General features: G+C 36.3%; 1 protein-coding gene across 15 annotated transcripts; it reads right to left on the reverse strand.

The window, feature by feature from the left end:
• Positions 1-964: 964 nt before the first annotated feature.
• Positions 965-57,811, reverse strand: PLSCR4 (phospholipid scramblase 4). Of its 15 annotated transcripts, XM_054550505.2 has the most exons (12): positions 46,410-46,498; positions 41,608-41,654; positions 36,707-36,784; positions 32,059-32,103; positions 30,396-30,423; positions 29,134-29,244; positions 15,145-15,380; positions 9,638-9,680; positions 8,424-8,650; positions 5,245-5,406; positions 3,754-3,912; positions 965-3,084 (listed from the first exon to the last, which is right to left on the reverse strand). In XM_054550505.2, exons 5-12 carry the CDS (start codon positions 30,400-30,402, stop codon positions 3,040-3,042), a joined length of 990 nt encoding a protein of 329 aa, XP_054406480.2. In that variant the 5' UTR covers positions 30,403-30,423; positions 32,059-32,103; positions 36,707-36,784; positions 41,608-41,654; positions 46,410-46,498; the 3' UTR covers positions 965-3,039.
• Positions 57,812-144,179: the final 86,368 nt, after the last annotated feature.

Genomic DNA, 144,179 nt, shown 5'->3' on the forward strand with positions numbered 1-144,179 from the left:
GAGGCCTAGAGGAAAATGGGAAATGCATTCTGTGAAGTTATAGAAAAAGATCCATTTTTAACATTAGCTATCACTAGCCAAACAGATGATTTTGATATTAGTTTATTAAATCCAGACTTCTTATGGGTTTTCCAAGCTTGCTTCTTTCAATATAAATTAAATCCAACCTTGAACATTGGGGAAAAAAAAGACTGAAAAGCAGCCAGCTGCTCCAACAGGATCAATATACCATACTCTAGAATCACTCTGATTATGCTATACCTGAATTTGATTTAATATCTAGTTGGTCAGAAAAACTAAGTCTTGTAACCTGATTTTTATATAATTTCTGGAAAAAATGGTCATTTAGAAAAAATGTTTAAAATGCATTCTTCACTGATGGTTACAATTTCTACCAATTTTTCTTCATGATATACTGACATTGAAATTATACTTGAAATTTAAATGTATCTTAGGAGGATTAGAAATAAGCATTTACAAATAACTTGGTCATATAAGAAAGCTAGTTACTACTAAGCAACACCACAGTAATGATTTTAATAATTTTTTTTTTTTTTTTTTTTAAGACGGAGTCTTGCTCTGTCACCCAGGCTGGAGTGCAGTGGCGCGATCTCGGCTCACTGCAAGCTCCGCCTCCTGGGTTCACACCATTCTCCTGCTTCAGCCTCCCGAGTAGCTGGGACTACAGGTGCCCGCCACCGCGCCCGGCTAATTTTTTTTGTATTTTTTTTAGTAGAGACGGGGTTTCACTGTGGTCCGGATCTCCTGACCTCGTGATCTGCCCGCCTTGGCCTCCCAAAGTGCTGGGATTACAGGCGTGAGCCACCACACCAGCTGACTTCAATAATATTAAATTTATATTGGAAAGCGAGGGCCTTGAATAAACCTAATAATCAATAAAAATTACTTCAAAATCCCTGTGAAAAAAGTATTTGAAGATTCAAAGTCAAAAAATAAAACAGTGTTTTACTATTAATCATTATATATTTATTTAAAAGCCATAAACAATACGAAAAAGCATGAAAGCACAAATTCCAGAGAATGTTTTTTAATCAACCGGATCAATTTTACACAACAAAATATCATTAAGAAACATAGAAATCATGTGAATTGTATTAAAACTATGACATATGACAATATTTTATAAAGAAAATTTTAACTCTAAGAGACATAAATACAATTTTTTAAAAAAGAAATTAAAAATATCACATCTTTAAATATATATAGATATATTTATTATGATGCAGCAGGTTTTGGAATATAGGGATTTAGGCAAGTTAAAAATAAAAAGTTTATATGCTTAAACTTTCTGAATATTGTTTGTCTGATTTCCTATTTAAATATCAGACATCATTATAGGAAATACATAGTCTACTTACGATTGCAATGGCACTTTCAAATATAAGGCAATTAATATTTTAGAAAAAAGCAACTTTCACTTTTTTTTTTAAAAAAAAGCTAGTAGCAGCATGTAAAAATGAGCATTACAAGAAACTCAGAAAAACAAATTTACCCTGAAAAGATGAATATAATTAAAAAACAAAGCACCTTTCATTTCAAAAAGAACTGTAGGCTAAGACCCTCATCTCAGAATAACCCCATCTAAGAACACTCAGGCTTTCTTTCTTTAATAAGCAGCAGCAGCAGAATACATCCCATTCTACATACTGACTATGTTAAAAAAAAAAAATGCAGTCCATATGCAGGTAGAAAACTAAAGTGCAACAGAAGGAAGTTAATTAGTGTACTCACTTATACACTATGCTTTTAATTAGTTAACACAAAAATGTGTAATTGATAATTTATTATTGGTCCTACATATTATTTACTGGCATGCTGTAGACCACAGAGAAATAGAATGTTTGCTGTGTTTTATTATTATTACTCTGTGTAGATACATATTTATCTATCATGTCAATAAAAAGAAGCAAAGCAGTATTAAACAGCGGTGGAATTTGTCGCTTTCACTTTTTATAAAGTGCTACATAAAATGTCATATTTCCAAATTTAAAACCATAACTCCAGTTCTTACCATGCGAACTGCATGGTGATCACGAAGGATCTTCTTGAAAAAAACAAAAACAAAAACAAAAAACAATGATCTCTTCTGAGTATCACATCAAATGAGATACAAAGGTGTACTAGGCAATCTTAGAGATTTGGCAACTTATTTTATATATAAGGCATCTGTGACCAAGAGATGTTATGAATTAAATGTACAAAAGTATTATGTATGAATGTATTAAATGCAAGCTTCGTATAATGACACCAATGTCTCTAAGTTGCTCAGAGATCTTGACTGGCTGTGGCCCTGGCCAGCTCCTTTCCTGATAGTCTGATTCTGCCTTCATATATAGGCAGCTCCTGATCATCCATGCCAGTGAATGAGAAAACAAGCATGGAATATATAAACTTTAACATTAAAAAATGTTTTATTCTGTAATAAAATCAAATTTCCCATTGAAACCTTCAAAAACTTTGCAGAATGAGGTTTTGATATATGTGTACAAGTAGTACCTTCTTAGTACAAGAAAACATCATTATTTCTGTCTGCCTGCCTTTTTGTTTTTAAAAATGAAGACTTTCATTGAAACAAGTTTGTCTTCAGTATGAGGACATGTTGACAGAGAGGAAAGGTAGGAAAGGGTTAGGGATAGAAGCCAGGTTATTTTATCCCAACAAAGTCTGCTCTAAAAAGCCTTATTATTTCACTACCTATTAATATGAGAACTCTGGATTCATTTTCCCTTATCTCATGTTTATAGTGTTTTAAGCTTACTTTGTATATGTTTACTGGGTTAATGAGTCACAGCTTTTTAGGATGAACTTCTATTCTACTAGAGAGATAGATACTCAACTGAAACACACTTTTAGATTGTGTTCTTGCAAGCCCACTCTCAGCTGTCAAAGTTAACACCCAATAAAAATACTCTACAAAGCAAAGAAATACACTTGCAAATAACTGAGTGCTGGCTGTAAGCCCAATCCAACTTTACCATTTTTCAAAATTAACCATAGTTGATGGCTTGCTGTGTCTCTCTATCTTGAACGTTGTGGTGGAGATCTTTCAAAATACATGAAGTCCTGAAGTTGGAAAAAGAATTATATGTAGATATATAGATAATTAGGTATAATGCATGCAGTATTATCCTTTGTAATTTATTAGGGGATTGCCCCATTCCAGTTAAAATACATAAATTTAGGGAAATATTTATGAAGAAGACCTACTGTGAAGAGCAGCAGTTACAAATTTGGAACTGTTAGTTTTCCATTTGAAGTGCCAATTAACTGAATCTCATCATTAAAAAGAGGAAAAACTTCATAATCTCAGGATTGGACAACCCCAAGGAGTACAGTGACAGGCAGAAAGGAAGGAGGAATGGGACATCTACTTTAGAGTTATTTCACTAAGAAATCATAGGCTAGGCATTTTTAAGTAGTGACAATGACAAATAACATACAATGATGACAATTATACCCATTAGATACCTAATGTTATCTAAGTACTCCCCTGGTCATTTTACTCATGATAGCTAATATTTATAACCCTGAAAATTCTAAGTATTTTAATCTCCATTTTACAGATGAGGAAACTGAGGCTTGCGAGTGTAAACACTTTCTAAAACATGGAACTAGGAAGTGGCACAGAGATAAGTTGGGTTGGTTTCAAGGCTTACTCTTTATACTACACTACACTGCTTCTCCATCAGAAAGAATAACTCTCTCAGGATAACTCAAAAATAGAAGGCTTACAATGAGGAAGCAAGCTCCAAAAATCATGGCTTTCATCTTCACATCCAGGTCTAGTGGGAAGTGAATGTCAAAATGGTCAGCATCTGCCATTGCTGACAACAAACCATTCCACTTCCGGATAATACTGCCGATGTTGGATACACCATCAAGGGATTTGACCTAGAATGACAAGAATGTGCCTTTATGATTATTGAAACGCATTGAAGCACATGTTTTAATGTTCTGCTTATGTTCAGATAACATAAATACAATGCAGAAAAAGACTATGTAATTATATAATTTGAAATGAGAAAATAATGGCCAAAAAGGGTTAACTGCCTTGCAACTGGTTAATAACTGAGCTGGGGTATGTCTTAAAAGTCTCAGACTGCTGCTCTTTCTTCATCTTCAAATGAGCTATTAAGGGACCTTTTAAGAAGAGGTATGATTTGAACTGATTATGAAATTCTTCTCAACATAGCAAAGGGTGGGAACTGGGAGAGAATCACTTCCAATCTAGCGAAACCTACGAGCAAAAACTGGGAAACAAGTACTGTGCACTTCACATCACTTAAGTTTTTGTGAGCCAAATCCACCTTGTCTTCTTAATATATGGCCAGATACCAAAGAGCTTCCTGGCACTTGTCACAGGGAAAATATCCAAATACTAACTTCTAATGTCACTTGACAATGGGAATGATCACACACACCCTGCCCTAGCAATCTGGCTTATCTACATTGCTCTTTTAATAAACAAGCAATGCTTAACAATATAGTAATAGAAAATAAGAACTAAGGAAAGTTTCTTGAGTATCATAGGAAACATATGAACTAGCAGTTTTGAAGATGATGAATCTTGCCTAATTGCAAGGCATTCAAAAAATATTATTTAAGAAGCCTAGGAAATATTTCTAGGAAATTCCTGTGTCAGGCTTGTAGGGTAATGAACCAATATTTTGTAGCCAGTGAGATAAAGGCAAAACAAAATAATTTTTCTTTTTATTGAAAAAAAGTTATAACTATTATAAGTTTTATCCATATTGTTAGTGTTATCCGATTTCTTGAGGATGCTGACAGACTTGTATCCTGCAAATAAGTATTTCCATAGCCTTAGGAGTACTTGGTATGTTCTGTGACATGTTGGGCACTTGCATTATGTAGAGCCTATATTCCCAGCCTAGAAATCTATGGAAAAAAATGGTTAATTACATATAGCCGACAATAGAATAGATGAATTAGGTCAAGCTATTTACTCTCAGAATATTTAATGTTTTAAATGATTTCTTTTTATTTTTATCAAGCACTGAAGTCATAAAAAAAGCTTTCATTTTGGAAAACCTCAATCTACTCACAATAACTTTAAAATCTTTTGATGTCAACTGGTTAATTAACACTTTCCTCATACTATCTTATACATTCGCATTAAAAAAAAATGTCTACAACCAGATCTTTCCATGGTCTGTTAATATGAGTAGGAAAAATATCAGAAACACTATTTTTACATAGTTTCACCTCAAAAACAGAATCTGAACCACAGCCATAGGTTGAGCATGGCCCACGAACTCTCATCACATTTTCTTTCTTCTCATTTTGGATGCTGTACACCGCCCTGCACAGGTTCCAATGTTCCGCAACAAAGCCAATGGTGACACCAGGAGGACACTGCACTTCCAGCTGCAAACAAAACAGTGACAGAAGTTAGGATGCCACATGCATACACATATACTTACACATACACACATACACAACCTAGATGTGTCCTCACTCATTCAAAGACCAGGGAAATGATTGTTGGGAGTGGCAGCCTTCCATTTTACCCAGGCCATTGTTCGGGTTGTATTTCAGTGAAAAGCTTTAAGGGATGAGGTCATGTTTGCCTCTGGGATAGACAGCAGGCTTAATTACGGCTTGTTACATAATGGCCAGTTGTCCCAGTTCAGTGTTGGCAAGCTGCATAAACAGCTGATATTCATAACTCTGAAAAATACAAGTATTTTAATCTCCAGTTTACAGATGAGGAAACTGAGGCTTGCAAGTGTTAAACACTTTCTAAAACATGGAACTAGGAAGTGGCACAGAGATAAGTTGGCTTGGTGTTTCAAGGCTTTATTGTTGATACTACACTGCACTGCTTCTCCATCAGAAAGAACAATTTTCTCAGGACAAGTAAAAAATAAAAGGCTTACAATAAGGAAGCAATGGGCTTCTCCAACTCAACCTCAGAACTTGGAGATGAGGGAAACCTACACACTTATGCTGCCTGCTGTGCTGTAAAAGGGTCCTCTGTCTCCTTCCTAGGAGTCTCATTTCTTCTGACTCAGTCTATGAGACAGTCAAGCTGACTTTTTAGATTTGAAATTGGGTAAAATCAAATCTCAGACATAAAAATTATAACAGAAAACAAAAAAGAGGCATTTTGAAAATTATATTTGTGAAAACAACAAAATGTGTACATGGGTTTATAAAGCCATTTTTTAAAAGTTTTAAAATATTGTCCACTACCCTGTTTTTAGCTATTTATCTTCAACAATATTATTTCGTGAAGAACTAAGATCTTCCTGTTTAATAATAACGAGTCATAAAGATTAAATTACCTGGTAAAAGCCCAAAGTGAAAATTTTATTGACTATTTCTCTGGTGTTACATGTACTTTCATAAGAATTTGGGGAAAGGATTATCCAAGGCATGGAACAGGACTGCACAGCTTCATAAATTATTAAATTAAGGTATTATTCATATGTATAAATTCACACCTATATACAAATATATAAATTTGAGAGTATCATAGAGCTATCTCATATAAGTTTAAACCTATAAGATAAAAATCAAAATGTACAAAAATAAATTCCTTAAAAATTCATACCATGGTATACTACTCAGTCATAAAAGGGAATGAACTAGTGGTAACAGCTTGTATGAATCTCCAGTTAATTACCGTGGGTGAAAAAGACCAATCCTGAAAAGTTACATACTATATGATTCTGTTAAAATAACATTCTCGAAATGACAAGATTATAAACATAGAGAACAGATTAGTGGTTATTAAGGGCTAGGGACAAAGAGGAGGGAGGAAGGTGGATGTGGTAATAAAAGAGGACTTTTGTGATGATGGAACTGTTTGGTATTTGTATTGTGCTGATGGAAACAGGAATCTACACAAATGATAAAACTGCATAAACTAAATGTATACACACACACACACGAATTAATACAAGTAAAACTGGAGAAATCTGAAGAAAAAACCTGGGTAAAGTTATGAGACAAAAGTCATAAATTGGACTAGGCTTGTAATTTTTTTTAGGAGTAAGGGTCTTTCTCTGTCATCCAGGCTGGAGTGAAGTGGTGCAATCACAGGCCACTGCAGCCTCAACATCCTGGGCTCAAGTGATCCTCCTACCTTAGTCACCCAAGTAGCTGGGACCACAGACACACATCACCAGGCCTGGCTAATTTTTTTTATTTTTTATTTTTGTAGAGATGGGGTTTTACTATGTTGCCCAGGCTGATCTCAACCTCCTGGCCTCAAGTGATCCTCCCACCTCAGCCTCTCAAAGTGTTGGAATTACAGGTGTAAACCATCCTGCCCAGCTGTAATTTTGATTTGCTTTCCTTTATTGTGGCTTCCTATAATTTCAGAAGGCTGTATCTATAGGCTTTGATGAAAAAAAATCTAACTCATAAATATGAAGATAAATGCCTACTATATCCAAAAGGATCAAGGATAATAGGTATTCACTTCAGATATAAGGCTGTTATCACAAAGACAATAATAACAAAGGAGTAAGATATCTGAAAAGAGAAAATATTCATTGAGTACTATACTATTTGCTAGGAACTGTGCAGAGGAATTGACTTAATCCCTAAAATGATCATCCTATCCGATAGGTACTATTAATATTTCCACTTTACAGGAAAATAAGGCCCTGTAAATTAAACATTAATATTTAGTAAAGGATGTTACTTAACAGATCATTTAAGTATTCCAGTATTCCTATGATGAACTGTACTACCCAGTTTATGTATAAGAACATTAAGGCTCAAACAGGTTAATTAAATTTTACAGATTTAAGTAGGTGACATATCTAGAATTCAGACTCTGTTTGGTTTCTCTCCAAAACTGCTTTTCTTTTCCCTACAGCAAATAACTTGCTTAGAAATGCACAGATAATGAGTAACCACACTGTAACTCAGCACATTTGTATTCTAGTTCCAGCCCTGTCCTTAGCCAAGTGTAACACCTCAGCCATTTAGTCATTTTGAGCCACTCTTTATCTGTGGCAAGGTATGGGTTGTGATGGGTACTCTAAACATATTTAAGTCCCTTCCAATTCTAAAAGCATATGTTTATATTTAGCATTGCTTTATCTGGTGATAGGTAGGTACATTTAGATAAATGTGGTAGGTAAATTTCTAATTAAGTAGATGCAACTGATGGAATCATAATTATTGACTACACATATGTCAATTGTGCTTGACCCACTTATTTTAGCACTAAAAAGTAGTAACCAAAAAGAAAAATTCCTCTATGATTTTCCTTAGGTGAGACAATTTGGTTTCCTCCCTCCCTACTATCTTCTTCCATTCTGGCTGGCAGGGCCAGGGAATATCCTCCCTGTGTAGTGGAAGGAGCACACTGTGCCAAGAAGAGTTGGATCAGAAGCAAACTGTGGATCAGACTTCCATTCTCTGACCTCTTGTCTGGCAGAGGGGCAACAGAAGCAACAGCAGGTGCATCTGAAGGGTCTCTGCATTGTCATGATTTCTCGGCCCATACAATCAGTGACCCGGAGAACGAAGGGCCTTAGTGTCCGATAGGCATTCCTGGTAAAGTCATCTGTATCTTCGGTTACAATGTAAACCATCTGGTCTGAGTTGTTTTTAATATCATATCTATTATTAGTTTCAAAACCTGTCACCACTAAAAAATAAAATGAGAAAGTCCATATTAGAAACATTTAAAATGGGCCTCAGAAAGTCCTTGTTTAGTATTTCCTAAGGGCTTAAAGCAACATACCTTTTTTAAAGTTTCAGGTGAAATATGTAGAATTGATTAGAGTACCCCAAAAATCATATTATATAAAAGTATTTAAGCAATTGTGAAAATTTAATACATTTCTTTTAAGAAGTTCAGTGTAAACATTAAAAAAATTCTACATAAAAGATTGAAACAACCCTTTTGTTTCAATTCCTGGAGTATATGAATTCAGAAAACTTTAATTATAAAACCATTAAAAAAATTACACATTTGACCATTAATTAATCAGTTCACGAAACATGCTTGGAGGAGTAGGGTCATTACTAATTACAAACAAGAGAACAAACAAGAAAAGTCAAAGGCCCTATGTGGTGGCCAAATGAATGTGCACAGCTGGTTTAGTGAGGGTCATTACTCTTGTAGGATGAACTGAGAACAGGCATCATTTTGACTGAGATCTTTTCTTTTTACTTCCAAAGCGAGGGCACTGGACTACAATTCGGCAGATTTGGATTCTATTTCCAGCTCTACCACTGATTAGCTGACTGTGGTTTAAATGCTATTTCCTGATCTGGAGGTGATTAGCTGACTGTGGTGTCCCTGGCTAACTCATTTAGTCTCTTGGCTCCTTTTTTTACTCATCTTTGAAAGGTAAATGTGGAGTAGGAACAATGGGTAAAGTGTAGGGCTATTGACCAGATAAAATGTAAGCCCTTTTCAAATCTAAGAGCTTATGATTATATGATGTATAGAAGGATAAAATTACACAAAATAATTCACTTTATTACTTTTTTGAAGATAGGGTAATAGAGCAGTTTTTTTTCTTTGAGCCACTAAAACACGATCAATATAAAGAAGGAACTAGATATTGGATAATGCAAATTTCCATCTGATTAAAATACTGCTGAGCCCTACAAAAATTATACATACTTTCCAGAGGCTCAAAATGCTGAAGAACATGTATGTTGTCCAACTGTTGGGATAAAACAAAGCAATTAAAGACAGAAATAAGAGAACTAAAATACCATGGTAAAATAAACTGATAAAATAGATATTAAAATACATCAATTGATACCAAAATATATTTTTGAAAGTCAATAGAATCAAAAACATTTTACCAACTGAAATTAGCTTATCTGCATCTGATCGGATGGATATTAGCAGTTGTCCATATTAGAAAAACACTTTCTTTCAGTACCACTTTAAAAAAGTTGTCTGCTATATCAGAAAAACAAAACATCTACTTGCTGTAGTAATCACATCAGAAGAAGCTGTGCTTATAGATTGTTCCTAGATAAATCCCTACTCACTGGTCTCTCTACATATCATCCATAGCCTGTAGTTCTTTAGCTAAGTTCAGAACGATTAACATGGACCAGCCATAGAGAAGGCAAGTCTCTCAGTGGCTTAAGGAGAACAAACAAGCCAGGGTGAACCTCACATGTAGTGTCCCATTTTATATTATTTTACAGGTACCTCCAGCAGAGGTTTATACGCTGACTTGCATTCACTTGATCTACAAATGCCAGGGTCTTCCCCAAGTGCACACTTTAATAAGGGAAGGGTCTATGACACCAGGAAGCATGTGAATAGGATTAGGGGAAGAGAAAGGAAACATTCTTAGATGGCAACCCATGAAAAGGATGGCTGGGTATACGCCATTTGAGAAATTTCTATCTTAGGAATCATTCTAAAGATGAGCAGTTTGATGGGCACATCATCTGTTACATGTGAGAATATTCTAGCAGAAGAAAAGAAACCTTCTTGAGGACACACTGATTATATTTGTATAATTTTACATCATTTAGACCATTAGACCATTCCTAATCCCTGAGCCCAGAACACTGCCTGAAGTGCCATATTTCACCAAACATTGGTTAAGTACATTAATTAATGAAGAATATATGAATGCAGTAATACATGAAATTAAAATAGTGTACCTAAACATGAATGTTTTATGGTGTGATTAATTACAGGAGGGTACAAAGGGCACAATCCATGCTTACTTAAAACCTTTTTCTTATATAAAAACACAATGACATAAGGAGACCTAAATATGCCTCATAAAATACCAAAAGTGGTTACTAAAATGGTTTATAGTCCATTTTAGAAAACTAGGATATTAAAATCTAGAAATGAAAAGTAAAAATATAAACTACAGGCATACTCTGGAGATACTACAAGTTTGGTTCCAGAACAATGCAATAAAGAAATTATTGTAAGAAAGTGAGTGACATGAATGTTTTATTTTCTTATTGAATATAAAATTATGTTTACACTATAATGTAGTCTATAGTGTGTGTAAGAGTATTAATCTAAAAGAAGAATATATCTTAATTTTTAAAAACTTTACTCCTAAAAACTGCTAACAATCATCTGAGACTTCAGCTAGTCACAATCCACTTGCTGGTAGAGGGTCTTGTCTCTATGTTAATGACTAACATTAGGTCAGGGTGGTGATTGCTGAAGCCCAGGTTGGCGGCAGCAATTTCTTAACAAAAGATAGTGAAGTTTGCCATATCAATTGACTGACTCTTCTCCGCATGAAAGATTTCCTTGTAGCACATGATGTTCTTTTTAGTATTTTACCACAGTAGAACTTCCTTCAAAATTGGAGTCAATCCACCTAAAAACTGCCACTGCTTTATCAATTATATTTGTGTAGTATTCTAAAACCTTTGTCATTTCAACAATGTTCACAGAATTCTCACCAGGAGTAAATTTCATCTCAAGGAAGCACTTTATTTGCTTATACATAAGAAGCAAGTGCTCATCTGTTAAAGTTGTATCATGAGTTGCAGTAATTCAGTGATGCAGAACCAGCACATCTGCAGGTTCCACTTCAAATTCTAGTTCTCTTGCTGTTTCCATCATATCTGAAATTACTTCCTCCACTGAAATCTTGAACCCTTCAAAATCATCCATAAAAGCAGCAATCAGCTTCTCCCAAACACCTGTTAATGCTGATATTTTGACCTCTTCCCATGAATCATGAATGTCCTTATTGGCATCTAGAATGGTGAATCCTTTCCACATGGTTTTCAATTTATTTTGCCCAGATCCGTCTGAGAAATGACACCATCTATGGCAACTATAGCCTAACGAAATTCATTTTTTTAACAATAAGACTTGTAAATCGAAATTATACTTTGACCCATGGGCTGCAGAATGGATGTTGTGTTAGCAGGCATTAAAACAACCTTAATCTCCTTATACATCTCCATCAGAGCTCTTGGGTGACCAGATGTGTTGTCAGTGAGTAGTAATGTTTTGCAAGAGACCCTAACAGGGAAGTCAGTCTGTCCTTTGAAGTTTTGACGTCAGGCGTTGACTTCTCCTTTTTAGCTATGAAAGTCCTAGATGGCATCTTCTTCCAACAGAAGGCTGTTGCATCTATATTCAAAATCTGTTGTTTAGTAGTCACCTTCATCAATGATCTTGTTATAGTTAGGATCTTCTGAAAAACTTACTGCAGCTTCTACATCAGGACTTGCTGCTTTACCTTGCACTTCTATGTTACAAAAGTGCCTTTTTTCCTCCCTTAAGCCTTGTGAGCCAACCTCTGCCAGCTTCAAACTTTTTTTTTCTGTAGCTTCCTCACCTTTCTCAGCCTACATAGAATTTAGGAGAGATAGGGCTTTGCTCTGAATTATGCTTTGGCTTAAGGAAATGTTGTGACTGGTTTTGATCTTCTTTCTAGACCACTAAAACTTTCTCCATATCAGCAGTTAGGCTCTTTTATTTTTCACCATTCATATGTTCATTGGAGTAATATCACTTTCAGTTTCCTTCAAGAACTTTTCCTTTGCATTCACAGCTTGGCTAACTGGTGCTAGAAGACTAGCTTTTGGCCTGTCTCAACTTTCAACATGGCTTCCTCATTAAGCTAAATCATTTCCAGCTTTTTTATTTACAGTGAGAAATGTGCAATTGTTTCTTTCACTTGAACACTCAGAGGCCATCACAGGATTATTAACTGGCCTAATTTCAACATTATTGTGTCCCTCCCTGGAACTCAATAATATGTGTCTGTTAAGGGGCAGTTCTTTGACAAATTGGTAAAGTCACTGACAAAGCCAAGACTCTGGAAATAATATAATCGTGCTAATTTGGATGTTTTAGGACTCTTGGTAACCTTGATAAAGATTCATGTAATCTTCACGTGAGATCTCAAAAAGACTAGGGTAGATAGAGGAAAAAGATTGGCTCTATGTCTTGCATTCACACATAAGAAGGTATTTAAGATAATAACAGCCACATAGCTTTCATCCACTGGGACGGCCCTTTATGTCAAAAATATTAGGCACATTGTGACCCTTATCTCATTAAAAATTCTCCTAACAATCTGATAAGGTAGGTATTGATAATAATATTTTATAGATGATAAGATTCAAGCAGCAAGAGGTTAGAAATTTTATCAAAGTTTTTGAGTTACTAGAGAGTAGGACAGAATTAAAAAACCAGGTTTGTCTGGGTCCAAACCTGTGTTTTGTTTATTTTTTCACTTATTTCTTTAACTTTAAATATTCCTAAAAGGGAAAATTCATAAAATACGTTAAATTAACCTCTGTCAGAATCATAAAAGAAATTAAGAAACAGGTTTTTAATATTTAAATAAACAAAGCTATACAATTTGAAAAGAGAATTGACTGTAGATGATGTTAGATTCCCAAGAACAACTTCTGTATTTATCACCAAGTATAGAAATGAGACTTTCTAAACTTGATAAGCTACAAACATTTTATTACCTTCTGAAATAATGTAGATGTTTACTCTAGCACTTCACCTGAATGAGTGGCTTTGCATTTTGTCAAAATTTTGTCCAAATAATAATCTAGGATAAATTTTGGCTTTTGTAAAATCCAAATTTTCCTGATCCAACTGTATTGACTTCTATACACCAATGTTATAATATTATACAAATAGTTTTCAGCTCACAAGATTATCAGGGTCCCTGTCAATATACAGAATTGAAAAGAGAAATGACAGAACTCCAGGAAATACTTGGCTGTTTACCTGGGGAGGTAAGTATTAAATTGGGAAGTTTCTTCTTTATAATGTATTTCAGCACTTCCTTTTTCTATAAACAACAACAAAAAAGATTCAGAAGGTTCTACGGAATCTCCAATAAAGTAGTCTCCCTCTTATCCTCAGGGGACACTTTCCAAGCCCCCAGTGGATACCTGAAACCACAGATTGTACCAAATCCTGTATATACTATGCACAAATTTTTCTTTTCTTCTTTACAATTTCATGGACATATTAATTTTACTATAGATCTTAGTAACCTTAGCATAGGAATTTTTTTTTTATTATTAAGTCAAAAACCTTCACCTTTACATGGAAAGGAAGACCTTATGGACTCTCTTTGGTCTTTCCTTGACATATCCAAATTCCCAGCATTACTACTCTTGTGCTTTGGAGACATAATTAAGTAAAATAAGTTACTTCAATGCAAGCACTGTAATACTGTAAGTCAATCTGACAACCAAGATGGCTACTATGGGACTCTGGGTCTGTATACTATGGATAACATGTACAGCATGGATACACTGGACAAAGGAATGATACATGCGCCAGGCAGAACAAAGCAGGACTGTGCAAGATTTCATCATGCTACTCAGAATAAAATTGATGAATGGTTTATTTTTGGAATTTTCCATTTAATATTTTTGGAACCTGGTTGACCATGTGTAACTGAAACCGTAGGAATCAATGCTACAAATAAAAGGCGTCTACTCTGCCAGCTTTATGTTATTTTCATTAAGCAGGTTTTTTAGTTTCAGACATGGGTTTTTAAACAAAACTATTTGTGCACAAACTTCCCATATTACCCCAGTTTTTGATCTGATGTCCTGGTGGCAGCAGAATATCTATATAGATGTTAACTAGAGAGTTATTGTGTTATATGAAGGGGGTCTCTGGAACTTGGCCTGAAGCAATATTCTTTGTAGGGTGCATTATTTTTATTTATATTGTATGTTTTTGGGGGTGACGAGAGTAGCTAATGAAAATGATGGGTGGTGGTAAAAAGCAATGGGCTAAGGCACTCAGTAATTTACCCACTGTATTGTGTTTTGTTCTCTTTTGTGCTGCTTTTTTTTGATGCTGTTTACTTCTAAGCAAATAACACAACTATCCTCTATGATAGTTTTTCTATTTCTATTTGTACAATTCTTTCAAGAAAACATCTTGAATGCCTTGAAGTTCAACATAAATCCTTATGAAAAACATACTCATCCGCTATAAACATCCTTGTACTTGCTGTTTCCCCTTCATATTTCTGAAACTGGTATCACTGTTCTTATAGTTTCACAAATGGCATCTGTCATCACTAACCCATCTCCTTTATTCACTCTGTTCTGCTTTTTTTCTCTTTTTGTTGGATCCCTATGGTCACATTTCATAAGAAAATAATTTGTATTTTCATGGAGTACCTGAACTAAGTATTCCAGACCAGGAGGGCAGTTTGCCATAGGAGTTGGCCCTGGCATCCATGTTATTGGAACAGACTGATTTGGCACAGGATATTTGCCAGGCTGATACCGGACAGGATGGGTACCACCAACTGGCTGGTACAAAGGGAAGGTACTGGGTTGCTGTGGACTGTAGTATCCCATAGGCAAGCCTCCTGGGTAGCCAGTAGGTGGAGGGACAGCTGTTCCAGGGGGTCCTGTGTTCAAAAGAAATCAAAGTGTTATATATTATTAACACTATAAGTTAGCATAACTTTTTACATGCGATGAAATAGATCACATGACATCCACTTAAATATAACAACTTGTTCCATTTTTGATTCACACTTTATGCAGATCATGGTTGCATATGACCCAACGATGTATTAGGGAGACTTATTTACATATTAATTCATTTAATCCTCTTAAACCTTATAAGATAATTATTCCCATTTCAATGGTACAAAAATAAGTTTTGAAACATTAGAAGAAACATGTTAGCTTCTTAATAAATTAGGTTCCTCCTTGGAGATAATAAACTTACCTAAAGAGGTTGTAGTGGGATTAATTACTAACGTATTAATTACTAACGTATAATTACTAACATATAATTACTCCTGCAAATTTTTGTTATTATGTCTATTGTTATTGTTTATGGTTACATAAATAATGTCTACTTTATTTCAAAGGAGTGCTTTTAATGAATATTTTAGGTTGCCTTGATCCAATCACTTGTACATATCTTCATTATCGAGTTCTCAGACTGGCCACCAATCCTGACCTCTTTTAGATTCAATTTCTTAAAGTTATTTTCTTAGTAGTTGTGCTGCTATAACAAAATACCACAAACTGAGTGGCTTAAACAACAAGCATTTCTTTCTTATAGTTCTGGAGGCTGGGAAGTTCAAAGATAAATGTTAGCATGGTCAAACCTGGTAAGAGCCTTTCCTGGTTTGCAGATGTTCACCTTCTTGCTATATGCTCACAGAGTGAAGGGGGAGAGAGAGAGACAGAAAGAGAGAATCCCTCTCATGTCTCCTCTTATACGGTATGAGTGCCATCATGAGGGCTCCACTCTTTTGATTTAATTTTCTCTGAAAGGCCCCACTTCCAAGTAACATCACATTGGGAAATGGGGCTTCAATATGTGAATTTGGGAGGGATATAAACATTCAGCCCACAGCACTTATCCCTCTATCATTTCTCCCCATTCCACCTTCAATCAGAGATCTGATGAATTATCTTTGTCATTATAAGTCCATCAAGGAACCTAGATTTCCTTAAATGGATACAAGATTTTATCATGCTTTAAGAGCACAGTCTACACATTCAATGCAATTCCCATCAAAATACTATCACCATTCTTCACAGAACTAGAAAAAACAATCCTAAAATTCATATGCAACCAAAAAAGAGCCTGCATAGCCAAAGCAAAACTAAGCAAGTGAAAAGAACAAATGGGGAGGCATCACATTACTTGATTTCAAATGATACTATAAGGACATAGTCACCAAAACAAGATGGTACTGGTATAAAAATAGGCACATAGACCAATGGAACAGAATAGGGAACCAAAAAATAAACCCAAATACAGCCAACTGATCTTTGACAAAGCAAACGAAACACAAAGTGGGGAAAGGACACCCTATTCAACAAATGGTACTGGGATAATTGGCTAGCCACATGTATGAGAATGAAACTGGATGCTCATCTCTCACCTTATAAAAAAATCAATGCAAGATGGATCAAGGACTTAAATCTAAGACCTGAAACTATAAAAATTCTAGAAGATAATATCAGAAAAACCCTTCTAGATATTGGCTTAGGCAAAGACTTCATGACCAAAAACCCAAAAGCAAATGCAACAAAAGCAATGATAAATAGGTGGGACTTAATTAAACTAAAGAGCTTTTGCACAGCAAAAAGAACAGTCAGCAGAGTAAACAGACAACCCAAAGTGGGAGAAAATCTTCACAATCTATACATCTGACAAAGGACTAATATCCAGAATCTGTAATGAACTCAAACAAATTAGCAAGAAAACACAAACAATCCCATCAAAAAGTGGGATAAGGACATGAATAGACAATTCTCAAAAGAAGATACACAAATGGCCAATAAACATATGAAAAAATACTCAGCATCACTAATGATCAGAGAAATGTAAATCAAAACCACTATGTAATAACACCTTATTCCTGCAAGAATGGCCATAATCAAAAACTCAAAAAATAACAGATGTTGACATGGATGCGGTGAACAAGGAACACTTCTACACTGCTGGTGGGAATGTAAACTAGTATAACCACTATGGAAAACAGTGTGGAGATTCCTTAAAGAACTAAAAGTAGAACTACTATTTGATCCAGCAATCCCACTACTGGGGTATTTATCCAGGGGAAAAGAAGTCAAAAAAAGATGCTTGCATATGCATGTTTATAGCAGCACAATTCACTGCTATAATATGGAACTAGCCCAAATGCACATCAGTCAACGAGTGGATAAAGAAAAATGTGAGATTACATATATATATGATGAAATACTACTCCGCCATAAAAAGGAATGAATTAATGGCATTCACAGCAACCTGGATGCGATTGGAGACTATTATTCTAAGGAAAGTAATTCAGGAATGGAAAACCAAACATCGTATGTTCTCACGTAAGTGGGAGCTAAGCTATGAGGATGCAAAGGCATAGAAATGATACAATGGAATGGACTTTGGGGGCTCAGGGGTAATGATGGGAAGGGGGTGAGGGATAAAAGGCTACAAATTGGGTTCAGTGTATACTGCTTGGGTGGTGGGTGCACCAGAATCTCACAAATCACCACTAAAGAACTTACTCATATAACCAAATACAACCTGTTCCCCAAAAACCTATGGAAATAAAATATTTTTAAAAGAGTACTCATAAAAATGAATAAGTACACAACAGCTAATGTTTGACTTTAGGAATTTTTTTATCAAGGTCTCTTAAGATAAGCAGTGGTAACTTTGCATTTCACTATGATTTTTTTAAATTCAAAGAATTGCCAACAATAAGTATGAGAATGCCATTACTGCATATCTATCTAGGTCTGGTTACCAGGAATTTTTTGAATAACTTTGATCATTACTAATTTATTTTTGTTTCACTTTCCAAGGTTTTAAGATTAATTAATTAAAATTTATAAATAAGTGGGTCTTGGTTGTCTGCCCAGAAATATGCAACAGACCCTAATTTATTGCTAAGGTCTTGTAGCTCTAACTGAAATCCTGTGAGTAGTAGAGCCACAAGCAGCCCACAAGTGATGTTGTCTGAACTGTCAGGAAGGCCAGGCTCACATAAAGAAAGGTTTTTCTCCTTTAATAGAGAATTTGAGGAATAATGTCCTGTGGTTGAAAACAAAATAAATTATGTAAGTCAAGATATTTTATGTTAAGATTTCAGTATAGTCGCCCCTTGATATTCATAAAGGATTGGTTCCAGGACTCCCTCAAATACCAAAACCTACAAATGCTTAAGTCCCTTATATAAAATGGTGTAGTATTTGCATGTAACCTACTCACAGCCTCCCATATACTTTAAATGATGTCTAGATTACTTACAATAGCTAATACAATGTAAATGCTAATATAAATTGTTTTTGTGTTATTTTTATTGTATAATTTTTATTGTCATTTTTAATTGTGCTTTTAAAATATTTTTAATCCACACTTTTTTGAATCCATGGATGAAGAATTCACAAATATAGGGGTCCAACTGTGGATCTATTTTAGTTTAAATTAAATAAAAACAACTTTTTATGAGCAGGGAATACCAGCTAAGACTTGAACTGTAAAATCTGAAGCCTTGGTGACAAGACATGAAAGCAATTTTTAAAAATGGAACTAGATTTTTCAGATTTTCAAAGGCAGATGTTTAAATTTAGAGAAAAAAATCACCTCAACATATTGTTTCTTAAATTGTGGCTCAATATACCAAGTCCTTCAAAATAATCTGGAGTTCTTAGTAAAATTCCAGATTCTGAGCCTCATGCCAATCTGTTCCAACAGGATCTCTACGGCAAAACTTGAGATTAACAAAACATTTTATTTCATTGATCCTTTTTTAAAATGTACAATTCAGTGGTTTTAAGTATATTCTCAAAGTTGTGCAACCATCACTGCTACCTAAACCCAGAATTTTCATCATACCAGAAAGAACACCCATACCCATTAGCAGCAATTTCCATCTCCTCTTCCCCATAGTCCCTGAAAACCACTACTATCTGTGGATTTGCCTAATCTACACTTTTCATGTAAATGAAAACATACGATAGGCCTTTATGTCTGTTTTTTTTTTTACACTTAGCATGTTTTCAAGGTTCATCCATGTTGTAGCACATATAAGTACCCAATTCCATTTTATGGCTGAGTAGCATTCTATTGTGTGGATATATCACATTTTAGGTATCCTTTAATCAGTCAATGGACATTTAGGTTGTTTTCACTCTGGGCTATTATAAATAACACTGCTGTGATCCTCCATGTACAAGCTTTAGTGTGGACATATGTTTTCAGTTCTCTAGCTAAGGGTGAAATTAGCTGAAATATTTGGTAACTCCATTATTAACTGCCAAACTGTTTTCCAAAGTGGCTTTACAATTTCACGTCCACTTGCAAATATGAGAGTTCTACTTTCTCCACATCCTCCACCAATACTTGTTATTGTCTGTTTTTATTTTAGTCATCTTAGTGGGTATGAAGTTGTATCTTATTGTGATTTTTATTTGCATTTTTCTGATTACTAATGATGTTCAGCATCTTTTCATGTGCTTATTTGCCATTTGTATATCTCCTTTGGAGAACTATCTATTAAATCTTTTGTCTACTTTAAAACTGAATCATTTTTTTTATTGTTGCATTGTAAATGTTCTTTATATATTCAAGATAAAAGTCTCTTGCCAGATAGTTTGCAAGTGTTTTCTCTCATTTTTTAGGTTGTCTTTTCTCTTTGATAGTGTCCTTAGATATACAAAACTTTTTAATTGTTATGAAGTCAAATTCATTTTTTGTTGGTTGTTTGTGCTTTAGAGTGTCATATCATACCTAAGAAACTATTGCCTAATCCAAGGACATAAATACTTACATCTATATCTTGTAAAAGTTTTATAGTTTTCACTCTTAGACACAGGTCTTTCAAACACATAGATCTTTGATTCATTTAGAGTTTTTGTGTTTAGGGTGAGACAGTTTCAAATCATTCTTTTGTATGTTGATATTCATTTGTCTCAGATCCTTTGTTGAAAAGAGTATTCTTTCCCTATTGAATTATTTTGACATGCTTGTCAAAAATCAGTTGGCCACAGATGTTTGGGTTTATTTCTTAGACTCTCAATTCTATCTCATTGGTCTATATGTCTACCTTTATGCCAGTACTGTGGTATTGACTTCTGTAGTTTTATAGTAAATTGGAAATTGGGAATTGTGAGTCCTCCAATTTTTTTTTCAAGATTGTTTAGGCTATTCTGAATCCTTTACATTTCCATATGTATTTGAGGAATAGCCTGTCAATTTAAAAAATTCCACAATGATAAGAATTGTGTTGAATCTGTAGATCAATTTAAGGAGCATTTCCATTTAACAATATTTACTTTTCAAATCTGTAAAATGCCTTTCCACTTACGTAGTCTTCTTCAATTTCTTTCAACAATGTTTTATAGTTTTCAATATGAAACATATTTTACTCCTTTTATTAAAGTTACTTCTGGGTATGTTATTTTTAATGTTATTGTATGTGGAACTATAATTTTAATTTATTTTTACATTGTTCATTGTTAATATATAGAAATACTTTTGGATTTCTGTATTATGATCTTATATCCTAACACACTGCTGAACTTATTTATTGCGCTGTTTGTGGGTATATATGGGGTTTTTTTTTGTTTTTTTGTTTTTTGGGTTTTTTTTTTTTTAGACAGGGTCTCAGTCTGCCATCCAGGCTGAAGTGCTGTAGTATGATCATAGTTCACTGCAGTCTCAAATCCCTGGACTCAATCGATCCTTCTATCCTAGCCTCCAAGTAACTGGGACTACAGGAGTACAGGAGTGTACCACTGCACCCAACTCAGACTTTTTACATATATAGGATCATGTCTTCTGCAAATGGAGATGGTTTTGTTCCTTTCTTTCAATCTGGATGTATTTTCTTTCTTTTTCTTGACTAATTGCTCTGGCTAGAACTTCCAGTACAATGCTGAATAGAAGTGGCAAGAAAGATACCCTGTCTCATTCTTGATCTTAGATGAAATGAACGGTTTCAGTCTTTACTCCTAAATTTAATGTTTGGTGTGGGTTTTTCGTAGGTACTCTTTTATCAGATTGAGGGAGTTCCTCCTATTTCTAGTTTCTTAAGTGTTTTTATCATGGAGGATGTTGTATTTTGTCAAGTGTGATTTCTGTGCTTACTGATGTGGTCATGTGGTGTTTGTACTATATTTTATTAATATAGTACATACATTGATGTGTTTTAATATGATATTTAATGTGATAAACCAATCTTTCATCTGTGGGATAAATCCCATTTGGTCATGGTGTTTAATCCTTTTTTATGTTCCTAAATCTGGTTTGCTAGTAATTTGTTGAGAAAGGCTGATTCTATATTTATTAGGGATATGATCTTTAGTTTTCTTTTCTTGTAATATCTATGTCAGATTTTGCTAATTGGGTAATACTGGCCTCTAGAATTGGCTAGGAAGAATTCACTATTCTTTCATTTCTATGGAAGACATTGTAAATGACTGGTATTAAAACCTTTATGCAGCATTTAGTAAAATTTCCTCTTTTTTTTTGTGATGTAGTCTCAACTGTCACCCAGGCTGGAGTACGGTGGTGTGATCTTTGCTTACTGCAACTTCTGCATCCCGGGATCAAGCCATTCTCCTGTCTCAGCCTCCCAAGTAGCTGGGATTACAGGCACCTGTCAGCTAATTTTTGTATTTTTAGTAGAGATGGGATTTCGCCATGTTGGTCAGGCTGGTCTCAAATTCCTGACCTCAGGTGATCCATCTGCCTCGGATTCCCAAAGTGCTGGGATTACAGGCGTGAGCCACAGCACCCGGCCAAAATTCACTATTGAAGCCATTTGGGCCCTAGCTTTATTTTGTGGAAAAGTTTTAAATGACTAATTTAATCTCTTTACTTGTTATATAAGTCTGTTAAGGTTTCTGTTTCTTCTTGAGTCAATTTCAGTTGTTTGTATCTTTCTAGGAACTTGTCCATTCGTCTAGGTTTCCTATTGGCATACAATAAATTGTACACACAATTGTTCATATTATTCCCTTAAGATACTTTTCAATTTCTCTATGGTAAAAGCCTCACTTTCATTCCTGATTTTAGTAATTTGAGGTGTTTTATTTTTATTTTTATTTTTGGTTAGTCTGACTTAAGTTTTCTTAATTTTGTTGATCCTCTCAAAGAACAAATTTTTGGTTTTGTTGATTTTGTTTATTGTTCTTTTTTCTATTTCATTTATTTCTGCTCTAATCTTTATTATTTCCTACCTCTTGGCCTGGTTTTCCCTTAAGGTGGAAAGTTTGATTACTGATTTGATATCTTCCTTTTTTTTAAATGGAGGTGTTTATAGCTATAAATTTTCCTCTAAGCACTTCTTTAGCTATATCTCATATGTTTTGGTATACTGTGTTTCGTTTTCATTCATCTCAAAGTATGTTCTAATTTCCCTGTGTGTGACTTTTTTTGCCTCTACTGTCATTTAAAAGTATTCTTCTACCACCGGGGTAGAAGAATATACTCTACATGATTTTAATTGTTTTAAATTTGTTGAGACCTGTTTCATGACCTAACCACAATACTGTAGAATGCCCTATGTTTCAAGAAGAATGTGTATTATGCTGTTGTTGGGTAGAGCATTCTATTATGCTATTATGTCTAGATTGTCTGTTGTGCCCAGTTTGGTTTATAGTGTTGTTCAGATCTTTCCTTTTTGATCTTCTGCTTAGTTGTTCTATCTATTATTGTAAGTGAGGTATAATAGTCTCCAACTATTATTTATTGTATTATCTATTTCACCCTTCAATTCTACCAGTTTTACTTCGCATATTTTGGAGCATTGTTTTTATATGTATGTATGAATATACTCGTTCTGTCTTCTTGATGACTGACATTTTTATTATTATAAAATGACCATCATCTCTAGTAATAATTTTTTCCTCAAAGTATATTTTGTCTGATATTTCATCAATTCTTATCAACTACTAAGTCTGAGAAACTCTGTTTTGATACAGCATTTTACAAACTGAAGATATATTCATAGAGTATTAAAATCAATTTAATAATTCAAATATTAATTTTTGAAAATATAGTCAACTAGAGAAGAATAAAATAGAAAATACGAAACTGTATTATTAGTATACTATATACTCACTTTACATTCAGTATTGTCTGGTGAAACTCATGTTACTTATATATAAATATATTGAATATATATGTATGTATTGTTCACTATGTGTTATATTAGATTATCATCAAGAATATTTGAAAGCCAATGATTTAGAGATCCTTTTATTTAACTAATATAAGGACAGCAAAGATTCTATTCTGAAATGAAAAAGATGGAATCAATGTTGCAACACTGCAATGTATAATCATATACATTCTTGTTTTTACTATGGTTGGAGATTTTTCTCTGTAGATTTCCCTTGAAGAAAAAAATAATTTTTACCTAAATATAGGTTAAACTGTAGTTTCTTTCTGAAAATTACTGCTTTTCCTTGTAATGTGTGTATATGTATGTATATGTGTTTTTTTGTTTATCTGCCCAAAAATTGTTGGATTTTCAGTTCAGATGACAGCTGAAAGATGTTAGAAGCTGAGATTCACCTCATGTCCAGATAAGTGTGCAAAAATGAATAAGGCTAGAACAGTAGAAGCCCAATTTGGGATGTGTTGTTAAAGCTCCACAAATGGTGTTATGTCTCCCTAAGTAAACTCAGTTTTGGGAACTGTAGGTCTACAGGACTAGAGAATTTTCTGTCTTTTGTAATCAAAGAGCAATGCCACATAGCTTTGTAGGGAAGGGACTGACATCTCCCGAAAAATGTAGACAGTCCCGGCTGGGCGCTGTGGCTCACGCCTGTAATCCCAGCATTTTAGGAGGCCGAGGCGAGTGGATCACCTGAGATCAGGAGTTTGAGACCAGCTTAGCCAACATGGTGAAACCCCGTCTCTACTGAAAATACAAAATTATCCGGGCGTGGTGGTGCATGCCTGTAATCCCAGCTACTCTGAAGGCTGATGCAGGAGAATCATTTAGAACCCGGGAGGTGGAGGTTACAGTGAGCCGAGATTGCACCACTGTACCCAGCCTGGGCAACAGAGCAACATTCTGTCTCAAAAACAAAAAAACAAACAAAAATGTAGACAGTCCCATAGGCAGCCAGTTTTTGAAAAGGTCACTCTTGTATAATGAAAAATTCACTTAAATGTGATAAGGTGGAGATTATGGTCTCTCTCAGAGCCCCCAAATAACTGGATCCTGGATACCACCCAGATCTGGAAGAAAGTCCTGTTAGAGAAAGCTATGTTGATTAAAAAAAAAAAAAAAAAAAAGAAAGATAATACCTAAAACTTATTGAGCTCTCATCATATTCCAGCCCTTACTCTAACAATGTTACAAGTACTAAATCTTGTAATCTTTACATCAACGCTATATAGTAGATACTATTATTATCCTTAATTTATAGAGAAGAAAACTGAGGCATAAGCAGGTTAAGTAACTTGGTGAAAGTCATTAGCTGACGTATCAGGAGTAGAATTAGAATTCCAGCATTCTGACTGCAGAAACGTCCTTAAATACAACATGCTAATACTCCCCCTAGCTCAGAGGCAAGGAAGAAGAGCACCCCAGGTGTGATTCTATGGAGGGCTTTGGGCCTATACACTGGATTGGCATCTCTAGCTAGCAGCTATTTTTAAGTCTTTAAGTTCTACCTTTTCACCTCCATGGGACATCATGGGACAATGCAGTAGTCTGGGGTCAACCAATACTGTGAAAGCCAGTCGCCTTTGAAGGTGATGAAGTCTAAGACATTTTGGTTACTCATAAAAATGCCACTCATAATAGTCATGAATCATGAAATTCTCCTAATACTATCTGAAAACTAGGCCACGAGATAAATCAAAGATTCTTTTATCTATGAAATATTCCTCAAGCCCATTTCAAGGACAGCTTCTGTGCTTGCTGCTAGAAATATAAGACAGAAAGACATACAAATGCATGCCTGTCTCCAAGGGCAGCAAATTCTGTGGAGGCTACAAATGTATAAGAAAAGGTGAATGGCTGTCACGAAGCAAGTAACTGACATAATCATAGGTAGATGCATAGTGTGTTAAGGGATTAGACAGGAGCTGTACCTAACCTATGCAGAGAAGGTATACTACGATATAGGTGCTAACACACTAGACCTAGCCAGCATCTCCATGATGGAGAAAGGTTTTACAGGCAAATGGACAAGAACAAGCAGGTGCATAGAGGAGGCTCACTACTGCAGGACGAACTGCTCTGTGTGGAGATTTAGCAGACAAGGCTAGAAAGATAGGATGGAGTGAAGATTATGAAAGACCTTGAACTTTATGACAATCAAATGGAAAGTAAACTGATTCATTTTACATTTAGAATTCTCTATATATGAGGTCAGATTAGGCAGGAAGTACTTGCAAGGGTCTGGCTAGAAGGCAAGGAAGGCTGATTTTGGTGAAAGGAGCAGAGAGTAGAGAAATGGTAATTGACATTTAAGATACAACATTGACTTTGAAGTGGACTGGATATGAGAAAAGATTCTCAAGTTTCTGGCTTGGGATCCTACAGGCCTCTAGTGTATGGGAAGAATGGAGAAAGAAAATAGAGTTTAGAAGCAAGATAACAAAGTTGGGCTGGTGATCACTGAGTTTGACATTCAGTGGTCTTTCATGAGAAGCAGTCTAGAGGTGGTTGGAAGTGCAAGTTTAGAGACTATCAGACTGACATGATCTGTGGATATGTATTTCATAAGTGATGAAGGAAAGGAAACCTTCAGTATTAACAAGATCACTTAGAAGAGTGTGTAAAAGGAAGGGTGACTGGGAGAGGAGAGAGAAGGAGACGGGGAAGGGCAGGGAAAACCAGGGGAGTAGACCAAATAATTCTGAAAACAGCAGTTTTTAAGAGTAGGGACACAGTTTTTGATAGGAACTGAGAGTAAGCGGACTAAAAGGAAAATAATGGTAACAGGAAGCAATGTCAAATGAGAGTTAAGTGAGAAAAAAACTACAATGTATTTGTAAAAAAGTGAAGGAAAGTATGTATTTAAGTTTGTCATGAAGAATATACTTTAATTCCTTTAAGAATTGTATTTAAGAGTACCCAAATTGGACTAGAAATCAGATATCCGTACCTTCTTTTTTTAACTATTATTAAAAATAACAATGTAACTAAAAATCGTATGAATTATCTTAAGAATATTAATCATTATATCACTTCAATGAGTTAATGGTTAATTTACCATGTACTTTTAATATAAAAGCACCTCATGTTATAAAACTTGAAGATCAATAAATCAGAAAAAGATTGCCATTTAGATTTTGAGGCCATTCATATAGAGATTATATTTTTTAAAATTAAATTTATATTTATTTTAAAATTAAATACATATTTATGTAATTGAACGATTTTTGTTATAAGTATGTATTATCCAGAGATAAAAGAAGGAAACATATGATCAAATTATATGTGGGAAATTGGTATATTATACTTTCTTCTAAGCTTTGAAGTTTTCATAAGAGTTCTGATTGCTTCCGCAGGAAAACAAAGCAAAACAAAACAAAATATGTTTAACTTTGTGTAACTATAGCATCTCAGACTTATGTAAATAAAGACCTCTGTTATGGAGCGTTGTCCTACCAATACTGGTGTAAGAAACACTTTCTGATAGGATTTGAGTTTTCTTAGTTATTTTGAACATCAGGAAATCATGCCATTTTGTCTTTAAATATACTAAATATAACAAAGGTTTCTTTATTAACTATTCTCTTCAACAAGAATAGTGGATAAAATTATTTTTTGTGGGAACACATATCCAACACTATAATGCAAATTGAAATTATGTAAAGAAATTTGGATAAATTCATTAACACTACATAACGCAAGTACAGATTTCAAGATTCTTAATTTGACTCACAGCGACAATTTTTGTCAGTCTTCGTAAGTTTACAGTCCAGCCACCAGGTGGCGATCAGAGCGAAATTTTGCTATATTTTATAACTGAAAATTCATTAGTTGTGTGGTCTGCACTATAATATTTTTACAATTTATCTTGTCATTTAATTTGAAGGATGCAGCCTACTCTCTTGCTAAATTATTAATATAGAGAAGAATAGATATAAGCTTTATCAGATGAGAACATGATGTATAAAGGTTTTTCTCAGAAATGGTGAAGTTTCTGTTCTAGTAGGATCTAGGTTTTCAGATATAGAGTAATTGGTAAATATAAGATAGATCTTGTATATCATGTTGGAAGTCACTGAAGTGACATATAGAGAAACTATAGATAAAGCATGATTAGAATTTAATAATTTAATTTTTAATACCTCAGATTTAGGAAAGGTGGCACTATTAATGCAGTATGTTATAATGCATTTTATCCTCATAACACATATACACATTAGGAAAAGAGAAGAAAGGAAATCCTGATGCTTTCAGAAAACACTGTAGGTGCAGAAGCCACCTGAGCTGCATGGATCATATGCCTAGAGCCAAAAAAAAACCTTTGGCCGGGCACGGTGGCTCACACCTGTAATTCCAGCACTTTGGGAGGCTGAGGCGGGTGGATCACCTGAGGTCGGGACTTCGAGACCAGCCTGACCAACATAGAAAAACCCTGTCTCTACTGAAAAAAAAATAAATAAAAAATAAAAAAACAAAAATTAGCCGGGCGTGGTGGCGCATGCCTGTGATCCCAGCTACTCCGAAGGCTGATGCAGGAGAATCACTTGAACCCGGGAGGTGGAGGTTGTGGTGAGCCAAGATCGCACCACTGCACTCCAGCCTGGGCAACAAGACTGAAACTCCATCTCAAAAAAAAAAAAAAAAAAAAAACTTGTGCCATTATCTTGTACATATCAGGGTTTCTTTTCCCCCTTCAGAGCATAATGCAATGGTTTCTACTTCTAAATATACACTTAAATATAAATTTTAAAGAAATATTACTACAGTGTCTACATCATTATGTAAGTCATTACAATGTGTTTAAAGACAATACTAACTGAAACTATTTCCTTGGCCAAAAGTAAGGGCATTTTTAATTTTTAAAATTTTAAACTTGGCCAAATTGTTTTCTAACAATCATAATATCTCAAATTCACACTAGCACTGTATAAGTATTCATTCTCCCAAGACATCACCAGTAGTGCACTCAGACTTACAAAAATATTTGCCAGAAAGATAAGCTCCTTAATCAGCACCCATGGCCATTCACTTCCATTTCTCTGCACATCTGCCATGTGTCTCATGCATGCCTCACACCAGATTTTCATGACCCTGTACTTATGGACATATGATTCTTTCTGCTAAGGACAGTCCTTTCCCTCTTTTCCTTGCTTGTGAAATTTTTATCATGACAGCAAAACTTGACCTCCTTAGTCAGGGCTTTCCTCAAATCCCTGGCAATGTCAAATACTGTCTTCTGTGTCCTTACAACACTCTCTTCATATCCCCATATAGAATGGAGAGAATGTCATCAATATTTGCACAATTTCCATTTAAAAGCCTGTAAATCCTATGGCTAGAGGAATATATTCTAACTGACATATAGTAAACTATGTGGCACCCTATCGGCATCCAATATTTATTTACTTATTAAATCAGTCAATTAATTTGTTAACTTAAAAAGCAATTTTAATCATTAGTATGGTTTTTAGGAAAGGAGAATATCTTTTATGAATATTTAACCCACCTGGTAAAAAATGAGAATCGTATTCAGGAGGAGCATCAGGCCTTGGATCTGGTGGTTTTGTTTGATTTTCCATTTCACCTGCAGGCTGTTCAGGGGCTGTGGGTACCACATCTTCAGGGGAAAAGAGGGAACATGACTTACAAAGGAAACAATAATATAATGACAAAATGTATTCTTTTTTCTTTCTTATTGGAATGCATCAAGTAGTACAATCAACTGGAAAACACACTCCTATATTTCTTATAAAAAGAATTCATCATATATTAGACACTACCTATTAATAAATTTCATGAATTTTCAAACTGAACATAGATTTAAAAATAGAACTAAACAATTACATTGTGCTTGTGATCAAAGCAATGAGCTTTCATACTAGTGGTTCAACTGCCCCGATGCTAACTCTTACCTACAAAGTAAATTCCTGACATAATAGCAAAAATTATTCTTCCCATTACATAATATGGAGAACAACAGCATTTATAGAGTGAAGTTGATTCTTTTCCTAATTATTTTTGGAAAGTGCTGTCTAAAAAGATTCACAACATAACACCATAAATACATCATGGTTTAATAAACAGTGGTGTCACACATAACTGAATTAGCAATAGTTTAGTCTACATCTCCAGTGACTCACATTTTCACTGTATTATTTCTAAAAGCAATCTAGGTCACAGTAATTGCTGCAGGGCAGGTACTGAAGTCAGTCTCATGATGTTGTACCTTGTCTTCTTATTGAGATTAGAGACTAATTTCTCTCTGGACTTACTACAAAAAAAAAGCTGACTTTCCTAAACAACCAGTTGACTTTTATCTCCTAGCAAACAAATATCCCATAAATGTGGCTTTTCTCTCTTTATGTAAGTTACTAGAAAATACAAGGCCTACTTTCACCCTCCTCTACCAAGGCAGGACCTTGCCACAGGCTCTTTATTACTACAACCTCTCTTTGCAGAACTGCTTTCCTAATCTTGCTTTTTTTTATTACCTAATTTTCCCCACAAACTTCAAAGATTATTCAGTAGATATGTGCCCCACTGTAAGTCCCTTTTTAATCTTTTTCTGACAATGATAGGAATGTCTATATACATAAATAATAAATATATACATACATATATATACACAAACACACACACACGCATTTATATTCGCCAAATGTTAAACAAAAAAAAATCAAAATGAAATAAAGTCCCCCTTTAGGGAAAATAATCACAAAATTCACATTTGAAAATAAAGCATATTCAAATTTATTCACAAAAACTTACCTGACATTTTGAAGAATTCCAATTAATCCTGAAAAATAAAAAATGTTAATACCTTTAAAATATATACATAATAAATAGTATTACTACTCAGTGACACAGGTAAGGATTTCTGTAATTTTTTTAACCTCCAGCTACCTTACATTTGTCCATTCATTAATTCAAAAAATACTTACTGAGCACCTATTATGTACCAGGCACTAATACAGATGTTGAGAGTACAGCAATGAAGCAGACAGACACTCTGCCACCTACTGTGCTGCAGTTTATATTGTAGTAGGATGAGATTTTTAAAAAGTCAAGAAACGTTAAAGTTTAGATAGTACAGTTATGAGGAAAACAATGTAACAAGCTTAAGAGAAACACACATGGTTAGTTCTAGGAGAGTCAGGGAAAGCCTGTCTCAGGAAGTGACCTTTGAGCTGTTTGAACTATGAAAAATAAACATCACACTACAATTGTGGGAAGAGAGTTCTAGGAAGACAGGAAATTAGTGCAAAGGGTCAGAGATGGCAGTGAGCTTGGGATACTAAAGGGAGGAAAAGAGAAAGTGGTTAGGAGTGACTGGACCACAGTGAGTGAAGCGAACTGAGGTAAGACATGCAGATAAAGGTCTGATCTCATCTGAAGGCGATGGCAAGGTGTTTGGCATTTTTGGTATTTGGAACTGGGAAGTCTGGAGGATTCAGTCAGTGGAGTGATCAGATCTGACCGACACCATACAATGAGAGCAAGAGTAGAAGCAGGGAGCAGTGAGGGATGGCAGCAGCAATCCAGGTGAGAGCTGACACCAGCTTAGATGGGAGAGGTGACACGGCAGGTTAGGAGTGTTCAGAGGCATGATACGGTTTGAAAGCAGGGCCTCCAGGAGTCGCTGATGGACTAAGGTAAAGAGAGGAGTGGAAGAGGGTTCTGAGTCATAGCCCAAGGTAACTGAGTTGATGGTGATCCTATTAACAAAACTAGAGAGGAGGATAGTGGGGGAATAGTGGGGATGGAGGAGGGTAAGAATTGAAAGTTTAGACTGGGGCATGTTATGTTTAAGAGACTAAAAGAAGTTAAACATTTAAATTAAAAATATGTATGGGAACATCATGAGAATAACTCAGAGAAGGAGACTAGAAGTTGAGATGAGATTTGAAACAAGGGATGAGGGTGAAGGTAAAATTTTCTGAATTCAATCAGGCAAAAAAAAGGCTATTACTTGAGAAGGGAATTTCAATATATCTTAATTTCTGAGTTCTGAGTAATGACAAATAACAAAAAGAGTATCAACAAAGGCTATAACTTACTGAATGCTTATCAAGTGTTAGGCAAAGGGCCCAATGCTTTTCATATATCTCTGATTATAACAACTCTCTAATGTGTAAATGGCCAACCCTGCTAAAGGCAAGTGCTTCTAAATCCTAAGCCTATGTACTTTTCAATATGTGATCATGTTTATAAGAATAGAGTCATTTGCGTTGTCCAAGTGGAGTAAAAAAGTATCAAGTTAGAGTAGGTCAAAAAAGCATCCAAACAACATATGAGTGAGTCATCAATATGGGCACTGAGCTGACTCAATGAAAATTGCCATGGTATGAGCCAGTATGCAGATTCCCAGCTGAAATGATTGTCTTGCCAAGACGGGTGAAAGTATAACCAGTCTTAGACCATCTCCACTCACCTCTGGAGCTGGAGTTTGTTGTACGGTGCCCTATGTGTCTCGAAGCTTAAAAAATATATATAAATATATTTTAAAACATGTATATTTATTTTTATATAATATATATTATGTAAAAATGTTTTAAATATACATTTAATACATATTTTTACATTTATATTTAAATATATTAATATTTAAATATAAAATAATACAAATATATAATAATGATAAATAATATAAATATATATATTTATTTATTTATTCTGGGGCATACCAAAAAGTCAGACCCAATTCTGGGCCAGTCAAAGGAGTTCAAGGAGTTAGTCATATTCCCTAATGATGGTAATCCCTGTTGTTAAGGAAAATGACTACAGCTTTCGAGAACTTTAGACACTCCCTGTTATGTACCTGCAAGTGACTCTTGCACATGTACACAGGATATAGACAAGAATGTTCTTGATAACACTATTCATATTAAAAGGAATGAAAACTTGCCTAATGTCCATCAATGGTAGACTGAATAAACAAATTCTGGTACATTCACATCATACAATAGTATACTGTAGTGAAAACAAATTACAGCTGTGCACGTGGACAGAGATGTATCTCAAAATTACAACACAACAGAAAAAGCAAATCACTGGAGAATACATGTAGTATGATTCCATGTAAGAATGTTCAGTAGCAGCAGTTCTAAACAAAATACTTTATCTGATAAATATATAGAGGAAAGCTTTAAAGAAATGCTAGGGAATTAAAAACACAAAATTTCAGAAAAGGGTTACGTGTAAAGAAGTGATGAGGGGCGGCTGTTTAGCTGTGGCCCACAAGGAACCCTAAGTTCCTGCCAATATTAAAATTCTATTAGGGTGATAAGAACAAGGCTAATGTCTTGTCATTAGTTTTTAAAGGGTATGTACATGTTTAAATATGCATATTTATATGCATGGCATTATTATACAATAAACAAGAACCATTTGACAGTTATATGTTGAGTGTGACCTTCTTCTAACTAATGGTCTGTTGTTAGATTATATGTTAAGTTATCCGGATTGCAAACTATCAAGGAGCCACAGTGGAAACTAATTACAACAGATTATTAAATGTCTCAGTGAAAAGAGGCCAAATTATTATATCTATCTATCTGTCCACCTATCATCTATCTAGCTATCTACAGTGGCAAACTTTTAACAATTGCTGAATCTCAGTGCAGAAATAAATTTGAATATTAATTTTTAAATATTTAATTTCAAAATAAAACTTGGAAAAAATACAGAATTCTGGACTCCAAACCTGAAGTAGCACCTCTGGGTCCAGGCCTGGAAATCTTTACTTTTAACACAGTTCCAGGTGATCCTTATGATCAAGCATGTCTGAGACTAATTCAATGTAAAGAAAAATAACAGTTCTCAACCATGCCAGGCATTATTCAGCGTTCAAATCTAATTCAAGTAATTGAATGATAACTTGAAAAAATAAATAAAATTTTAGAAATATTTAAAGTATTACAAAGCAACTAATCTCAATGAGTTTAAACAAAAGAAAACTAGCTACATATTGCCTCACAAGTTTCAGATACTCAAAGTCTGTTTACCTTCCATCTCCTTTGAGCTGCTAGTATTTTTTTCTCACCACCCTATATTCTATTCCCTTTCTTATAAAATTTTACAATATAGTTTTAGCCAAAATATTGTGCAAGGCAGGATAATTTCCAGTTAGTAGAAGCATGAATGTTGTTAACTTAATCCTCCTTTAATATTCAGTGAACTGCTTCACATTTCCCTATCACTTAGCAACAGCAAAAAGTGCCTTATCTTGAAAAAATTGATTTTTGGCTTTATATCTGTCAGAAACCAGATTGGAAAACTGAGCTGTGTCTCCATAACAGGTTAGTATTACAAAGTCTGGAGAGCTGTTAATTGCAGAGGCCTTGGTATTTTGGGGGCATGATATGCATACAGGGGAATCTGAGCTGCCTGGAATGTAATTAAGAGAGAAAGAAGACATGGGCTAGACAGGACAAGGTTGCTGAGATTGAGGTTTGCTGCCTTGCAAGGCAGCCCTGTTATCTTAAATTGCATCCTACAGCAAGAGTGCTGTATCTTATTATATGCTATTATATGGATATCACTGCAGCACCCAACAAGCACAGCTGTGTTATATGCAAGCTTTTCAATTTCATCACTGTAAACAGTGACAAACTATCAGAACTTGATGAAACCACAAGTTATAGAACTCACACCAGGGATATTTGGAAATTCAATCACAAAACTCAAAAGGAGGATTAGCTCTTTATAGTAGAGTATTTACTGGAAGCTGTCCTGGCCTCTCCACAAAGGAGGCTCTGGGCAGTGAGAATCTCTGGGCACAAGGCTTGGAAGCAGCATATGCATTCTAAAACTCTGGGTCCTGTCTGTCTCCAGTGCCTTTAACCCTGAGAGGAGAGAACAGAAAGCAGGTCAATGAACAATTCCTTCTGCTTCTTAGCAGGGACAAGAAAAATAGCTCACTCCTGCAAAGTCCTATACCAGCTACCATGATATCCCTTTTGTGTTTATTATGTAACTGATAGGAGATTATATTATTTGTCCATCTTAATCTTCCTTTAAGAATACCTGGAGAAAAGCAGAAGATTGTGTGACTATTAAATAGTGTATTCTGGCACACTTCAGACAGTATGGACAGTGGTACAGAGTGTGGGTTCAAATCTCAGGTCTTTCTCTGATGGCTGTGTAATCCTGAACGACTAGTCTGTTCTTAGGTTATCCTGTTAATCACGGGGATGATGATGGCTGGATCAACCTCATAGAAATACTGTGAAGACTAAAACAATTACATTTGCATAGCACTTGAAACAGTACCTGCCATATAAAAAATCCTCAATAAACTTGCATTATTACTACTATTTCACTAGTAAGACACACTAACTGATGAAGAGACCAAGAATAAATGTGTGTGTTTAACAGCAGTATTTTAAAGAAGCTGTCTGCCAGTCAGCAACTCAGCATGTATTACTGAGCATCCATATGTAAGATTCGACTCTGGGTTCTGAGCTGACACCACTAATTCCCATCTTCTATATTCAGTAATGTTCTAGCAAATGGGATTTCATGAGCATTGTTTGTAATGAATTTCAAAGTGGAAGGAGTGGGGAGAAAAAAAAAATGGAGACGTTGCCAAACGGCTTTTCCTATTTGCAGCTAAATGAAAGACAAATGAGCTAGGGTACACCTTAAGAGGCTAAAAAATTTGCTTTCAGTTCAGGATAGTGACATTACTTATACTATTCAGATGATGGATGTATCTTGTAGTAAACTTTAAAAAGATCAGAAAATTAAGATTATATTAGTGACATATTCCAAAAATTAAAAGAATATAGTGTTCATTCTATCAGCACATAAATATTGAGGTTTTTTTCATAATTTTGTACTACAAAAATCGAATATGTCTATATTAGTATAGTACTTCATGGTATAAGATGCAACTGAGCTAATATATGTGTAAGTGATTAGAAGTAATAAAACATTTTGTTTAGAAGAAAGTCTTTAAGAAACTAAATAAAAATATAAATATTCTTTCAATGTTTAAATTTTATAAACCCTCTTAATATATCTAGTATCTAGGCTGGGTGAATATAAGTGCTAATAGGTCTAAGAAAATGTATACAGCTTGCTTTAAAAAGAGGTATCTACTAGATGTTCCTAAATGTCTGATGTATTAATTATTTTCTTCTATCTCCATAGAAAGGGATAGCTAATCAAGTTTAGTTGTTACATGAAACTTAGTATTGCATAAAAGAGAATTATTCTGGCCTTTGCCCTGGGTTCCGGGAAAGCAACTTCTAAACTCAGAATTTGCAAGTAATAGCAGTGTTTCTGTTTTTCTTGGTGGGCCCTTGGACCATACCTGAGATTTTGCTAAGGTGACAACATAATAGGGAGGCCGATCATGCCTGAAAGAATCATGATGTGATTAGAGAATTGGAGCTTTGAGTAACATCGTATTTGCCTGACCTCCAGGGAGGTGGGGGCCTTGAGACTGAGTTCAATCCATGAAGCCAATAATTCAAGTAATCATGCCAGTGTAATGAAACCCCAATAAAAAACCTGACTCTAGTTAGCTTCCTGGTTGGTAAACACATCAATGTGCTGGGAATGTGATGAATCCTAACGCCACAGAGAGAAAGCATGAAAGCTTTATGTTCATGACCCTCCTAGGCCTCACCCCATGGATCTCCACAACTGACTGGTCCTGATTTTTATCATTTTATTTTTATGTATTTATTTATTTATTTATTTATTTTTGAGATGGAGTCTCGCTCTGTCACCCAGGCTGGAGTGCAGTGGTGCAATCTTGGCTCACTGCAAGCTCCGCCTCCAGGGTCCACGCCATTCTCCTGCCTCAGCCTCCCAAGTAGCTGGGACTACAGGCGCCCACAACCACGCCCGGCTAATTTTTTGTATATTTAGTAGAGATGGGGTTTCACCATGTTAGCCAGGATGGTCTCAATCTCCTGACCTCGTGATCCACCCACCTCAGCCTCCCAAAGTGCTGGGATTACAGGCATGAGCCACTGCGCCCAGCCAATTTTTATCCTTTATAATAAAATGTTAATCATAAGTAGAACACTTTCTTAAGTTCTGTGAGTCATTCTAGGAAATGATCATACCTGAGAGGTTGATGGGAACATCTGAATTTGTAGCTAGTTGGTCAGAAGTGTGGGTGGCCTGGAGATCCTCAAACCTGTCTGAAGTGAAGGCAGTCTTGTTAGGAAGTAGGCCCCTAAGCCTGTGGTGTTGCAAACTCTGGGTGTTCAGAGTCAGACTGAATTGCAATACTGTACTTAGATTGCTAAAAAAAAAAAATAATAGTAATTGTGTAATGGTTACAATGGTACATACACATACATACATATTTCTGATTACAAAAGTAGTATGTTTTCATTTTTAGAAAATCAAGAAATAAAAGTATAAAAATGTGACTATACCCTCAATTCAACTTTCTCAAAATAACTATTCTTAAAATTTTGGTGGATTTCCTATGTGTGTGTGTACAGGTTTACGTTTCTACATGCATGCATGCAGGGATAATAATAAAAATTCTTAAAAACATATTGTGAACTGATCACATTCCTCCCTGGAAAGTGGCCCAAGGGGAGATCATATTTATGAAAGGGAGTGTTGGGGTCTTTGCCATCCTACTACGGCCCAACAAAGTCACTGGACCAAAAAGGAAATACTACTGTCTCTTTGTCGCTTGGAGGTGTTGCTGTGTAACAGAGAGAGCGAGGAGGAGCAGAAGAGGTGGGACAGTGGAGAGGGAGCCTCCTAGTAAGGACAATGAGAGAGGGAAAGGAGAGGGACAGGAGGAAGAAAATTCGCAGCAGTAAAAGAGTAAACAGTTTTAAAGAGGTAAGAACCTTAAAGAGAATTACATTGGATGGACGCGTCAGCTAGAAGATAAGCTCCATAAAGGAAAAAATTTAAGACATGTTTTAATGGTGTAGTCCTTTGTTATTAATTTTCCTTTTTTAACTTTTATTTTAGGTTCGGGGTGAACAAGTGCAGGTTTGTAACACGGCTAAATTACGTGTCAATGAATTTGGTGTACAAATGACTTCATCATCCATGTAACGAGCACAGTAACTGACAGGTAGTTTTTTAACCCTTACCCTCCTCCCACCTTCTGCCCTCAAGAAGGCATTGGTGTCTATTGTTCTCCTCATTGTATCCATGTGTACTCAGTGTTTAGCTCCCACTATAAGTTAGAAGATACAGTATTTGGTTTTCTGTTCCTGTGTTAATTCCCTTAGGATGATGGCCTCCTGCATCCATGTTGCTACATAGGACATGATTCCCTTCTTTTTTAAGGCTGCATAGTATTCCATGGAGTATATGTACCATATATTCTTTATCCAGTACATCACTGATGGGCAACTAGGTTGATTTCATGTTGTTGCTATTGTGCTGCAATGAATATAGAAGTGTATGTATCTTTTTGGTAGAACAATTTACATTCCTTTTGGTATGTACCCAGTAATGGGACTGCTGGGTCAAATGCTAGTCCTGTTTTCAGTTCTATTAGAATCTCCAAACTGCTTTCCATAGTGGATGAACTAATTGACATTCCCACCAGCAGTATATAAGCATTCCTTTTTCTCTGTAACTTCACCAACATCTCTTATTTTCTGACATTTTAATCATAGCCATTCTGACTGCTATGAGATAATATACCATTGTGGTTTTGATTTGCATTTCTCTGATGATTACTGATGTTGACCCTCTTTTCTTATGCCTGTTGACCATGTTTATGTCTTCTTTTAAAAAATGTCTATTCATGACCTTTGCCCATTTTTTAATGGGGTTGTTTTTCACTTGTTGATTTGTTTAAATTCCTTACAGATTCTGAATATTTGCCCTTTGTCAGATGTGCAGTTTGTGAATATTTTCTCCTATTCTGTAGGTTGTCTATTTACTCTGTTGATAGTTTCTTTTACTCTGTAAAAGCTCTTTAGTTTAATTAGGTGTCACTTGTCTATTTTTGTTTTAGTTGCAATTGCTTTTGGAGACTTAATCACAAAATATTTGCCAAGGCCTACGTCCAGAATGGTATGTCCTAGGTTTTCTTCTAGGGATTTTATAGTTTTAGGTCTTACATTTAAGTCTTTAATCCATTTTGAGTTGATTTTTGTATATGATAAAAGGAAGGTGTCCAGTTACAGTCTTCTGCATATGGCTAGCCAGTTATCCCTGCACCTTTTATTGAACAGGAAGTCTTTCCCCATTGCTTGGTATTGTTGACTTTGTTAAAAATCAGGTGGTTGCAAGTGTACAGCTTTATTTCTGTTCTATTGTTCTATATGTCTGTTTTTGTACTAGTACCATGTTGTTTTAGTTACTGTGGCTTCATAATACAGTTTGAAGTCAGATAGTGTGACGGCTCTGGCTTTCTTCTTTTTGTTTAGGATCGCTTTGGCTATTTGCGCTCATTTTGTTCCATATGAATTTCAGAATCATATCTTTCTAATTTTGTGAAAAATGACATTGGTAGTTTGATAGGAATATCATTGAATCTGTACATTGCTTTGGGCAGTAGGGCCATTTTAATGGTATTGTTTCTTCCTATCCATGGGCATGGAATGTTTCTCCATGTTTTTATGTTATCTCTGATTTCTTTCAGCAGTGTTTTGTAATTCTCATTGTAGAAATCTTTCACCTCCGCAGTTAGCTGTATTCCTAGATATTTTGTTCTTTTTGTAGCTATTGTGAATGGTATTGAATTCCTGATTTGGTTCCTGGTTTGGCCATTACTGATGTATAGAAATGCTACTGATTGTTTTACACTGATTTTGTATCCTGAAACTTTACTGAAGTTGTTTATCAGTTCTAGAAGCCTTTGGGCAAAGACTATGGCAGTTTCTAGGTACAGAATCATATGATCTGTGAAGACAGTTTGACTTCCTCTCTTCCAGTTTGGAGTACATAGAGTCAGGTCTGCATATGGTAGGTACCCAATAAATATTGCCTAATGAGGTTTTTTACTGTGTGCAAACTTACGCTACATCCTTTAAGAAAATCTACATTACAAGCTTGAATTATGCTTCCACATCTCTGGCCATACTTTTGTTTCCCCGTTTTTGACTACCTATGAATTCTGGATGATGATGTACCACAAGACTGATGAAGTTTACATACATCAATTTATTTGACAAAAACAACGCTTTATATTTTTAAGTTTCAATTATTTAAAAGCTTTTTTATCATTTGTTAATTTTCATGGGAGACAGTTCCTTTGAATTTACAAATTTTGTCACTTTTGCATTTATCTATATTATTTCATTGTTCTGCTAATAATATAGATTACAAAATATAATTCTCTCGGCCACATACTGTATTAGGAACCCTGCTATGTAGAAATAACTGGATATGTTAAATTATTTATAACACCAAACCACAACACTAGAAAAGGTAGGTAAAACAGTCATATTTCAAAATTTTTGAACAGATAACTGTTGTTATATTTCAATTTAAAGCTAACTTGAATGAGGCCCAACAGAAAATGGGGATTCTTATAAATGAAAATTTCTAATATTTTTTAGAGAAGTTTTAAGGCATTTTTTAAAGGAGCAGCTGGCTATAAAGATGTTAAGGATTACCTACTGATTAAGACTCCAAATGACCTGCTATATTTTAAACTCTCAGTTTCTTTAAGTTTTATATATGAATTACTAAACATCTCTGATGTGTCAGGAACTTCATATATGCTGACAGAGGTGAATATTATGGTTTCATTATACAGGCCAGGAAACAGAAGCCCACAGAGTTTAAGCAACCTGTTCAAGGTTATAGCTCTATAACCTGGAAAGTACAGTTCAAAAAACCAGCATCAGAGGCCAACTTAGTATTCTACAAAACAAACCCTACTGAAAATTACCTTCTATATACTTGCTGCCTTCTCCTTCATACCCCATCACCCTCATGTTGCTTTCAAACTATCAAGCACACCTCACTACTATACCCTACAATGGGAAAGTAGGCTATTCTGCTGTGTTCTTTTTCAAATTCCACTCGGTAAGGGTTTTGAAATATATTTATAGTTTGAAGAGAAATTACCCATGAACTAAAAAACCCAAAAAACATAATAGGTCATATGTTCCAGTTATGGATAACATGCAGTAAACTGATACCAACCTGTCTCTCCCACTAAATACAATTAATTAACCTAAACAGAATGAATGAACAGCTATTTGAAGACCCTGGAAATTAAAAAGTAGAAAGAACATGAGACAGAAGACCAGAAAAAGTACAATCAAACCAGAGTAAGCTTCACATTTTTCTCTGGTATCCCTGGGCCAATACTGGTTCAAGGCATCCTGAAACATAGTAGTAGACACTAGATGCAGAGACAGCTCCAGGAGAAGCCCTCTACTTCTGGCTTGAGCAGGGGAATGAGCATCCCTAAAGCTCAAAAACAGTTGGAAAATTCAGTTTTTTTTTTTTTTTTTTATTTTCTCCATTCTGTCATGTCCCAGATCCTGGAAGTCTCACTGTGGAGAAAGCAATACTTTTATCAGAGAAGGCCCACAGGTGTGGAAAACACTAAAGGAAAGAAATCTTCCTCTTGACACAAGGAGCTGTGGCTCCAAAAGTATGGGGTGCACCCTGTCACCTTTTTTCTCTCTCTGCCTTCCTGTGACTTGGCCTTGAATGCAAATGAATTTGGGGGACACACAGAGATGAAAAGGGTAAATAAAACCTCATTTTTTTTCTGGCTGAAAAACAAAATAGGAGAGACCCAGAAAATGGGTAAGTAGCAAAGAGATCATGGAGAAGATGCAGCTTGGGATTGTCCCTATAAAGTTGTTTATGAACTCCTCAGATAATCCAGGAGTAATGAATGCATGGATCTGATCCTAAGCATCTGATCCTAACAAAGACTTTAGAACTGATGCAAAAGAGATGACTGCTCAGGTCTCAGACTGGCCAAGGGTTGTGCACACACTAAAGAGATCTAAATATCATGGCAAAGACTTTGAATATTAAACTAACTGACATTGAAATCATAACTCACAAAAGGCTGGCCAGAACTTTTGGTCTCAATCCAAGTGGATCAACTGCCTGCCAAAACAATAAGAAAATCAATTAGCTCCATGGCATTTCGGTAAGACTCAGAATCTCATAAAATAATATGCAAAATGACTACAACACAATATAAAATTATAGTTCAAAAAGAACCAGAAAAACCTCCACTGATGTGGAAAAAGAAAACCCAAAGATGATGATATGGTTCAGCTCTGTGTCCCCACCCAAATCTCATGTTGAAATGTCATCCTCAATGCTGGAGGTTGGGCCTGGTGGGAGGTGATTGGGTGATGGGGGTGGTTTCTAATGGTTTAGCACCATCTCCCTAGTGCTGTGCTTGTGATGAGTTCTCGTGACATCTAGTTGTTTAAAAGTGTATGGCACCTTTCCCATCTCTCTTTTCCACCTGCTCCAGCCATGTGAAGTTCTGGCTCCCCATTTGCCTTCTGCCATGATTGTAAGTTTCCTGAGGCCTCCCCAGAAGACAAGCAGATTGCCAGCATCATGTTTCCTGTACAGCTTGTGGAACTGTGAACCAATTAAACTCTTTTTCTTTGTAAATTACTCAATCTCAGGTATTTTTTTACAGCAGTGCAAGAATGGACTGATACAGAAAACTGGTACCGAGGAGTGGGGCATTGCTATAAAGATACCTGAAAATGTGTAAGCAGCTTTGGAACTGGGTAACAGGCAGAGGTTGAAACAGCTTGGAGGGCTCAGAAGAAAACAGGAAGATGAGGGAAATATTGAAACTTCCTAGAGACTTGTTAAATTGTTGTGACCAAATTGTTGATAGTGATATGGACAATGAAGTCCAGGATAACGCAGTCTCAGAGGGATTTAAATGACAGACTTCTTATTGGGAACTAGAGCAAAGGTACTTCTGTTCCTTAACAAAGCAATTGGCTGCACTGTGCCCCTGCCCTAGAGATCTGTGAGACTTTGAACTTGGGAATGATGATTTTGAGTAACTGGCAGAAGAAATTTCTAGGCAGCAAAACATCAAGAGGTGGCCTGGCTGCTTCTAATAACCTGTGCTCATATGTGTGAGCAAAGAAATGACCTAAAACTGGAACTTATATTTAAAAGGGAAGCAGAGCATGAAAGTTTGGAAAATTTGCAGCCTAGCCATGTAGTAGAAAAGAAAAACCCATTTTCAGGGGAGGAATTCAAGCAATATTGAGAAATTTGCATAACTAGAAGGAAGGAAATTACTACTAGCCAAGACAATGGGAAAAAATGCCTTGAAGGCATCTCAGAGACCTTGGAGGCAGCCCCTTCCATCATAGGACTGGAGGCTTAGGAGGTCCCCAGAGTCATCAATAAAATCAAAATGAGATAAAGAAGAACAGAAAGGAGAGCAAGCATGCAAAAATTCATGTACTAAGCATATAAACAAAGAGACTGAGGTCAACAGAATAGTTAAATGCATTTTTTTTTTAAATGACCCTGATATTGTTTGGCTGTGTCCCCACCCAAATCTCATCTTGAATTCCCAGGTGTTGTGGGAGGGACCCAGTGGGAAGTAACTGAATCGTGGGGGCAGGTCTTTTCTGTGCTGCTTTTCTGATAGTGAGTAAGTCTTATGAGATTTGATGGTTTCATAAGGGGAAGTTTCCCTACACAAGCTCTTCTCTTGGCCTGCCACCATCCACATAAGATGTGACTTGCTCCTCCTTGCCTTCACCATGACTGTGAGGTCTCCCCAGTCATGTGGAAGTAAGTCGTTAAACCGCTTTCTTTTGTAAATTGCCCCATCTCAGGTATGTCCTTATCAACAGCGTGAAAATGGACTAATACAGACTCAATTACATGCTCTCTAAAAGAAACTAACTTCAAATGAAATGATAAGGTAGAAAAAGATGAAAGAGAAAAGGGTTAAAGAAGAAAGGATAAGAAAGATATACCATGTATACACTAATAAGAATAAAGTTAGAATGTAAGACATATAGAAAACAAGCAGCAAAACATCTGATATAGTTCCTACCTTACCAGTAATTACCTTAAATGTAAATGGATTAAACAATCCAATCAAAAGGTAGAGACTGGCAGAATGGATTAAAAAAAGAAAAAAAAAAGGAAGAGAAAACATGATCCAACTATATGTCATATACAAGAGACACAATTTATAAAGACAAACAGGTCGAAAAAGGAAAGAGGTGTACTTTGTGTTAACCAAAGAAGAGCTGCAGTGGCTATACTAATCTTATACAAATAAAACTTTAAGACAAAAACTATTACTGAAGACTAAGAAGAATATTTCATAAAGAGAAGAAAAAAATTAATCTATCAGTAAGATATAAGAATTATACATTTATGTGCACATCACAATATAGCCCGAAAATACACAATCAAAAACTGATGAAATTGATGAGAAATACACATACATTATGAACCAATTAGATCTATAATTATCTATGTAACACTAACTGACAATAGCAGAATAACTTATTTTCAAGTGCATATGAAACATTCTCCAAGATATAACATTCATTAGGCCATAACATGAGCCTCAATAAATTTTTAAAAACTGAAATCATATAAAATATTATCTGAACACAATGGAAAACTAAATTATAAATCAACAATAGAAAAAAGTTGAGGAAATTCAAAATATGTGGATATTAAACAACAGTCTCTTTAATAAGCAATGGGTTGGCAAAAAATCACAATGAAAATTCACAATGAAAAGACAAAAGGCCACAAACTTATGGAGTACAGCCAAAGCAATGTTTTGAGGCAAATTTATAGTTGTAAATAAAAATAATTTTAAAGAACAAAGCTCTTAAATAAATAATGTAATCTTCCTCTGTAAAATATGTCTTAAAGAGCAAATTAAAACCAAAGCAAGAAAAAGGAAAGAAATAAAAATTAGAGTAGGAATAAATAAAATAGAGAATAAAAAAGAAAATCAAAAAAGCTAAAAATTGTTGCTTTGAAAAGATCAAAACTGACAAACTTTTGGATACACTAATAAAGAAAAAGAAAGAGAAAAGATTCAAATTACCAAAATAATGAATGAAAAGAGCCATATTAATACTAACCTTACATTGAAAAGAAAAAAGGATTATAGGGGAATACTACAAACTACCATATGCCAATTAGATACAGTAGGTGAAATGCACAAATTCCTAGAAGACAGACACTACCAAAACTGACTCAAGAAGAAACAGGAAACCTGAATAGAACTGTAATAAGAGGCTAAATTAGTAACCAAAAAAACTTCCCACAAAAAAAAAAAAACCCAGGTACAGATGATTTACTTGGGCATTCTACCAAATACTTAATAAGGAATGTATATCAACCCTTCGCAAACTCTTCTAAAACTTACTTTATTTCAGTATGACCCTTATATCAAAATCAGGTAAAGACAACACAACAAAACTACACTAATAACCATGAAGAATACTGACACAAAAATTCTCAACAAAATACTTGAAAACTGAATCCACAATACACCACAATACACCATGACCAAGTGGGATTTATTGTAGCAATAAAACGGTTTATCAAACAAAAAAAAAACTTAATCAATGAATATATCATGGTAATAAAATAAGGGACAAAAACCACGTAATCTCAATAGATGACAGAAAAAATATTCAAAAGAATCCAGTACTCTTTATTGATAAAAACAATAAACACTCAACAATCTAGAAATATAGAACTTTCTTAATCTGGTAAGAAACTTGTGAAGCACTCCACAGCTAATGTCGTACTCAACAGAGAAAGACTAAATGCTTTCCCTTAAGACCAAAACAAGACAAGAGTATGTACTGTTACTATTTCTTTTCAACATTGTACTGGATGTTCTAGCCAGGGTGATTAGGTTAGAAAAAAGAAATAAAGCCATCTGAAATAGAAATAAAGAAATGTGACATTTTTAAAGTCATATCAAAGTTTCTAAGGAATTCATTAAAAAGCAAGCATAAACAAGTTCATCAATGCAGCAGGATACAAGACCATTATACAAAGATCAGTTGTATTTCTATACCCTGGCAATGAACAATGCAGGAAATCAATTACATTTATAATAGTATCAAAAATAATAAAACACCTAGAAATAAATTTAATTAAAAAGTGCAAGACTTGTACACTGAAAACCATGAAATGTTGAAAGAATTAAAGAAGATCTAAATAAAAGATATCCCAAGTTCATCTTAATATTAAGATAGCAATACTCCCCAAATTTATCTACAGATGAAACAAAATCACTATCAAAATACAAGTTGCCTTTTTCCAGAAACTAACAAGCTGAATACAAAGTTCTTATAGAAATAAAAGGGTCCCATAAAGGCCAAAACAATCTTGGAAGCAATGAAAAATGGAAAACTCAGACTTCCTGATTTGAAAACTTACTACAAATCTACAGCAATCAAAACAGTATGGTATTGGTCCAAAGAATAGACATATAGACCAAAGGAACAGAAATGAGAATCCAGAAACAAATCTTCGCATTTATGAGTAATTGATTTTTGACAAGGATACCAACAGGCGAAGGAACAGTCTTTTCAACAAATAGTGCTGAGACAACTGTATATCCACATACAAAAAAAAAAAACAAAAAAAACTTGGACCCCTACAATATCCAATACAAATAATTAATCAAAGTATATTATAAATTTAAATGCAGGCCAGATGCGGTGGCTAATGCCTGTAATCCCAGCACTTTGGGAGGCCAAGGGGGGGGGTGGATCACCTGAGGTTGGGAGTTCGAGACCAGCCTGACCAACATGGAGAAACTCCACTTCTACTAAAAATACAAAAACAGCTGAGCATGGTGGCACATACCTGTAATCCCAGCTACTTGGGAGGCTGAGGCAGGAGAATCACTTAAACCCGGGAGGTGGGGGTTGCTCCAAGCTGAGATTGCACCATTGCACTCCAGCCTGGGCAACAAGAGCGAAACTCCATCTCAAAAAAAGAAAAAAAAAAAAAAACTTAAATGCAAAACATAAAGCTAATAAATGTTAGAAGAAAACACAGGAGTAAATTTTAATGACATTGGGTTAGTCAATGGTTTCACTGATATGACACCAATACTAAAAGCAACAAAAATAAATAAATAAATAAATTGGACTCATAAAAATGTAAAAGGTTTGTAGTTCAAAGGACATCATCAAGAAAATGAAAACGGAACCCACAGAATGAGATAAAATATTTTCAAACCATTTATCTGAGAGACTTTTGTCCAGGATAAAGAATACTCCAACACAAAAATAACGACATCTCAATTGAAAAATGGCCAAAGAATTTGCACATTTCTCCAAAGAAGATATATGAATAGCCAATAAGCACATAAAAATATTCTCAATATCACTGGTCATTAAAAAAAATGCGGATCAAAACTAATTAAGGCATTAAGGCCAGGCATAGTGGCTCATGCCAGTAATCTCAACACTTTGGGAGGCCAAGGTAGGAGGATTCCTCAAGGTTAGGAGTTAGAAACCCTGGGTAACATCATGAGACTATGTCTCTACAAAAAAATAAACATTAGCTGAGCAAGATGGCATGTACCCGTAGTCCCAGCTACAGGAGAGGCTGAGGTGGGAGGATTTCTTGAGACCAGGAGTTCGAGGCTGCACTGAGCTATGACTGTGTCTGCACACTGGCCTGGGCGACAGAGCAAGATCCTGTCTCTTAAAAAATAACAACAAAACTACAATTAGATACTCTTCACACCTAGTAGGATGACTATAATAAAAAATATAACAACAAGTTTTAGGAAAGATATGTAGATATCAAAACCTTCATATGTTGCTGAGGAATGTAAAATGTTAAAGCTGCTTTGAAAATCAGTCTGGCAGTTCCTCAAAAGGTTAAACATAGAGTTTCATTATGGTTAATACAGTTAACCATATCCTCTAGTAATTTCATTTCTAGGTATATACCTAAGAGAAATGAAAATAAATGCCTTCGCAAAAACATGTTCATAATAGCGTTACACATAATAGCCAACAAATAGAAACAACTCAAATATCCATCAATTGGTAAACTGATCAATTTTTAAACACCCCTACAATGAAATATGACTCAGCCATACAAAGTAATTTTGTATGGCTATACATGCTACATCCTGGACAAACCTTGAAGACATTACACTACTAGAAAGAAGTCAGTCACCAAAAAAACCATACAGTACATGATTCTACTAATGTGAACTATCCAGAATAGGCAAGTTTATAAAGGTATAAAGTAGATCTGTGGTTTCAAGAAGATGGGAAATGACTGTTATTGGGCATGGGTTTCTTTTTGGAATTATGAAATTATTCTAACATTAGATTGTGGTTATGTAATTATGAAATTATTCTAACATTAGATAGCTTCACAACTCTGAATATACTAAAAATCAATCAACTGTACACTTTGAATGGGTGAATTTTATGGTATGTGAATTATATCTCAACAAAGTCATTACAGAGAAAAAGAAAGCTGGAGTGGTTATATTAATATCTCACAAGTAGATTTCAGAGCAAAGAAAATTACCGGAGATAAGAAGGGCTATCACTTAAAAGTAAGAGACAATTTCTTAACAAGATACATCAATCCTAAGTGTGACTGATCCTAACAATGGAGCTTCAAAATACATGAAGCAAAAACTGGCAAAATTGAAAAAAATAAAGAGAAATCCACAGTTATAGTTGAGGACTTTTACACTCCATTCTTAGTAATCTATAAGAACAAGCAGAGGAAAAATCAGCAATGATACTGGCACAACTAGACAGCATCATCAACCAACACTGACATTTGTAGGACACCTATCCAACAGCATTAGAATAACCATTATTTTCAACATACAGAATATTCACCCAGACAGACCACATTCTGGCTCATAAAACAAATCTTAAAATATTACAAAAAAATTAAAATCATACAGCTTGTTCTCTGACCATAATGTAATGAGCTAGGAATTACTAACCGCAAGATAACAGGAAATTCTCTAACCACATAAAAATAAAACAACACATTTCTACGTAATCTAAATCATAACCTGATAAATCAAATTGGGCCTAAAGCTGCCTCTGTAAGTAGCAGACTGCTACCTGATTTGAGGGTGTATTCTTGTAACAAGTAGCTGAGTCTCAGCCAATGACGGTAGCGGAGCTTCAGCCAATCACAGGCTGTCAACTGATCAGACCATATCCGCTGAAGGCAAATGCCTCATCACACCATGACCAAATAAAGCAAATACTAGGCTGGATCCAATCAACTGATTTATGTATGTCACTTCTTTCGTCTGTTTATGAATACTGCCTGCCCATGTTGCTGCGTGGAGCTCTCTGAAACTCTTCTGGCTCTGAGTGCTGCCTGATTCATGAATTGTTTTTTGCTGAGATAAACTCTGCTGAATTTGTGTAAAGTTTTTCTTTTAAGAATTTCACATGAGAAGTCAGATCTTGAAGCAAACTTCCAGTGATGCCAGGAGCACTGAGTGACCAAGTTAAGGTAGCCAGCATGCCCAATGTACTCACTGCTCTTTTGCAGCAACTGGGGTCATGAGTGAGATTTTTTGAATCTAAGCTTCATGAACTTCTGATTTGAGCTGAGTTTGAACATTTTTTATCTACACTGGGTTTCAAAGTCATGACAGAAACAGGACTGAACCCAGTAGGGAGGCCTCAGGTATTTGACTGGGTCAGACATAAACTCAACTCAGTTAGTAGGTGGGAAAGGTTAATAAAAGACATGGAATCATGGGTTTATCTGGTCAAAGGTTGCTAGAACTTTGCCATCTGGAATTCTAGCCAACTTCACGTATAAAAACTAGAGACCCAGAACCTGTGCTTTTCGAGACGAATGGGAGAACCTTACCAAAAGTAACTTAGAATGGCTACAGTGGGAAAATTCCTTACAAAAGGCAAACAGACTTTACAGTTGTAAAGGCTACAGGGCCCAAGAGGATCCCAAAATAAAGAACCCTATGCCCCAAGATGTCTGCCTTTATGGTAAACACTCATGCAACTGGAAAATACATTGTCCACTTTTATACTAGCCATCTAATGGATCCACTACCTTTTGTCTGAACTGTTTCTCCACTAGAGGAAGCTCCCAAAGGCTTTAATTCCAAAACAATAACCCATCAATCTCTCAGGGAGGAAAAACAAATTCTGTGGTGGGGGTTTCAAATCAAACCTGAAAAGCTCCTAATTGACACTTGGACCATTTGCGGAAAAAAAATTTCTAAGAACAAGTTCTGTTATCTGTATTTCATCCTGCTTCTTCCATGGGAATCTCTCAATTGACTGAAACCCCTCTTCTCAAACTCCTGCTAACTATATGCTCTGCCAACTGTATACATCTCTTTTTTTTTTATTATACTTTAAGTTTTAGGGTACATGTGCACAACATGCAGGTTTGTTACATATACACATCTCTTTCTTATCATCATGATCCTGACTATGCTCCAAAACTCTTGAAAAACAAAAAAAATAGAAAGCAAAACAAAAACTGTTTTGTCATTTATTCTTGAAAACAAAGAAATGAACAAAAAGGATGAGCCAATCTCTAGCTTTAAGACAAGATTATAATATTCATGCAGAGTTCGGGCACATAAAATGCTGTACAGACTAAGCATCCCTAATCCAAAAGTCCAAAATCTGAAATGCTCAAAAATCCAAAACTTTCAGCACAAACATGATATCACAAGTGAAAGATAACGAGGACACTGTTAAAACTGCAAAGTGCCTATAGATGACATGGTGAAAATATGTGATGGGTTTACTGAAGGACTAGAAGAGCATTCATTCATCACAGAATAAGAAATTGTGTCAGTTTGTAAAATCAACAGAGACTTCTAAGACAAAAACCATTGTTAATGAGACAGATGACTCCAGAGGAAACATTTTGAAAAGTCATCCATCAGAATGCTTCCTCATTTGTAAAGAAAACACCTGCTGGTCACTTGGCTACTTCTGATATTTCTTCTCACTTAAAATGATAAAATTCAGTGAACAATAACCTTGTAATCAAAATACAGCATTGTAGGTAAAGAATGAAAGCCTGCCATTGCTTATTGGTGGCTTTCTGACACAGGCATTCTGGAGATACTACTGTGCTGCTTAGTTACCCTGAACACATTCTCTTTTGACTGTATTAATGATACATCCTATTTTTTACTGTTAAGCACTTATTTGTGAGTAATATAAGAAAATGATTACTTATCAGTGGCATAATGAATTTAGAGTCAGGAATGATGGTGACATCAAATAACCACAGATTGTCCACATGGGTGATTGAGATACTGATACCTTTGCTTTCTGATGGTTCAATGTACGTAAACGTTTCATACACAACATTATCAAAAATATTGTATAAAAGTATCTTCAGGCTGTGTTTAAAACATAATGGAACATGAATTTCATGTTTACTTGGGTCCCATTCTCAAGATACCTCATTATGTACATGCATGCCTTGTTTTATTGTGCTTTGCTATATTGTGATTCACAGATATTCCAGCTTTTTAAACAAACTGAGGGTTTGTGGCATCCTTGTATCGAGGAGTCTATCAGTGCCATTTTGTAGAACAGCAAGTTCTCAGTTTGTCTCTTTGTCACATTTTGGTAATTCTCACAATATTTCAGACTTTTTCATAACAATTAATCTGTTATGGTGATCTATGATCAGTGATCTTTGATGTTACTATTATAATTGTTTTGGGACCCCATGAACCATGCCTATATAAGATGGTGAGCTTAATAAATGTTGTTGTGACTGCTCCACAGAGCAACTATTCTCCCATCTCCCTCCTTATGCTAGGACCTCCCTATTCCCTGAGACACAACAATATTGAAATTAGGCCAATTAATAAGCCTACAAATGCCTCTAAATATTCAAGTGAAAAGAAGGTTCGTGCATCTCACACTTTAAGTCAAAAAGCTGGAAAAGATTAAGCTTAATGAGAAAGGCATGCTGAAAGCAAAGACAGGCCAAAAGCTAGGCCTAGATTCCTCTGATGAATCTAGGCAATGTAAATTGAAAACTTTCTAAAAAGGATTCACCATTTTAGATACCATTAAGAACTTTTGTTATTCATGGGAGGAAGTCAAAACATAAATATTAACAGGAGCTTGGAAGAAGTTGATTCTAACCCTCCTGGATGATTTTGCGTGGTTCAAGACTCACTGGATGAAGTACCTGCAGATGTGAGAGAATAGCAAGAGAACTAAGAGTTAGAAGTGAAGCATGAAGATGTTACCGAATTGTTGCAGTCTCATGATAAAGCTTAAAAAGATCATTGCTTCTATGGATAAGGAAAGAAAACGGAAGCCATTTCCCAGATGATTTTAATATATTCCCTCCTGGCCCCAACACACACCCCCTCAGTTACAGATCTATGAAATTTTACCCCATGCAGATAAAAACCTATCTGCTGTAGGAATCATAATACATTCAATCAAATGTTTACCAATATAAGACATATCTATTTTTTCTCAAATCTCATTTGTAAACCCAAGTAAATTTCCTCTATACCAAATTCAAAATAAATCCAAAATATGCCACATAATATTTTTAAGTGATACATTCTCATTTTCACAGAAGGAATGCAAAACGAAAATAGTAGTGATTGTAAACTACATAAATTCAAGCACAGGGTTGTTAAGTAAACACATTATAGTGAAACATTATGATAAAATAATTTTCCTTTAAAAATATAGTAACAAATAGTTTTGTAAAAATCATTAAATGTTTACATTCAAATGTTAAACATACAATCTGGATAATTATAATGATAGCAATGTTTTTAAAAAATATGGAAACTGGAGGAAATATGCTAAGATATAAACATTTCCTCTTTAAATTTTCTACAATAAATGTATAATAGATTATATAAACTGAGTTTTTAAAATAATTTTTAAAACCTGACAATGTACTCTCTTGTAGTGAATCTGTAACCAAAAAGACCTGCATGTTCATCAAAGATGAAATATTATGCACACCTTTCCAACTACGATCCTCTTTATAGACCTTAAGCCAAATTTCTTGGCTCCTGTGGTGGACTGTGTTGATTACTTTAATGGGTTTCCTGGCTATGGGGAACTGGATAGTTCAGTGGGCTCAATACGAGTGGATTAAAGTCCAGTGACTGAAGGATTCAGTCATTTCTGTAGACATCTTGTAAACTTAATAAGTTTCTGTCACATGGGCTGAAATTAGAGAAACGAGTTAGTTCCAGGCTTGCACAAAAGATAAACCTAGGTCCACGTTGATAAAATATGCTGCAGCAGGAATGTCCCATAGATACACAGTATCTTCATTATAATTACATGTTAACATATATGTATTTAATTGTATCTTTGCATAAAATCAATTCTAGAAGAAACTTAGGGAGTGATTAATGTTCAACAAATTAAAAGGGCAAAACCTAAGATTTTTATAGTGTTGTTTTTATAACCTATATCAATATATTTATTATTTGATTAACATCATGACTCCTTCAAAAGAAGAAGTGTACGGTAGAATATTTCATTCTTTTTAGCAAGTGTGAAGGATCTTGGAGGTTAGCTATTTGACTTTAATATAAAATAAAAGATGAGATTAAATGAAAGCAAACTGATAGCCACAGTTCATACATAACCTTTATTAAACATATTAATTTAGTTCAAATTGTTTAAAGAGAATATCAGGTATCTCCTGTTTAGCTTTCAAGAGGGAAATGCTTTTGTTATTTAGAGTACAAAAATATCAGAACAATATTCTCATGATGTTTATGTAAGACATTAAGGAAACATCACCATGCCAAATATGATTACCAAGAACGCCTCATTGTGTCATTTTACAGCTAGTCTTTTAGTATTTAAAATTGTAGTAAAACAAGATGTCATGTTGCATAGTTAAGTCACTTCGATAAGAAACTTTACATTTATGAAAACAGACTTAAAAAATAGATGTTATGTGCAAACAAACACAAATATAATTCAAGGAGTCAGCAGTGCATACATGTACACAATACATTTATACAAAAAAACCCCACCTACTCCAATTCCCATTTCCCATTTCAAAAGGCAACCACAGACATTAGATTTTTTTTCTTCCAAGAGATTTTCTTGGAAGCATATATAAACTAATATACACAGTTTTTATACAAATGGCAATTATCTATATACTTTTCTGTGTCTTTTTCTTTTCATTTATTAAAATGTCTTGATGTTAATTACATTTCAGTCCATATAACCTCATTCTTTTTAATGGCTGCAACATAATGTATTTAACTGGCTGCTTAATGACAACAAGTTAAATCGTTTCCAAATTTAGGCTACTACCAAAAATGCTGAAAAAAATATTTTCTTCCTGTGGATCTGTGCATTAAATTATTGGAAGCAGAACTGATGGATCAAAGTTTTGTACATTTTTAAAGATACTATCAAACTGCACTCTAAAGAATTTGAATCAATTTAGACCCCAGACAAAAAGTTACATTCCTAATACAGTATTTTATCAACATTTTTGTAGTTGTCAATCTGATATGTAAAAAAAAAAAAATTGGTTTTATTTTCCATATATCTTATAATGAGGAGGCTGAGCCACTTTTATTATTTGTTTGAAAGCAATTTGCAACTCTGTTTCTGTGAACTGCCTGTTTGTCATTTGCTCATTTCTGTTAGCTTTTCATTTGTCCTCTTTATATGAAAGGTATTAAAATTTTATATTAAAATTACCTTTTCAAAACTTATCGTTTGTCTTCACTGCATTTTTGTCATGCAATTTTATTTTTGAGGCAGGGTCTGTTTCTGTTGCCCATGCCGGAGTGCAGTGGCATGATAATGGCTCACTGCAGCCTTGACCTCCCAGGCTCAATCAATCGTCCTGCCTCGGCCTCCTGAGCAGCTGGCACTACAGGTGGGTGCCACCATGTCTGGCTAATTTTTAAATTTTTTTAGAGGTGGGGTTTCGCCATGTTTCCCAGGCTGCTCTCAAACTCCTGGGCTAAAACAATCTGCCCACCCCTGCCTTTCAAAGTACTGTGATGACGGGCATGAGCCACTGCCACCCAGCCTTAGCATGCAATTAAAAACAATTTTTGTTGCAGTCCAACTTTAGATGTTTTTCTTTTTAAGGACTAGCATATCTATCTCTTTCATCCTGAATAATGAGTACTATAAAAATGAATTTTAATACAATGCTGGTGAACATGAGTATGAACATTCCTGTATTTTTTGTTTATGAAAGTTAACTGGTTGTGAAATCCCTCAGGCAAAATTCTTCACTGCTGTGCTTGCAATAAACATCATAAACATCAATATTAAGGAAGGGGATTTTAAAGGAAGCAGCTGAAAGAGGACACTTATAAAAGACAAAAAATGAGAAAATATGAAAGGTTTTGTGAAATATATTTCTTCTGTAGTAAATCACAGCTAATACATTCAAGAAGGCAATATTCTGTATAGATTACTAATCACTATCAATTTTTCCTTATACACACGCATACGTTATAGAAATGTGTAATACAACATCACTACTCATAATATAATTCAGCCTATATTCCAAATTATTTACAAAAATATAATTACCACACTACACACACACACAGACACACACACACAAACACACAGTGTTTCAACTTGTTGTTTCATTTTGTGTTTTAACTTTAACTTATGTTTTGGACATAATTCCAAATTAGAACATTTAGAGCTACAATGTTTTAAACTGTATATTACTCCACCTTTGAATATACCATACATTATGTAACCAATTCCCGATCAATGGCTACAGAGTTGTATCCATGTTTTCTACATTGTAAACAATCCTACTTTAAACATCTTTGACAGAGATTTTTATTTGTACACTTGGGAGCATGTTTTGCTGGATAAATTCCAGCTAAGTAAATGAACATTTGTAAATTTGAACAGCTTTAACCCTAAAACAGTTTCACCAATTCACATTTCCACTAAAAGTCTGTGAAATTATATTTTCCTCATTGCATTTTCAACAACACGTAAAGTTATCAGACTTTCAAAATTTGTAAAATTAATGCAAAAATTGATGTCTTACTTTATATATGTTTTGGATAATTAGTGTGGCTAACAGTATTCACTCTGCTTATTATTTGCATTTCTTTTGCTTTGAGTTACTCTTTTTATCCTTAACTAGGTCATTGATTTTGAAGGTCATTAATAAGATTTCTAGGTATATTAGCGAAATTACATATTTTTTTCTATTAACAATGTCCTCAGTTTGTATCTTTTTTGGGGGATGCAAATGTTAATAAAAATCATGTCCCTAAATGGGTCTAGGTTTTTGTATTATGCTTAGAAATGCTTTTCCCACATGCAATGTGCACAAATATCTATTCAGGCTTTCTTTTTTCCTTTTTAGGCTGCATATGTTTAGATTTAAACTAGTAAGCCATCTAGACTACATTTGTCTATTAACAGTGAGGAAAAGTTCCAGTTTTATTATTAGGTTTCCCAAACAAATTCCTGCTTGTCCAAGCACATTCAATTAAATGTTATTTTTTCTTCCCCACCCACTGATTTAAAATGTATGCTTATCAAATGCCAGCTTTCCTTTTATTCTTCCATGTCTCTTCAGTTTCATTTACACATCCGGTAGTAGGTCTACTGCACTGTCTTTTAATAACCACAGTTTTGTAACACCTTTTATTATATGAAAAAGTCTCCACTATATATATGTGTATATGTGTAATATTAAATGTTAAAATTATAATATATAAAATAAGACATTATATATTTTGTATTTTATTATTTGTAATATATTATACATAACATTAATATGTTTGTTCTTCCACATGAGCTAAACGGTACAGTTAAAAACAGCAACAAAAATATTCAGTTAGGATTCTACTTATACGTTGTTTTAGAGAAATGGTATCTTTACCTAGAAGAATGTTATGTATTTTATTGGATTCTCATACATATCTTTTTATATCTTCTTAAAAATAATTTCTCAATTGTGTGTTATTTCATGCCAAACTGAATTTTACTTTGTTTTACTGTATTATCTAGTTTATGTATAAACATCAATTGATTTCTATAAATTAAGGATGATGCAATTGGAAACTTTGATAAATTCACTTATGCTTCCCATCAAATTTCAGTGTTTCCTATGGACATTAAGGTATACACTCACATCATGCATAAAGTGATAATATGTTCCCCTACCTGTTGTCACTCGCTCATAGAATTCACAACCATGTCAGAGTGCAATGATTAGCATTCTTGTCTTTTTCAAATTTAATGGAAATGCTGCTAGTATTTCACAGCTATCCATGAGAGCAGATAGACAGATGGAGGTTGTGTTCTATTACTCTTACAGGAGAATGCAATTTAAATTAGGAAATCTACTCCCCTTTAAGCAGTATCAAGTTTGGTGCATTATATCTTCACAAGTACTTATTTTGGTGGCTCCATTCTAAATGCAATATAAAATTAGAAACTAAATTGTAGATCCTAAGAGAAGTTTAGGCCACAAAATAAAATTCTAAGTCTTTAAATATGAACGTTTTATTTTTAAAAACAAATCAACCACAGCCCCAAATCGCCCGTTTGCCCAAATTGAAAATAGAGAGGGATTCTCTCCTGTCACCGCCTCCACTCGCCGAGCAATTAAAAAGTTACCATAAATAGCGTTTTTACCTGCGAGTGGCCTGGCCCGAGTCCGTGAGAGCCGCACCGTAGAAACGCCAGTCAGAGACCCATGAGAAACCCAATCAAGCGAGACCTGCCACGCAGAGCGAAACGAAAGTGCCGCCCCCGTGAAGTGCAGCCAGGACCCCCATCCCTGGGCAGGAAACTGCTAGCTCCCAAACCCTCTGCGTCTGCAGTGAAGACGCGCGCCCGACACCACGAAACTTCTGCAACCACCTGAGGATGCGACGCGAGCGCAGTGTCCGGGAACTGCTAGCGCAGGACGCCGCGCGACCTCCGCGCCTGCCCGCAGGCACCGCGGCCTCGGGCCTCCCCTGACGACGCCCTCGGCCCCGCACCCCGGGCGCCCGCGCCACACTGTCCTGCTCTGCGCCCGCCTGTCCAGCCCCACTCACCGCCTGCCCCGCAGAATGCTGGGCACCGGCGACGCCAGACGCCGGGTCTAGTTGTACTGACAGAGGAAAGGGAAAGGAGAGGAGGCAGGGAAGGGAGACGGAAGAGGATTTTTCAACTTATAAACAAAGTAAGCGCGCCGAAGGGAGGGCTAGGCGCGGGGTCCGGGGGCGGATCCGGCACGCCTGGACCCTCCTTCCCCGCGCGCGGCCGCCCCGTCTCGGACCCCGCCCAGCGCGGGGAGAGCCGCCAGCCCGCCGGAGCGTCTTCCTGGAAGAGGTGGGGCACCCTGAAGTCCGCTGAAACCTAAAAGCCGAGGGGGAGGAAGAAATGAAGAAAACAAGTTGTCACTACTCTAATAAGAGTTGAAAGAAAAAATAAAAGCCAGCCCACGGTCACTTCCAATCAGAGGGGCAGGTTGCAGGGCCTGGGAAAAGGAGCTTTGTTCATAGATTACTGCGCCTAGAGAGAAAATGAAGAAACCCCTCTTTCTCAAGAGCCTTTTTTATTTTTTTATTTTTATTTTTGATACGGAGTCTCACTCTGTCGCCCAGGCTGGAGTGCAGTGGCGCGATCTCGGCTCACTGCAAGCTCCGCCTTCCAGGTTCACGCCATTCTCCTGCCTCAGCCTCCCTAGCAGCTGGGGCTACAGGCGCCCGCCACCACGCCAGGCTAATTTTTTGTATTTTTTAGTAGAGACGGGGTTTCACCTAGTTAGCCAGGATGGTCTCAATCTCCTGACCTCGTGATCCGCCCGCCTCGGCCTCCAAAAGTGCTGGGATTACAGGTGTGAGCCACTGCACCCGGCATCAAGCGCCTTTTTGATTTGTATTTGCGCCCACCCCCGGGTCCTTGGCTTGGTGATTTAGCTTTGGCAATACCGTGCTGGCTGGAAACACTTGGGCATGGGGCCCAGAAATTCTGTTTTCTTTTCCACAGAATTGGGGGAGGCCAATTTGATCTTGGAGGGAAGGTGGGAGGGACGCCAAGAAAGGGGAAAGGGAGCAGGTTGCCCATGTTTTCTGACATTGGGAGAAAAATGCCGTTTGCTTATTACTGTTAGGCACAAATACTTCTTTCAAACCAATGAGATTCAGTTCTGTGGTGGTGCTTGGAGAGAAGCACAATACACTGACAGGAAGTGGGAGAACTGAAGGTCCTCTGACCTTATAAAGAATCAGAACTGGACAGAAGTAAGTTTGACTAAGCTCTGAGGAGTACTTGGCAGAACCGCATTGTGAGAGAAGGTTGGAGAGGGGAAGGGATGTGGGAGTGGAGTTCTAGAATTTTATATTTTTCTTTGTGTGTTATTTGTTAATATTCATGTGAGAATAGATTTAAAAATTCATACTGTTCTTCTCAGTAATAATTACACAGAACATTTCTCAAATGCAGACATAGTGTTTTATTGAAAGCATAAAACAAAGAAACTGGTGGTGAAACTAAATTATAATAGCATGTGTTACTGTTGGGAGCAAGCCCCCCAAAATCTGGCCATAAACTGGCCCCAAGACTGGCCATAAACAAAATCTCTGCAGCACTGTAACATGTTCATAATGGCCCTAACGCTCAAGCTGGAAGGTTGTGGGTTTATGGGAATGAGGGTGAGGAACACCTGGCCCGCCCAGGGCGAAAACCGCTTAAAGGCATTGATTGTTAAGCCACAAACAATTAGCGATCTGTGTCTTAAGGGCGTGTTCCTGCTGCAGTTAATCCGGCCAGTCCCTTCGTTTCCCTTAAGGGATACTTTTAGTTAATTTAACATCTATAGAAACAATGCTAATGACTGGTTTGCTGTTAATACGTGGGTAAATCTCTGTTCGGGGGGTGTCAGCTCTGAAGGCTATGACACCCATGATTTCCCACTTCACACCTCTGTATTTCTGTGTGTGTGTCTTTAATTCCTCTAGCGCCGCTGGGTTAGGGTCTCCCCAACTGAGCTGGTCTCGGCATGTTACCTTTGTTTAAAATTTATGAAAGAGGCCAAGTAATTGAGCTTATGAATGTAAACATCCACAGTGTCCACATGAAAGATACCAAAAATTTCAAGAGCAAAACATGTCTTGTGAAACATATTGCTTTGAGAGATTAAAATAAAATCAAGTATGTCATATACCCCAAATCACAACTTTCAAGTTGTAGAAGAAGAACTCAATTTCCTGTCTTTCTGAAATTTCCTGATCTGATGACTTTCCAACCTGGACATTTCGAGGGATGACAAATTAACTACTTTTTATACTAATCCCATTTTAGTTGCTCTGTTGCTCCAAGTGTATTTCTTCGTGTTACTTCCTTTTCACTGGTTGTTCTTATGTTACCACAGTCTACTTAGAGTTAATAATGTACCACTTCACATAAAGTTAAGAAATTTATAATTACTTTACAGTTCCTCAATTGTATGTGCAAATGCTGTCAGATTTTACATACCCATTAATTATAGACTTTACACAACAAAATGTTTTAAGTTTTGCTTAACTGGTGCATTGTCTTTTACAGAAATTAAAAGAAGAAGAAAATAGCCTTTCTATATTTCCACATATACACAATTTCCTGCGCTCCTCGTTTTTTTTCTTGTAGATCTTAGTTTCACCTGTTATCACCTACCTTCAGGCTAGAGACTTTCCTTTAGTATTTCTTGTTATTTTTGAGACAGGGTCTCACTCTGGTTGCCTAGGCTGGAGTACAGTGGCACAACCTCAGCCCACTGCAGCCTCAACCTCCTGGGCTCAGGTGATTCTTCCACCTCAGCGTCCCAAGTAGCTGAGATTACCGGCACACGCCACCATGCCCAGCTAATTTTTTTTTTTTTTGGGAGACAAGATTTGGCTTTGTTACCTGGACTGGTCTAAAACTCCTGGATTCAAACAGTCTGCCTGCCTTGACCTACAAAAGTGCTGGGATACAGGTGTGAGCCACTATACCTAGTCCCTTTAGTATTTCTTGTAGTGCAGAACAGCTACAGACAAATTCTTTTTAGATTTTTTCAATCTAAAAATGTTTTTATTTTATATGAATTTTGTAATGATATTTTTACTCTGTTATAGAATTCTGGGTGTACAGATTTTTTTTATTTTATTTCCCAAAATTTTGACCTCCATTTTTATCTGACAGAATGCATATTGTTGGTTTTAAGAATAACTTTTTATCATTGGTTTTTCTGCAGTTAGTCTATAATGTATGCTTCTTTCTGTATTCTACTGTGGTTTTTGAGTTTCATAGATACATAAGTAGATATTATTCACAAAATTTGAAAAACTTTCAGTCATTTCTTTACTGCACCATCCCCATTTCTCTCTCTTCTCCTTCTGGAAATTCAGTTCAATTAATTGTATGTTGGACCATATGATACTGACTCACAGCTCACCAAGACTTTATTTACATTTTTTTTATTTTTTTCTCTTTAAGTTAAATAATCTCTATGGATCCCTCTCAAAAATATGCTGACCCTTATTTCAATCTATTGTTAAGTCCATTACAGTATTAACACTTTTCAGTGCTAGTATTTCTATTTGGTTCATTCGTGCAGCTTCCATGTCTTTTGATGAGATTTCACATCTGTTCATTCAGTAAGACCATCATTTTCTTAACTTTTTAACTTATAATAACTGTCTGATAAGGTTTGGATCTGTGTCCCTCCCAAATTTCATGTTGAAATGTAATCCCCAGTGTTAAAGGTGGCCTGTTGGGATGTGTTTGGATTATAAGGGAGAATCTCCTGTGAATGGCTTAGTGCCACTGCCTTAGTGATGAGTGTGTTCTTGCTCTGGTAGTTCTTATGAGATCTGGTTATTTAAAAGGGTGTGTCCTCTCCCCTCTCTCTCTCACTCCAGCTCTTACCATTAATACACCTGCTCCCCGTTTGCCTTCTGCCGTGATTATAAGCTTCTTGATGCCTCACCAGAGGCAGATGCTATCACTCTGCTTCCTGTACAGCCTGCAGAACCATGAGCCAATTAAACCTCTTTTCTTTATAAATTACCCAGTCTCAAGTATTCCTTTACAGCAATGCAAGAACACCCTAACATACTGTTTTACTACTTTATATCAACATGTGTTTCACCTTGTCATGTATTTCTATGGGCTGGTTTTTTTTTTTTTTGGATGATGAGTCATGATTTTCTTTTTCTTACAATACATATTACTTTTTTATTATACACAGGGCATTACAAATAATATATCTGAGTTATGTCTTCTTCCTCTAAGGAGAAAGCATTCTCTGGCAGGCATTTAAGGGCTGATCACCTTTAACATCTGGAGCCATTGGTTTATACTTTAAGGCATGACTATTGAATAGCTGAAGATTTTACTAGGCTCCTCTATCCTTTGTGTTACTCAGATTCCAAACAGTATTTCATTTGCTGTATACAGCAATTGAAATCTCTGTCCAGTCCTTTCAGCTGCTGCCTTCTGCTTTCTGCTGGCATCATTGGAGCATCCCCAATGGACACACAGTTCCACGGTCAGTCAAGGATTTGAGGACTTTTGATTGGCAGGTATTAATGTTATTGTCCCTGTGTCTCCCTACTTTCTGGGATTCCTCTTCATTTATAAGCACCCTGGTAGCCTGAAATCTCTACACCAATATCACAACTCAGTAATTCTGATGCATCCTACTTGAGTTCTAGCTACTTTACATCTGAGAACTGGGAGTACCCACAAGGAAAGTGTCTATAAGCATGGGTCGCACTCAGTCATTGTAATTCCCTTCTTTACTAGTTGAATTAACACATTTTTGCATCACCACAAAAAAATACCTGAGGCTGGGTAATTTAAAAGAATAGTGATTTAGTTGGCTCGCAGTTCTGCAGCTTATACAGGAAGCATGGCACCTAAATCTGGTCTGCTTCTGGGGAGGACTCAGGGAGTTCTTACTCATGGACGAAGGCAAAGGAGGAGTAGGCATGTCACATGGGAAGAGAGAGAGCAAGAGGGAAAAAGGAAAGGTCCCAGACTCTTTTAAAGTCTTTCAGATCTCACATGAATTAATTGAGCAAAAACTCAGTTATCACCAAGGGGCTGGTCTAAACCATTCATCAGGGATCCATCCTCATCATGTAATCACCTCCCACCAGGCCCCACCTCTAATATTGGGAATCACATTTCAACAGGAGATTTTGAGGGGACAAACATCTAAACCATATGATTCTACTCCTTGCCCCTCAAAACTTATGTCCTTTTCAAATTTTAGAATACAATATTGCCTTCACAATAGTTCCCCAAAGTTATAACTTTTTCCAGTATTACTCAAAAGTCCCAAATTCCAAGTCACAAGTCCAAAGTTTCATATGGAGATGAGTTTGTTTTTCCACCTATGAACCAGTGAGATTAAAATCAAGCTATTAACCTACAAGATACTGTGGTGGTACAGGCATTGGGTAAACATTCCCATTCCAAAAGGGAGAAATTGGCCAAAAGAAAGGGGCAATAGGCCCCACACAAGTCTGCATCCCAACAGAGCAGTCATTAAATCTCAAAGCTCCAAAATCTCCTTTGACTCCATGTCCCACATCCAGGGCACACTGATACAAGTAGTGGGCTCCCAACACCTTGGGCAGCTCCACCTGTGTGGCGTTCCAGGGTGTAGCCCCCATGGCTGCTCTCATAGGTTGGAGCTGGTTGCCTGTTTTGGTTCCAGGATGAGGCTGCAAGCTGTCAGTGGCTCTACCATTCTAGGGTCTGAAGGCTGGCAGCCTCCTCCCCACAGCTCCATTAGGTAGTGCACTCGTGGGGACTCCGTGTGGGGGCTCCAACCCCACATTTCCCCTCTGTGCTGTCATATTAGAGATTCTCTGTGAGGACTCTGCCCCTGTAGCAGGCTCCTGCCAGGGCAGCCAGGCTTTCTTATACATCCTCTGAAATCGAGTGGAAAGCTGCCAAGTCTTCTTCAAACTTGCATGCTATGGGCCTGCATACTTAACACCACATGGATGCTGCCAAGACTTATGGCTTATGCCCTCCAAAGCAGTGGCTCAAGCTATGCCAGAGGCTCTTTGAACTCTAGCAGCTGGAGAGGCCAGGATTTGGGGAACAATGTCCAGAGGCTGCACAGGGCAGCAGGGCCATGAGCCTGCTCCACTAAACAATTTTTTCTGCCTGGGCCTCTGGACCTTTGATGGGAGGGTCTACCTTAGAGATTTCTCAAATGCCTGCTAGATCTTTTCCTCATTGTCTTGGATATTAGCACTTGGTTCCCTTTTAGTCATGCTAATCTCTCTAACAAGTTGCTGCTCTGCAACCTGCATATGTTTCTCTCTTGAAAATGCCTTTCCCTTTTTAGCCACATGGCCAGGTTCTGAATTTTCCAAATTTTTAAACTTTGCTTCCCTTTTATATTTAAGTTCCAACTTTAAGTCACTTCTTTGCTCCAGTACCTGATGGTAAACTGTTAGAAGCAGCCAGACCACATCTTGAATGCTTTGCTGCTTAGAAATTTCTTCCACCAGATATCCTAGGTCATTGCTCTTGAGTTCAAACTTCCACCGAACCGTAAGTCATGGACACACTGCAGCTAAGTTCTTTGCGAGGGCATAACAGGGGCTACCTTCACTCCTGTTCCCAATAAATTCCTCATTTCCATCTGAGACCTCCTCAGTCTGGACTTCACTGTCCGTATTTTAATCAGCATTTTGATCACAGCCATTTCACCTTTTAAGAAGTTCCAAACTTCCCCTCATCTTTCTGTCTTGTTCTGAACCCTCTAAACTCTTCCAGCCTCTGCCCATTACCTAGTTCCAAAGCCATTTCCACATTTTCAGGTATCTTTATAGCAACACTCCACTGCTGGGACCAATAGTCTGTATCAACATGATGTTTTTGTGTTGCTCCAAAGACATATCTGAAGCTGGCTAAATTATAAAGAAAAGAGATTTAATTGGCTCATAGTTCTGCAGGCTGTACAGGAAACATGGTGCCTGCATCTGCTTGGCTTCTGGTGAGGCCTCCAGAGCCTTTTCTCATGGCAAAAGGCAAAGCCGGGGGCAGACACATCTCATGGTGAATGAGGGAACAAGAGAGAGAAGGGGGAAGTCCCATACTCTTTTAAACAACCAGATCTCATGTGAAATAACTGAGTAAGTACACACTTATCAAGGAGATGGTGCTAAACCATTCATGAGGAGGTGGGACCTACCCTCGACTCACCCTCATGATCCAATCACCCCCACCAAGCCCTACTTTCAACATTGGGAATCGCATTTCAACATGAGATTTGGAGAGGACAAATATCCAAACAATATTACCAGTCAGATGCCTTACAATTTCTGTCAGCTTTTGATTGTTCTCCAGTGCCTTCAAATAGTTTTTATTTTATATTTTTCCCAGAGTTTATTATTGTTATCTAGGGAAAGACTATTGCAATCCAAGCTAACTTATCATCATTGAAGCTCCAACTCTCACAAACTCATAACTTTTGAAAGCAATTTATTTTCAGACATGCCAAACTGTTAGAAATTTTTTTTATTAAACTAAACGTACATGTATCCTTTATCCCAAAAGAGAATATTTTTCTTACTTATTTAATATAACCCTGTAAATTGTTGTAAATAGCTATTAACTTTTCCTTAAGTATTTTCTTCCTAAGACCAAACATCCTTATTTCCTTTTGCTGTTTCTATTTGTCATTATTGCAGATCCCTTACGTTGAGATTACCTTCCTTAGGTTTATTCATTGCCTTCTAATATTTGATCTGATGTTTAGATAATACAGTAAGATATCAATAGGTCTCTATTAATGAGGTCTAATTGCATTAGTTGTATTGGCATATTATTTACTCCTAGTATTATAAGTAATACTATATTTGTGGTTCATTAAACCCTAACATTATTACCCTAGAGTCAGTCTTTTCATTGTGTACTAGAAAGAATATTATCATTGTTAATATCTGATAGATGAGCTTTTATTTGCTGAGCTGAATTCTTTAGTCCAATAAGTTCTGCATGCAAAGGATAAGAGAAATGGAAACCAAATAATTTTAATAAAGAAGTACACAAATGTGTTAAGAAATGAGCCCACGGCTGATGTTGTGGGTGGAGGTAGAGGAGTATAGTGAGAGAAAGGCTGTTTCTAGCACCTGAAGTAATGGCTTGGTGGTTTTACCAGTAAACAATATAAAGCAAATTGTCCACTATTTTCAATACTACCCTCATAATTTTTTGATTTAAAGTACTTCATGGGTTTCACAATTTTTATACCTTTTCACATAGGCCAAGATAATAAATTTGCCCTCTGACCAATCAGTGTGAGAAAAATATTTGAAAAATGGGAAACATTTCTATTTGTGTGCAGCATTAGATAGGAACAGGACACCAGCAACAATGTGTTTCAGGATATAGTTTCTCATTATCAGATCCTCCTCATAGATGGATTTGACATAAATGTTATGGCAGTTAAGAACACAATCAGATTAGCCATGTTTAGGAGGCTCTCATGTAACCAGCTTTTTAAAACTGCAGATATGGTTATTGTGTGGACAGCTGATTTTTGATTTCAGAAATAGAAACTCACACTGTGCCTATATAATTTTATCTTCTTTATTAAGCCCATTTGGCTTCTCAGCCTTGTGACTAAAATCAGATGTAGCATATTAAGGTTAATTGAATCTGTATTATGTTTACCTATCCTATTATCCATTTTCTTAGATTTTTTAGATTTTGTCACATGGAATTTGATAATCTTTTTCTTTATGTCTAAATTTATGTCACTGAAACAAATGTTGGGTTAGATAAAGAATCCAATAGGTCATTTCTGAGATTAACCTCTAGGATGACAGAAATTCAATAATCAATACCTTCTGTAATTGTTCAACTAGCTAAAAATCCATTTAGACTTTCCTTTTACATAATCCACATTTTAAAATGTCTTGCTCACAGCAATGACTATTAAAATCTCTGCTTAATGTGTTAAAAACAATGTTTATTATGACACGCTCATGGTCTCTCTACTCCACCAGTCAGGAGGGAAGGGGAAATGAGTCCAGTTTATAAGATTCGATTGAGAACACAATATTGCGTTTGTTAAATGCTCAAATGCTATTATTTACAACTTCTGTACTATAAATTTGCCTGAAACTGACATTACAATGTGTTGTTGAGTTGTGTCCCCCAAAAATATATTTTGATGTGATTTTATTTAGAAATTGTCTGTATAGATGTAATCAAAATAAAAGAAAACCAATACCATATTAGGGTGCACCCTAATCCAATAACTGTGTCCTTATAAGAAGAGAGAAATTTGGATACAGAGACAGACACACAGAGAGAACCCATGTGACAACAAAGACAGAGATTAGAGTGATGTGTCTAGATAAGGAGCACCAAGGATTGCCAGCAACCACTAGAGTCTAAGAGAGAGGCATGGAACAAATTCTTTCTGAGTCTGCAAGAAGGAAATAACCCTACCAACATATATGTATATTTTTTCAGTTTTCTGGCCTCCACAACTGAGAGAAAATAAAATTCTGTTGTTTTAAATGATCTCGTGTGTGGTAATTTTTTAAGGCAATACTAGGAAACTATTACAAAATGTATGAGTGTTTCTGTGTGTAATTTCTACAAGTCAATATTTTCTTTTCTTGAAAATTGGGACACAATTTGCTTTTTACTAGTTTTCTGAATCTTCACACGTTCTGTGATGTTGAAAAGAAAATTGGGAGTGATTTCAACACAATATTTTCATGATTTTTGTCCCCATGGGTATAGTTTATATGATTTTAAAAGCTTGAACTCATTTATGCTATCTGGGTCAAATTGACCTTAATACATGGGGTAGAAAGTGAGTTGCATCTCCAAGAACACAAGAATAAAGAATGTAAAAGAGCAACTGAAGTATTTGGGGGAACATATGGAACTTCTATCAAGTATCATTTAAATACATCGAGAAGCATATTTAGAAATGATTGCTTAAAAATGAAAAAGGATCTTAAATCTTTCTGAAGTAAAATTGCTCTAAAAACACAATGGTTAAATTTTGTTGGAAAAAACTTTATATATACTTACATATATGGATATAGATATATATGCCATGCTTATATGTATGCATACACTAGATATGCTTACCTGTGATTACATAAGCATGGGGAAAAATGGAAGAACAAACTACTTTTATAAATATGGGTTATCTGGGGTGTGGCAGTAGTGGCAAGAGGAAAAATGAGAAAACTGTGGCTTGAGAGGATAAGTACCTTGACCCAACAAGTGATGGAGCTGAGATCTGAACCAAAGTCTGTATTGAATCTAAAGCTTACTGTCATAAACTTTGTTAAAAATGTTATGATATTCAATTCGATGTAGAAAGAGACAGTAAAACAATCTTTTTCAAAAGCGTGCTCTGTTCCTTGAAGTTTAATTATAGGGTATCTCCTTTTTCCTTTCACAAAGCATATTAACCAACTTTTCTGTCTATTCATATAGATATATTTAAATCTTGCTTTTTAATTTAACAATATTTTGTTTTATCTTAGGTATACTTCAGACAGATTAATACAAATATATCTGTGAAATGTCTAAAAGTATTTTAAATTTAGAGAATGTATACTTACTTTACTAATGGTTAGGCCATGTGATCATTACGTATTTATATATTTTTACAAAATCCTAAAATGGTTAATGCAGTTCAACAAAAATTTGAGGAACTAGAAAATGTTTGAGGCTGGCATTCCCAAAAGCAAAAATGAGAAAAAGGAAATATTTCTTGAAGTCAGGCAAGTAATTTAACTATATATCGATGAAAAGAGTATTTTAAATTCAAATTTGGTACACAGCAGCCTCATATGTCACAATCTGCATAATTATTATAACATCAGGGCATTTAATTCAATAATATGAATGTTTAAGTTGTGATTAAAGACACACAAGTTTGCCATTGTCCTTAAATGTCAACAAATAACAAATTCTTTTTGTATAGTGTCTATATGCAAAGTGAATTATTTGCTGAGTTAAAGAATTTTGGCTGAATCAGATCTACTGACATTTTATGTATATATTTAGGAATGTGAGTTATTGGAGTATGTGTCAGTGATTTAAAATAATGAACGTTAAAAAATTTACTAAAGTCTTAAACATGTAATGAAAAGAGTATTTTTTCTACAGAATTGCTCAAGACTTCTAAAATACAAAGCTGATAATGTCACTTCCAGGTTAAAGTCTTTCATTTTTCAAGAAAGATTTTTCATTTTAAAGCCTACAGTTTTCAAGAAAACTCTTAATATGTGTTGTAGAACATAAAGCCCCAATTTTCTTGCATTTGCTTAATTTTTTTTTGCTTCACCATGTGTCACTTCCCTGTTTTCCATGTTCTAGTGATATGCTAGATACTACATCTATCTATCTATATACATATATACACACATATATATATATATATATATATATACACACACATAAATTCACCATTGTATTGTATTGGTTCATGACACTGTGAGGTTTATGATTTCATAAATATTTTGCCACTGCTTTATCCTCATTTCTCCATCTGGCTACATTCCATTCATTCTCCCAGACTCATTTTAAATATCACCCACTTTGGGAATCGTTCCGTGACCTCTCCATTCTGATTTACTGAGTACTTTGAGCTGGTTCTATAGTAGGTGTTGGAGATTCAGTAGAAAATAAGACAGGGTTTCTGCCCTCCTAGAACTTACATTCTTGTCAGATCAGAGCCAATAAACAAGGAAGTGGATTGCAAAACAATTTTAGAGCATGAAAAGTAGTTTGGAAGTAATAAAGCAAGGTGATATGGAAGATGGTGAGGTGGGACTACATTACAAATAGTGTTCAGGAAAGGCATCTTGGTCACTGGAGAAAGTGACATTCATGCCAAATGATTAGAAAAAAACAACTAGGCAAACATATGGTGTTTACTAGTATTCCAGAAATAGAGAACAACTAGCAAAGAGATCCTGAGGGAGGAATATTATATGCTGACAGAACAAAACAAAACAAAAATGGGTGGTGCTGGAGCAGGAGAGAGAGTGGCATGAGAATAATATGTAGTTTATGAATTCATTTTATTTTTATTTCAACCCCTTTTATATGCTTCTCATGCAACTCCTTGCCTAGCCCTTCCTAATTCTGTTGCATTTACCCACAAAACTAATTGCTGGCGTAGGAATTCCCAAAGTGATATTACTCTCTGCAGATTACTTTTGTAATTGTGGCCTATATATTTAAATTTAAACTGGGTCTGGACATATAATGATTTATATTCAATATATATTTCAACTAGATATTTTCTGAGATGTTATTATTACACATAATAAGGTCATGATACAATTATAAGAGATGCAAATAATTTCAGCGGTATCCACAGGGTGTTTTGCAAGGAGGAACAATCTAGAACTAGAAACCTAACAAATTTGAATAAGGTTTGAAGCTAAATTTATACAGAGAAGAATATCAGCCAGTTTTCATAATTTGGAAAGCTAGTAAATTCTAGCTTTGGAGCTTAACATGATGAGGGGGTTGAAACACACATAAAAACAGCATTATGTTATTTCATTCAACAGATATTTTTAAAGTACTTATTTACCCTGAGCTATCTGTTTGGATTCCTTGGGAATAAAAATAAGGAACAAATAGTGAAATACAGCATCCATTTGAAAGCACAAAACAACCCCAAAAACATGTTATTTACTTGCATCTGTAAAAAGCAAAAGGAATAACATAAACTGACTCAGAAGCCTGTGGTCTCTGTCTTATATCTGTGAAGCCATGTGTAAAAGAAACTCTGGGGTGGGTACAGGTGATAGACATTCTCCTCATGACCTTAATGATGTAATTACTGCCTACCTATCACAGAATGCTATTCCCACTCATTCCCAGTATCTTATCTCTTCCATATTAATACCTTTTCACCTACCTATTAGGATGCAGAAATTGAAAAAATACATTATAGCTAGAAACAAAAAGAAATCCTTGACCCGTGAAAGGAAAACTAAAAAAGAGTTGTAATTACTGTTACCTGTCATTTCTCAATAATACCTTAATCTTGCTACACTTTGGGTAGAGAAGGAAAGAGGAAGGGCAAGGAATGGAGGGACAGAGTGAGACAGGGTAGCCTGAAGAATGTTTAAGTTTTTCCAGCTGTATATAGTTGTTCAGTGTCTACAGGGCTATGTTTACATAGAAATGTAATTATAGAACACAATTTTAAGAAAGCAAGTCTCATTAATGAGACTTAAGTTAGTGCATGGATGTATTCATTGGACTTTGTGAGAAAGACTTTGGAGGGAATAAAATATGATTTTACAGTGGAGCTGAGATAAGAAATGTATATTAATAGAAAGAATTGAGATATTCTAATGCATGAGAAGTATGTTGAACAATGCCACAAAAGCAGAAACATGACAGTTTAATAAAAGTATATCCAAAATTGCTCATGCTACTCAGCTCAGTTAGAATGGACTTCATCTGTCAGATGCAGCAAAAGATAAAAACAAGGGCAGCAGGTTTAATGGAAAGAATAACAAATTGTGCACCAGAAAGTACTGATTTTTTTCATTAACTTGGAAGAAGTTCGAGAAAAGCCAAGCATAGTGCCTGAGACATAACTAGCCCTAAATTATTTGCAGAATTAAGGAATGAATCCAAGTAACGAAGCAAGGAGGAGCAGCCATAGCTAAAATGGGAGCTCTTGTTTGTGTAGAGTTTGCTATGAAATAAGCAACCAGGTTACATTAATTTCAACTATATAAAGTATTCGAGCTAAAAAGAACAGTAAGTGAACGGTACTACCTAAATTTTTTCTTAAATTTATTTCTTAAATTTTATGTACTGTCTTGATAATATTTTTAAAATTACAGTTATTACAAGTTTAAAAACAAACAAGCAAAAAAGGAATACAGAGATTCAAGTTTCTGTTTGAACCAAGACAAGCCATTGAATCTTCATTCTTACCTACTGTTGGCATAATAATGCCAACTATAATGCTTCAAAGAATCTTTTTGATGATCAAAAGAGATAAGACTGAGTTCCATGAGAGTAGCAGTCTTTACTTCTGAATCCTCAAGGATTATTACAGTCCTGGCACAGTAGGTGATTAATAAGCACTTACTGTACATTGAGCAATTGAATACTTATTCAAATGAAGTTTTCTTAATAACTTTGTAAAGAATACTTCTTTCTTTGATCTTTCTAGTTTGCCAGTTTGATTAATGATTTGTTTTACTTTTTCATACCTGGCCATCATTTCTGAACTGATAGAAACAACAGTTTCTGCAAATTTTCACAAAACATTTCTCCTAATAGGAAAGCACATTAAAACATTCTTTGCTCTAAACTTTGAATACATTCCTCTTCTAGGCTATTTGTAAACAGTGAATCTAGAATGAAAGAATTATTCACCTTTTCAACAATGTGTTCTCTATCTCTTGAAGAAAAAAATGAAAGTTTTGCAAATAATTATAAAGTTTCTGTAACATTAAATGGCATCAAAAGAAAAATTTCAGCTAATGGAGAGCAAGAGAGAGTTGAGAGGGAAGAGAAAATGAGATAAATGTGGTGATACAAACAATTAGGATGAGGTAAATAGACACAATATTGGCAAAACCCAAAGGCTAAGGAGGGTACACTGAAAGAACATTTTGGTCAGAGAAGTAAAATTTTGTATAACCATACTTGTTTAGTTCTAAACAAATCTTGGGATCTGAGTCAACAAATTTTGATTGCTATAATTATGGCAGATTACACAGAATTGATATATACTGTACAAAAACAACCAACCAATCAAGCAAACCAACAAGAAGTGCAAAAGTAACACTTCAAGAAGAAAGCCACTAACTGTGACTCTGACTTCAAGGTATAACAAGTATGTAGGACCACCTGCTAAGTAGGTACTAAGCATGTGTAAGTACGTATCTGACCACCTGCTAAGCTACGCAGGTGGTCAGAAACACAGTCACAGTGGGCCTCCACAGTGAACCCTGTGTGAATATAAGGAAAATGGACAACAGCATCTCAGAATGGAAGCATAGTGATATTTTATTATTGTTTGGATATTTCATTATTGTTTGGATTATATTATTTGGATTTCCTATGCCTCTGTTTACTCTGTGACCAAGAAAATTTCTGGACATAACAAGCACAATCTAAACTATGTGAAGATGCTTTTTACCAATATATTTCTTCCTCAACAGCAGATCTAGAAAGACAATAAGATAACAAAGCCAAGTGACATAGCTGCTTTTTTTTTTTAATTTGGCCATTGAGAATTAAGTAACAAGCTAAATAAAGGTGGTTTACAGAAATAAAATTAAAAATAAATTATGTCAAAACCAGGATGAATATTCTAGCTATGAAATGTATGTCAAAAATCTGGATCAAATGCCAGAAGAAAAATGAAAAAGCTCATCAAGAATGAGAAAAGCGATATAAATTCGGCCCAGGGTTTGAAGGGTGTGGGGGAAGGGAGCCAAAGAAGTTTTCAAGACAATCTGACTAAATCAACATTTTGAAGATTGTACTTTGGTGAAAAAAAAGATAAAAATTTCATAAATTCCTCGTGTCTACTTTCCAATATAGAAGATTTACCAGTTTTTCCTACTTAAAATACAGATGGAGGTGCTAGAAATATGACATCATGAACATCTGGAAATGCTGATCACATTTAGGAAGCAACTGTGGGCATTGATCTCTGATGGAAGAAGGCTGGGAAATATTTCAGTTTCTTATACTCAATCTTGAAAAGCATGAAACTGACACTACTATTAAACCCATGCCATTACATATACACTCAGCCGTCTGTATCCATGGGTTTCGCATCTGTGGAATCAACCAATTTTGGATTGAAAATATTCCTTTAAAAAATTGTATCTGTACTGAACATGGACAGAGTTTCTTCTATTGTCATTATTCTCAAAACAATACAGTATAATAACTATTTACATAGCATTTACATTGTATTTGGTATTATAAGTAATTTAGAAATGATTTAAAGTACACAGGAGGATGTGAGTACATTATGTGCAAATACTATGCCATTGTACATAAAGGACTTGAGCATGTGTGAAACTTGGAGGAGGTTCTGGAACCAATTTTCCATGGATACCAAGGGTCAGCTGTATTTTGTATTTTAACAGTGGGACTAAAGGCCTTTACCTTTTTCTCCTCTTTTTAAAGAAGACTCTGGTAAAAAAGAATTGTACTTCAAGAATATGCTATGAATTTCTTTTTGAACTATCTCATCAAAATGTAAAATGGCATTAAACTGGTATATTTTTGCTTTTTTTTTATATGATTTGCTTTGCCATGTCTCTGGGTGACACTCATGTTCTAAAATTCTGGCAGACAAACTACATTAACCCAGAGTAATTTAATGGATAGATACGGAAATTGTCTTTCAAGCCCCACATTGCAAATGCACTTGGGGCTCAGCAACTATCTAGAAACATGATTCTCAAAACTGGCTGTCCTGGAGACTAATGTGGCAAGATTTTGAAAGATACTAGTGTGTGAGTTCCATACTGAGAGATTCTGGTTTAATTGCTACAGTATGGGGCTCAAAAAACAAAGGACTGGGTCCAGCTCTAGTATTTTGCAACAACCAAGTTAATTATCTCTCTCCATCTCTTACCTTTATATATTCCATTTTTTATTGTTGCTGTTTGTTCATTAATTAAAGGCTGTTCGCTGCTTTGGATTTCACATCACAGAAAATAGTCCCTGAACCCATGAACCAACTGACTGTGTATAGAAAAGGTGATCATCTTGTAAAAGCATAAATGCTTTTGTAATAACATGTAGACAAAGATATAGGGTATGGTAGATCACCAGTTTCCAGAAAAGGTTCAGAGAAGGTAATATTAGTGTTCAGTAATGGAGAAACTATCTTGAATCTTTAACTTCTTATGTTGATATGTGAAACAGAACACTTCAACAAAACTTCTCTAATTACATTTTTGATTTGATAGGTAAACTGAATTTTTACTAATGAAACTCTTAGGTTTACTTTAAGCTGACTAAATTGTATTTATTATTTTCAATGAATACATTTGTTTCTTCTGCTATGTACATACACCCACCACTCTGTGCCAGGCATTACGCTCCTGATCCTGTTTGGGTGTTGAATAGCCTGATGAAGGGCATGGGGAGGCAGTAGAGGAGTGGGGAGGAGAGGATGTGGGAGTGTTAGGTGATGGTAAAGAGACATGATTTTCTTTTCTGATGACCTGGTACGGCATGGACCAAGCCCAAATCTTTTCTAAGGTCAAAGAGTGGACCTGCTGATTTTTAAGCAAGAATTTCATCACCTTTGTTATTGATGTCTCTGTGACTCTGAATCGAATACCCTTCCACCCTCTGTTCTTGAAACCTGTTCTTCTTTATTTTTCACCCATCTTTACAAATGCAGTCAAGTGTTTATTTTTAAGGCTTCTGAAGGTACAATTTGTCTAGTTAGAAAAAATTAATAATCTGGTTTTCTTTGCTACCACAAGAACTTTATCCTCTACATCTCTTCATTCATCCCTCTGCTAACGGGCTTTGTCAAAGAAGGGAGGGCTTTAGCAGTATCCCTGTCACAATTGCAGCTTCCTGAGAACATTGGAAAAATGCTCACCTTGGCTTCAGTGTGTCCTATGCTGAGACATTATGGTAGCAGTAGTCATGTCCCAGGTGATTAGCACTCCCAGCAAGTCCCTGCTTCTCAAAACAACTGGGTTTCGCTATGATGAACAGTATGCACTGGTAAAAAGAATCACAGCCCTTTGAAGATAACAACACTTTGAAACTTTGAGCAAGTTTGGCACACCTTCACTCACTCCTCCCTCCGTCAATTTTTACTTAAGAAACGTCAACTGTATTTGAAGCATTTTTGTTTAAAAAGTCTGTTATTGACTTAATGTTTGTGTCCTTTCAACCCACCCAAATTCATATGTTGAAATCCTAACTCCCAATATGATGGTGTTAGGAGCTGGGGCCTTTGGGAGGTAATTAAGTCATGAGGGTGGAGCCGCACAAATGGGATTAGTGTCCTTATAAGAAGAGACAAGAAAACTTCTGCCTCTGTTCTCTGCCATGTGAGGACACAAAGAGAAGACAGCCATCTGTAAACCAGGAAGAGGACCTTCACCAAGAACCTGACCATGTTGAAACCCTGATCTTGGACTTCCAGCCTTAAGAGTTGTGAGAGATAAATGTTGGTTTTTTAAACCTCTCAGTCTATGGTACTGTATTATAGTAGTCCAGACTAAAACAGGTACCCGTCCCACCTTTCCCCCCAAAACAGGATAATTGCTCTCTTCTACAACTGAGATAGAAATAGACTATATTATCATGACAGTTTACAAAGAAACAACTTTACTTCTTGATGAGAAAGACATCAGTCACTGTATTAGTCAGGGTTCTCTAGAGGGACAGAATTAACAGGATATATATATCTTATATATTATATATAAGATATATATAAAGGGGAGCTTACTAAGTATTAACTCACATGATCACAAGGTCCCACAACGAGCTGTCTACAAGCTTAGGAGCAAGGACAGCCACTCCGAGTCCCAAACTGAAGAACTTGGAGTCCAATGTTTGAGAGCAGAAAGCATCCAGCACGGGAGAAAGATGTGGGATGGGAGTCTAGGCCAGTCTAGCTTTTTCACATTTTTCTGCCTGCTTTATATTCGCTGGCAGCTGATTAGATGGTGCCCACCCAGATTAAGGGTGGGTCTGCCTTCCCCAGCCCACTGACTCAAATGTTAATCTCCTTTGGCAACACCCTCAGAGACACACCCGGGATAAATACTTTGCATCCCTCAATCCAATCAAGTTGACACTCAGTATTAACCATCGCAATCACTTTTAGTGATCAGCACAATTAATATAGTCCAACCATTTGGTATATACACATACATACTGATTTGGTATATCTTAAATTAAATTTCTAACTCTATTTCTTAGCAAAAGTATCTTGGCACAAATAGTTGGGTAAATCTCACATGTTATTAAAAGTAATTAATGAAAACATTTTCATTTAGGTTTATTAAAAACCATAATTAATGATAACACACTGGCCTTTACAAACTCCTTTTGACATACTTATCTTTAATATTTATTAAGGCCAACATGAGTAAACAAATTTTATGAAGTAAAGATGTGTAAACATAAATTGTGAGAGGTTAAATAAGTTTATGAGTTTGTCGAATGTTGTTGAATGAATTTATGAATGTTGTTGTAGAGATTCAACCTACATATTCTGACTTTAAGTCCAATTCCCTTTTCACTGCATATTGTGACGTCCATTAAAAAGAACAACACCTTAAATAGGAAACTGCTAATGTTCATGCAAAATAAACATAAATAAAAAAATAAAAATTAGTCCATTAGCTTCATGCCCAGTATGATTCAGCTATCTCATGCAGCTATGAAATAAATTGATGCCAACTTAATATATGTCAGTAAATGTCTATTGTCCAAGAAAAGAAGGTCACATCTTTTTACCATATTCTGCAATGCTAAGAACATGTGTGGAATATCATTTAGTTCCTGGGCCTTGTCTTAAATGAAGTTGTAAAAAGTTAAAAATATCTTAAAGAATGGCCATTCTAGCAAGAGAGCATGCGGATATGGCTTCATTTGAAAAACAGCTGAAACGGGGGATATGGACATGTTTAGCCCAGAAAAATAAAGATTCAGCAAGGAGGATGAGTGGGTTAGTTGTCATGAAGTACTTGAAGAACTATTCAAAAGTAACTTTGCATGTCAATGTGTCAGAGCTAAGGACAAGGAATGTAATTTTTAGGCGAAGACAACAGTTTCCATTTAATATACTACTTTCTAACTATCAGAACTCTTCAGAAGCTTTAAAGGGCTACCTCATGCAGACACAAAGCGCTCCTGTGAAATACGTTGTACAGAAGGCTCCAGACTGCATGGTTCCTGCCCAGCCATCAGCAGTTTAACCGGAGAAGGGAAGAATGGAGGGGTTCAGTTTTTGGCGCAAGAGATCATACCCAATACCATAATCATGGAAAGAGCTTGCCCACAAATGGTTATGATGGTGTAGGTAAGTTATATCAATCATGAAATTTCACATTTGAGAGGCTGAGTACAGTACATTTACTCTCTTTCTCTTTCTGCCTCTTCTTTTCGAGTAGTTGAAATTAGTATAACACATTTCATTATTTCAAAATACCCTTTGGTGTTCAAGAGAGCGACTAAAAGGCAGAGGTTTCAGTTAATGTCCTCAGTTTAGAAGCCACATCCTTAAGGGAGAGAGTGACCTGGAGCTAAAATTGTAACTCTTATCCTGCAGCATTCAGGTTAGAACAGACAGCTGTTCCTTCACAGCTCTCTCTGCTGAAACCCTTATGATGTTGACTAAAGCACATCTTCAATTGCTCAACAGGTCAACTGGAACTGGGGATTTTGTAACACAGCTTAACATCTTTGCAAAGGCTTTATATTCTTTAGGTTGGATATTTTCACTCTTTGGGGTGGTTCTGTAAACAGAGAGTAGATGTTAGGTCTCCTGGATTTGGAGTCAGACAAGACCGGCTCTTTCCCTTGACATGTGTGTGCCCCTGTATATGTCCTCTTCTGGAACAGTAAAATATCAGCAATGTTTACTACACTCAGTTGTTTTGAGAATGGAGATAACCATATATATGAAGAGTTTAGCACAACACATAGTAAATATTAACTGCTGGAAAAATATTAAGTGTTGATTTTTAAAATTATATGTATGCTGCTTGTTTCAAGCAAGTGTGAATCCACAATCAAGGGTAGCTCTGTGAAAGAGCCCAACTGCAGCTTCTTTGTACCCAGCCAAGACTTTTGGGATTGCTATTTTGCCAGTTGTCTACATTAAACTATGGTTTATTGAACAATATCATCATCACACAAAGTTCATTGTTTAAAAAAATGAAATAAATACTTGTCATAAATGTTATCTATTGGAATACAGAAATATCTTCATTTTAATTGGTGATTTTTTATTTTATTATTTTCTTTGAGATATGAGAAGGTGGAAATGAAGAGAGCACTGTGGAATTAAACCAAGGTGTATGTATATATGTCTATACTTATATGTGTGCGGGGCAGGGGGAGGTGTGTGTGTGTATAGTTTTGGTTTTTGTAGCAGGAGGCTTTAGAAAGGAGGTGACTGCAAGGTCACCCTGCCCTTCATCACTAACTCCTATGTGTCTGCTAGTCCTAAGTAAAATGGATATTAATGTCCATGGGTGTCTGTGTGCAAGTGAGGCACTGTGTTCTATGGTGGCTATGGTGTGAACAACTGATGCAGAACCATGGACTCAGACTGGATGAGACCCTGAAAGCCAGGATTCACATATTGAAGCCAAGAAGAAATTGAAGTATACACAGATCCTTCCTACAGAGCATAGGCGAATAGGAGTATTTGCATATTTGACTGCGTCATGAGGAGTTTTCTTCAGGTATCTCCGAAAAGAATAGCTGGCTTGCTTGTTTTTATTCTATCACCAGTCTTTTCAGAGTAGAATCCAAAGTCCTCATATCGACCTGCATGATTTGGTAGCTCTGACCTCATCTCCCATTCCTCTCTCATTCTCTTGCTTTTACTCCAGCCACACTGGCATCTTTCTGTTTCTTAAACTTCAAGACTACTCTCCTATCTCAGGATCTTTGCAACTATTGTACCCTCTATCTCAAATAATATGTGATTTTCTCATTTAAAATGCATATATTTATGAATGCATTTATTAAATTTATTTTCTGCTTCTCCCAACCAATGTTATCTCCAATAGTCATAGAAAATAATAGAGTAAAAAAAATCTACCCACAATGGAGACAATTTTAGAATTTAAAAATACATTTAGTAAAAAATGTATTAGGCCTTCATGAAGGAGACTAAAATATCAATAAATATTGTAAAATCTAGGGCGTGTAGGCAATGCTTTTAGATGAGAATACCCAAGATTTTAAAAATCAATACATAGTAATTAACATATTACTTTAATCTGCAAAACCCCTAACTTTTAAAAAACTGGCTAAAAGGATCTTCAAATATATGGGGGGAAAATAAATGCCCAAGAATAGTTAAAAAATATGGGAAGTGTAATTTTACATACAAAATTTTACATTTTACACAGTAACAGGGCCACTAAATATTATTTTACAATGACTCAATACAAAAATAATTTTGTAAACTATGTCCATTAGCTTTAAAAACTTAATTTCTTTGTCAGCAACTTAGTGCTCTATACTCACAAATATATGAAAATTATCGAAAGTTTTGCTAATCCATGTTGCTATGATTAGGATGTTTCCTGCTGTTACCACTATTTCACATATAGTCCATAGCGCCATATAAGAATAATGGAGATTTATAGTGAGTAAATATGTAATATTAATGGTATGGAAGAAAATCACAAATATAACAAGGTATGTTGTTTTGAAACCTCTTCCTAAATATTAATTACTTATTTGTACCACACACCTATATTCTTAATTCAAACAGTTGTATAATGAATAGCTACTTAAGGAGTGAAAAAAGAGTTTTGCTAAACTATTTTTTACTTTTTCTGGTCTGACTTTCATAGTATTTCTTCCTTTTCTAATTATACTATGATGAATGTAAAATCTTAGAGAAATAGGACTAGTAGAAATTTGTTGGTCTACAGACCCTAAAAATAAACAATGCAAAATTATAGAGCATTTAAAAAATAAGTCTGTTACTTCCAGCAAATATATAGAATTAGTTTGTTTTTGATGTTTGTATATCTTTTTTTCTGAGTAAATGAATATTACCTTCTGAATGTAATGATTTCTGGACTGTTACCAAAACAACAAAAAACAAAACAAAATCCTCCATTCATTTCCCACTCATTGAATTTAGTCAGCTGTTTCCTAACCTAACCCATTGACCTTGTTTTGGTCACAATGAAAATACTCAATATTTTTCCTAGCTGGGCATAATAGTTCACACCTGTAATCCCAGCACTTTGGGAGGCCAAGGAGGGCAGATCACTTGAAGTCAGGAATTTGAGACCAGTCTGGGCAACATGGTGAAACTCCATCTCTACTAAAACTACAGAAAAAATTTAGCCAAGTGTGGTTGCATGTGCCTGTAGTCCCAGCTGGGGAGGGTGAGGCAAGATAATTCATTGACCCTGGGAGGCGGAGGTTGCAGCGAGCTGGATCGCGCCACTGCACTCTAGCATGAGCGACAGAGTGAGTGAGATTCTGTCTCAAAAAACACAACACAACACAACAAAAGAAAGCACTCAATATATTTCCTGATTGTAAAAATGATTTATGAAAATTCAAACAGCACAGAAAAGAGGGAGTTGGTCTGCCAGGTGAAAACACACACACTTGAACCTTTCTGTGAATATAGAACATGAGAGAAAGTTCAGTTTATTCTTAATTTCAAGATTGTATTTGTCTAATACAAAACATACAAGCCCATTCTGGCAGTATGTGAAAGTTGGATATGACAATCTGGTCGAGTCGACTCCATTTCAATTAACCACCCTGTACCAGCATATTGTGCCAACCTTTGGGCCCTGGGCAGACAGATATTGCATTTGTGGATTGAGAACATGCACAAGAAAGTATCTGCTTCCTTCTATGTCCCTTCTCTTTTGTCCTGGCAGTCCCTTTGTCCCTTCTGTCCCTTTGAAATGTCTACCTCCTGTATCTTGAACTTGTTGCCTTTATTTGTTTTCCTCCCCTTAGCCAAAATAAAGGCCTATCTCTCCCATCCAAGATAATTCATCTATTGTATCCACTTCTCCCTACATTCAAAATTTCATCTTATTTCTTCTCTTCTTCCCTACCAAGATTATTATTGTATTTAATCTCCCATTCATTTCTCAGCTATTTACAACCTGGCTTGCTCTCTTATTTTTCTGTGGAAATGATTCTGACATAGTTCTCCAGTGACCTCTGAATTTCCAAACTCAGTGGAAACAATTCAGACTTTATTTTACTCTCCCTGGCTCTCTGTTCCCTGACATCATACCCTTCTGGTTCTCATACTTTTGGAATTCTTTGCCTCTTTCATGACATCTTTTCTACACAACCCTTAAATGTTAATGTTCTCCAGGATGCATTACTTGGCAAACCCCTACTGGATAATCTCATCTTTTTAAATGTTTTCAGTGATTACCCAGATACTAAAAATTCCCAGACCTCTCGTTCCCACATATATGTCTGTCCTCAGCTACAGACTCACAAATCCAGCCAGCTACTGGACATTTCCTTCTGGTTATCACATGACATTCTGAATTCAACAGTTTCAGAAACAAACTGATTTTATTCCAGACATATTAATGTATGTTCTTTGTCTTGATTGGCAGCACTGTAATCCACTTAAGTAGAAGCCAGGATTCTTCCCCCAAACTTCTCTGTACTTTACTAACCACTTCTAATCAATTCTTATATATGTATAGATTTTGTCTCCCAAATATTTCTCAAATTATTTTCCTCTTTTATCATCTTAATACCACTAAGGTATTTAAACTGTCTTCATCTTATAGACAGTCATAATGATATAATCAAAATACAATTCTAACTACTTAGTACCCTGAATAAATCCTTCAGTGTCTCACTGGCACCTACAGGATAAAGCCCAACCTCTTAGAATGTATATGCGGCCCCTCTGCTTGTCTGTCACCTTTTCTCTCATCACTTCCTAACACTGTGTTCATCAAAACCCAGTTGCTAGCAAATGCCCCATGCCCCATGCTATTTGTCGTATCTCTTTCTTTGCTCATGTCACCTCCTCTTTTTTGAATCCTCTTCTACTTGTAGTCCCTATTTCTGCCCTTTACCCGTGTAACTCCTATTATAAGACTTGGCTTAGGCCTTGCTCCCAAAGCTTTTCTGACCCCTTCTTTTTTGCTATCTAATATGGTTTGGCTGTATCCCCACCCAAATCTCATTTTGAATTCCCACGTGTTATGGGAAGGACCTGGTGGGAGGTAATTGAATCATGGAGGCAGGTCTTTCCCGTGCTGTTCTCATGATCGTGAATAAGTCTCATAAGGCAGAGTTTTATAACTTTATGAGGTGAAGTTTCCCTGCACAAGCACACTCTTTTTTTAGCCTGCCACCATCCACATAAGATGTGGCTTGTTCCTCCTTGCCTTCCGCCATGATTGTGAGGCCTTCCCAGCCACCTGAACTGTGAGTCCAGTTAAACCCCTTTCTTCTGTAAATTGCCCAGTCTCAGTATGTCTTTATCAGCCGTGTGAAAACGGATTAATAAATACACTATCTTTCCTTCATCCCATTGGGTTAAATAATATTTCTCTGGGTTCACCAGTGGCTCTCCCTATCATCATTCTCACATGGTATGTATAATGAGCTTTGTAGGTATATGTATGTGTTTATCTTCCCTATAAACTGTAGCAAAGACTACATCTATGTTGGTACCTATAAAACCCCAGTTCTTAGCATAGTGGCTAAGATATAGTGGTTGAATTCAATATATAACTTTTTCTTTTTGAAAATAAAGATAAGGTCTCACTGTGTTGCCCAGGCTGCTCTTGAACTCCTGGCCTCAAGTGATCCTCCTACCTCGGCCTCTCAAAGTGCTGGGATTACAGACATGAGCAATCATGCCCAGCCTCAATACCTATCTTGGCATTGTATCTTTTACTAGAATTCTGGAAGATTCTCTTAGTGAGTGTTAATTAAATAAAAAGTAGCACAGACATTGTTGCCAAGGACATACTGTTTGTTCCATTTTTCTAATTTTCACCTTGTTTTAATTATATTAAAATCCAAGAACATTTTTAATTACATCCTGAAAGCTAACAATCACTAAACACATATTTCTTAAATTAAATCTTCCAATGGCAATTGGTATAGTATTTTTTTTCCCATTACTATTGTACACATGCAAAGAGGGAGGTAAAACTATTGTTTTATTTAACCATGTTTATACATTCCTATCCTTTGCACTAAGGGGGTTTTCAACAAAATTAGAATGTTTTTGGATATAGGAACAAATAAGTTAAATGTTATTACATCTACCCCTAAATTAGCCATGAGCCAGACATGGTCTAATAATATCCATTAGATGTTTATTTTACATTTTAATATTTATTTTGTTATGCTAGGTGTAAGCCAAGCATTAAGTGATTAATTTAAATCATTGGATAAATCAAGATGTGACTGAGCTTCATATTGGTAAAAGAAAACAAAGATGTATTGTCAACTACAATACATACACATATAAAAATAATTATAAAACAAGAATACTTTTCAATAAAGATTTAAAGAAAGGCCTGACATGGTGGCTCATGCCTATAATCTCAGCGCTTTGGGTGTCTGAGGCAGAAGTATCACCTGAGGCCAAGAGTTTGAGACCAACCTAGGCAATGTAGGGAGACCCCTCTCTCTATATAAAAAAAAAAGTTAAAAATTATCCAGGCAAGGTTATACATGTCTGTAGTCCCAGTTACTTGGGATGCTAAGACAGGAGGATTGCTTTAGCCCAGAAGTTTGAGGTTTTAGTGAGCTATGATTGCTATGATTGCACCACTGTACTCTGGCTAGAGAGACAGACTGAGACCTTGTCTCTAAAAAAAAAAAAAAAAAAAAAAAAAAGATTTAAAGAAAATATTTTATATGAATCCTATTAATAAGTTTGTAAGATATAATACTTTGGAAATGCCTTTTATATTCCTGGTAACTCCGAATACCTCAGAATAGAAAATAAGTTTACATTCACATACCAGAGGATGCTGTTCAGATCAAGAAAACTAATTTAATCCCTCTGTCACTTTCTCAAATTTATGATATCTTAATCTCACAACTTTTGACTGCTAATAGCCATGGCTGAGATTTGTATTTCAGCTTCTCTCAGTTCTATATATCCACAAAGATTTTGAGTTTAAATGTCTTGAGACTACTAGGTTCACAGATTACTGCCACGTTCTGTCTTCTTGATTTATCGTTTATCTCAACTAACCATATACTTGTAAAAAATAACAGCTTTATTGATACATAATTTATACAGTATAAAGTTCACCTTTTCACACTGTAAATACGGTGGTTTTTGTTATAGTCACAGAACTGTGCAAGCTTTACCATTGAGTAATAATAACTGGCCCAAGACACACAATAGTCTGGCTGTCATCCCAGACCATTCCAACTCTTATGTTCCTGGCCTGCTAATTCTTAAATTCCATCTCCATCTGTTTCCTGACTTTTGATCCTTTATTTTTCATTTAACACTTGCTTCTGCCCTGGAGACTTGGCATTTGTCTCTTGTCTCTAATTAATGACAGGCTTTTAAGGACTTTGACTTAGAATTGTTCACCAGAGCTTTCATTTTGGTCACTTCTGGAAGTTCTTCTGCCTTACTTGTTCTCTAAGAATCTACCCATGGATATTGCCCCTCTAGCCAGATGATTGTTTTCCTATCAGGAAGTCATTCAAACACTTTGCTTCCAATTTTTGTTTCTTTGGACTCAGTCTTGATGAAGCTATAGACACGTGGATGAACTCAGACTCTCTCTTGAAGATGAAGGAAAAGTAGAGGTCTTGTTTGGGAGAAATTTAGGGCATGTCCTCAGGAATTGGGAATTACTGCAAAGACAAGCAAATTAAGATATAAGGTACATCGCAGTGGGGTACAGATAATTTGCCTGGGACTCCTGATTCTAGATCGCCCCCCAGGGCTTCACATGGTGATTCTCAGCATAGGACAAACCAAGTCATAGAATTCATATTGGAAATGGGAGAATGTGTGTGAGGGAGCATTTATAGTGCCACTTTGATACAGACATTGTTAGCATTGAAAGGACAATGTACAGAGATATTAGGCTTCCTGCAATACATAGAGCAGTCCTGCACAAAAAGTGTGTTGGTGACTTTGATGATTATGAATCCCTAATGGGTGACATGAAAAAATATGTCATAAACTGTCATCTGATGGATTTAAGATTATTGATTTATCCCATCATCTGCCTGCATTTCTGCTGCCTTTGGCCTTATCCTACCCCAACCAGTGACTTGGGTCACAACCTTGGCTCTGCTTACCTGCGGATGATGCCCTGCACAACAATCTGACTCCCAGTGGAGAGATTCTTCCCTTTGCCTGCCTCAGGGAAAGAACTGGTTATTTGACCCAGAATGGCTATGTTTGGACAGCATTCCTAGCAGTAGGAAAGGGTTCCTGAGCCAATATGTGAGTTTCAATACAGCTAGAGGGTAAGAAAATGGACTCTGGCCCCAGGATATCTGGATTTGAACTTGAGCTTTACAACTCACTAAAGGGGAGATGACTTCCAGGAAGTTATCAAACTTCCTTTTGCCTCAGTTTCTTCCACAGTAAAAAAGGGGTAATATTAGTACCTGTCCTAGGGGTTTGTTATGGAATTAAATGTGTCAATACATAAAAAGTGCTTGTGAGAGGCTCTGTAAGTAATATGTTAGCTTCCCCTCCACCCTCAAGAAGCTTGCATCACTGATGATTTATCTTGGAATAGGAAAGTCGAATGACAATTAATGCTGATCACTAGATTTGTGACCTTGGTAATTTCACTTCACCCATCTTTATGTTTCTCTGGTAAGAATTCCTGAGGACATTTTGCTAAGTGAAATAAGACAGCGACAGAAGATCAATGACCTGGTTCCACTATATGAGGTAACTAAAATAGTCAACTCATAGTAGCAGAGATTAGAATGGTTGCCAGGGGCTAGATGGAGGGGGAAATAGGGAGTTGTTATTCAATGGGCATAATGTTTCAATTTTGTAAGATGGATGTTAGATCTGCTGTACAAAATTGTGCTTAAAGTTAACAATACTGTATTAAAACTTACAAATTTGTTTAGAAGGTAGATCTCATTAACTGTTCTTGCCACAGTTTTTTTTTAAAGCTACAATTTTGTCTCAGTTATTCCACAATGACTGAGATTTCTCTTCCAAAGACAGGGAGCAGCATACAGCAGCAAGCATCACGTAATGTAGGTAAGAACTCACAGGCAGAGGGTCAGCAGGAATGAGGGTCTCTTGTTTTTGTAATATGCTAGAAAGATGTGATTGGACTGTGGAGCTGGGTCCTGGCCGAGATATTCTGCCCCTTGCTGCTTTTTTTTTTTTTTTTTTTTTTAATGGAATAAGCATAACAATGATCTTGCTCAGGGAAATAGACACTTTCAATTTTGGGGCCAGTTTCTTAATGATGTACTTTAAAAAGCCAGTTCTCCAGCACTGGAAGACAATGAAAAAAGTTGCCAAGCCACCCAGAGAGAGAGCTTCACAGTCCAAAATTAGCACTCCTGCTTTTCTGTATAAGACTGAAAGACAAAATATAAATAAATGAATCTTTAAAATTATTAAGCATGGTGTAATTTAAATGGATCTACCCATAAGTATCAAAAAGTAATTTTGAATGATTATAATGAAGAATACAATATACAACATATATAATGCATTATATTATGTTCTTAATCCTAAATTTATAACTTTTACTTAAATATTAAAAACATCTAAAAATATTTTTAATCATGAATCAAACTTTTGGTTAGTAGCTCACAACTGAGAATGAGATAAAATTGATAGCCAAGGGGACAAGAAAAAAAACTCCAAAAGACTGTTTTAATTAGTATACAGTTGTCCCTTGGTATCCATGGGTGATTGTTTCCAGAATCCCTACCAAAATCTATGGATGCTCAAGCTCCTCATATAAAAAAGGTGTAGCACAATAAGTTCTCATCATCATTGATAAGTTCTTGGAAACTGCAACTTTAAGTAAAACAATATATAACAAAATCTATTTAATCATAGGCTAATTGACATAAATAAGAATTAAGTTCTTATGGCACATTTCTTGTCACAAAAACATCACCAAACTTCTAACTAAAGACCAAAACACTTCTAATATTCAACAGTGAAATAAATGTGAGCTATATATACCTTTAAGAAAGGCTCAAAAAAACAAATCAGATAAATGTTTATCCAATTATTCCAGTCAGGATCCCGGGTAGCTGGAGCCTATCCCAGCAGCCCAGGGCCAAGGCTGACACCATTCCATTGCTGGGAGCAATTAGGCACACACACCCACACTCACTTAGAATGGGACCATTTTGACATGCCAGTTAAACTAACATGCACATCTTTGGAATGTGAGAGGAAATCAGGATACCTGGAGAAAACCCACACAGACATGGAGAGAACGTGCAAACTCAAAACAGACGTGGTCCAGGCCAAGAATTGATTTTTTTTCTCTTCAATGTTATAACAAAACAACATTCATGCTGTACTTGCATATAACTTATGCACATCCTCCCATATACTTTAAATCATCTCTAGATTATTTATAATGCCTAATACAATTTAAATGCCATATAAATAGTTGTATTACTGTATTGATTAGAGAATCATGACAAAAAAATCTACATGTTCAGTACAAACTCAATCATCCATTTTAATTTTTCTGATTATTTTCGATCCATGGTTGGTTGAATCCACAGATGAGGAACCCGTGGATATGAACGGCCATCTGTAATTACTACTCTAAAACAAATGCCAAAATTTTAAAGCCACAAATTTTTATACATTCTTATTTTATAATACATAACATTATTTGTAAATTCATAAGAATAGGACTTACAGGTATAATTTATATGTGATGTTGGCATGTGAATGAAAGTTTAATTTGCATAACTACATTTCAGTAACGAAACTCAAAATAACTTGTCCCAAATCCAATAGTTGATATGTGATAGAGCTAGGATTCTGACCTGAACTTGCTATATTCTAATGCCTATGGTATCCAGTACTAGACAGAATAGGAGAGATTTAGCTGGCTTCAATATTCAAAGTGACATTACCTTCTGGACAGGGCTGGCTTTGTGGGCCTAGGAGTTGTGCAGTTGCATGTGGCTTAATGTGTTACATCTTCATCTTGAAGATATTAATATTTTTTTAAAAGGGGCTCAGCATTTTTAGTCTGCCCTGGGCTCATTGAATTATGTCGCCTGTCCTGTTTCTGGAAAAGATACAGACAACTCTTTAAATAGTCTCTGTGTTTGTAATCAGTGTGATAAAAAATATAGAGTAAGCAACTAGCAAAATTGTTCCTGGACAACCCCGGGATCAGCATGCTCACTTGCTGAAGTGCTCTCCATCCATGGAGATGTCTTCTGGAGTTCTCCAAAAGAAGATACCCCACTGGGTCTTTCTGTAGCTGCCTAGAATGCTCTATGTTAGGCTTGAGCACACCTCCTAGCAAGCCACAGGACATGGAACAAATGTGACTTCTAAAATCCTGAAAGGATACTTTGAACCTTCTCAGAATTTATCTTCAAAATGAGAGACAAGTGGGAATTGATAGAAGAAGGGAAGAAGAGAGAGAATGAAGAAGGCAGGGAGAAAAAGAGAGAGAGGGAGAAGGAGCGAGAATAACAATGTCTATAGACTTTGTTATAGAAAAAGAATGTATTTATATCCTACCTGTAAAGATTGTATTGCTCTCTCATTTTATTTCTATAATGGCGTACATGAAGTTCTTCAATTCCCCCATCACCTGGTAGAGGTTTACATGTATTGCTCCTCTACTAACCTCTTTAAGTAGTGGAATATTGCCTTGATCATCTTCTTGGGCCACCAAAATTTTGGAAAATTTTGATGAAGTGTTTGGTGAAGTTAAATAAAATGAAATGACAGAGCTCTGCCTGTATTCAATGACTTTGGCATTTATACACCTCCATCAGAATTATGTGCTTTTCAGGTGAGTTACGTGAAGCTTCCTAAAACTAAAACTAAATGAATCTCCAAAATAGATGCGTAAGTGCTTCATTACCTAAAAGCAATGTTTCCAATTAGTTTCTGCCTCTGAGCTTTATTTTCCCAATGCAATTTAGCTAATGTTTTAGCTAAAGAGAAAGTAAGCCACTGATTAAATTAATGTTTTAGTAGAAGATTAAGTAAACTACTATTAGCATAAATCCTTCTTCAATAGCATTTGACAAAACTGCTGCTCATTATCTAGCCAACTACAAATGTTCTTGTCAGGTAGTAGAATCATGAGGTTCTTTTTGCCTTTTGATTTTCTTTTTCTTTTTTTTTAGTTGGATTTTATTTTTTCTGGAATATGTCACATTTTAAACAAGAGTGTCTCTTGAAAGACAATGTGATTGGGGCCATACTCCTCACAGAAAAAGACGATTTTTTTTTTAGTTGAGAATATATGATTTTCAAGAGCAATAGCACCAGCGTTCAAATCCATCATTCAAAACCCTGTGAATGCTAAAGAAAATTTAAAGAGGAAACAGTAATCCAATCTTACACCAATACTTTCAAAGAATAAATCATGATTCCCAACCTGTTTTATGAGGTCAGAACAGGGGTGTGCTGTAGTCAGTTTGCACAGGCTAACAAAAGTCAATTACAAATATCTCTTCCCAACTCTGCATTTCACATGTAATAACCACCATAGTATAACAAACAGAACTAAGCAAATTATAATGCCAACAAATATAGTTATAGTTCAGTGAGACAATACTAAAAATTTGGGAAAAAGTTTGAAAAAAAGAAAAAATTGGAAATCTCAAGAAAAATAAAATCTCCTGTGTTCTGTTTGATCAAATTTACTATGAAGATTGTGCTCAACTTGACTAATGAAATAAATGTGCAAATGATAACTAATGAGACCAATATACTGACTTCTCCCAAATATATGGAAAAGTTGAAATACATTATAGTTAACCTCCATATACCTGTCACCTACAACAAAACATCAATAGTTTTTTAAAGTTCCCAATTGTTTTTTTTTAAAGCTGGTCCAATCTGCAGCTAAGTTTGAGAATCACTGCGTTAAATTATAGTGTTTCTCACACTTCAGTGACAATTTAAATTACACAGATTGGTGTTGGTTATTCTTTAACTTATCAGAGAGCAGCTGTGGGGAGTGGGCTTAACTAGGAGCTGGTATGTCTGGCCACATTCCAGTGCTTCAAAGGAGTATCTTTCTCCTTGAGCACAGTGTTTATAGATAAGAGCAGGTCATGTTCTGATCATGGGAACATGATGGCAATAAGGAGGCTTTCCTACTCAGAGGCCTCCTGTGGCTTTCCACGACTTATTGTTTCATATTTTTATGGCCAGTTTATACAGGCACCCCATAAGCCTTTTTCCCAACACAGATTGCTATGTCCGATTTCCAGAGTTTCTGATCCAGTAGGTCTAGAGTTCGGCCCATGAATTTGCCTTTTGTAGAAGTTTCCAGATGATGTTAATGTCACTGACTCAAAGCCACATTTGAGTAACACTCTGCTCTGGAAAGGGAGATAAGAGATAAAGGAAAACAAGGGGATAATTGAGTAGGCAATGTCCTCTGGGAGGCTGGAAGCAACCAGTGCACCAATGGTTTGGTTGTCTTTGTGACGGGAAGAAAGGAAGATACTTTTTTCTTTGTGACAAGTAAAAAAAGAAAGTATGAATGTAAATTCAAATAAGTTTATTAGTGGATGGATTAACAGGAAGTTAAGGAAGGTCCGCACAGATGATTTCAAACATCTTAGGCTAACACTGGGGATCTAGAATGGTCAAGTAAATCTGATACATATATAGTCATGAAGTCATAATCTGCAACATTTATTCATGTGGTGGCAAAATTACATTCCAGACCACTCTATACATTATCACACTGATAATGTATGTAAACAGGACCTATTCGACCAGGAAGTGTGTGCAGTTGTAAACACATTTATTTTAGCATTCTTTTTTTTTTTTTTTTTGCATAAAAACCAAGAAAGCAGTACTCCCTTACTAATGTTCCCAACATCTGCACAATAGCAAAGATGACTCTTTTGCTTAGAAGTAAGGAATACCTTTGGACAGTGATTCAAGAGACATGTGGGTTATAAACCTATGGAATCTAAATTAAATGAACCTGATCAAAACAAGAAAACTCCTCTGTTTATATATTATTTGAAATACTGACAATTTTTCAAAATTATCGTGCAAGCTTTGCATGTGAAACAGATGTCAACTGGTTCAACTGCACTGCCCTTTGCACCAGGAATGATGATCCTTATGAAAGCTGTGGAACACTTTGGAGAACTTGTACTGCTATGAAGTGTTCCATTAAATGACATACTGCAGTTTTAAAAAATCCATTGTCCTGTTGATAGAAAAATGTACTATTTGTAGGCTATAAATATGAATAAATGGCTATAAACATTCTTCTACAAGTTATTTTGTGGAAATGTGTTTTCATTTCTCTTGAGTGTAAAATGGCTATAAACATTCTTCTACAAATGATTTTGTGGATATGCGTTTTCATTTCTCTTGAGTGAATACTTAGGAGTTGAATTACTGTGTCAAAAATTAATGTATGTTTGGTTTGATAAGAAATTGCCAGAGTTTTTCCAATGTGGTTGTACCATATTATACTCCCTTCAGCAATGTAGGAGAGTTAGAACTGGTCTACATTCTCCCCAAAGCTTAGTGATGTCATTGTTTTTCATTTTAGCCATTCTGGTGACATATGTGGGTATCTTCTTCTAACTTTAATTTTTGTGTTGACCAAATGACATTGAGCAGTTTTTTGTGTACTTTATTGGCTATTTATATCTCTTCGTCAGATATCTGTAAAAATATTTTGCTCACTTTTAATTAATTTTGTCTTTTAACTGTTTGGTTATAATAAGTTTTTATATGTATATTGAGGATAGCAGTCCTTTGTCAGATACATGTTTGCAAATACTTCTTGCTAGTTTTTCCATTCTTTTTTTATCTTTCAATGACAAATTTTTAATTTTGTGAAGTCCAATTTAAGACTTTTTTCTGTTATGATTATTGCTTTCTTAATTCTGTCTAGGAAACTTTTGCTTAGCCTCATTACAAGGGTATGTTTGTAATGTTTATGTCTGTATGTTTATTTTGCTAAAAGTATTACATAGTGTTTGAAGTTAATGATTCCCATAAAGCTATCCAGTTGTTCTCAAACTGTTATTGAAAAAACTTTCTATTTCCATTGGATTCCTTTGGCATCTTTTTCAAAACTTGATTTACCAACAATGTGTGCTTATATTTCTGGACTTTATTCTATTGTGCTGATCTGTTTATCAATACCTATGCCAGTATCATATTGTCTTGATTACTATAGCTTTACAGTAAATATTAGGGTTAGATAATGTAAGTCTTCCAAATTTGTTCTTTTTTTTCTTTCAAAATTGCTTTAGATATTCTAGGTCCTTTGTATTTCCACACAAATTTTAGAATCAAATTTTACAAAATCGCCTGCTGGGATTCTGTTTGGGATTGCATTGAATCTATAGATCAATTTGGGGTAGATTGTTGTCTTAAAAATATTAGGTCTTCAGATTGATGAACTTTATCAAATGAACCCCATGTATTTAGGTCTTTTTTATTTAACATTTCATCAATATATTGTAGTTTTCAATGTGAATGTCGTTTATATCTTTGTGTCAAATTTATTTCAAAATATTTTGTTTTTAATGCCATTATAAGTAAAATTATTTCTCTAATTTGAGTTTTAAATTTTTCTCTGTCAATACATGAAAATACAATTGAGTTTTAAATTTTAATCTTGTATCCTGTGAACTTATTATTTTTAGTATCTTTATTGTGTTTTCCTTACAATTTTCTGTTAAAAATTATGTCATCTCTATATAGACATAGTTTTATTCATTTCTTTTATAACTTTAGTCTTCTAAATACTTTTAATCCCTTACTGCAATTAGCAAGGACCTTCAGTAGAATATTCAAAATAAATGGTAGAAGTGGGTATCCTTGGCTTTTTTCAGATCTCAGAGGAACAGTTCTCAGTGTTTCTGCATTAAAAAGGTTTTTCATAGATGCCCTTTGTCAGGTTGAGAAAGTTTCTTACTATTCCTGGTTTGCTGAGAATTGTTACCATGAATAAATTTTTATAAGTTATTTTCATAATTGTTTAAATGATTGCATTGTTTCTGTCTTTTATTGTGTTAATATGGTGACTTACATTGGTTTGCTTGTGAATGTTAAACTAGCCATGCATTCTTAGAATAAGTCCTTTAATTGAGATGTATTCTTCTTATATATATAGTAAAATTGCTAGTATTGTGTTAATGTTGTTTTTGTTCCTTTGTTTATATAATTTTCTTTTTTTAGTAATATCTTTGTTAGGTTTTGAAATTAAAGTTATACCAGCATCGTAAAACCAATTATAAAGTATATCTTCCTTCTATATTTTGTCAAAGAGTTTTTGTAATATCGGTTCTATTTATTTATTTCATTTGTTAGTTAATAAACTTGGCCTGGAGAACTCCTTATGGATAGAATTTTGACAGCAAACTGAATAGTGTGTTAGATACAGGACCATTTAGTTATCTGTTTTATCTTGCATCAATTTTTGGCAAGTTGCATATTGTGCTTTCAGTAAATTTATTTATTTTATCTTATTTATTCAATTCCTAATAACTATAATTTATTTTTTCTCCATTTTTCTTCTTGGTAAGTCTAGCTAGGCTTATTAATTTTATCGATGTTTTGTATAGAGGTTTATATTTCATTGAGTTCTTTGCTTATATTTATTTTCTTTCTTATATATACATTTGGTTTATTTTGATTTTTTAATAATTTATTAGATGCAACCCTAATGATTCACTTTAGAACATTATTCTTCTTTGGTTTAAGAAAGAAATTTTCCTTTAAGAACTACTTCAGATGCAGCCACAAATTGTGATATGTTGTGCACTTTCATTATTATTCTTTGCAAATTCTCTTTTGATTTATTTTGTCCACAGATTATTTATTAAATGTGTTGTTTAATTTCCAAATATTTAAAAATATTTTATTATCACTAATTTATAACTTAATTCCATAGTGATTACAGAGCATACTCTGTATGATTCAAATTCTTTTTTTGTTTTATATTTTAAGTTCCAGGGTACATGTGTACAACATGCAGGTTTGTTACATATGTTCATAGGTATACATGTGCCATGTTGGTGTGCTGCACCCGTTAACTTGTCATTTACATTAGGTATATCTCCTAATGCTATCCCTCCTCCATCCCCCCACCCCACCCCACAACAGGCCCTGGTGTGTGATGTTCCTCACCCTGTGTCCAAGTGTTCTAATTGTTCGGTTCACACCAATGAGTGAGAACATGTGTTTGGTTTTCCGTCCTTGCAATAGTTTGCTCAGAATGATGGTTTCTAGCTTCATCCATGTCCCTACAAAGGACAGGAATTCATCCTTTTTTATGGCTGCATAGTATTCCATGGTGTATATGTGCCATATTTTCTTAATCCACTCTATCACTGATGGACATTTGGGTTGGTTCCAAGTCTTTGCTATTGTGAATAGTGCCGCAATAAACATACGTGTGCATGTGTCTTTATAGCAGCATGATTTTTTATAATCCTTTGGATATATACCCAGTAATGGGATGGCTGGGTCAAATGGTATTTCTAGTTCTAGATCCTTGAGGAATCGCCACACTGTCTTCCACAATGGTTGAACTAGTTTACACTCCCACCAACTGTAAAAGCGTTCCTATTTCTCCACATCCTCTCCAGCACCTATTGTTTCCTGACTTTTTAATGATCGCCTTCCTAACTGGTGTGAGATGGTATCTCATTGTGGTTTTGATTTGCATTTCTCTGATGGCCAGTGATTATGAGCATTTTTTCATATGTCTGTTGGCTGCATAAATGTCTTCTTTTGAGAAGTGTCTGTTCATACCCTTTGCCCATTTTTTGATGGGGTTGTTTGATTTTTTCTTGTACATTTGTGTGAGTTCTTTGTAGATTCTGGATATTAGCCCTTTGTCAGATGAGTAGATTGTAAAAATTTTCTCCCATTCTGTAGGTTGCCTGTTCACTTTGATGGTAGTTTCTTTTGTTGTGCAGAAGCTCTTTAGTTTAATTAGATCCCATTTGTCAATTTTGGCTTTTGTTGCCATTGTTTTTGGTGTTTTGGTCATGAAGCCCTTGCCCATGCCTATGTCCTGAATGGTACTGCCTAGGTTTTCTTCTAGGGTTTTTATGGTTTTAGGTCTAACATTTATGTCTTTAATGCATCTTTAATTAATTTTTGTGTAAGTTGTAAGGAAGGGATCCTGTTTCAGCTTTCTACATATGGCTAGCCAGTTTTCCCAGCACCATTTATTAAATAGGGAATCCTTTCCCCATTTCTTGTTTTTGTCAGGTTTCTCAAAGATCAGATGGTTGTAGATGTGTGGTATTATTTCCAAGGGCTCCATTCTGATCCATTGGTCTATATATCTGTTTTGGTAACAGTATCATGCTGTTTTGGTTACTGTAGCCTTGTAGTATAGTTTGAAGACGGGTAGCGTGATGCCTCCAGCTTTGTTCTTTTGGCTTAGGATTGTCTTGGCAATGCAGGCTCTTTTTTGGTTCCATATGAACTTTAAAGTAGTTTTTTCCAATTCTGTGAAGAAAGTCATTGGTAGCTTGATGGGGATGGCATTGAATCTATAAATTACCTTGGGCAGTATGGTCATTTTCATGATATTGATTCTTCCTATCCACGAGCATGGAATGTTCTTCCATTTGTTTGTATCCTCTTTTATTTCATTGAGCAGTGGTTTGTAGTTCTCCTTGAAGAGGTCCTTCACATCCCTTGTGAGTTGGATTCCTAGGTATTTTATTCTCTTTGAAGCAGTTGTGAATGGGAGTTCACCCATGATTTGGCTCTCTGTTTGTCTGTTATTGGTGTATAAGAATGCTTGTGATTTTTGTCCATTGATTTTGTATCCTGAGACTTTGCTGAAGTTGCTTATCAGCTTAAGGAGATTTTGGGCTGAGACGATGGGGTTTTCTAAATAAACAATCATGTCATCTGCAAACATGGACAATTTGACTTCCTCTTTTCCTAATTGAATACTCTATTTCTTTTTCTTGCAGGATTGCCCTGGCCAGAACTTCCAACACTATGTTGAATAGGAGTGGTGAGAGAGGACATCCCTGTCTTGTGCCAGTTTTCAAAGGGAATGCTTCCAGTTTTTGCCCATTCAGTATGATATTGGCTGTGGGTTTATCATAAATAGCTCTTATTATTTTGAGATATGTCCCATCAATATCTAGTTTATTGAGAGTTTTTAGCATGAAGGGCTGTTGAATTTTGTCAAAGGCCTTTTCTGCATCTATTGAGATAATCATGTGGTTTTTGTCTTTGGTTCTGTTTATATGATGGATTACATTTATTGATTTGCATATGTTGAACCAGCGTTGCATCCCAGGGATGAAGCTGACTTGATCGTGGTGGATAAACTTTTTGATGTGCTGCTGGATTTGGTTTGCCAGTATTTTATTGAGGATTTTTGCATCGATGTTCATCAGGGATATTGGTCTAAAATTCTCTTTTTTTGTTGTGTCTCTGCCAGGCTTTGGTATCAGGATGATGTTGGCCTCATAAAATGAGTTAGAGAGGATTCCCTCTTTCTCTACTGCTTGGAATAGTTTCAGAAGGAATGGTACCAGCTCCTCTTTGTACCTGTGGTAGACTTTGGCTATGAATCCATCTGGTCCTGGACTGTTTTTTGGTTGGTAGGCTATTACTTATTGCCTCAATTTCAGAACCTATTATTGGTCTATTCAGGGATTCAACTTCTTCCTGGTTTAGTCTTAGGAGGGTGTGTGTGTCCAGGAATTAATCTATTTCTTCTAGATTTTCTAGTTTATTTGCGCAGAGGTGTTTACAGTATTCTCTGATGGTAGTTTGTATTTCTGTGGGATCAGTGGTGATATCCCCTTTATCATTTTTTATTGTGTCTATTTGATTCTTCTTTCTTTTCTTCTTTATTAGTCTTGCTAGCAGGCTATCAATTTTGTTGATCTTTTCAAAAAACCAGCTCCTGGATTCATTGATTTTTTGGGGTTTTTTTGTGTCTCTATCTCCTTCAATTCTGCTCTGATCTTATTATTTCTTGCATTCTGCTAGCTTTTGAATGTGTTTGCTGTTGCTTCTCTAGTTCTTTTAATTGTGTTGTTAGGGTGTCAATTTTAGATCTTTCCTGCTTTCTCTTGTGGGCATTTAGTGCTATAAATTTCCCTCTACACACTGCTTTGAATGTGTCCCAGAGATTCTGGTATGTTGTGTCTTTGTTCTCGTTGGTTTCAAAGAACATCTTTATTTCTGCCTTCATTTCATTATGTACCCAGTAGTCATTCAGGAGCAGGTTGTTCAGTTCCCATGTAGTTGAGTGGTTTTGGGTGAGTTTCTTACTCCTGAGTTCTAGTTTGATTGCACTGTGGTCTGAAAGACAGTTTGTTATAATTTCTTTTCTTTTACATTTGCTGAGGAGTGCTTTGCTTCCAACTATGTGGTCAATTTTGGAATAAGTGTGATGTGGTGCTGAGAAGAATGTATATTCTGTTGATTTGGGGTGGAAAGTCCTGTAGATGTCTATTAGATCTGCTTGGTGCAGAGCTGAGTTCAATTCCTGGATATCCTTGTTAACTTTCTGTCTCTTTGATCTGTCTAATGTTGACAGTGGGGTGTTAAAGTCTCCCATTATTATTGTGTGGGAGTCTAAGTCTCTTTGTATGTCTCTAAGGACTTGCTTTATGCATCTGGGTGCTCCTGCACTGGGTTCATATATATTTAGGATAGTTAGCTGTTCTTGTTGAATTGATCCCTTTACCATTATGTAATGGCCTTCTTTGTCTCTTTTGATCTTTGTTGGTTTAAAGTCTGTTTTATCAGAGACTAGGATTCCAACCCCTGCTTTGTTTTGCTTTCCATTTGCTTGGTAGACCTTCCTCCATCCCTTTGTTTTGAGCCTATGTGTGTCCCTGTACATGAGATGGGTTTCCTGAATACAGCACACTGATGGGTCCTGACTCTCTATCCAATTTGCCAGTCTGTTTCTTTTAATTGGAGCATTTAGCCAATTTACATTTAGGGTTAATATTGTTATGTGTGAATTTGATCCTGTCATTATGTTAGCTGGTTATTTTGCTCGTTAGTTGATGCAGTTTCTTCCTAGCATTGACGGTCTTTACAATTTGGCATGTTTTTGCAGTGCCTGGTACCAGTTGTTCCTTTCCATGTTTAGTGCTTCCTTCACAAGCTCTTGTAAGGCAGGCCTGGTGGTGACAGAATCTCTCAGCATTTGTTTGTCTGTAAAGGATTTTATTTCTCCTTTACTTATGAAGCTTAATTTGTCTGGATATGAAATACTGGGTTGAAAATTCTTTTCTTTAAGAATGTTGAATATTGGCCCCCACTCTCTTCTGGCTTGTAGAGTTTCTGCTGAGAGATCTGGCATTAGTCTGATGGGCTTTCCTTTGTGGGTAACCTGACCTTTCTCTCTGGCTGCCCTTAACATTTGTTCCTTTGTTTCAACTTTGGTGAATCTGACAATTATGTGTCTTGGAGTTGCTCTTCTCGAGGAGTATCTTTGTGGAATTCTCTGTATTTCCTGAATTTGAATGCTGGCCTGCCTTGCTAGGTTGGGGAAGTTCTCCTGGATAATATCCTGCAGAGTGTTTTTCAACTTGGTTCCATTCTCCCCGTCACTTTCAGGTACACCAGTTAGATGTAGATTTGGTCTTTTCACATAGTCCCATATTTCTTGGAGGCATTGTTCGTTTCTTTTTATTCTTTTTTTCTCTAAACTTCTCTTCTTGCTTCATTTCATTCATTTGATCTTCAATCACTGATACCCTTTCTTCTACTAGATCAAATCGGCAACTGAAGTTTGTGCATGAGTCACGTAGTTCTTGTGCCATGGTTTTCAGCTCCATCAGGTCACTTAAGGACTTCTCTATGCTGTTTATGCTAGTTAGCCATTCGTCTAATCTTTTTTCAAGGATTTTAGCTTCTTTCCGATGGGTTCGAAAATCCTCCTTTAGCTCGGAGAAGTTTGTTATTACCAATCATCTGAAGCCTTCTTCTCTCAACTCGTCAAAGTCATTCTCCATCCAGCTTTGTTCCGTTGCTGGCAAGGAGCTGTGTTCCTTTGGAGGTGAAGAGGCATTCTGATTTTTAGAATTTTCAGCTTTTCTGCTCAGGTTTCTCCCCATCTTTGCAGTTTTATCTACCTTTGGTCTTTGATAATGGTGATGTACAGATGGGGTTTTGGTGTGGATGTCCTTTCTATTTGTTAGTTTTCCTTCTAACAGTCAGGACCCTCAGCTGTAGGTCTGTCGGAGTTTGCTGGAGGTCCACTCCAGACCCTGTTTGCCTGGGTATCACCAGCGGAGGCTGCAGAACAGCAAATATTGCAAAACGGCAGATGTTGCTGCCTGATCCTTCCTCTGGAAGCTTCTTCTCAGAGGGGCACCTGGCTGTATGAGGTGTCAGTCAGCCCCTACTGGGAGGTGTCTCCCAATTAGGCTATTCGGGGGTCAGGGACCCATTTGAGGAGGCAGTCTGTCCATTCTCAGATCTCAAACTCTGTGCTGGGAGAACCACTACTCTCTTCCAAGCTGTCAGACAGGGATGTTTAAGTTTGCAGAAGTTTCTGCTGCCTTTTGTTCAGCTATGCCCTGACCCCAGAGGTGGCGTGTACAGAGGCAGGCAGGCCTTCTTGAGCTACACTGGGTTCCACCCAGTTCGAGCTTCCTGACCACTTTGTTTACCTACTCAAGTCTCAGCAATGGCGGACGCCCCTCCCCCAGCCTCACTGCCGCCTTGCAGTTCGATCTCAGACTGCTGTGCTAGCAGTGAGTGAGGCTCTGTGGGCATGGGACCCTCTGAGCCAGGCATGGGATATAATCTCCTGGTGTGCCATTTGCTAAGGCTGTTGGAAAAATGCAGTATTAGGGTGGGAGTGTCCCAATTTTCCAGGTACTGTCTGTCATGGCTTCCCTTTACTAGGAAAGGCAATTGCCTGACCCCTTGAACTTCCCAGGTGAGGTCATGCCCCACCCTGCTCTGTGGGCTGCACCCATTGTCTGACAAGTCCCGGTGAGATGAACCCAGTACCTCAGTTGGAAATGCAGAAATCACTCATCTTCTGCATTGCTCACGCTGGGAGCTGCAGACTGGAGCTGTTCCTATTCGGCCATGTTGGAAACTCCCTCTTGATTCAAATTCTTTTAAATTTATCAAAATTTGTTTTAATGCCTAGTATATGGTTTATCTTAGTGAACATACCATTTGTAACTGAAAATAACATGTATTCTATAGTTCTTGGGTGTGGTGTTCTATAAATATCTATTAGCTTAGGTTCATTAATAGTGTTCAGATCTTCTAAGAGCTTAGAGGAAATGTTTTCAGTTTTCCCCCATTCAGTATGATACTAGCTGTGGGTCTGTCATACAGGTTTTTTTTTTATGTTGAGGTATATCACTTCTATACCTAGTTTTTTGAGGGTTTTTATGATGAAGGGATGTTGAATTTTATCAAATGCTTTTCAGCATCTACTTAAATTATCATATGGCTTTTGTCCTTCATTCTACTGATATGATGTATCACGTTGATTGATTTGTTTTTGTTGAACCATCCTTGCATCACTGGGATAAATCCCACTTGGTCATGATGAACGATCTTTATAATGTATTGTTCAATGTGGTTTGCTAGTATTTTGTTGAGAACTTTTGCATTAATATTCATCAGATATATTAGCCTATAGTTTTCTTTTTTTGGTATGTCTGTCTGGTTTTAATATTAAGGAAACAATGGCCTTGTAAATGAATTTGGAAGTATTTTTTCATCCTCTTTTTTAAAAAAATAGTTTGGGTAGGATTGGTATTAGTTCTTCTTTAAATGTTTGGTAGAATTCAGCAGTGAATCGGTTGTGTCTCAGGATTTTCTTTACTGAGAGATTTTTTATTATGGCTTTAATCTCATTAATTGTTATTGGTTTGTTCAGGTTTTGGATTTCTTCATGGTTCAATCTTGGTATGTTGTATGTGTCTAGAAATGTATCCAAATCTTGCACATTTTCCAATTTATTGGCATATAGTCACTCTTAATAGCCACCAACTGTCCTTTGTATTTCTGCAGTATCAGATGTAATGTCTCCCTTTTCATCTCTTATTTTATTTATTTTGGTCTTCTCCCTTATTTTCTTCATTAGTCTTATAAAAGGTTTGTGAATTTTATTGATATTTTCAAAAAAACAATCTTTTTGTTTCACTGATATTTTGTATTGTTTTATTCATTTCAAATTCATTTATTTCTGCTCTAATCTTTATTATTTATTTTCTTCTACTAATTATATGATCAGTTTGCTCTTGCTTTTCTAGTTCTTTAACATGCATCATTATTTATTTCAAGTTTTTCTTCTTTTTTATGTAGTCACTTATAGCTATAAATTTCCCTCTTGGTACTACTTTTGCTGTATCCCATAGGTTTGGACTAGTATGTTTCCATTATTATTTGTTTGAAGAAATTTTTCAGTTTTCTTTTTAATTTATTCATTGACCCACTGGTCATTCAGGAGCATATTTAATCTTCTTGTGTTTGTATAGTTTCCAGTATTCTTCATTTTTGATTTCTAGTTTTATTGCATTGTGTTTGGAGAAGATGCTTGATATTATTTTAATTTTTTGAATGTTTTAAGATCTGTTTTGTGATGTAACATGCAGTCTATCCTTGAGAATAATCCATATGCTGAGGAGAAGAATCTGTATTCTGCAGCCTTTGGAAGACATGTTATGTAAATATTTATTGAGTCCATTTGTTCTACAGTGCTGCTTACATAATTTTTAGTGGTTTTTTTTCTGGATTATAGTATAAATCCTTAATGTTTTACAGCATATTAGAGGTAGTATTATACCAATTATTATAAAAGTAGAAAGACTGAAATATATGGGTCCATTTACTCTATGCACAATCATTGTGTTACAGTTTTTATGTATAGCACATCTTTACATGTTATAAACCCTGTTGTTTATAGTTGTGCTATAATTTTTGCTTTAAAAATTAAAAGGAATTAAGATAGAAAAAAAGTCTTTATTTCTTCATAGGCATACAAGTTTGCAGTTGGTCTAATTTTGCTTCAGCCTGAAAAGCTTTCTTTAGCATTACTTGTAGTCCAGGTACGGTGGGGCAAATTCTTTATTTTAATTTACCTCAAATTATCTTTATATAACCTTCAATGTTTAAGCATTTTTCACTTGATAAAGAATTCTAGATGCACAGTTGTTCTTTGTTTGGGTATTGAATTTTGACCATAATCTCTGTATTCTGGGTACTTTTTACATACAATTGGCAATTATTTTCTCCTAATCTGTAGCTTATCTTTTCATTCACATCAGAGGATCTTTTGCAGAGTAAAAAACAGTTTTAAATTTTGTTGAGGTCAAATTATTTTTTCCTTTTATGTATTGTGATTTTGTTCTCAAGTTTACAAAGTCTTTGCTTAATCCTAGATCATGAAGATTTTCTCCTATTTTTTTCTAAAATTGTTATAATTTTATGTTTTACATTTATATATCTGACATGTTTGCATATAACTTTTTTGTGTAAAGTGTGAGGTTAAGCCATGTATAATTTTGCGTTGGATGTCTGATTACTTCCACACCATTTGTTGAAAAGTCAATTTTTCCTTCATTGAATTGCTTTTGTACCTTTGTCAAAAATCAGTTGAACAAGTTTGTGCAGGTCTATTTTTCTACTCTTTCCCATTGACCTCTATGTCTATGCTTCTCTCAATATCACACAGTGCTCATTACTGTAATTTTTAGATGTTACTATTGGGTATACTGAGATCTCTCTTAACTTTTTTTCATTTTTAAAAATTATTCTAGGGCCTGTGCCCCTAGAATAAATTTTATGATAATTTTATGATAAGTAAATTTTCTGATAAGCTGTAGGTCTACAGAAAACAATTTTGAGGATTTTACAGGAATTACATAAAACTTAGAAATCAATTTGGGAAGAATTATTATTTCTATCTTCCTTCATTCCTTTATTCCTTCATTCCTTTAACCAGAATTTTATAATTTTCAGCATACAGATTCTGTACATGTTTAAGTGAATAAAATGAGATAAACCATTCTACCTAAAATTAAGACTTTTTAATGAATACCTAAGTATTTAATTTTCTTTGGAGTGATTATAAATGTTACAGCACTTTAAAATTTGTTTTCTACATGCTCATTGTTAGTAGAAATGCTATTGATTTTCATGCCTTGATATGTGTCATGTGGCCTGGCTAACCTCATTTACTAGTTTTAGAAGTTTTGTTTATTTGGTCTGCAGATTTCTTGGGATTTTCCATGTAGACACATGTCAGTGTTTTGAATCTGTGGGCTTATATATTTTGCCAGATTTGGAAAGTTTTAAACATCATTATTTTTTTAATGCTCTTTCAACCTACCTCTCTTTCTCCTCTCTAATGACATAAATGTTGGATGGTTTATTATTCTACAGGTCCTTGAGGCTCTATTCTATTTGTTTTTTTCAGTCTATTTTCTCTCTGTTATTCAGATTGGAATAACTGCTTCCAATCTGTAAATCAGTATTCAGATTGGAACTTAACGATTCTATTCTCTGCCATCTCCATTCTACTACTGAGCCAATCTAGCAAGCTTTAAAAATTTATCTTACGTTATTTTTCAGATCTATCATTTCGATTTGTTTCCTTTAACTAAATTCTATTTCTGTTTTGCTATTTTTCATCTGTTTCAAGACAATTCGTAACTGCTTGTTGAATCATTTTTCTGTTGATTGCTTTAAAATCACTTAACATGTAATTAAAAGTGTTACATGGATATTAAACCTCCTACATATCTGTATTAACATAATTTTTATTTATGTAAAGGTAAATCTTACCTTTGTAACTATATAGCAAATTACATATTATTAATTTTACACATCTTTTAAATAATCACTTTATATATGGACATGCATACACAGAATAAATTTACTGTTTAAATTTCCAAAATTATTTCCCCAACAAACAGTAGATTTCATTTACTAAGACAATGGTTTTCAAGAGTGGTCCTCAGAGCAGCAGCATTAATATTATATTTGAAATACAATATTTTGGGCTCTACCCTAAGCATATTGCATGAGAAACTCTGAGGTTGGGCCCAGCAATTTGTAGTTGAACGATGCTCCAGGTGATTCTGATGTACAATTAAGTTTGACAATCACTGCTGTGGGAGATCCTTAGCTTAAGGGTTAGTTGTAATGAATATGTTTGTTCTATTTCTGTTAATTCAAAATTGAAATAGAATTACGTTTTAAGTATTTTTTTTAAAAGGCAATGCAATTGAATAGCTTCTGAAAAATTGAATCATACAGGTCTGATATAAATCCCAAATATCAAGTTAACAATAGACTTTCATTTTAAAAAGAAAAAGTAATATAATAATAATACATTTGTAGTGCTTGCTCTCTATATGCCAGGTGTGACTCTAAGCACCTTACATATAATAAATATTTAATTCTCACAATTTATATAGGTAGTAGTTTTTCCATTTCACAGATGGAAGAACTGGGTATAGGGAGGTTAAACGACTTGCCCAAAACATGGACCCGGTAAGAGAAAGGTGACGTACAGAGCTAATAATTGGCAGAGCTGGAATGTAACTCTAATTGAGTGTTTTCATAGTCCCCACTTTGATCACCATGAAATACTTCTGCTTATAATAAATTGTTTTAAGTTCTTAATTTGTATTAATAAGATGTTTGCCTCTAAAAAGTAGTGCACAGGGATGACAACACTATTTGTATATGGTTGCAAATGGAGACTTTTGTGTCTAATCACACCAAACTACAATTTAAGATTTGGCCAGCAAAGTAGTTTGTTTGTCTGATTGTTTTTGAGAGACATTAGACTGGGCATCATTGTCAGTTTCTGCCTTCCCCCATCACTTCCTGATGTCTTACACTGCCCTGTGCATTTTTCTTACTTTCATAGTCTCAGGTGGCAGATAAGTCATGAGCCTGAGTTAACTGGTTCAGTTCACTAATTAATATGAGTCCTAAAACAAAGCTCTCAAAGATATAGAAGCACACAGATGGGAGATTTAGCATGGGGGTTACTTTTATTCCAGTTTGGCTCCTACCCACATGAGGAGTTTCTCTGTGGGAGCTTGACATTATTTTCTCAAGAAAGCAGAGGGTGATATTGTATACATAATAGTGAATTAAAAAACAAGCAGGAAATCAGCCAGAGCTGCTCGAGACATGAGATCTTCGGGGTATATACTTACTATTGAGCCTCAAATTGGAAATTGACCCAATGAACAGAATTTATCCAAATCAGAATCAAGTTATTTTTTTTCTCTTTAATGACCTGCATTAACTGAGACCTTCTGTTCCCCTTCCACCTAACCTATAGGTGACTGAAGCTCCTGGTAAACAGAAAGGACAAGGAAAGCAATCTAATTAAAGGCTGCTATGGCTGCTCTAATCACAGTTACCAGGAAATAAACTTCCATCTTTTCCCAGGTCTCCTTTTTCCCACTTGGTGGAACAGGCTAGAATGAACGTGCATGACATACCTTATTAACTACACTGGTTCCGACTTGAGTCAGCAGCAGGAGAAACAAGAGGCTTACAAACTCTTTTGAGTATGCAGGTCAAAAAACCTTACGTTTCGCAAATTCCTTCTTTGCTGTTTCTCCCTTAATCCATGGAACAAACTCCTCCCAAGGAGAAACAATTAGTTCATATTTGGCTACACCTCTAAATACTCTCGGCCTCAGTTCTCAAAGATTTTCCATAATAACACCAGCAGGGTGTGGTTGATGCCTCAATTGCAGGTCTGTAGAAACAGGGCTTGCATAGGTTTAGCTGTAACTGAGACCTTATTCCAGATTGGTCATACTCTCACTAATCTAGGACACACACTTTTTGGGTTCTGCCCCTGTCTCAGGCCATTTGTACTGCTAAAATAAAATACCTGAGACAAGGTACTTTACAATAATCAGAAATTTGTTTCTTTCATTTCTAAAGGCTGGGAGAATCAAGTCCTTTTAGAATGGCATTAATCCATTCATAAGGGTGGAGCCTTCATTATCTAAACACATTCTACATTCTTGTGAATAATTCATTTAATATTTTTTACTCCTGAGGAAAATGAATAACTCTTATACAATAGAGATCTCACCCCCATACCAATACTGTTTGTAAAATATTAATGTTTTAGACTCCATTTATATGGGACATAACTTTAAAATAAAAGATGTTCCAGGAATCGGACATTTGTTAGGCCTACTTAAATTAAAGATACTTCATCAATTCCTCTAATTTTTTTCCCAACATTTTTCTACTAAAAGCTTGAATATTCAATGATATAGAAATATGCCTCAGGAGGGGCAGAACAAGATGGCAAAATAGAAAACTCCACTGATCATCCCCGCTGCAAGGACACCAAGTTAACACCACCTTCATAAGAACCAAAAGTCAGGTGAGCATTCACAGTATCTGGTTTTAACTTCATATAGCTGAAAGAGGCACTGAAGAGATAGGAAAAAAAGCCCCAAATCTCCAGTGCTACCCTCTTCCCCTACCCATGGCAGCAGTGGTGTGGTGCAGAGAGCATCTCTGTGCTCCTGGGGGAGGGAGAACATGGCAATGTGAGGCATTGAACTCAGTGTTGTCTTGTTAGAGCAGAAAGGAAAACCAGACTAAACTCAGCTGATGCTGGCCCATGGATGGAGCATTTAAACCAGCCCTAGTCAGCCCAGTCAGATTACCAATCACAATGGTCTGAACTTGAGTGCTCACAGACCTCACCACCAAGGACTATAGCACTCTGTGTCTCCAAGTAAACTTGAAAGGTAGTCTAGGCCATAAGGACTGCAACTCTTAGGTGAGTCCCAGTGCTGAACTAGGCCCAGAGAGACTGGACTGAGGGGACATGTGACTAACCAGCTTGGGCAGCCAAGGGAGTGCTGACATCACCCCTCCCCTAACCCCAGGCTGCTGCACAGCTCATGGCTCCAAAACAGACCCTTTCCTTCTGCTTGAGGAGAACAGAGGGGAGAGTGGGGAGGGCTTTGTCTTGCATCTAGGTACCAGCTCAGCCACAGCAGGATAGGGTACCAGTCAGAGTTATGAGCCCGGATTCCAGGCCCTAGCTCCTAGACAACATTTATAGACACACTCTGGCCAGAAGGGAATCCACTGCAATGAAGGGAAGGACCCAGTCCTGGCAGTATTAATCACCTACTAACTGAAGGGTCCTTGGATGCTGAATAAACAGTAGCTATGCCCAGGTATTACATCGAGGGCCTTGGGTGAGCCTCTGAGACTTGCTGGCTTCAGGTGAGACTCACACATTACTAGCTGTGGTGGCTATGAGGAAAAACTCCTTCTGCTTGAGAAAAGCAGAAAAAAAAAGTAAAGGTTTTTTGGGTTTTTTTTTTTCCACCTTAGGTGCCAGCACAGCCACAAGAAGGGTAGAGTGCCAAGTGGGCACTTGGGGTCCCCAATTCCAGGACTGACCCTTGAATGGCATTTCTGGCCAGTCATGGGCCAGAGAGGAGTCCACTGTCCTGAAGGGTGAGTCCCAGGCCAGACAGCACTTAAGGCAAGCTGACTTAAGAGTCTTTGGGGCTTAAAAGAACATTAGTGGTAGGCTGGCAGTAGTCCTGGGCCTGGGATAGCACAGTGGCTATGGGGTAAGGCTCCTCTGCCTTTGGAAAAGGAAGGGAAGTGTCCGAAGGACTGCGTCTTGTGGTTTGAGTGCCAGCTTGGCTGCAATACAATAGAACACCAGGTAGACTTACTTGTATGGATTTTGACTATAGTCCCTGACTCCTGGCCAGCACTTCTGAATCTAACCAGAGCCTGGGGGACCTCACAGCCCTGAAGGGAAGAACACAGACCTGACCAACATTTCCACCTGTGGATTGTGAAGCCCCAGTCAGAGAGTAGTTTAGCAGACCTCGGGTGAGGCCCAGCACTGTGCTGGCATCAAGTCTGACCCAGCACAGTCATAGTAGTGGTGGTCACAGGGGTGCTCGTGTCACTCCATCCCCAGCTTTAGGTGGCTCAGAACAGAGAGAGAGACTCTATATGTTTGGGAGAAAGTAATAGAAGAGAACAAGAGTCTCTACCTGATTTTCCAGGGAACTCTTCTGGATCTCCTAGGCCGTGAGGGTGGTACTTCCACAAGTCAGCAAGAACCACAACTTTACTGGGCTTGTGGTGTTCCCTAAAGATACAGCTTACATCATAACACCCAAGTTCTTTTAAATATTTGGAAAGCCTTCCCAAGAAAGATGACTACAAATAAGCCCATATAGAGCAGGCTACAATAAATACCTAACATCAATGCTCAGACACCAAAGAACATCTACTAGCATCAGCATCACCCAGGAAAGCATGACCTCACCAAATGAACTCAATAAGCTGCCAGGGACCAATTTTGGACAAACAGAGATATGACACCTTTTAGACAGAGATTTCAAAATAGCTGTGTTGAGGAAACTCAAAGAAATTCAATATTACATAGAGAAGAAATTCAGAATTCCATCACATAAATTTAACAAAGAGATTGAAATAATGAAATAGCATCAATCATAAATTCTAGATCTGAAAAATACAACTGGCATACTTAAAAATGCTTCAGATTCCTTTATTAGCAGAATGGATCAAGCAGAAAAAATAGTGAGCTTGAAGACAGGCCACCTGAAAACACACAGTCAGAGACAAAAGAAAAAATAATGAAAAACAATGAAGTTTGCCTACAGCTTCTAAAAAATAGCTTCAAAAGGGCAAATCTAAGAGTTATTGGACTAAAAGAGGAAGTAGAGAAAGAGACAGGGGTGGAAAGTTTCTTTAAAGTGATAATAACAGAGAGCTTCCCAAACATAGAGAAAGATATCAATATCCAAGTACAAGGTTATAGAACACCGAGCAGAATAAACCCGAAGAAGACTACCTCAAGGCATTTAATAATCAAACTCCCAAAGGTAAAGGATAAAGAAACGGTTCTAAAAACAGCAAGAGCGAAGAAAAAAATAACATACGATGGTGCTCCAATAAGTCTGACAACAGACTTTTCAGTGGGAACCTTACAGGCCAGGAGAGAGTGGCATGACATATTTAAAGTACTAAAATAAAATAACTTACCTCAGAATAGTTTATCCGGTGAAAACATCCTTCAAGCATGAAGGAGAAATAAAAACTTTCCCAGACAAAAAGCTGAGGAATTTCATCAGTGCCAGACCTGTCCTACAAGAAATGCTAAAGGGAATACTTCAAACAGAAAGAAAATAATATTAATGAGCAATAAATATCACCTGAAGTTACAAAACTCATTAGTAATAGTAAGTACACAGAAAAATACAGAATATTATAACACTGTAACTGTGGTGTATAAACTACTTTTATCCTAAGTAGAAGGACTAAACCATGAACCAATAGTAATAAAGAACTACAACCATTTTTCAAGACATAGTCAGTACAATAAGATACAAATAGAAAAAATGAAAAGTTAAAAAGTTGGGGGATAAAGTTAAGGCATAGAGTTTTTATTAGTTTTCTTTTTACTTGTTTGTTTATGCAAATAATATGAAGTTGTTATCAGATTAAAATAATGGGTTATAAGATAGTATTTGCAAGTCTCATGGTAACCTAAAGCCAAAAAACATACAATGGATACAGAAAAAATAAAGAGGAAGAAACTAAATCATGTTACCAGAGAAAATTACCTTCACTAGAGGAAGACATGAAGGAAAGACAGAAGGAAGAGAAGACCATACAACAACCAGAAAACAAATAACAAAACGGCAGGAGTACTTCTTATCAATAATAACTGGAATGTAAATGGACTAAACTCCTTAAACAAAAGATATAGACTGGCTAAATGCATGGAAAAAACAAGACCTATTTATCTGCTGCCTATAGGAAAAGCACTTCACCTATAAAGACACACATAGACTGAAAATAAAGGGATGGAAAAAAATATTCCATGTCAATGGAAACCAAAAGAGAGCAGGAGTCACTATACATATATCAGACAAAATACATTTCAAGACAAAAAGTTTAAGAAGATACAAAGAACGTCACTATATAATGACAAAGGGGTCAATTCAGCAAGAGGATATAACAATTTTAAATATATATGCACTCAACATGGGAACACCCAGACATATAAAGGAAATATTTTTAGAGCTAAAGAGAAAGATAGGCCCCCAAAAAATAATAGCTGAAGACACTTTACGTTTAACATTGAACAGATCTTCCAGACAAAAAATCAACAAAGAAACATCAGACTTGATCTGCACTATAGACCAAATGAATCTAATAGATATTTATGGAACATTTCATCCAAGACCTGTAGAATACACATTATTTTCCTCAGCGCATGGATCATTTTCAGGGATAGACAATATACTAGGTCACAAAGCAAGTCTTAAAACGTTTAAAAAAATGAAATAATATCAAGCATCTTCTCTGATCACCATGGAATAAAACTAAAAATTAATAGCAAGAGAAATTTTGGAAACTATACAAATACATTGAAATTTCAAAATATGCTTCTGAATGGCCAGAGAGTCAATAAAAGTCCTAGCTAGAGCATTCAGACAACATAAAGACAGGAAGGGCATCCTAAATGGAAAGGAAGATCAAATTATCCTTGTTTGCAGATGATATGATCTTATTTTAGGAAAAAACCTATAAGACTTCACAGGAAAATTATTAGAATTGATAAACAAACTGAGTAAAGTTGCAGGATACCAAATCAAAGTGCAAAAATCAGTAGCATTTCTATATGCCAACAGGGAACAATGTGAAAAAGAAATCAAAAAGTAATCCCATATACAATAGCCACATGTAAAATTAAATACCTAGGAGTTAACGTAACCAAATAAGTAAAAGATCTCAACAATGAAAACTCTAAAACACTGATGAAAGGAACTGAAGAGAAACATGAAAAAATGAGAAAATATTTTATGTTGATGAATTGGAAAAATAAATATTGTTAAAATGTTCATACTACCCAAATCAATCTACAGATTCAATGTAATCTCTATCAAAATACCAATGACATTCTTCACAGAAATATAAAAAAAAATCCTGAAGTTTACAGAAATGACAAAAGACCCAGAATAGCCAAAGCTATCTTGAGCAAAAAGAAAAAAAATTGGAGGAATCACATCACCTGATTTCAAATTATACTACAGAGTTATAGTAACCAAAACAGCACAGTAGAGGCATAAAAACAGATACATAGATTTATGGAACACAATAAAGAACGAAGACGCAAATCTTCACACCTGCAGTGAATTAATTTTTGACAAAGGTGCCAAGAATATACACTGGGGAAAAGATAGTCTCTTTGATAGATGGTGCTGGGAAAACTGAATATTCATAGCAGAAAAATGAAACTAGACCCATATCTCCCACCATATACAAAAGTAAAGTCAAAATAGAGTAAAGACTTGAATCTAGCACCTCAAACTATGAAACTGCTGCAAGAAAACATTGGGAAAAACTCCAAGACATTTGTATTAGTCTGTTCTCATGCTGCTGTAAAGAACTACCCGAGACTGGGTAATTTATAAAGGAAACAGGTTTGATTGACTCACAGTTCTGCATGGCTGGGGATGCCTCAGAAAACTTACAATAATGGCAGAATGGGAAGCAAACACATAGTTTTTCACATAATGGCAGGAAGGAGAAGTGCTGAGCAAAGGTGGGAGAAAGCCACTTATGACACCATCAGATCTTGTGAGAACTCAGTCACTATCACGAGAACAGCATGAGGGTAATCACCGCCATAATTAAATTACCTCTCACTGGGTCCCTCCCAAGACATGTGGGGATTATGGGAACCACAATTCAAGATGAGATTTGGGTGGGGACATAGTCAAACCATATCATTCAGCCCCTGGACCCTCCCAAACCTCATGTCTTCACATTTCAAAACACAATCATGCCTTTCCAACAGTCCCCCAAAGCCTTAACTCATTCCAGCATTAACTCAAAAGTCCAAGTCCAAAGTCTCATCTGAGACAAAGCGAGTCCCTTCTGCCTATGAGCCTGTAAAATCAACAGCAAGTTAATTACTTCCTAGATACAATGGTTACAGGCATTGGGTGAATACATCTGTTCCAAATGAGAGAGATTGGTAAAAACAAAAAGGCTACAGCCCTATGCAAGTCCGAAATCCAATAGGGCAGTCATTAAACCTGAAAGTTTCAAAATGATTTCTTTTGACTCCATGTCTCACATCCAAGTAACAATGATGTAAGAGGTGGGCTTTCATGGCCTTGGGCAGCTCTACCCCTGTTGCTTTGCAGGGTACAGCCTTCCTCTCAACTGCTTTCATGAGCTGGCACTGACTGTCTAGCTTTTCCAGGTGCATGGTGCAAGCTATCAGTGGATCTACCATTCTGGGGTCTGGAGGACAGTGGCCCTCTTCTCATAGCTCCAATAGGCAGCGCTCCAGTGGGAACTCTACTTGGGGACTCTGACTCTACCTTTCCCTTGCACACCGCCATAGCAGAGGTTCTCCATGAGGGTCCTGCCTCTGTAGCAAACTTCTGCCTGGACATTCAGGCATTGCCACATACCCTCTGAAATCTAGGTTACCCAAATCTCAATTCTTGACTTCTGTGTACCTGCAGGCCCAGCATCACATGTACGCCACCAAAGTTTGGGACTTGCACCTGCTGAAGCAATGGCCTGAGCTGTATATTGGCCCCTTTTATCCACAGCTGGAGCTGAAGCAGCTGGGATGCAGGGAACCATGTGCCTAGGCTGCATAGAGTAGGGGGGCCCTGGGCCCAGCCCAAGAAACAATTTTTCACTCCGAGGCCTCTGAGCCTGTGATGGGAGGGGTTGCCATAAAGGTCTCTTACATGCCCTGGAGACATTTCACCCATCATCTTGGTGGTTAACATTTGGCTCTTTGTTACTTATGCAAATTTCTGCAGCCAGCTTGAATTTCTCCCCAGAAAACGTTTTTTTTTCCTATCACATCATCAGGTTTCAAATTTTCCAAACTTTTATACTCTGCTTTCTCTTGAATGCTTTGCCACTTAGAAATTTCTTCCACCAGATACCCTAAATCATCTCTCTCAAGTTCAAAGTTCCAAAAATCTCTAGAGCAGGGGAAAAATGTTGCCAGTCTCTTTGCATAGCAAGAGTGACCTTCACCTCAGTTCCCAACAAGTTTCTCATTTCCATCTGAGACCACCTCAGCCTGGACTTCATTATTCATATCACTATCAGCATTTTGGTCAAAGCCATTCAACACTTCATTTGTATTTGTAATATCTTAACTTTTAAGCTGATATGAGGAACCCGGGTGTTTATAAAAACATGTTGTAAACTTGTGAGATATTAAATGGTAGTATAAAAGCTGCCACGAATACTAGTGTGGAAAGTACACCCCGCCCCCCCACCCCAACACACACAAATTTTCTTTAGAAAATAAGACATTTTATATCAATCAAATATTTTAGGTTGGCATATTAATTTGCTAGGGCTGCCATAACAAAATACCACAGACTGGGTGGCTTAAGTAACAGAATTTCTTTTCTTACAGTGATGGGTGAGATTGGGAGCAAAGATCAAGGATTTGGCAGGTTTGGTTTCTTCTGAGGCCTCTCTCCTCATCTCTGCATCCAAATTTTCTCTTCTTATAAGTTCAGCAGTCAGACTGGATTAGAGCCCACTCTACTGGCTTCATTTTAAATTAATCGCCTTTTTTAAGGCACTATCTTCAAATGCAGTCACATTCTGAGATACTGGAATTTAGGGCTTCCACATAGGAACCTGGAGCACACAATCAGCCCATTAACAGGGAATCTAGCAAAGGACAGGAATAAAGTATAACCCTTAAAGAATGCAGCATAAATTATGTTTTATCATCACAAAGGATGAAGGATTTATATATTTCCAAGACTTTCAGAGTAAGTACTGCTGGAATAAACAGAGTAGTAAAATATGTTTATCTTTATCATTAGCTATTTTAAAGGCCAAAGAAGAAACTCCAAGTTAAAAATCTTCTGTTATCTCTATACAGCATAACATCTGGGAATATTTTTGATAAAAAAATTAAATATCCTCATACAATTAAATACATTGAAAAGAGCATTTCCATAGCTGTTTCAATTAATTGTGGATATTCTTTAATCTCACACCAAAATTCAATGCATGCTAAATTCTTAAAGATTCATTGTAGTGTGGAATCTGCAACTCTTATCAATGAACTTTTGTACTTTGTTTCAATAAAATCCATTGGTCTATCTTGCACTTTGAATCCATCTTTCACTCAAGTGTGATTTTGTAACATTGTGCATTGGATGTGGGGAATATATTGGTTCACTGAATTATGTCAACCTTCCAAATATACAGTGAAAAATTCCACTGTATACTTATGAGAACGAAAAAGGCAAATAGCATGCTAATATTATTATGAGTACAGTTCTGACATTGCAGATTCTGTTCTAGATAGTAGTCTAGTGGTTAAGAAAGCAGGATCTGGTGCCAAACTTCAGGGTTTGACTCAGGATTCGAGAGCTAGACTGCTAGCTCTGTTCAACCCCCATCATGAGTACTTTTCTTTCTTTATGCATTGGTGTTTTAATCTCTAAAACGGATATAAGAAAAATACCTACATTGTAGACTGTTGATATGTTGAAATAACATAATACATGTAACATACTTAGAACTGTGTTGGCACATAGTAAATGATCAGGAATAATAGCTCTCATTACATTTGCTATTGTTCCTAATTTTACTCGGGCTTTAAATTCTGCACCCATGTCCTCTATTTTACCTTGTTTCTTCTTGCGGCCTCTGTCCCTCAGACCATGTGTCGTCCTACATTCTAACTGAAGGAAAAGTTCAGGAATAAGGATCATCCCTTATCTAAACTGGAGCACAGGAAACAGTAATGAATGCATTGCAGGAAGTGAGATTGCAAAAATTTGGAAGGCAAAGTATTTGAGTTATTTAATCACAGGAAACCAAGAGTTTTCCTGGAGGAACTCCAAACTTTCTCATGACACTGCTCTGTTTTGGGGCCAGGGAATGGAGATTTTCCAAAGCTTTTCACACGATTGTAATGTACAATGAGGAGCTGGTGACTGGCAACACAAACCAATGATTCCCAGTCTATGTTCCATGCAAGGAACACCTCTGGGACTTAAAAAAATACCATGCCTGAGTCCCATCCAGAGTGATTAAATTAATCTTTGAAAGTCAGGGGGACTTGAACTGCTATTATATGAAAGTTGCCCTCATTAATTTAAGTGTGTCCTCAGGGTTAGAAAGCCTTATTATAGTCTAATAACTCACATCCTATAGGGAGCCAGCTATTATAGGCAACATTTAAAGTTTATCTGTCATTTTTTGAATTATAAAATTGATAACATTTATTGAAATAAATTCCAGCAATGCATATGCCTCTGAAATGCAGATGAACTTACTCAATTTTACATTCCAGAAGATCTATTATTAAAATCTTGGTCTATGCTTTTCCTATCCCAAGCAAATCTCCAATCTTTTTATTATGAAAAATGTTAAGCATATACCCAAATCTGGATAATTGTGTACTGAACCCCTTTGTACCACTTATCCATTTTAAACAAATATCAACATATAGACCAATAAATTCTTTTTTTAAAAAAAAAAGCTCTATAGAGATATCACTGACATATAAAAAGTTGTATATATTTAAGGTGTACAACTTGATGCTTCGATATACAGATATAATGTGAAACGAACACCAAAATCCAGTTAATGTGTCTGTCACCTCTACAGTTACCATATGTGTGTGTGTATTTGTGTGTGCCAAGATTTAATTTAAGATCTATTCTCTTAGCAAATTTCAAATATACAATACTGTATTATCTATTGTCATCATGCTGTGCATTAGGTCTCCAGAACTTACTAATCTTACATAACTGAAACTTTGTACCTTTTGACCAACATTATCCCATTTCCTTTCCCTGCACCCAGACCCTGGAAACTGCTACTCTTCTCTATGTTATTATGAGTTTGACTATTTTAGATTCTACATGTAAGTGAGATTTTGCTGTATTTTTTTTTTGGATCTTGCTTATTTCACTTAGCATAATGTCCTACATGTCCATCCATGCTGTTGCAAATGGCACTATATTCTTCATTTGAAAGGCTAAATAACATTCCATTGTGTATATTTACCACATTTATTTATATATTTATTCATCAAAAGACATTGAGGCTGTTTCCGTATCTTGGCTACTCTGAGTAATGCTGCAAAGAACAGGGGAATGCAGATATCTTTTTGCAGTTCTGTCTTCCATTTCTTGGATATGTACCAAGAAGTGGAGTTGCTAGATCATATAGTAATTTTATTTTTAATTTTTGTAAGTGTGTCCATTTTATTTCTATAATGACTGCACCAATTTACTTTCCCATCAATTGTGTATAAGGTTTTCTTTATTCTACATCCTTGTTTGTACTTTTTCTCTTGTCTTTTTGATAACAGCCATTCTAACATGTGAGAGACAACATCTCATTGTGGTTTTGATTTTCATTTCTCTGTTGATTAGTAATGTTGAGCATTTTTCATATACCCATTGGCAATATATATGTCTTCTTTTGTGAAATGTCTATTCAGGTTACTTGACCATATTTTTATTGGATTATTTATTTTTGTTGCTATTGAGTTGTTTGAATTTATTATATATTCTTCTTATTAATGCCTTGTCAGAAGAATAGTTTGCAGATATTTTCTCCTATTCTGTAGGTTGTCTGTTCATTCTGTTGGTTTTTTCATTTGCTGTATAGAAATTCCATTTGTCTATTTTTGCTTTTGTTGTCTGTTTTTGAAGCCTTACTTACATAGTCTTTTAGTAGACCACTGCCTAAAATACTTTCTTAATGTTTTCTTCCAGGAGTTTCAAGTCTTTAATCCATTTTGATTTGATTTGTGTAAATGGTGAGAAATAGGGATCTAGTTACATTTTTCTGCATATAGATGTCTAGCTAGTTTCCCACTACCATTTATTAAAGAGACTATCCTTTCCCCAATGTATGTTCTTGATGCCTTTGTTGAAAATGAGTTGGCTGTAAATTTGTGGATTTATTTCTGGGTTCTGTATGTTGCTCCATTAGTCGATATGTCTGTTTCTATACGAATACCATGTTGTTTTGGTTACCATAGCTCTGTAGTATATTTCAAGTCTGGTAGTGTGATTCCTCCAGATTTGTTCTTTTTGCTAAGATTTCCTCTGGCTATTCAGGATCTTTTTGGTTCCATTAAAATTTTAGGATTTGTTTCCTACATCTGTGAAAAATACCATTTGTATTTTGATACGAATTGCATGAAACCTGTAGATTGCTTTGGGCACTATGCACATTTAAACAATATTAATTCTTTTAAACAATGAGCATAGTTTATCTTTTCACTTTTTTATGTTCTCTTGAATTTTTTTTCATTATTGTTTTACAGTTTTTTATTGTAGATTTCTTTCATTTCTTTGGTTAAGTTTATTCCTTGGTATTTTATTTTATTTTATTTTTGTAGTATTATAAATAGAATTGCTTTCATGATTTGTTTTTCAGATTGTTTACTGTTGGGATATAGAAATGCTGCTGATTTTTGTGTGTTGATTTTGTACCCTGAATGTTTACTGAATTTATCAATTCTAACTTTTTTTTGGTGGAGTCTTTAGGTTTTTCTAAATATAGGATCATATCATCTGCAAATAAGGATAATTTGACTTCTTTCTTTCCAACTTGGATGTCTCTATTTCTTTCTCTTCCCCAATTGCTCTGGCTAAGACTTCCCACACAATGCTGAATAAAAGTGGTAAAAGTGGGCTTCCTTATTTTTTTCCATATCTTAAAGGCTTTCCATTTTTCCCCATTCAATATGATGTTAGCTGTGGGTTTGTAATGTATGGCATTTATTGTTTTGAGGTATGTTCCTTCTATACGCAATCTGATGAGAGCTTTTATCATAAAAAATATGTTGAATTTTATTGGACACATTTTCAGCATCTATTGAAATGATCACATAGTTTTTGGGTTTTAATTAATGTGATGTATCTCATTAATTGATTTGCATTTGTTGAAACATATTGCATCCCTGGGATGTACCCCACTTGATTATGATGAAAAGATCTTTTTAATATATTGTTGAATTCAGTTTGCTAGTATTCTGTTGATGATTTTTGCATTTATGTTCATCAGAGATTTTTCCCCATAGTTTTTTGTTGTTGTTGTTGTGTGTTTATCTGGTTTTGGTATAAGGGTAATATTGGCCTCGTAGAATGAGTTTGCAAATATTCTCTCCTCTTCCTTCCATTTTTTGAAATAGTTTGAGTAGAATTTATATTAGTTCTTTAAATGTTTGATAACATTCATGAATGACTCTTATATAGTTTGGTTGTCTGTCCCCACCGAAAATCTCTTCTTGAATTGTAATCCCCACGTATCAAAGAAGGGACCTGGTGGGAGGTGATAGATTATGGCAGCAGTTTTTCTCATGATACTCTCATGATAGTGAGTGAGTTCTCATGAGATCTGATGGTTTAAAAGCATATGGCAGTTCCCCCATTTCTTTCTCTCTCCCGCCACCATGTAAGACGTGCCTTGCTTCTCCTATGCCTTCCACCATGATTGTAAGTTTCCTGAGGCATCCCCAGCCATGCAGAACTGTGATTCAATTAAAACTCTTCTTTATAAATTACCCAGTCTCAGGTAGTTCTTTAGAGCAGTGTGAAAACAGACTAATACAGAAGCCATCAGTTCCTATATTTTACTCTGAGATGTTTTATTACTATTCCAATCTTGTTTCTCACTATTGGTCTATTCAGATTTTCTATATTTTATAATTGAGTCTTGGTAGGTTGTAGGTATACAGGAATTTGTCCATTTTTTCTAGATTTTCCAATTCATTGGTATATAGTTGTTCATAGTAGTCTCTAATAGTCCTTTGTATTTCTGGGTATCAGTTGTAATATCTCCTTTTTTGGGTCTAATTTTATTTATTCTTTTTTTCCATTGTTTACCTAAAAGTTTTCAATTTTGTTTATCTTTTAAAAAATAAGCCTTGTTTTATTTATCTTTTTTGTCTCTATTTTATTTATATATCTATCCTGATATCTGTTATTTCTTTCTTTCTAATTTTTTTTTGAGTCAGTTTCTTGCTATTTTGCCTAGGCTTGGCTTGAACTCACAATCTTCCTGCCTCAGGCTCCTGAGTAGCTGAGACTACAGATATGTTCCATTGAGCCTTGCTTTCCTTCTGCTAATTTTGGGTTTGGTTTATTCTTGCTTTTCTCATCCTTTGAAGTGCATTGTTATGTTGTTTATTTGAAGTCTTTCTACTTTTTTGATATAGGTTTCTGTTTGCTATAAACTTTCCTCTTAGAATCACTTTTGCTCCATCCCATAGGTTTTGATATGTTGTATTTCCACTTTCATTTATCTCAAAGAATTTTTAAATTTCATTTTTAATTTATTTATTGACACTTTTATTGTTCAGGAGCATGTTGTTTAATTTTTATGAATTTGTACACTTTCCAATGTTCCCTCTGTTATTGATTTCTGGTTTTATTCCATTGTGGTCAGAACAGATACTTGACATAACTCCAATGTTTAAAGAATTTGACCTGGGTTTGGCAGCTCATGCTTGTAATTCCAGCCCAGTAGTTCAGGACTGCCATGAGCCATAATCATGCCACTGTGCTCCAGCCTGGACAATAGAGTGAGACCTCATCTCAAACAAAACAAAACAAAACAAACAAACAAACAAAAACAAATGTAATAGGACTTATTTTGTGACTGAACATCTGATCTGTCTTGGAGTATGTTCCATTGTGCTGTTAAGAAAAATGTGTATTCTGCAGCTACTGGATGGAATGTTCTTTGACATTTGGGCTGGGTGTGGTGGTTCATGCTTGTAATCCCAATGGTTTGGGATGCCAAGTTAGGAGAATCACTTGAGGTCAGAAGCTTGAGACCAGCCTGGGCAATGAAGAGAGACCCCATCTGTACAAAAATTTTAAAATATATATTAGTCACATGTAGTGCTGCATGCTGCAGTCCCAGCTGCTTGGGAACTGAAGCAGGAAGCTCGCTTGAGTCCAGGAGTTCAGGACTGCAGTGAGTCATAATCAGAGTGAGACCTCATCTCAGAAAAAACAAATTAGATAGGACTTATTTTGTCACTGAACATATGGTCTGTCTTGGAGAATGTTTCATTGTACTGCTAAGAAAAATGTGTATTCTGTAGCTATTGTGATATTATCTTGCTATATTGATCTCTTTATAATTGTGTAATGGAATTCTTTTTCTTTTCGACATTCTTGACTTAAAGTCTCTTTTTTCTAAGTATAGCTATGCCTGATTATTTTGGTCTGAATTTGCATGCAATATCTTTTCACGTCTCTACACTTTCAGCCTATGCATATCTTTATTGGTGTTATGAGTTTCTTAAATACAGCATTAATTTGGTCTTTCACTTTCATTCAGTCACTCTATGTCTGTTAATTGGAAAATTTAATCCAAGCAAACTTTGATTTAGAATCAAGGTTGTTATTAATAAGTAAAGGTGTGCTACTGCTACTATGTTACTTGTTTTTTAAATCCTTTCTTTCATTTTTCTCTCTTACTACCTTCCTTAGTGTTAAGCAATGTTCTCTAGTCATATGTTTTGATTTCATGTTATTTATTTTAAGTGTATCTGTTAGAAGTTTTTGATTTGTGGCTACACAAAGCTTACAAAAATATAGTTATAACAGGTTATTTTTAACTGATAACAGCTTAATTTTGATCACAAAGCAAAGTAATAAAATCAAACTATACATTATAACATTATCTCCCCAACATTTTCGACTTATGGATATTTCAATTTGTATCTTTTTATATTGCCTCTCTGTTGACTAATTGGTATAGTTATTAATTTTGATGGGTTTTTCTTTCAGTCTTCATACTTTAAATATGTATGATTTACTTACCCAATTACAATATTAAGGTATTCTGAATTTTTCTTTCTTCTTTCTTTTGTCAGTAAATCTAATACCTTCAGTTGTTTTCTTGCTAAACATTAGTGTCCATTTATTTCAGATTAAAGAATTCCCTTTAGCATTTCTTCTAAGACATGTCTGGTATTGATGAATTCCCTCAGCTTTTGTCTTGGAAAGGCTTTATCTGTCTGTGTATGAAGGTTAGCTTTGCTGGCTACAGTATTTTTGATTGAGTTTTTTTCTTTAATATTTTGAATATAACATTACAATTTCTTCTCAACTACTGGGTTTCTTCTGAGAAATCCACTGAAAACTCTATTGGAGCTCCATTAAATGTGATGTTCCTTTGCTTTGCTACTCTAAGTATTCTTTTTTGTCTTTAATTTTTTGCTAATTTGATTATAATGTGTCCTGGAGATTTGTCTGTGGGTTGAATTTAATTGGTGACCTCTGAGCCTTCTGTACCTGAATAGTGTCATCTTTATCCAGATTTGGGAAATATTCAGCAATTATTTCCTTAAATATGCTTTTCTCTCTCATCTCATTCAGAGATTTGTATTATGTGAAGGTTATTCTGTGTATTGGTCCATTCTCATGCTGCTATAAGGACATACTTGGGACTAGGTAATTTATAAAGGAAACCGTTCTGTATGGCTGGTGAGGCTTCAGAAAACTTGCAATCATGGCAGAATGGGAAGCAAATATGTCCTTCTTCACATGGCAGCAGGAAAGAGAAGAATAAGAGCCGAGTAAAGGGGGAATCCCCCTATAAAACCATCAGATCTCATGAGAACTTACTATCATGAGAATACCATGGGGAAACTGCCCCCATGATTAAATTACCTTCTACCAGATCCCTCCCATGACACGTGGGGATTATGCAATTATGAATCAAGATAAGATTTGGGTGGGGACACAGCCAAACCATATTCTGACCCTGGCCCATCAGTAATCTCATGTCTTCACATTTCAAAACACAATCATGCCATTTGTAACAATCCCCCACAAATCTTAGCCCATTCCAGCATTATCCAAAAATTCCAAGTCCAAAGTCTCATCTGAGACAAAGCAAGTCCCTTCCACCTATGAGCCTATAAAATCAAAAGCAACTGGCTGGGCGTGGTGGCACATGACTGTAATCCCAGCACTTTGAGAGGCCAAGGTGGGTGGATCACAAGGTCAGGAGATGGAGACCATCCTGGCCAACATGGTGAAACTCATCTCTACTAAAAGTACAAAAATTAGCTGGGCATGGTGGTACATGCCTGTAATCCTAGCTACTTGGGAGGGTGAGGAAGGAGAATCACTTGAACCAGGGAGTGGGAGGTTGCAGTGAGTCAAGACTGCACCACTGCACTCCAGCCTGGTGACAGAGTAAGACTCCTAAAAAAAAAGAAAAAAAAATCAAAAGCTACTTAGTTACTTCCCAGACACAATGAGGTTACAGGCATTGGGTAAATACACCTGATCCAAATGGAAGAAATTGGACAAAACAAAGGGGCTAGATGCCCCATGAAATTCTAAAATCCAAAAGGGTAGTCAGTAAATTTAAAGTTCCAAAATGATCTCCTTTGTCTCCATGGCTGACATCCATGTTATACTGATGCAAGAGGTGGGCTCCCATGGCCTTGGGCAGTGCCACCCTTTCGGCTTTACAGAGTATAGCCCCTCTCTCAGCTGCTTTCATGTGCTGGCATTGAGTGTCTGTGGCTTTTCCAGGGGCACAGTACAAGCTGTCAGTGGATCTACTATTTGGGGCTCTGGAGGACAGTGGAGGTTTCCAAACCTCAATTCTTGACTTCTGTGTGCCCGCAGGCCCAATACCACATGTAAGCTGCCAAGGCTTGGAGCTAGCACCCTCTGAAGCAACAACCTGAGCTATATGTTGGCCCCTTTTAGCCACATCTGGAGCTGAAGCAGCTGGGATGCAGGGCACCATGTCCCAAGGCTGCATAGAGCTGGGGGATCCTGGGCCTGCACACAAAATCATTTTTCCCTTCTAAGTCTCTGGGCCTGTGATGGGAGGGGTTGCTGTAAAGGTCCCTGACATGCCTTGAGACATTTTCCCCATTGTCTTGGTAATTAGCATTCAGTTCCTCATTACTTATAAAAATTTCTGCAGCTGGCTTGAATTTAACCCCAGAAAATGCGGTCTTGTTTTCTATCAAATTGTAAGGCTTCAAATTTTCCAAACTTTTACGCTCTACTTCCTCTTGAATGCTACGCCACTTAGAAATTTTCAGCAGAATTCACCTAAATTATCTCTCTCAAGTTCAAAGTTCCATAGATCTCTAGGGTAGGGTCAAAATGCCACCAGTTTCTTTGCATAGCAAGAGTCACCATTACTCCAGTTCTCAACAAGTTTCTCACTTGCATCCTAGATCACCTCAGCCTGGACTTGATTGTTCCTATCAGTATTGGCATTTTGGTCAAAGCCATTCAACAAGTCTCTAGGAAGTTTTAAACTTTACCACATTTTCCTGTCTTCTTCTGAGCCCTCCAAACTGTTCCAACAGAGGCAGAGCCTGTTACCCAGTTCCAAAGTCACTTCCACATTTTCCTGTATTTTTACAGCAGCACCCCCTCTCTGTGGTACCAATTTACTGTATTAGTTCATTCTCATGCTGCTATAAGGACATACCTGAGATTAGGTAATTTATAAAGGAAAAAGGTCTAATTAACTCACAGGTCTGCGTGGCTAGAGAAGCCTCAAGAAACTTACAATCATTGCAGAAGGGGAAGCAAACACATCTTTTTTACATGGTGTTAGAAGAGAGAAGAATGCAAACCAAGCGAAGGGGTAAGCCGGTTAAAAAACCATCAGATCTCGTGAAAACTCACTAGCTATTACAAGAATAGCATGGTGAAAACCACCCCCATGATTCAATCACATCCCACCAGATCCCTCCCATGACACATGGGGATTTGGGGATTACAATTCAAGATGAGATTTGGCTGCGGACAAAAGCCAAACCCTATCAGTTTGCTTGATGGCATCCCATGAGTCTTGTAGGTTTTCTTAACTCTATTATATATGTTTTTTTCTTTTTTCCCCTCTGATTAATTTTATATTTTGCTTTGAGGCTTGTTAATTATTTTCTCTGTTTTATCAAGTCATCTGTTGAAATTCTAATGAATCTTTCTGTTCAGTTATTGCATTTTTTATTCCTAAAATTTTTATTTGATTTTTGAAAATTGCACTTAGTTATTGGGCATATTTCTTTTTTTTTCACTGTTCTCTTGATTTATTTTTATTTATTTATTTTTTAAATTTTTTTTATTATTATACTTTAAGTTCTAGGGTTCATGTGCACAACGTGCAGGTTAGTTACATATGTATACATGTGCCATGTTGGTGTGCTGCACCCATTAACTCGTCATTTACATTAGGTATATCTCCTAATGCTATCCCTCCCTGCTCCCCCCACCCCACAACAGGCCCCGGTGTGTGATGTTCCCCTTCCTGTGTCCATGTGTTCTCATTGTTCAATTCCCACCTATGAGTGAGAACATGCGGTGTTTGGTTTTTTGTCCTTGTGATAGTTTGCTGAGAATGATGGTTTCCAGCTTCATCCATGTCCCTACAAAGGACAGGAACTCATCATTTTTTATGGCTGCATAGTATTCCATGGTGTATATGTGCCACATTTTCTTAATCCAGTCTGTCATTGATGGACATTTGGGTTGGTTCCAAGACTTTGCTATTGTGAATAGTGCCACAATAAACATACATGTGCATGTATCTTTATAGCAGCATGACTTATAATCCTTTGGGTATATACCCAGTAATGGGATGGCTGAGTCAAATGGTATTTCTAGTTCTAGATCCCTGAAGAATCACCACACTGTCTTCCACAATTGTTCAACTAGTTTACCTGGGCAAATTTCTTACTGTTCCTGGATTGTTTTCTCAATTTTACTTAGTTTTCTATCTGTATTGTCTTGTGACTCCATGAACTTTTTTAAGAGGATTATTCTGAATTATCTGTCTCACATTTCATAGATCTTCAATTCTTCTGGTTCCAATGCTGGAGATTTGATGGTGTCATATTTCCCCAAGTTTTCGTATTTCTTGCATCTTCATGTGGATGCCGCACATCTAAGAAGACAGCCACCTCTTCCAGTTTTTGCAAGTGTTCTTTGGTGACATTGAACCTTCACTGCTTAGTATCAGAACTTAGAGTCTGACGTGCTATTCATTTCTAGAAAGATTTATAGTGAGTACCAGAACTAAAATAGGGCACTGGGACTAACTCATTGCTCTGCTGTTGTTTCCTGGTTTGGAAAAAAAAAAAAAAAACAAAAAAAAAAACAGTAAACACAAGAACTTGAATGCCTTGAAGTAGAAAACTAATAAAGATATTCAGGACCTAAACTCAACATTTCAGCAAATTGACATAACAAACATCTACACAACCGTCCACTCAACAACAACAGAATATACATTCTTTGCATCTGCACTTGGAGTATACTCTAAAATTGACCACGATTGGCCATAAAATAATTCACAAAATATTCAACAAAACTAAAATTATACCTATCACAATCTAGGACCACAGCAAAATAAAAATAGAAGTAACTACTAAGAAGATATCTCAAAACTATACAATTACATAAAAATTAAGCAACTGGCTCATGAATGACCTTTGGGTAAATAATAAAATTAGGGCATAAATCAAGAAATTTTTTGAAATTAATAAAAACAAAGATCAGAATCTCTGGGACACAGTTAAAACAGTTGACTGCTTTATTAAGCAGTTAACAATAATAAACTTAAGTTTATTAAGAGGAAAGTTTATAGCACTCAATACCCACATCAACAAATTAGAAAGATCTCAAACTAACAACCTAACATCATACCTAGAGGAACTAGAAAAACAAGAGCAAACCAACTATGAAGGTAGCAGAAGAAAATAAATAACTAGGATGAACTAAATGCAATTAAGATGCAAAAAATCTACACAAAATATAAACAAAACCAAAATTTGGTTCTTTGAAAGAATAAATAAGATTTATATACAGTTAGTTAGTCTAATTTTAAAAAGGAAAGAAGATACAAATAAACACAATCAGAAATGAAAAATGAGACCTTATCACTGGCCCCACAGAAATACATTAAAAAAAAACAAACAAACAAACCCAGAGACTAATATGAACACCTGAATGCATACAAACTAGAAAATCTAAAAGAAATAGCTAAATTCCTGGAAACAGAATCTCCCCAAGGTTTTACCAGGAAGAAATAGAAACCTTGAATAGACCATTAATTAGTTCCAAAATTGATTCTATAATAAAAAGCCTCCAACCACTAAAGACACTGGACCAGAGGGGTTCGCAGATGAATTCTATCAGATGTTTAAAGAAGATCTGATACCAATTCCACTGTTACTATTTCAAAAAGTTGAGGAGGACAGTCTCCTCCATAACTCATTCCATCAGGCCAACATTATTCTGACACCAAAATCTGGCAGAGACACAGCGAAAGAAAACCCCATAAGAAAACTTCAGAACGATATCCTTATCGAATATAGATACAAAAATCCTCAATAAAATACTAGCAAACTGAATCCAGCAGCACATTAGAAAGCTAATTCACCACAAACAATTTGACTTTATTCCTGGGATGGAAGGTTCATTCAACATGCGACAATCAATAAATGTGATGATTCAAATTACATTTATTGATTGGTGCATGTTGAATAAACCTTACATCCTACGAAAAAAGACAACTTTATTATCACATCAAATTAATGATGTGATTAATCAGATCATCACATAAACCACTAAAAAACCCACACATGATCATCTTAACAAATGCAAAAAATGTTTTTTGTTAAAACTCAACATCCCTTAATGTTAAAAAACCCTCAACAAAGTAGAAATCAAAAGAATGTACCTCAAAATAATAAGAGCCATCTACAACAAACCCACAGCCAACATTGTACTGGATGGGCAAAAACTAGAAGTATTCCCCTGGAGAACTGGAACAAGAGAAGAATATCTACTCTCACCACCCCTATTTAATATGGTATGAAAAATCTTAGGCAGAGCAATCAAACATGAAAAAGTAATAAAATACATCCAAATAGAATGAGAGAGATTCAAGCTCTCTCTCTTTGTAGATGACATAATTTTATACCTAAAAAACCCCACAGTCTCTGCAAAAAGCTCCTAAATCCGACAAATGACTTCAGCAAAGTTTCAGGATACAAAATCATGTAGAAAAATCAATAACATTCATATACACCAATAACTTCCAAGCTAAAAGCTGAATCAATACTGCAGTCCCATATACAATACACACACACACACACACACACACACAAACACACACACACACACCCCATATACAAATACCTAGGAATATAGCTTACCAGAGAGGTGAAAGACCTACAGCAAGATCTATACAATTTTGCTAAAGGACATCAGAGAAAATACAAACAAATCTAAAAATATTCCATGCTTATGGGTAGGAAGAATTGATATTGTTAAAATGGCCATACTGCCCAAAGCAATTTACAGATTTAGTGCTATTTCTATCAAACTACCGACGTTATTTCTTACCAAATTAGAAAAAACTATTCTCAGATTCAGATGGAATCAAAAAAGAGCCAGAATCACCAAAGCTATCCTAAGCCAAAAGAACAAAGACAGAGACATCACACTACCCAACTTCAAACTATACTACAAGGTGATAGCAACCCAAAACAGCATGATATTGGCCCCAAATGGACAAAGAGACCAATGGAACAGGTTAGAGAACCCAGAAATAAAGCCACACACCCACGAACATCTGATCTTTCATGAATTCAACAAAAATAAGCAATGTGGAAAATATGTCTTATTCAATAAATGGTGCTGAAATAATTGCCTAGCCATATGCAGAAGGTTGAAATTGGACCCCTTCCTTTTACTATATACAAAATTCAACTCAAGATGGATGAAAGACTTAAATGTAAAACCTAAAACTATTAAAACATTAGAAGTAAACTGAATAAATACCATTCTGGACATTAGCCCTGGCAAAGATCTCATGACAAAGACACGAGAAGCAATTGCAACAAAACCAAAAATTAATGAATGGGCCTTAATTATATTAAGGATCTTCTGCACAGCAAAAGGAACAATCAGCAGAGTAAACAAATAACCTACAGAATGGGAGAAGATATTCACAAACTTTTCATCCAATGAATGTCCAATATCCAGAATGTATAAGGAACTTAAGCAAATTAACAAGCAAAGAAACAAACACTAAGAAATGGGCCAAATATATGAACAGACAAGACAGAAGAGATACATGTGGGCCAACAAGCATATGCACAGACGAGATAGAGATACACGTGACTGACATGCATATGAAAAAAATGCTCAATATTACTAATCATAGACAGATGTAAATCAAAACTACAATAAGATACCATCTCACACCAGTCAGAATGGCTATTATGAAAAAGTCTAAAAATAACAGATGTTGGCAAGGTTGCAGAGAAAAGGGAATGCTTATACACTGGTGGTAGATGGAAAACTAGTTCAGCTGCTGTGGAAAGTAGTTTGGAGATTTCTCAAATAACTTAAAACAGAACTATCATTTGATCCAGCAATCCCATTACTGAAGTTGCATAAGTAATGAGAAGACAAATGTTAATCACCAATACAATGATGAAAATGTCTTCAGGGCAAGTCAGAGATCTTCACAGCAGCCCCTCCCATCACAGGCTCTAGGAGGGATAAATGGTTTTGTGGGCCAGGCCTGGGGCCCTCCTGCTCTGTGAAGCCTCAGGACATGGTGTCTTGCATCCCAGCTGCTTCAGATCCAGATGTGGCTAAAAGGGGCCAATTTACAGTGGAGCTGTGAGAAGAGCACCACCATCCTCCAGATCCCAGAATGGTAGATCCATTGACATCTTGCACCATGTGCCTGGAAAAGCCACTGACACTCAATGCCAGCTGGTGAAAGCAGCCAGGAGGGGGACTGTACCCTGCAAAGCCATGGAGCAGAGCTGCCCAAGGCCATGGGAACCGACCTCTTGCGTCAATGTGACCTGGATGTGAGTCTGGAGTTAAAGCAGATCATTTTTGAACTTTAAGGTTTGATGACTGCCCTATTGGATTTGAGACTTGCATGGGGCCTCTAGTCCCTTTGTTTTGACCAATTTCTCCCATGTGGAATGGATATATTTACCCAATGCCTGTACCCTCATTGTATCTAGGAAGTAACTAAGTTGCTTTTGATTTTACAGGCTCATAGGCTGAATAAATTTGCCTTGTCTCAGATAAGACTTTGGACTTGGACTTTTCGGCTAATGCTGGAATGAGTTAAGACTTTGGGGGACTGTTGCAAGGGGATAACTGTGTTTTGAAAAGTGAGGACATGAGATTTGGGAGCAGCCAAGGGTGGAATGATATGGATTGACTGTGTCCGCACTCAAATCTCATCTTGAATTGTAGTTCCCATAATCCCCATGAGTTGTGGGGAAGGTACCCAGTGGGAGGTAATTTAATCATGAGAGTGGTTATCCTCATGTTCTCATGATAGTGAGTGAGTTCTCACAAGATCTGATAGTTCTATAAGGGGCTTTTTCTCCTTTTTCTTGGCACTTCTCCTTGCTGCCACCATGTGAAGAAGGACTTTGTTTCTTCTTCTGCCATGATGGTAAGTTTCCTGTGGCCTCGCCAGCCATGCAGAACCGTGAGTCAATAAACCTCTTTCCTTCAGATTATGAGACTGATGCATTGCCAGCTGTGCTAAGAGGGCTAGCCATATGCAGAAAACTGAAACTGGACCCCTTCCTTACACCTTATACAAAAATCAACTCAAGATGGATCAAAGACTTAAACGTAAGACATAGGACCATAAAAATCTTAGAAGAAAACCTGGACAATACCATTCAGGACATAGGCATGGGCAAAGACTTCATGTCTAAAACACCAAAAACAATGGCAACAAAAGCCAAAATTGACAAATGGGATCTAATTAAACTAAAAAGCTTCTGCACAAGAAAAGAAACTGTCATCTGAATGAGCAGGCAACCTACAGAATGGGAGGAAATTTTTGCAATCTATCCATCTGACAAAGGACTACTTTCCAGAATCTACAAAGAACTTAAACAAATTTACAAGAAAAAAACAACCCCATCAAAAAATGGGCAAAGGATATGAACACATGCTTCTCAAAAGAAGACATTTATGCAGCCAACAGACATATGAAAAAATGCTCATCATCACTGGTCATTAGAGAAATGCAAATCAAAACCACAATTACATATCATCTCATTCCAGTTAGAATGGTGTTCATTAAAAAGTCAGGAAACAACAGACGCTGGAGAGGTTGTGGAAAAATAGGAGCACTTTTACACTGTTGGCGGGAGTATAAATTAGTTCAGCCATTGTGGAAGACTGCGTGGTGATTCCTCAAGGATCTAGAACTAGAAATACCATTTAACCCAGCAATCCCATTACTGGGCATATACCCAAAAGACTATAAATCATTCTACAATAAAGACACATGCACATGTATGTTTATTGTGGCACTATTCACAATAGCAAAGACTTGGAACCAATCCAAATGTCCATTAGTGATAGACTGGATTAAGAAATTGTGGCACATATACACCATGGAATACTATGCAGCCATAAAAAAGGATGAGTTCATGTCCTTTGCAGGGACATGGATGAAGCTGGAAACCATCATTCTCAGCAAGTTATCACAAGATCAGAAAACCAAACACTGCATGGTCTCACTCATAAGTGGGAGTTGAACAATGAGAACACGTGGACACATGGAGGGGAACATCACACACCGGTGCCTGTCAGTGGGTGGGAGGCTAGGGGAGGGATAGCATTAGGAGAAATACGTAATGTAGGTGATGGGTTGATGGGCACAGCAAACCGCCAGGGCATATATATACCTATGTAACAAAACTGCACATTCTGCACATGTAACCCAGAACTTAAAGTATAATAATAATAATAAAACCTCTTTTCTTTATAAATTACCCAGTCTCAGGTGTGTCTTTATTAGCAGTGTGAGAACAGACTAATATAGGAATTACTAAATTTTTGTGGTTATATTTTTAATATTTTGTTCTTTAACGTTCCTATTAAGGTTATAGAAAATTTGTGCACCAGCAATAGTTTTATATTATCCTGTATTTGATTATGTATTTACCTTTACTGGTGTGATTTATATTTTCATGTGATTTTATATTAATGTTTAGCGTGTCTTCAATTCCACTTGAAAAACTCCCTTATGTATCTCTTACAAAGCAGATCTAGTAGTGAAAATTTATATTCAGTGTATGTTTCTGGGGAAGACTATCTTCCCTTCATTCTTGAAGGATACCTTTTTAGGGTTTAGTTATTTTGGGTATTTTATTTATTTATTTATTTATTTATTTATTTTTTTTTTAATTTATTTAGTTATTTATTTTTGTTATTTAGTTATTTTAGTTATTTTTTTTTTTTCAGTATTTTAAATAAGTCCTTCTACTTCCTGGCCTTCAAAATTTCTACTGAGCAATACTTCATATTCTTATAGGATTTCCCTGGTGTGTGATGACTTGTTTCACTCTAGCTGCTTTCAAAGTTTTCTGTTTTTTAATTTCTCAGTTCAACTTTGTTATGTCTGAATGTAGACCTCTTTCTTTTCAATCGATTTAGGGTCCCATGAGGTTCTTCAGTCTGGATGTCTATTTCCCTCTCCAGATCTGGGATGCTTTCTGTTATTATATCTTTAAATGAGATTTATACTTCTTTCCTCTTCTCTTCTCCTTGAATTCACATTATAAATGTGTCGGTTCACTTCAGTGTGCTTCATAAGTCACTTAGGTTTTCTTTACTGTTTTTCCTTTTTCTCTTCCTACTGGATAATTTCAAGTGGTCTATCTTCACATTTGCTGATTCTTTCTTCTGCATGATCAAGCCTGATGTTGGAGCACTGTTTTTTTTGTTTTTTTTTTGAGACAGAGTCTCACTCTGTTGCCCAGGCTGGAGTGCAGTGGTGCAGTCTTGGCTGACTGCAAACTCTGCCTCCTGGTTTCACACCATTCAGCCTCAGCCTCCCAAGTAGCTGGGACTACGGGCGCCCGCCATCATGTCCGGCTACTTTTTTTGTATTTTTAGTAGAGATGGGGTTTCACCGTGTTAGCCAGGATGGTCTTGATCTCCTGACCTCGTGATCTGCTTGCCGCGGCCTCCCAAAGTGCTGGGATTACAGGCGTGAACCACAGCTCCCAACTGGAGCACTCTATTTTTTTAAGCATAGCCATTGTGCTCTTAAGTTCCAGAATCTGTTTGATTCTTTTTTCACTTTTTTACTCACTTTGTCCTTGTGCTGTTTACTGATTAAAAAAAAAATGTTTAATCTATGTTCTCTCTTACCCTACTGTGCTTCTTTAGAATAACTGTCAATTACTGGACAGTTATTACATTCCTTTGATGATTTCATGTTTCCCTCCTTTTTTGTGTGTTCTTTGTTTCTTTGTGTTGGTGTCTGCACATTTGAGAAGCAGTTTCCTATCACAGACTTTATGGACTGGCTTTGGTAAGGAAAAACTTTCACCTGCAGAGGAGGAATGAGGATGAAGGGATGCCAAAAGTAGGGTTGTTTGTGGGTGTACTCTGGGCCCTGGGTCTAGTGGTGTTCAAGACAAAAACTGTGGGAGTGTGTACCAACTCTGGGTTTGGGGCAAGTGGTGGTGGATCAGTGATCAGGCAGCTGGAATATGCAATGTTGACAAATGTGTGGTCTTGGAATTGATGTTTATATGGGGCCCATGATGGCCACTAGGGTTGCTGGGAATCACAGTGGCATCTCTTGGTCAAGTGGTGAGCATGACTGTGTAGGTGGATGTTGAAGTGGGCAAAATGCTTGTACTTAGCTACAGGGGCCAACTGCAGGTGTGCCCACTCCAGTGGGAGCTGAGGTTGGTGATGGGAGCAGAGCCTAGTTGTATACATTTATACAAAATGGCCATACTGGGTCCTGAGTCTCCATGGCATCACTGGCTAGGGTGCCTTCAGTGGTTGCAGCAGATGCTGCAGCTCAGGCAACTGAGGTCAGAAAAGAGAAAATATGGGCCCCTTTGTGGTGAAGGCTTCAAGAGTCTGCAGTGGCCATAAAGGTTGTTGAAGTCCTTAATGGTGATGTTATTGGGGTCCTCTGCAAGGCAGACCACTGGGAACTGAGGTAGCACCTGCTGCCATGTACTTGATACTAATAGCTCCTCCTTCCTTGTTCCTAGCCATCGCCAAATATATCAGTTATGCTGATTTCCTTAGCAATCTGGCTGGGTTAAAACCAATGTAAGTCCTTCAGCCTAAAAGCTGGGGAAACTGGTTGTTCATCTTGATCCTCTTTTCCTTCATAAGGAGAACTTATGGGCCAAGATGACCTCTCACAGTGAGCAGCTGTGCTGGCCTGAGGAATTAAAAAAAAAGTAGGCTAAATGAAACTGTTCTTCCCATTCTATCTGTGAAGTTATTTTTGGTTCTATTGCCCCACTGTGTGGCTGAACCTTCTTAAATAGAATCTTGAACTCTCCCAGAGCTATTTTCATTTATGCATAGCTGAATAATTATTGTTTTTGTGAAAGGACAAATATATTATTTTTAAACTGAGGTATAACATACAATTTGTAATGTGTGCAAATTTAAATAAGCAAGTTAAATATTTTTTCAGTGTTATACATACACCCATGTATCAACTAGATGGATATAGAACATTTCAAGTACTCCAAAATGTTTTCTTCTGTGCTATACCATTCAGCACACTCTAAAGAGGTGGCCACAATGCTTACTTCTATCTTCAAGTCATTATTTTGACCTATATTGAACTCATCAAATGAAATCATCCAGCGTATATTCTTTTGACTCTTGCTTCTTTCATTTAATACAGCATAATAGTGAATTTTGTGTGTCACTTTGACTGGACCATAGGGTACTGAGATATTTAGTTAAACATACTGGGTGTGAAGGTGTTTATGGATAAGATTAACATTTTAATTGTTAGACTGAATAAAGCAGATTTTCTACCTAAATGTAGGTGCACCTCATCCAATGTGTTGGAGGCCTAAACAGAACAAAAAGGTAGGCTCGGAGAGAATTCACTCTCTCTCTACCTGTCTTCTATGTGAGACATGGTCTTCTTCTGCCTTCAGACTTTGGCTTGGACTGAAGCCTACGCCATCAGCTCACCTGAAGCTTTCAGGCTCAGATTGGAACTATAGCATTGGCTCTCCTGTGTCTCCAGTTTTCTATCTGAAGATCATGGAACTTCTCAGCCTTCATAACCACAAGAGCCAGTTTCTTATGATAAGCCTACATGTACATCTTTGTCTAAAGCTATCCTATTTATTCTATTTTGCTGGAGAGATCATACTAATTGAGATAACTTCTGAGGGTTATCCATGTTATATTGCACATCAGTAGTTTCTCATTTTCATTCCTGTGCAGTATTCCATTGTGTGAGTATAATACATATTAATTGTCAAATTTTCTATTGATGGCATTTAGGATGTTTGCATTTGGTGTTATGAATATAACTACTACAAATATTACTGTACACAAAATCTGGTAAACATTTGCACTTCTTTTGAGTATTCATCTAAGAGTAAACTGGCTGAATTTTAGAGTAAGTTTATGTCTTACGTACAGTAAGTATAAGTCGAGTTACTCCATACTCTTACCAACACTTGGTTTTTAACAGTTTTCTAAACTTTAACCATTTAAGGCAGACGACATTTTGAAGTGAGTAGAGGTGTATCTATGACACCTCTGCTAGTGTGCAATCAAGTGACTTCTCTATATGTCCGTCATCTCCCTTACTGACATCAATGCTCAGGGCCTTTTACTACCATTGCTCAGTTGCTGAATAAACCTTCATGAAAACAAACCAAACAAACATAAGAAACAGAACATATATGAGATAGTCATTAGTCCTATTTACAAGCTATTTTCTATCCTTCCAGGAAGATGGTAAGATTGCATTTTTTTGGTCATTTGAAGTTGATTGTATTCATATGACTTGCTTTGGCCAGTGAATTGTAACTGTAAGTAATGTGTGTCACTTTGGGGGAGAAATATTAAGAACTAGTGCCTGTGTTGTCATATTTACTTTCCCAGGCCTGTGTCCATTTCCCCCTGCCTTAGTACTTAGGAAAGACTGGGTCAAGATGAAGTCTTTTCTAGAACAGGTCCTTGAGTGACTGTGATGAACAAAAGTATCTTGATGACCTACAAAGGACATGTAAGTAAATAATAAACCTTTATTTTTATAAGCCACTAAAACTTTGAGATTGTCACCATAGCTTAACCTAGCCTACGCTGCCTGGCAATCTGTTCACATGCTTTAATGGGACAATCTGCCTGTGCTAAATATTAGTTTCTCCCTTTAGATGCCATTTGTGGTCTTCAGTTTGAGGGAGCCCCTGGTAGTACTAACTCACTCCACTAGTCCTCCGTAGAAATTTGAGTTTGTTCGGTGACAACGTTTTCTATACTAGGGATGATTATGTTTTATTGGGAATGTATGGCAAACTGAAAATACTATTGGATTCAGACAAATGAATTTTACATAGTGGTGTCTCTTCATTGATGACTTGTAAACCAGTTAAAGAGAAAATAACTCTACATTTATTACTTTATTGGTGCTTGGGAGGTTTTCTCACATTTTACGAAGATGCTGAAAGACTTGTTTCATCTGAAAATCAAGGGAGAGGAAATTAAAAAGGGGAAGCAATAGTATGAAGGCAATTCTTCCTGTTTATATTCAAGTACAAAAACATGCTAAATTATAGGAAACCATTTGCAAATAATCTATTCCATTTATACTAATATAAACAGTGTTATATAAACTATATAAAAATAACCAGAAAAAAACCTTCAAACTCTATTAGGTTATTCAACTTTAAATAAATTGCTCAGTTAAGCTTATCAACTCCTGGACATATTTTTTAAAACAATGGTTTTCTCATGTATCCAGCGGGAATGAGGAAAGAATCAAAGAAAGGTATGTGCCAATTATCTGTTAAAGCACCCATTAGACAATTAACATCTAACGGGACAGAACTTTACCATATCTCCAAATCTAGTTACATAGAAGAGTCAGAAATATTCTGTGTATTCCAGGTTTCATGTGGAATCAGTGAAATTAGAGCTATTATGGAAGAAGAAGAGACTTAAGGGAACAAGCAAAACCTCTACCAAAATTACTCTCCATTGCTGATATTTCCATGTAGAGATACTGGCATTAGAGAAGACTTCTGATCTTTATCTGTTCTCTCATTTACTTGCCTCAGGGATCAGGGATAAATGATTGTTCTGAGGAGTTTGAGCAAAGAAACTGGGTATGAGAAGTTCAGCTGTGTTTCTCTTTGGAGAAACAGCATGTTAACAGCCAGCGCGAATTCCTAGGTTTTTCAGGGAGTGAGGTTTATGGTGGCAGGCCTCTGGAATAAAGGGCTGTGTTTTTTTCCAGCTCTGCCTGAGACAGTGAGAGTAATTCCGATTCAGCACCCTTTTGCAAATTTATTATTGCTAGAGAATGAAGCCTTGTCCTCTAAACAGCTTTATCAGGTTAATGATGAAGTCAGTTTTACTCCTTTGCCTATCTCTCAAGTGATTTCATTCACAGGCAAAGAACAGTGATAGTATACAATGATCTCTCAAAAGGCCAACAATATTAACTTGCTGTCAGTTAAGAAAACAGCACCACATTTCTCTGATTTCCATATCTAGGAAGGTCCTATGGCCATATCTCAAACAAGTGGCAAAAATTATAGGTAGACAGGAATACACAAAACCGGACAGAACAGAGAGAGCTATACAGACATGGAAAACAAACAGAAATATTGAAATGTTATAATATATAGGAAACTAAGAACAAACAATTCAAGGATATAGGAAATATAGTAGTAGTCCCCAGAATAATTTTTATAACTGACTGTGAATCTGCCAGAACTATGAATAAAGTATTCCCACGTCTCCAGACATATTGTCTATTCCATGTTATCTGCCAGACTAACAGGCAGGTTAGGTCACATCTGGACAAAGTAGTATTTGGCTGCCCATTAGCCAAATACTAATGCCCATTAGTTCCTTCCCTTCATCAAGGTAATGGTTTGAGTCTGTCTATGATCATCTGATATTCTTTGTATGACCAAGAATTAAATTTTTCAATGCAAGTGAATCTGTCAAACAATAAGTATCTTTCACAAAAGAATCTAAAAATATATCTTAATAAATGAAATTAAACTCAGATGTGAATGGTGGCTGTGAAAAATATGACTGTATCAATAAATGAATGGATGAGTAAATTGAAATACCTCATAGATGACAGGTATTTTAAATGCTTTTTTTTTGGTAACATAGTAATTTAGTTTTGCCTTCATAGGTAGAAGATTGCTGTGAGATCAGTCGGTATTGTTGAGATGTGCTATGTTAGCATTTGCTTACAATTAATTTACAACAGTAGATACATTTGAAACAAATCTTTAAAAATTTTCTATTAACCATTGTTATTAAAGATTGCACATTAAGGCCGGGCTCAGTGGCTCACGCCTGTAATCCTAGCACTTTGGGAGGCCAAGGCAGGCAGATTGCCTGAGCTCAGGAGTTTGAAACCAGCCTTGGCAACAAGGTGAAATCCCATCTCTACTAAAGTACAAAAAGTTAGCTGGGTGTGGCGGCGTGCGCCTGTAGTCCCAGCTACTCGGGAGGCTGAGGCGGGAGAATTGCTTGAACCTGGGAGGCGGAAGTTGCAGTGAGCCAAGATCGCACCCCTGCACTCAGGCCTGGGTGACAGAGTGAGATCAATCTCAAGAAAAAAAAAAAAAATCTCTTAAATTTTTAGTGTGATTGCAAGAATACTGGGGGATAAAATGAATCTGTAATTTGCAGTCCTGTTTCTACTATTTGTGCTCAGTGTAACTTTGGACACATGACCTTGGCCTGTTTTCTCATTTGTAGATTAGAATGTAATGCAGGTAGTCCTCAATATTCCTTCTAACTCTAAAATATTTTGGTACTATTCATTAAAATTTATAGATTAGTAGTAGCATAATTTGGCTAAGGAAATAGTATATTTCAGTAGAGAAAGCAATGAACTACTGCTGTCCCATTTTGTAGACTTGTTTTATTTAGTTTTATGTCAGGGAAAAAAGAATAATTCACCAAATTAAATGAATAATATTTAAGTTATTATTAAATTATTAAATAAATAATTATATAATTATGATTATAAATATAAGTAATAAATACATAAATAAATTAATAAATAATTAAATATAATTATTAAATAAAATTTAATTATGAAATATTTAATTCCAGTAGCAATAATTTCACAAATCTAAATAAATAATATTTTGTCTTTCTAATTGGTTCTCTCTGGTATTTCTCATCTGCCTATCCTTGCATAAGCAAGAGTTTCTAACATTATCTTTTAAATCTGTTTTTCTTAGACCTAGATTTTAACAAAAATAGAATAGTAGTTACTGTTAGCTAAGACAACTGAGAAAACATGTTTTTGAAACTTTCAAGAAAATCAGTTTTAGTAATTTCTCCAAGATATATTTTTTCTGTGCTTGGATTGCAAAACAGTTGCTATTATAATAATTTAATGATTGGTTACCTGTATTAGTATTAGTCAGGTTTCCCTAGAGGAACAGAACTAATAGGATATATAAATATAAATGTATTTATTTATTATAAAGGGGAGTTTATTAAGTATTAACTTACACAATCACAAGGTCCTACAATAGGCTGCCTGCAAGCTTGGGGAGCAAGGAGAGCCAGTCTGAGTTTCAAAACTGAAGAACTTGGAGTCTGACGTTTGAGGGCAGGAAGCATCCAGCATGGGAGAAAGTTGTAGGCTGGGATAATGAAACTGTACTGGAAATAAATATTTTCAAAGGTTTTGAAATTCTATAGTATGATGACATAAATATCATACATGTCTTTTCAAATAGAAAATGAAGGAGTACCTTTTAAATTATTGCCAAAAATCATAATTCAAAACCAGAACATTATTTTAATTTTTATGTTGATGTTAGAACATTCTCTCTCTTGTGTTCCTTACATTAAAATCTGTATGTGTTTTTAACAATTATATCACATCCATATTTGACAATGTTGCAAAGTATATCATGTAAAAACCTGAAAGGCTGAGCTAAGCATAATTAAAACCTATATGCATGCAAAGTTGAGCTCCAAGGAAATTTAGAGAAATCCATGGGGCCAAAAAGTAAGAAACAATCTGAAAAATCTGAGTGTTACACAAAAGACTAACACTGTCTTTGGCTTCTGCAAGAGAAAGAGTTGCCCATCTTCCTTAGAACGGGGATCTGATTTACCAATCATGGCCAGGCAGTTGTGAGGGCTTGGGCTTGAGCAAGGAGGGTACTGTAATAGAGACCCCTAATAAAATGGGAACCCTTAAAGGGACACATTCCAATATAAAGGGTGGAATAGATAACATTCTTCCACTGGCAAATGAGAAGGAAATCAAAGCCTCACTGGGCCTTGTGCTAAAGGTTTGTCCTCTGAGAATTCGTAATTGTGAAAAAATATTTTAGATGGTCCATTTTCAAGGCATGATAAATCTAGCACTGGCAGCCAGCCTGTGGATGTAAGAAATCTCACGGCTCATTCTGTTAGAAAGTCATGATAAGTGAACAGAATGTAGAGGAGGGGTCAGCCCATAAAAGAGAAGAAAGTTTCATTATTGGGAAATCAAAACTTAACGGGGAAGGGGGACTGGGATATAACCTCATAAGGGGGATAACGAAACTTAGGCGACATCTGGGAGTACTTGACCCATTAGGAACTAGGGGAGGGACTTGCATGCTAGGAGATAAATTACCTGCTGTAGCTGCCCCAGGTGTGCCTGCCTACCAGACACTTGATCTTGCAAGACTGCTATTAAAAGTCTCACTTTCTCTGTTCTTTGTGCCTCTGAGTCCATTCTTTGGATTTGGATGGGTGAGCATGTTTTCTACAAATCTGAGGACTCATCTGGGATCTCTGTGCCTGCGTGGAGTAGAACTCTAGCTGAGAAAGGAGACATATCCCACCCAATGTAGGTGGCCTGGTCTGTCTGGGCACCCTGGCTCCCGACAGAGGCCGTAGACAAAACTGAGACTGTTATTCAGGAGGCATCGGAAGTGACACAGGGAGAAAAGCAAGCACCACAGCAACCAGGCAACTTCGTGTATGAGCCGAAGTAGGAAAATTGGACTGTAAGTAGTGCCATGGTGGTTGGGCATGTTTGGAGGTTAAGTGTGTGTAACTGAGACGTATCCAGCATACAAACCGAGTGCGGAGTCCCAATCTGCAGTTCTGTTCTCCTGCAAGGGAAACACGGCCGGACATGGACAAAGCAATTCTTGGGGTGTGCAAGAAGCCTCCAGTAGAGGGAGCTCAGTACACAGGGAAAAGCTCAGACACAGAGACTGAAAATGGGAAACAGTAATTCCAGGCTTAGGAGACAAAGGAAGGAGGGAGCCAAAGAGACTCCCTCTGACATTCCCCCGGATAGTCCTTTGGGGAGCATGTTGCAGGTTTGGAGGGACAACCCTAGAACCAGGGACGAGAAATAGCAAAAGATGATAAAGTATTGCTGTTTTATCTGGCCCAAAGACCCCATTCATAAGGCTACAGTCTTTTGGCCTGAGTTTGGCTCAGATGAAGATTGGGTGTGCCAAACTTTAATTCTCTGTGTGAATGATAAAACCGCATCCTCACAAGAAGAAATAGGTTACGCTTTCTGCTGGATCAAGGAATTAGCTGCCATGTTCCCCCTCAAAGAAGAAGAAAAAAAAAGCCTAGTAAAGAGCTCTCATCCACTGAAAAGCCTTGGGACTGCCTATCATGCTTGCCCCCTGCCTGTGTCTCACAAAATTGAGCATAAGAATATCAAGGGGCAACAGGAGGGTTAGAGGAAGGTGACCTGGAGACCATGGGGGAGCTGAACCAACTGCTCCCTTAAATCCTTATCCAAATTTAAGAAAAAAATTAGAACAGTGTAAGAGAGATATTGAGAACTTCCCTATCCCTTCCACACAGCAGACATCTAGCATGTTCCCTCTTAGGGAAGTTCCCATGGGATGGGGAGGGACTGGCTTTGTAAATGCTCCTCTTACAAGTACTGAAGTTAGGAATTTCAAGAAGGAAATGAAACCACTCCTAGAAGATCCTCTTGGTTTAGCAGACCAGCTTTTACACCTGGGCGGAATTGATGTCCATCATGAATATCCTGTTCATAGGAGAAGAAAGGAGAATGATTAGGAGAGTGGTCATGACTATCTGGGAGAGGCAACACCCTCCTGGGCAAGGAGTGTTGCCAGCCAAACAAAAATTTCCAAATGTAGAACCCAAATGGGATAATAATGATCCCAGGAACCAGGCCCAAATGCAGAACCTCAGGGAACTAATAATCAAAGGGATCAAAGAGTCTACTCTTGAACACAAAATGTCTCAAAGGCATTCGAAATTCAACAAGAAAAAGAGGAAACTCCGTCTGCATTCCTGCAGAGGCTCAGAGATCAGATAGAAAATACTCTGGATTAGATCTGGAGGATCCAGTAGTGCAAGGCCTTTTGAAGGCTAACTTTGCTACTAAGAGGTGGCCTTGAAGACCAGGGAGTGCAGCTGCAGGCACAGGGGCAGCAGGAGTCACAGAACTGGAGCAGACAGCCGAGATAAAGGTGGACAGTGTGAGACAGCTAGACAGTAAACCCCTGATGAAAGAACTGATGTCTATATTATACAAAGGGAGTCACTGGGGACCCCAGGCTCTGTGTAATGCAATACTCAGAAATTATGTGTGTATAGGAATTTATACCCTCACTAAATAAGTATGTGGAACTTGTGTAACTTGTCAAAAGATGAAGAAAAAGGTGATTAGAAAACAGGCCATGGGAGGAAGACCTCCTGGACTAAGACGATTTCAAAGCATTCAAGTAGATTTCACAGAAATGCCCAAAGTTAGAAGACTAAAGTATTTACTGGTGATCGTAGATCTCATTTCTGGCTGGGTAGAAGACTTTCCCCTTCCAATAGCCACTGCCAGAAATGTGGTCAAAATAATATTAGAACAGATTGTACCTAGATTTGGCCTGGTGGAAAATATTGATTCAGACAATGGGAGCCACTTTACCTCAAGGGTGTTAAGGGAAATTATGGAAGGTTTACAAATTAAATGGGATTATTACGCCCCTTGGCATTCCCCTTCTCTGGAAAGGTAGAAAGAATGAAACAAACTCTCAAAAAGCATATTACCAAACTAATCTTAGAAACTAAAATGCCTTGGACCAAATATCTCCAAATAGCACTCCTGAGGATTAGGCCCAAGAGAATACTTGGGATTGTCCCCCTGTGACTTACTATATGGACTCCCATATTTGTGCAGGGCTACAGATCTTCTTACTATGGAAACCAAGGACTGATTTTTTTTTTTTTTTTTTTTTTTTGAGACAGAGTCTCGCTGTGTCACCCAAGCTACCAAGGACTAATTTTTAAGAAATTATATACTGGCCATATCCTCCACCCTGTCATCCCTCAGGTTAAAAGGACTTCTGACTCAAACTCAAGATCAAGTGTCTGGTAGGCAGGCACACCTTGGGCAGCCACAGCAGTTAAGTTCATGGTTCACCACGTCCAGCCTGACAACTTAGTGCTGATTAAGAGCTGGAAAGAGGACAAGCTCCACCAAAGCTGGGAAGATCCCTATCAAGGTCTCCTGACCACTGAGACTGCCATGCAAACAGCTGAATGGGGGTGGACTCACTATACTTGAGTCAAGGGACTGGTAAAAGACACCCTTGAAGGGAGGGAAAAAGATCACTGGAAAGTGCATTGGTCACCTAAGAAATCCTTAAAGTAAACTCTAAGAAAAATCTAAAAAGAAAACATGGACTGGCCCCATTTCTAGAAGTTAGTATGGCCAGGATGGAATACTATACAAAGAGCAAAACGTCAAAATGGAAACTGACAGGGGACTCCTCCCTACTCAATCAGGTTGATAATTAATGTGACCAAAACAGTAGAACCCCAGAGTATAAAATTTAATGCCTGCCAAGTTTTACCACGTGGGAATTTAGAAAATCAGAGACAGCTCTTGCAGGCAAATAAATATCTGTGCCCTGAACCAGATACAGGTTACAGTAAGGCATCACCTTGCCCCAGCAGGGACGATGTATGGTGGACTACCCAATTTCAGGGTTGGACAGTAAACATGGGGTGGGTAACTCTGAGCTGGGGACCCTTAAAAAATAAACTACATATGTCCAAGGGCTCCCAGCCAAATAACTACCAGAATTTAGAATGCAATCCTATACCCATAACCATTAACAATCCAGCTGTTCTAGACCAAGAACCAAAAGTAGCATCTCAAGTATATGGGTTACGGGCAGACATCACAGGGAAAAACCCCTTCAGGGTGATTTGTTCTCAAACTAATCAAAAACTCAACCTCCCATTTGCTTGGGAATACTCTAACCCCAGCCCTAATAAACAGTTTAGTTCAGCAGATAATGGCCCTAAAAGGGTAAAAATAATTGAGGTAAAGGATTTAATGCAAACCTTAGAAATTGAGACAGGGCTGGATGCAGTGGCTCACTCTTGTAATCCCAGCACTTTGGGAGGCCGAAGTGGGCAGATCACAAGGTCAAGAGATTGAGACCATCCTGGCCTACATGGTGAAACCCTGTCTCTACTAAAAATACAAAAATTAGCTGGGCGTGGTGGCACGCGCCTGTAGTCTCAGCTACTCAGGAGGCTGAGGCAGGAGAATCGCTCAAACCTGGGAGGCGGAGGTTGCAGTGAGCCGAGATCG

The sequence above is a fragment of the Pongo abelii genome, chromosome 2 (genome assembly GCF_028885655.2).
Source record: "Pongo abelii isolate AG06213 chromosome 2, NHGRI_mPonAbe1-v2.0_pri, whole genome shotgun sequence".
Taxonomy (NCBI): domain Eukaryota; kingdom Metazoa; phylum Chordata; class Mammalia; order Primates; family Hominidae; genus Pongo; species Pongo abelii.

Coding starts and splice junctions, on each gene's coding strand:
- PLSCR4 (XM_054550507.2), bottom strand. Junction 9,681..15,144: donor GTCTGGAATACTTAGTTCAG/GTACTCCATGAA, acceptor TTATCCCAACAG/TTGGACAACATACATGTTCT. Junction 8,651..9,637: donor GCATTTTGAGCCTCTGGAAA/GTATGTATAATT, acceptor TTTATTTTTTAG/TGGTGACAGGTTTTGAAACT.